At 53.3% G+C, this 133,797-nt stretch overlaps 9 protein-coding genes and 4 long non-coding RNA genes across 23 annotated transcripts in view; 5 read left to right on the top strand and 8 right to left on the bottom strand.

Moving 5' to 3' along the window:
• The window catches only part of SEPTIN1 (septin 1), a 10,780-nt gene extending 2,184 nt beyond the window's left edge, over positions 1-8,596 (bottom strand). The window contains exons 1-6 of one of the 2 annotated variants that reach the window (XM_059154132.1): positions 8,437-8,596; positions 1,602-1,692; positions 1,403-1,489; positions 997-1,120; positions 568-702; positions 355-472 (exon numbers count right to left, since the gene is read on the bottom strand). In XM_059154132.1, the coding sequence (XP_059010115.1) occupies positions 355-472; positions 568-702; positions 997-1,120; positions 1,403-1,489; positions 1,602-1,611 (474 nt within the window). In that variant the 5' untranslated portion in view covers positions 1,612-1,692; positions 8,437-8,596. Of the gene's footprint in view, positions 1-354; positions 473-567; positions 703-996; positions 1,121-1,402; positions 1,490-1,601; positions 1,693-1,867; positions 2,024-8,436 lie in introns of those variants that run through there. The other variant, XM_059154131.1, reaches the window with a different exon arrangement.
• Positions 8,597-9,114: 518 nt separating this feature from the next.
• ZNF48 (zinc finger protein 48) lies at positions 9,115-13,371 on the top strand. Its single transcript, XM_059154130.1, has 3 exons — positions 9,115-9,343; positions 9,509-9,602; positions 10,758-13,371. Exons 2-3 carry the CDS (start codon positions 9,524-9,526, stop codon positions 12,557-12,559), a joined length of 1,881 nt encoding a protein of 626 aa, XP_059010113.1. The 5' UTR covers positions 9,115-9,343; positions 9,509-9,523; the 3' UTR covers positions 12,560-13,371.
• A 4,828-nt stretch (positions 13,372-18,199) lies between these two features.
• ZNF771 (zinc finger protein 771) lies at positions 18,200-27,206 on the top strand. 4 transcript variants are annotated; one of them, XM_059154135.1, is made up of 3 exons: positions 18,200-18,376; positions 19,016-19,165; positions 26,182-27,206. In XM_059154135.1, the coding sequence occupies exons 2-3, from the start codon at positions 19,025-19,027 to the stop codon at positions 26,995-26,997; spliced, it is 957 nt and encodes a 318-aa protein (XP_059010118.1). In that variant the 5' UTR covers positions 18,200-18,376; positions 19,016-19,024; the 3' UTR covers positions 26,998-27,206. The 4 variants fall into 4 exon arrangements, with proteins under 4 accessions (XP_059010118.1, XP_059010119.1, XP_059010117.1 ...); XM_059154136.1 differs by lacking the exon at positions 18,200-18,376 and adding an exon at positions 18,393-18,675 and having other exon boundaries at positions 19,003-19,165; XM_059154134.1 differs by lacking the exon at positions 18,200-18,376 and adding an exon at positions 18,394-18,675.
• Positions 27,207-28,901: 1,695 nt separating this feature from the next.
• DCTPP1 (dCTP pyrophosphatase 1) lies at positions 28,902-32,488 on the bottom strand. Its single transcript, XM_059154139.1, has 3 exons — positions 32,314-32,488; positions 31,512-31,622; positions 28,902-29,390 (listed from the first exon to the last, which is right to left on the bottom strand). The coding sequence occupies exons 1-3, from the start codon at positions 32,412-32,414 to the stop codon at positions 29,090-29,092; spliced, it is 513 nt and encodes a 170-aa protein (XP_059010122.1). The 5' UTR covers positions 32,415-32,488; the 3' UTR covers positions 28,902-29,089.
• Positions 32,489-40,787: 8,299 nt separating this feature from the next.
• On the bottom strand, positions 40,788-43,027 carry SEPHS2 (selenophosphate synthetase 2). The gene has a single exon (XM_059154932.1). It carries the CDS (start codon positions 42,903-42,905, stop codon positions 41,565-41,567), a length of 1,341 nt encoding a protein of 446 aa, XP_059010915.1. The 5' UTR covers positions 42,906-43,027; the 3' UTR covers positions 40,788-41,564.
• Positions 43,028-52,475: 9,448 nt separating this feature from the next.
• On the bottom strand, positions 52,476-54,266 carry LOC131819922 (uncharacterized). The gene is made up of 3 exons (XR_009349381.1): positions 54,029-54,266; positions 53,168-53,317; positions 52,476-52,934 (listed from the first exon to the last, which is right to left on the bottom strand). It is a non-coding gene; the product is annotated as an uncharacterized LOC131819922 (long non-coding RNA).
• A 7,585-nt stretch (positions 54,267-61,851) lies between these two features.
• Positions 61,852-100,346, top strand: ITGAL (integrin subunit alpha L). 3 transcript variants are annotated; one of them, XM_059154240.1, is made up of 31 exons: positions 61,857-62,054; positions 63,098-63,200; positions 64,067-64,161; positions 64,274-64,341; positions 65,563-65,680; positions 65,806-65,936; positions 66,911-67,056; positions 71,794-71,926; positions 72,076-72,226; positions 74,961-75,034; positions 75,121-75,253; positions 78,830-78,981; positions 79,103-79,240; positions 79,703-79,900; positions 80,013-80,143; positions 80,783-80,943; positions 81,034-81,185; positions 82,937-83,026; positions 85,660-85,713; positions 85,803-85,873; positions 86,200-86,341; positions 88,133-88,243; positions 88,430-88,509; positions 88,623-88,709; positions 90,665-90,740; positions 95,217-95,330; positions 95,594-95,650; positions 95,746-95,844; positions 96,243-96,338; positions 97,066-97,176; positions 98,979-100,346. In XM_059154240.1, the coding sequence occupies exons 1-31, from the start codon at positions 62,000-62,002 to the stop codon at positions 99,150-99,152; spliced, it is 3,501 nt and encodes a 1,166-aa protein (XP_059010223.1). In that variant the 5' UTR covers positions 61,857-61,999; the 3' UTR covers positions 99,153-100,346. The 3 variants fall into 3 exon arrangements, with proteins under 3 accessions (XP_059010224.1, XP_059010223.1, XP_059010222.1); XM_059154239.1 differs by having other exon boundaries at positions 85,657-85,713; XM_059154241.1 differs by lacking the exons at positions 95,217-95,330; positions 95,594-95,650; positions 95,746-95,844; ... (1 more) ...; positions 97,066-97,176; positions 98,979-100,346 and adding an exon at positions 90,876-95,210 and having other exon boundaries at positions 61,852-62,054; positions 85,657-85,713.
• On the bottom strand, positions 74,236-81,196 carry LOC131819304 (uncharacterized). 2 transcript variants are annotated; one of them, XR_009349132.1, is made up of 5 exons: positions 81,060-81,196; positions 80,639-80,860; positions 77,886-77,975; positions 74,761-75,189; positions 74,236-74,597 (listed from the first exon to the last, which is right to left on the bottom strand). It is a non-coding gene; the product is annotated as an uncharacterized LOC131819304 (long non-coding RNA). The 2 variants fall into 2 exon arrangements; XR_009349131.1 differs by having other exon boundaries at positions 74,236-75,189.
• A 4,635-nt stretch (positions 100,347-104,981) lies between the features above and the next one.
• ZNF768 (zinc finger protein 768) lies at positions 104,982-107,863 on the bottom strand. Its single transcript, XM_059155611.1, has 2 exons — positions 107,337-107,863; positions 104,982-107,044 (listed from the first exon to the last, which is right to left on the bottom strand). The coding sequence occupies exons 1-2, from the start codon at positions 107,422-107,424 to the stop codon at positions 105,471-105,473; spliced, it is 1,662 nt and encodes a 553-aa protein (XP_059011594.1). The 5' UTR covers positions 107,425-107,863; the 3' UTR covers positions 104,982-105,470.
• A 3,677-nt stretch (positions 107,864-111,540) lies between these two features.
• Positions 111,541-115,849, bottom strand: LOC131820084 (zinc finger protein 764-like). Of its 3 annotated transcripts, none has more exons than XM_059155612.1 (3): positions 115,629-115,849; positions 115,367-115,480; positions 111,541-114,595 (listed from the first exon to the last, which is right to left on the bottom strand). In XM_059155612.1, exons 1-3 carry the CDS (start codon positions 115,795-115,797, stop codon positions 113,676-113,678), a joined length of 1,203 nt encoding a protein of 400 aa, XP_059011595.1. In that variant the 5' UTR covers positions 115,798-115,849; the 3' UTR covers positions 111,541-113,675. The 3 variants fall into 3 exon arrangements, with proteins under 3 accessions (XP_059011595.1, XP_059011596.1, XP_059011597.1); XM_059155613.1 differs by having other exon boundaries at positions 111,541-114,592; XM_059155614.1 differs by lacking the exon at positions 115,629-115,849 and having other exon boundaries at positions 114,754-115,592.
• On the top strand, positions 115,064-118,693 carry LOC131820088 (uncharacterized). The gene is made up of 2 exons (XR_009349455.1): positions 115,064-115,152; positions 117,119-118,693. It is a non-coding gene; the product is annotated as an uncharacterized LOC131820088 (long non-coding RNA).
• Positions 118,694-119,727: 1,034 nt separating this feature from the next.
• LOC131820087 (uncharacterized) lies at positions 119,728-127,031 on the top strand. Its single transcript, XR_009349454.1, has 2 exons — positions 119,728-121,104; positions 121,293-127,031. It is a non-coding gene; the product is annotated as an uncharacterized LOC131820087 (long non-coding RNA).
• LOC131820086 (zinc finger protein 688-like) lies at positions 125,611-128,494 on the bottom strand. Of its 2 annotated transcripts, XM_059155615.1 has the most exons (3): positions 127,951-128,491; positions 127,533-127,646; positions 125,611-126,329 (listed from the first exon to the last, which is right to left on the bottom strand). In XM_059155615.1, exons 1-3 carry the CDS (start codon positions 128,144-128,146, stop codon positions 125,809-125,811), a joined length of 831 nt encoding a protein of 276 aa, XP_059011598.1. In that variant the 5' UTR covers positions 128,147-128,491; the 3' UTR covers positions 125,611-125,808. The 2 variants fall into 2 exon arrangements, with proteins under 2 accessions (XP_059011598.1, XP_059011599.1); XM_059155616.1 differs by lacking the exon at positions 127,533-127,646 and having other exon boundaries at positions 127,951-128,494.
• Between the last annotated feature and the right edge of the window lie 5,303 nt (positions 128,495-133,797).

The following is a 133,797-nucleotide window of genomic DNA, read 5'->3' as shown; positions in this document are numbered from 1 at the left end:
TGAGGAAGACATCAAAGGCCCTGGACAGAGAGGCCTAAGCAGAAAGAGTGGGAGGGGCCTCTGAAGTCACAAGGTGAGTCATTCTCCCAGGGCTGGAGGGATGTCAGGAGTCATTAAGTCTTTGCTGCCACCCTCAAATAGGCCTTAGCCAAGTATCCAGTCTGGGGATTGTATTCGGGCCTCCAGGGACACTGCTCCTTCAGCCTTCCTTGGAAACTTTCTCCCACAGTGTAGCTTGACCTGTTAGGCTTCCCAAAGGCAATCCCAAGATCAAAGAAGTCAAAGCCGAGCTCAGATGTGATAATGACTTCTGGCTTCACATGGGGCAAAGCAACCAGAGGTCACCAGACATACCTTCTGCTTGAGGGCCTGGGTTTCCTTCGGCATCAGGGCATCTGCTTTGCCAATGACCGGGATGATGTTGACCTTTTCGTGCACTGCCCGGAGGAAGGCCACGTCTAGGGGCCGGAGCCTGCATGGAGAGATCGGTCAGGGCTCAGCCTTAGGCCACAGAAACCCTCCCTGCTCCTCCCCAAATACCCCCACCCCCCAGGGTGTCCCCCAGACCCTCGGCCAAAGGGGGAGATGAAGTAGAGGCAGCAGTGAACACGGGAATCCTGAATGTTCTTCCGGTTCAGGCCGCTCTCATCCCTCAGATACTGCTCGAATTGCTCCTCGATGTAGCGCACCACAGGCTGCCAGCTGGGGTGTGGGGCGAGGGAGTCCAGTCAGAGAAGAGCGGCTGCAGGGCCAGGAAGGAGCAAGGAAGCCAGGACTATGGGGGTGGGCACTAGGGTCTTGGGCTCCAACCAAAGACATCGGAGAGATCAGCGGGGTGTAGGCCGATGTGGGAAGCACGGGCACTCCGGGCCACGTGGCCCCCAGTGGCAGCCCCCGCCTTCTGGAAAGGGCAAGGGCAGAGCGGACCAGCCCTGGAGTCTTCACAGAGCAGCCACATCAGGCAGCTTGGTCCCCGCTCCTTCCCCGGCTCCTCACCAGTCTGAGCAATCCACGGAGTCCCCAAAGCCAGGTGTGTCCACCACCGTCAGCTTCACCTTAATACCCCCCTCCTCGATCTCCACACCCCGGCGCTCAATGGTCAGTGTTTGTGTCAAGCGAGCTGTGGGGATGGGGAGAGGCCAGGGGGCCGGGTAAGGGTCTGAGCCGGGACTGATGTCCCTTCTCAGAATCACAGTTTTTAGATCTTCCTGAAAAATTTGTGAAAATCACAAATTTTCATTTTTCCCTTCTCAGAATCACCCATTTTTCAGGGGAGTCTCAGAGAAAAGCAACGAGCTGCCCAAGTCCCCAGAAGGTCAGGGGAAGAGCCAAATGAAGAGAAAGAGAGCACAGCCTGGGGGTGGGAGAGACAGAGTCCCTGGGGAGGACAGGAGGGTCTTACCACTGGCCTCTGGCAGTTGCCGGTCCTCGTAGAGATTGGTGAGAAACAGGCTGTTGATGAGGGTGGATTTTCCCAGGCCTGACTCCCCTGTAGACAAGACAGACCCTCCCACCTGGTCAGGGGAGCGGATAGCCCGGGTCTCTGGAGGAAGCCCACTCCCAGGCCCCACCACTGGTCCCCTGTCCAAAACCCATCAGACCTGCTACCATGAGTGTGAAGTCAAAACCCTTCTTGACGGACTTGCGGTGCAGCTGGTTGGGGAGGGCGGCGAACCCCACATACTCCTTGTCCTGTTGGTGGGAGGGCACACAGTATGAGGCTGCTGGGAGCGGCAGGCAGGGCCCGCAGGATAACCTGCCCTTGCGGGAGAGAAGTCAGCCTACTGTGGCTTGACCTGAGCCTGGCTACTTTGGGGGTTGGGGGCTGAGGGCAGAGATGCCTGTATTCTGGGGCAGGAGGACTCACCATGACCCTGCTGGCTGTCGCTGCACCTGTTGTCTCTCCCCACTTCCTCTGGTGGGGCAGGAAGTTGAGTGTGGCAAATGAGGGGGCGGGCAGTGTAGGAAGCCGAGATGCTCAAACGGGTGGGGAAAGCCAAGACCAAGAATACCTGGAGTTCTCACTTCCTGGATCCCTTTGGCTCTCCCCCCATGGGAGGCTTCAGCACCTCAGTTCTCTGCACACCCTTATTCCGAGCCTCTACTGTAGCCCCATCACCCTGGTGGGAGGGAGGGGTGTAGGCAGAGAGGAAGGAAGCAGATTGGTGTCTCTAACAAGTGAGATGAAGGCTTGGACTGGGATGGTTAAAAAAAAAAAAGTTCCCAGGGTCTAAGTGGACCAAAAGTCATAAAAGGATTAGAGATGGAGGGGGCCATCAATTTCCCTTACTAGCTCGGGCAACTGATTCTTTTTCTTTTTTTCATGATTTTTTTTTTCATTGATTTTTTTTTTTTTAAGATTTTATTTATTCCTTTGGGGAAAGAGAGAGCACTCTACATGTGAACAGGGGAGGATGGGAAAGGAGAGGGGCAGAGGGAGAGAAGCAGACCCCCAGCTAAGCAGGGAGCTCACCTTGGGGCTTGATCCCAGGACCTTGAGATCATGACATAAGCTAAAGGCAGACACTTAACCGCTGAGCCCTCAGACACCCCTTTGTGCAACTGATTCTTTTTTTTTTTTTTTAAGGTTTTTAAATTATTTATTTGACACAGAGAGAGAGAGAGAGAGAGATCACAAGAGAGGCAGGCAGAGAGTTGGCGGGAAGCAGGCTCCCCGCTGAGCAGAGAGCCCAATATGGGGCTCGATCCCAGGACACTGAGACCATGACCTGAGCTGAAGGCAGAGGCTTAATGCACTGAGGCACCCAGGCACCCCTGCGCAACTGATTCTTCAAAGGACTTCAAGTCTTTGGACACCACTGCCAGAGACACCTTCCATTAGAATCCTGGCCAAGGCATTCTCCTGATGTAGCTCCTTCAGGGCCTTCCCGGTAATTTCAGAATTAACTCCGAGTTCTGGCCTGGCAGCCAGAGCTTTCCACATCTGACCTCATCAACCGTCCCTCACTCCTCCTTGGAGAGCGCCCACCTCCCTCACTCTGTCCACACTGAGCTTTTCCTTCTGCTCTTCCAGATCTTTCAAGGGTTTGGTTCCAAGATCTCTTTTTGCTCCTCTAGGAAATCTTGCCCAGTTATGCCAGGAACAGTTGTTTTCCCTCCTCCAAACTCTCTAACACCTTCCACAGACCTCTCCCCAATGCTAGCATTTGTTCATCTGGCTATCTTTTCTGCTGGCTGAGCTTTCTGAGGTCATGGACCATGTCCTCTCTTCATTTCTACATCCTCAGGGTCTTGCCCTGGGCCTACCACAAAGCAGGTGTGGGGAAGTAATGTCCTAGATGAATGTGTGCATGAAGTAATGAGTGAATGAAGTTGGTCATGGCCCAAGGCTAGCAAAACATGTAAAAGGAACCATGCTTTGGAGGCAGAAAGCTCTGCAAACCTCAGTTCTCCCACTTATTATGGGACCTTGGGTGAGTCACTGCCTCTCTAAACTCCATTTTTCTCCTGGTAGAATGAAATACACACATTTCCACCTGGTTTTCAGGACTCCCGAGTAGTTTTGAATGACATGAGCTTTGGAGTCCGATCAGCTGTATACATGAGCCCCTTATGAACTGCAGGCTTTAACCTTTATGAACTGAGTCACCTCTCTGAACCTCTAAGGCTAGTCTCCTCCTAGGGCCTCGAAGGCCTGGCTTGAGCTCCATCGTGTCTGCTGCTCCAACCTCATTTCTTTCTCCACTCCTTGTGGTTCTACTTATTATTTTCCTGTTACCCACTGTTGTGGGCTCAGTTATGTGTCTCCCCCCATGCCCCAGTCCCAAATTCATATGCTGGAGCTCTAACCCTCAATGTGACTTGGAAAGAGGGCCTTTAAGAAGATAATTGAGGGGGCACCTGGGTAGGTCAGTTGTTAAGCGTCTGCCTTCAGCTCCGGTCATGATCCCAGGGTCCTGGGATCGAGTCCTGCATCTGGCTCCCTGCTCAACGGGAAGCCAGCTTCTCTCTCTCCCACTCCCCCTGCTTGTGTTCCCTCTCTCGCGTTCTCTGTCAAATAAATAAATAAATAAAATCTAAAAAAGAAGAAGGTAATTGAGGTTAAATGAAGTTGTAGGGACCCCTGATCCCATAGGTCTGGTGTCCTTATAAGAAGAGACACCTGTGATCTCTGCAGACGAAAGGCCACATGACCACATAAAGCCACTGTGAGGAGGAGCTCCCACAGAATGCTAGTTACTGCGAGCATGACTTGAGCGGAGGGCTATGACAGTGTCACCATCCCAAACCTAGTGACTGCTCCATGCTGAGGATCCAAACAGGGACTCAGAGTTTTGGCCCTCTGGGGAGACGGAGACAGCCACCCGTAAGTGCCACAGAGCGCGGGTGCTAAAAATGTCGTGCAACAAGGAGATAAAGAGAGGACTTGGAGAAGCCAAGGGAAGGGATAATTATAACCCTCCTCACTCCACCGCAGCCCTTCCTCCTGTATTTCTTATCAAGCTGAGCAGGCCTAAGGTCTTAATTAAAACACGGAGCTCCTCCCCTCTGGGGGACACAAGTATGATGGACCCTTGACCAGCACTGGTTTAAACTGTGCAGGTGGGGGAACTTAGATGAAGACTTTTTCCCCCTATAAATATGTCCCTATAAATGTATTTTCTCGTATGGTTTTCTTTCTTCCTTCCTTTCTTTATTTAAAGAGCTTATTTAGGGGCGCCTGGGTGGCTCAGTGGGTTAAAGCCTCTGCCTTCAGCTCAGGTCATGATCCCAGGGTGCTGGGATCGAGCCCCTCATCGGGCTCTCTGCTCTGTGGGGAGCCTGCTTCCTCCTCTCTCTCTCTCTGCCTGCCTCTCTGCCTACTTGTGATCTCTGTCAAATAAATAAATAAAATATTTTTAAAAAATAAAATAAAGAGCTTATTTATTTATTTGACAGAGAGACACAGCAAGAGAGGGAGCACAAGCAATGGGAGTGGGAGAGGGAGAAGCAGACTCCCTGGGGAGCAGGGAGCCCAACGCGGGGCTTCATTCCAGGACCCCAGGATCATCACCCGAGCCAAAGCATAACCAACTGAACCACCCAGGTGCCCCATTGTTAATTTATTTTTAAAGAGATTTCATTTACAGGGGTGCCTGGGTGGCTCAGTCAAGTATCTGCCTTTGGCTCAGGTTATGATCCCTGGATCCAGCTGGGACAGAGCTGCTTCCATGATTTGGCTATTGTAGATAACGCTGCTATGAAGGTCAGGGTGCATGTATCCCTTTGAACTAATGTTGTTGTATTCTTTGGGTAAATCCCTGGTAATGCGATTGCTGGGTTGTAGGGTAGCTCTATTTTTAACCTCTTGAGGAACCTCCATACTGTTTTCCACAGTGGTGGTACCAGTTTGCCTTCCCACCAACAGTACACGAGGGTTCCCTCTTCTCTGCATCCTCGTCAAGAACTGTTTCTTGTACAGTTGATTTCTGCCATTCTGACAGGTGTGAGGGGAAACCTCCTCGTAGTTTGTTTGTTTTATATTTTATTTGTTTATTTATTTGACAGACAGAGATCACAAGTAGGAAGAGAGAGAAAGGGGGAAGCAGGCTCCCTGCTGAGCAGAGAGCCTGATCAAGCCCTGGGGCTCGATCCCAGGGCCCTGGGATCATGGACCCTAGATCCCAGGGTCCTGAGATCATGACCTGCGCTAAAGGCAGAGGCTTTAATCCACTGAGCCATCCAGGCGCCCTTCATGGTAGTTTAGATTTGCATTTCCCTGATGATCAGGGATGTTGAGCATCTTTTCATGTATCTGTTGGTCACCTGCATTATCATTTCTATAGGTGTTGGTACTTGGATTGACTCCGGTTTTACTCAGTTGACGAACAATGCTGGCCTGGGTTGGTCATGTTTGTGGAGCCATCATTGTGTACTTGTCCGATGGTTTCCTTAGGCCTTTCTGTAAGAGGAATTACTGAGTCAAAGGAAGTCACGTATTTGAGGCGTTTGTGCCTGTTAACAAATTGCCCTACAGGAAAGGCTCTTGGGAGCGCCTGGGTGGCTCACTGGATTAAAGCCTCTGCCTTAGGCTCAGGTCATGATCCCAGGGTCCTGAGATCGAGCCCCGAGTCGGGCTCTCTGCTGAGCAGGGAGCCTGTTTCCTCCTCTCTCTCTGCCTGCCTGTCTGCCTACTTGCGATCTCTGTCTGTCAAATAAATAAATTCTTAAAAATCTTTAAAAAAAGAAAAGGCTCTTGGCTTGTAGAGATAACATGAATTACGGGGGGCACAATATTCCATTTACACACTTACTACTCCAGTGAATTATGTCCATTCATTCATACAGTAAGTTTTGGGGCCTGTTCAGAGTAAAATCCTACCTTGAGAGTCCTATGGAGGAATATATAGTAGATAGACATCTTCGCATTTAATCATCTGGATTAGTTCTTTTTCATCTTGCCACCAACCTTATATTTCCAGCAGGCATCTCTAGATGGGGGGTCTCTAGATCTCTAGATGGGGCTTCTGCACCTTTGGACCCAATAACTCCACGCTTTCTCTTCCCAAAGTCAAAGGTAGCTCTGTGAGGAGTGTGGCGTGCGGGCTGGCCACACTTCAGGGGAAGGTTCCTCCACGAGGGGCTAGCTCTCTGTCGTTTGGTACCCTCTTATCTCTGTTTTCCAGCTCAAGTGCCTGGCACCTGTTGGGGCTCCAGGAAATGTTTGTGGAACAAATGAATAAACGTACTGTTCTATCTTCAATTTCCATTGCTTTCCAATTATGTGAACTCATGACACATTAAAACACAACTATTCTGTCTTTCTCTCGGAGAATAGGTCTTAACCATCTTTGGATCTCAAACTTCTGGCACATAGTAGGTTTTCAATTAGTGTGTAGGCAGGGTTCATTTCATTCCCTCTGCCTGGAGTTCATTCAAACCCCGCTTCAACCTGCTCTGGACTTGGCAGAAATCCGAGCTGTTCTGAAAGGTTTAGCTGAAAAAATGCCAGTTTCTTTCTTGGTTGCTCCAGCCAAAAGAGTAAAAGCTAATATTTTTGGCTAAGCACTTTATACATAGAACACATGTGAATTCCTAACCACTCAAGTTGGCTATTATCATCCCCATTTTACAGGTTAGGAAACAGAAGAAATCTCCCCAGGGTCAAACAGTAAAAAATGACAAGGTCAGGAATCAGACTGCAGGAATGGCCTTAAAGACAGAGTCCACAGCCACCAACTCGACATCTCTCTCCACTCCCATCATATTTTTCTCATCAGGTTGGTAGAGAATCTGGCTTATCACCCGAACATCTCCATATTCTACTGGACCAAGAGCTTCCTGAGTTCCTTAGTATTTTCAGCGCGTAGACTGTGTCTAGATATTGGTTGGTGATCCCTAAGTATGTGCTGATTGATTTGTGGTTCTGGTTTCGGTCAGTGTCTAACATCCATGCACACCAGGCACCCAGAACCATGCAGACTCATTCCCACAGCTTAGAATTCTCCCTGCTCTCCCACACTATCTCGTAGCAGTACATGGAACTCTCTCGTGCCCTCACAATTCTTTTATTATTATTCATTTGAGAGACGTAGACACAGATGGAGAGAGAGAGAGCACAAGCAGGGGAGAGGCAGAGGGAATAGGAGAAGCAGACTCCCCCCCTGACCCCCCCTGAGCTGGGAACCCAACAGGAGGCTTGATCCCAGGACCTGGAGATCATGACCTGAGCCCAAGGCAGACGCTTCACCATCTGAGCCACCCAGACGCCCCTCACAATTCTTTCTTTTTCTTTTTTTTTTTTTTTTTTTTTTTTTTAAAGATTTTATTTATTAATTTGACAGAGAGAAATCACAAGTAGACAGAGAGGCAGCCAGAGAGAGAGAGAGAGAGGGAAGCAGGCTCCCTGCTGAGCAGAGAGCCCGATGCGGGACTCGATCCCAGGACTCTGAGATCATGACCTGAGCCGAAGGCAGCGGCTTAACCCACTGAGCCACCCAGGCACCCAATTCTTTCTTTTTCATGATTGGTGTGCTTACCACATGGAACCATCCAAGGACAAATCTTACATGTGTTTCATCTCTTTGTCCCACACTCTTGGCTTAGCATTAAGGTGCTAATTAAATGTGAATTAATAATACAAACCTCAGTCACCCCTCCCTATCATCAGATCATCAAGGGACACTTCCAGGCACTCCCCTCTTCCCCAAAGGCAAGCTTGCTCAGAGCGCAGATACCGGGGAACACAGACCCAGCCATGGCAGCCGGCGGCCGGTGGCTGCACCAAGCTGGGAATCAGGGTTTAATGTTTTTAGGTTCTCCCTGGGTTTGGCCTCTGTAGGTCTGTTGACCTGTCCCCTAGTCTCCCCGAGGGCTCTCTTTGTGTCCCTATCTCTTTGTCTCCGCCTGTTTCACTGTCTTTTGTTCCTCTGCCTCTTGGCCTGCTTCTCTCCGGATTCCCTTCGATTTCTTAGTTTCTGCGACTGCGCTTCATACCTATCTCTCAGGTTTCTACATCCCTTTGTCTCCGGCGGCCAGTCTCTTGCTCCTGTATTTTTAGGCCGTCGCAGTCTCCCCCTCTCTGCCTTTGTGTCCCCTCTGACTCGGGGCTCTTGGGCTGCGACTTTAGGGGTCTCTGGCTCAGGGTCTCCGCTCCGCGACCGTCTCGCCGCCGAGTCTCTGGAGCCCGCCTCCATCCCCCGGCGGCCGCTCGGGCCTCGGTCTGCCCTAGCCCGGCCCCTCCCCACTCCCCACTCCGCCCCCGGCCCGCGGCCCCTCGGACCGGCCCCGCTTTGTTTCCTGCGTCTCGGCGCCCCGCCCCCGCCCCGTCTGGGGTCTCCGCCGCCCGCCGCCGCCCTTTGTTTGGCGCGGTCTCTGCCCCGGCCTCTCCCCGGGTCAGTCCTCGGATCTCTCTTTGTGTCTCCGGGCCGGGGTGGCCGGCGCCGTCGGCCAGCCCCGGAGGTCGGCGCCGGGGGCCCGGCCCAGCGACCCTTAGGCGGCGTCTCCGGCCCGCCCGCCGGTCCAGCCCAGGAGGTACAGAGTTAATACCACCGAGTTCGGGCCGCCGTCCGCGGCTTAGAGTAGCCCCGTCCGCGGCTCGCGGGCTCCCGCCGGCCACCGAGCTCCGGAGGACGCGGGCGGCCCCGCAGGCGCGCGGCCCCGCCCAGGTCCTAGAGCGGCTCCGCGAGGACCCGCGCTTCCGCTTCCCGTCCCCGCCCCCGGCGGCCGCCCCCGGGACGCCTGGCTCCGAGCCCCCTCCCCGTTTGGCGCGGAGCCCGCATCCCGGGGCTGCCGGCGGCTCGGGCGGCGGAGCCCGGCCCGGGAGCCCGCGAGGGTGTTGGGGTGACACGGCCGGAGGCGCCCGGGAGGCGGAGGGGGCGCTGCGGGCCGGAAGGAGCAGCAGGTGCAGGGGCGGCCGGCGGCGCGGGCGGGGGTCCCCGGGAGCCGCGCCCCGCACCTCGGACCCGGCCGCTGCCCGGGGCGCGCGGTGGCCGGCAGAGGGCAGCGGCAGGGCGCCGCGGGCCGCACATGGCTGTGTGACCGCGGGATTGTCTGTCCCCTTGCGCAGGGCGGTGTGCGGGCGATGGAGCGCGCGGTGGAGCCCTGGGGCCCGGATCTCCAGGGCGCAGAGGAGAGGGAGCAGCTGCGAGGCGCCCGCACAGGTGAGGGCCGGGGCGGGTGCGCCGCCAGCGGCAGGTCAAGGCCGGGAGGGGACTCCGGGGGCTGGGCTGTGTCTGGCCGAGACCCAGAAAAATCGGACTTGAACTGTGCTTCCAGGGGGAGGGGGAGGGGGAGGGGGAGAAGAGCCGAGGTCCAGGAGCCGACGTTTCTGAGCACCTCCTGTGCGCCAGACCGTGAGGGGCTCCGTCTCAAGGGCTCTCCCGGCTCCTCGACGAGCATCCCCAGCCTCACTGCCTCTGCCCCACTTCAGGCCTCGTTCGATCTCATCCTGACCGTCGCAACTGCCTCCCCACATCCCTGTTCTCTTGAGCGGTGCACTCAGCGGCCACGTTGATCCAAGTCTAGGTTTAATCCTGTTTCCCTTCTCAGAAACCTTCCCTAGCTCCCGTCTGCCTGCTAATCAAAAGCCTAGTGTTCGATCTAGGCCTTACGTGCTTAATCGAGTCCCAACATCCCTCTCCAGCTTTATCTTCCATTCCTCTCCATGGTTTACTCTTTTCTTTTGTTGTGAAAGCGTCGCCCTGTCTCCTTAGTTCCTCTCTCTCCCGTGACAGCAGTTATTCCGAGCCCACAGTTCTAATTATTGGTGCTTCATCGTCTCTCTCCTACCAGCCCTATGCATTTTGAGGGACAGGCATGGGTCTGGGTCCTCTCAGGTGCACGCAAGATGATTGAAGTAATAAATTACAGGATGGGGTAATAGAAGAAGATATAATAGAAATAGCAAATACTAGGTTTTCCAAATAGAGACAGTATAATGTGGTTAATACAGGCTTGGGAATTAGACAGAACTGAGTTAGAAACGTGGCTTTGCTACTTTCTAACCTTTATAACCTTGAGCAAGTAACTTAAATTCTCCGAGTCTTCCTGTCTATAAAAACGGAGTAGTAACCATATTATCTCGTAGCATTGTTTGCAAGGATTCAGGGGTGCCTAGTTCGGTGACTGGCACACGTTAAGGACATTACCATTGTTAAGGAGAGGCAGCAATAATAAGTGTTGCAGAAGTTCAGAGGAGAGAGAGGGAAAGCATCCTGTGACTGCAGATTGTCAAGGAAGCCTTGCTGGGGAAATTGTTATCAAAGATAGGGGCTGAGCCAAAGGGCAGGGTCTATTGGTCCCTTTTCTTTCCCCAGGTATAGGGAGTGAGAATGTGGAGATTTCTCAGCCGGATGAGTTTGAACATACCCCACAGGAGGATGACTTGGGGTTCAAGGAAGAGGAAGATTTGGCCCCAGGTCATGAAGTAGGAAATGCCTCTCTCAAACCTGAAGGCATCCAGACCTGGGATGACTTGTGGGTCCAGAGAGAGGGACCAGGAAAACCTCAGGCTCGGGACAGAGGTCCCCGGCTCCTGGGAGAGCCACGTTGGGGCCAGGCTAGTGATCGGGCTGCTGTGTGTGGTGAGTGTGGCAAGAGTTTTCGGCAGATGTCAGATCTGGTAAAACACCAGCGGACCCATACAGGGGAGAAGCCCTACAAGTGTGGGGTCTGTGGCAAGGGCTTTGGGGATAGCTCTGCCCGTATAAAACATCAGCGAACTCATAGTGGTGAGAAGTCCTACAGAGCCCGACCACCAGCCCAAGGCCCCCCAAAGATTCCTCGGTCCAGGATCCCAGCTGGTGAACGCCCCACAATCTGCGGCGAGTGTGGCAAGAGCTTCCGGCAGAGTTCTGACCTGGTGAAACACCAGCGGACACATACGGGTGAGAAGCCCTACAAGTGTGGCATCTGTGGCAAGGGCTTTGGTGACAGTTCTGCTCGCATAAAGCACCAGCGGACACACCGGGGGGAGCAGCCTCCCCGGCCCGTGGTGCCCAGACGGCAGCCTTCTCGAGCGGCCACGGCAGCCACCCAGGGACCCAGGGCCCAGGACAAGCCGTATATCTGCACCGATTGTGGCAAAAGATTTGTGCTCAGCTGCAGCCTTCTGAGCCACCAGCGCAGTCACTTGGGGCCCAAACCCTTTGGCTGTGACGTGTGTGGAAAGGAGTTTGCCCGGGGCTCAGACCTGGTGAAGCACCTGCGGGTGCACACAGGAGAGAAGCCCTACCTGTGCCCTGAGTGTGGCAAGGGCTTCGCTGACAGCTCTGCCCGGGTCAAACACCTCCGCACCCACAGTGGGGAGAGGCCTCACGCCTGCCCAGAATGTGACCGCACCTTCAGCCTCAGCTCTACCCTTCTCCGCCACCGCCTCACTCACATGGAGCCCCAGGATTTCAGCTTCCCAGGCTACCCCCTGGCCCCCCTGATCCCCAGCCCACCCCCCAGCTCAAGCCCACCCCCACCTCCCCTTGGCACGAGCCCCCCGCTGACACCTCGAAGCCCTTCACATTCAGGTGATGGGCCGTTTGGCCTGCCTGGCTTGGAGCCAGAGCCCGGGGGGCCCCAAGCTGGGGAGCCTCCCCCACCACTGGCAGGGGACAAGCCCCACAAGTGCCCTGAGTGTGGCAAGGGCTTCCGCCGAAGCTCGGACCTAGTGAAACACCATCGCGTGCACACAGGGGAGAAGCCCTACCTCTGTCCCGAGTGCGGCAAGGGTTTTGCTGACAGCTCAGCCCGAGTCAAGCACCTCCGTACCCACCGTGGTGAACGGGCTCGGCCACACCCACCATCCACTCTCCTGAGGCCACACAACCCCCCTGGCCCGGCCCCCACAGCCCCTCGACCCCGAGCCCGAGCCCAGCCCTCCGGACCCAGCCAGCCCCATGTGTGTGGCTTCTGTGGGAAGGAATTCCCCCGGAGCTCAGATCTGGTCAAACACAGGCGAACACACACCGGGGAGAAGCCATATAAATGCGCAGAGTGTGGCAAAGGTTTTGGGGACAGTTCTGCCCGCATCAAGCACCAGCGTGGGCACTTGGTTCTGAGGCCCTTTGGGACAGGGGATGGTCGGGCAAGGCCCCTCAAGGAGGAGCCGCCCACGGGACTGGAGTGATGGGGTCCAGGGAAGGTGGAAGCCCAGGAGACCAAAGGGAGGGTGTCTGCTGCTGAAGCAGAGACTAAAGGGCCAGGGAGGTGGTGGGAGGGAGGAGGAGGGGAGGAAGTGGGAGAAAGGAGTGAATAGATAGAAATAGAGATTGGAGACAATGACCTTGAAGCTCAGGAAATTGTCCTGGCTGGGCTCAGTGAGGACCTTGACGGTATGGTCTATACCCCCAGCTTCTAGAACACTGCCTCATATTCTGAATAGTGTAGGCACTCAATACTTATTGAATGAATAAACTGGCCTTAGCCTGAGGGCCCTAAAAAACTAAATTCTGCTGCCTCTTAACCTGTTAAGAATTGATCCCACCCAACTTTGCCTCTAGGTGACCAGCACCCTGGCCAGCACCAAACAGGGTTGTTTTGACTTTATGAGCCACAGCAGTGAGACTTCAGGAGTTTGGGGGTGATAGGCAGGGGGCATCTTGAACCTTCTGATGGGAAGAGTATTGCTAAGTGGATTGCAGTATGCAGTCTCCGGCCACTAGACACGGTCTTAGCCAGGAAGGGTGCTGTTGGACAGCCCAGACCTTCCTGCCCTGGAGAACCCCAACCAGCCCTCACACCTGGACGCTGGCCGAATAGACCAGAAACAGCAGGAGGAGCAGTCCTACACTCGATGCCAAGCCCAGGTCCCGGTGGATGGCAGCAGAGACAAAGCGGCTGGGTGAGGGCAGGACTGGAGGGAGGAGAGGCCAGGGAAGCTCCAAGGCGGGACAGCCACGTCTCCGTGTATCTCCTCGCCAATAAACTTTCTTGTCTGAAGCGTGGACTCTGCTTGTGTGTGTGTGCGGGGAGGGGTAGGGGACGGTGGCAGAGCCTCACCACGCCTGAAGCCATGGGCAGACTCCTGAGGGTCCCCTGCCCGCTTCGAGCCGGTCAAATAAAGCCGCTGGAAGAGTCAGCCGCTTTCCAGCGGGTTGGAATAAACGGCCACCGGGGCTGTCAGCGGATGCCCCAGACCTGCGTTCTGGCTGTCCACAGGCGCCCCTACGTCACAACGTCGAGCGCGACCCCTAAAAGGAAAAACACTCGGCGCCCCGGGGGGTGGAGGGGGGTGGGAGTGGGGGGAGGAGTCGACCGGGGAGCGCCGTTGCTATGGCGACAGGTGGGGGAGGGAGAAACGCGGGGGGCGGTCTAGTTCCGGCGCGGAGGTCCCCCCACTGAGGCTCTGCCTACGGGGACACCCCGCCTCCCTGAGACCCTTTTTTTTTTTTTTTTTTTTTTGCGAGAAGCAGGTCATTTGCTTAGTCCAAAAGGAGGGCAAAGGGGCTGCCTCTTTCTCTCCCGGAAAAAGCAGCCCTATTTTCCCAGCGACCCTGCGTCATCCCGAGCAAGACCCACTCCCCAGCTTTTTCCGAGGAGGGCGCCAGTCGGGAAGGAAGGAAGGAGGAACCGACCCGACTGGCCAGGGACAAAAATAGGTAAAGACGCGGATCGTTCACGCATCTAAGGCACGAAGTGCAAGCCCGCCCGCAACTTCACGCGCTGGGCGTCGGGGCTGCTCTCCGTGCGGTCCGCGCACCGAAGCTCTCGCGAGATCTTAGCCACGGCCCGGCCGCCCCAGAAACCGCGGAGGCCGCCCGCTGCGCGTCCCGCTGCGCTCCCCGCCCCCGCCGAGCTCTGCGCGCTCGGAACGCAGCGTTCCGGCCTGGGGTCCTCGGCGCCCTCGGTCCTCAGGGGCGCACGCACCACAGGCCTGAACGGAGGCCTTCGGGGGCGCCTGGCAGGTCGCCGCGGCCGGTTTCCGTGTTTCCCCGCCCTCGATCCTGCAGCGATCTTCGTAAAATTAATCTGCGTGTGTCGCTCCCTATTCGAAACCCTGTCGAGCTCCGTCTGTCTCCTCTGGAAAACGCAACCCCTTGGCATCCAGTTGGCATTCAGGGTCTTGCGTTGGTGTGGTTTCAGCCCTGTGCCTCCTGGTTATCGCTTCTTTCCCTTGGGATGCTCAGTCCCTCCGCCGCCCCACCCCGGCCCGTTCACTCTCCAAGTCAGACCACTTCAAGCACTGCTTGCTCCCCGGAGCCCTCCCTGGACCTCCAGCCCGAGTTAGAATCTCCTTCTTCTGAACACCCGAAGCACGGGGAACGGCTTGAGGATGGTTACCGGCTGCGTGCGGGCTGTGGGGGGCCGAGGGGGCACAGTCTCTGGCCTCAGCTTCTATGCAGAAGACAGACGTTGGCCAAATAACTACAAGTGTAGCAAGGGCTATGCAGGAAGAACACTACGGAAGGGAGTCCTGCCTGATCCCAGGGCCTCTCCAAAGAAGTGGCAGCTATGTTTACCCCACGGATGACTTGGACTAAGCCAAGAAAGGAGTAAGGGGTGGTATAGGAGCGGGAGGCGTCTAGGCAGAGAGAAGAGGTTGCTCCCAAGTCCTTGGGCATTCAAGAACTGAAGGAAGGTTCTAACGGATCTGAACTCAAACAGTGAAATGGCCCAGCAGGAGCCGGGAACACAATAGGCCTCACTAAATACTCTGGTTCTCAGTGTCCTTGGACCATGTTATGGTCTTCACGAGAGTTTACCGTCCCACAAGCTGCTGCCTCCTTGTCAATATGGCAAACTCCCACTCATCTTTGAAGGTCCTTCACATTTCTCTCCTCAGAGAAGCCCGCCCCATGACCACTCCCTTCCCAAGGGATTATTGTCATTCACTCATCTTAAGATCTGCCAGAACATTTATAGACTTACTGCTTTTCCTTCCATACATACATATTTATATTTATTCATATAAAATATGTATTTTAATTGCAATCTTTTTTGCTAGACTATGAGATTCTCAAGAACAGAAACTGAGTCTGAGTTCAGGTATATACTTGCACATGTTTGTAGAACAAGTGGACAGAAGTCCTTTTCTTTTCCAAGCATCTATTCCAAAGCCCTCCTCTGGCAGGACACCCTTCCAGGGGTGACTTTTCACTGTTCCCGGCTGAGTTTTCTCACTGATTGAATCAGGGCAAGCCTTTTGCTAGGACTGGGGTTCCAGGCATAACCTGGTCCCTTCCCACATCTCATCCATCTCTCGTTACACTTCCCCTTACTAACTCACTTGGCTCCGGCCGCACAAACCTCCTTTCTGTTCCTCAAATATGCCAAGCTTATTCTCACCTTAGGCCTTTGCAGGTTTTTTGTTTTTTGTTTTTTGTTTTTTAATTTTAAAGGCTTTATTTATTTGGCAGAGAGAGAGAGAGATCACGAGTAGGCACAGAGGCAGGTAGAGAGAGAGGAGGAAGCAGGCTCCCCGCTGAGCAGAGAGCCCAGTGTGGGGCTCCACCCCAGGACCCTGAGACCATGACTTGAGTGGAAGGCAGAGGCTTAACCCACTGAGCCATGCAGGTGCCCCATGGCCTTTGCAGTTTTGTCTAGAACACTTTTCCTCCAGATTTTCAAATGCCTAATCCTTTCTCATCATTCCAGATTCATCTCAAGTATTATTTTCTGAGATGCCTTCCCTACACACATGAAAGAAGCCTCCAAGGGGCGCCTGGGTGGCTCAGTTGGTTAAGCGTCTGACTCCTGATTTCAGTTCAGATCATGATCTCAGGGTCTTGAGATCGAGCCTAGCGTCGGGCTCCATGCTCAGCGAAGGGTCTGCCTCAGTTTCTCTCCTTTTCCCTCTCCCTCCTTCCCCTGACTCTCTCTCTCTCCTTCTCCTAAATAAATAAATAAGAAAGCCCCTAACCATACCCCCTCTATCATATCAACTTGCCCTATTAATTACATTATCTGCAGATACCTTGTTGATTTACTTGTTTACATTTTTACACTCTTAAAAGTGCTGTAGCAGCCAAGCTTGTTGTCTGTTCTGTTCACTACTCCATCTAGGCATCTCCAATACCTAGGATGGTACCAGGCACATAGGAGGGCCCACACAACCGGAGTGGAGATCTTGAGTGTGAGTATCCAGTCATCTGCCCCTTTTTCCTGGCTCTGAGGAAGAGCAAAAGTTTGACCAGATGTCATCCCAACATCCAAATTATGCCCTGGCCTCTGAAGACTGAGACTGAGGTTTGAGAAGTGGCTCTGCCACCAATTTCTTCATGTAATTTCATGTCTGAAAGATAATTTGGTGCTGGTGCAACAGAAAGATCATGAGCTTTGGAATCTGCTACTTACCAGCTTTGTGACTTCAAACAAATTACTTAAGTTCTCTAAGCTTTAGTTCATTTGTCAGAGGGAGACAATATTATTATTATTTTTTAAAGATTTCATTTAGGGGCACCTGGGTATCTCAGTGGGTTAAGACCTCTGCCTTCGGCTCAGGTCATGATTCCAGGATCCTGGATCGAGCCCGCATCAGGATCACTGCTCGGCGGGGAGCCTTCCTTTCTCTCTGCCTGCCTCTCTGCCTGCTTGTGATCTCTGTCTGTCAAATAAATAAATAAAATCCTTAAAAAAAATGATTCCATTTATTTACTTGACAGAAACAGAGAGCACAAGCAAGGGGAACAGCAGAGGGAGAGGGAGAAGCAGGCTCCCCACTGAGTAGGGAGCCAGATGCAGGACTCGATCTCAGAACCCTGGGATCACGACCAGAGAGGAAGGTAGAGGCATAACCATCTGAGCCACCCAGGGGCCCCGGAAGACAATATTATTGATCTCCACAGGGCTGTTATAAATAGACATAAGGATCGCAAGCACTTACTGAATGTTATTCCTCTTTCCTTTCTGAATCTTAGGTGCCCCATTCATAAAATGGAAGAATTGGGTACCTTTTTCAAGAGAAGTGGAAAATACAGATCTTTATACAAAATATCCCAATATTTAAGTGTGGGAAATTAAAATGTGTAAAAGACCACTATTTTTTAAAAACGAAACTTTAAAAATATTTAGAGAGCGTGTGCACATGCAGACAGAGTGGCAGGCAGAGGCAGAGGGAGAAGCAGGCTCCCTGCTTAGCAAGGAGCCAGATGTGGGACTAGATCCCAAGACGTTGGGATCATGACCTGAGCTGAAGGCAGCCGCTTAACCAACTGAGCCACCCAGGCGTCCCTCCTGATCTCTTTTTAAAAAAGATTTTATTTATTTATCTGACATAGAGAGAGATCACAAGTAGGCAGAGAGGCAGGCAGAGAGAGAGGGAGAAGCAGGCTCCCTGCTGAGCAGAGAGCCCGATGCGGGACTCGATCCCAGGACCCTGAGATCATGACCTGAGCCGAAGGCAGAGGCTTAACCACTGAGCCACCCAGGCGCCCCTAAAACGTATTTTTAAAAGTAAAAATAACCTGAAGGCCAAACAAGATACTTCCGTGGACTGGATCTACTGGAGCTACTGGATTTGGGCTACCAATTTTCCACTTAGCCTATCAGTTGTCAGGAATGCTATGACAACCCTCACTGTGTAACTTAAGCAAATCTGTTTTATCTCCCTCAAGTTCCTTTAGCTCATCTGTAAAATGGACCCACCCTTAGAGGATCAAAGATCAGGTGTGTAAAACGTTTAGCCTAATGCTGGCGCGGAGTAGGCACACCGCCCAGTAAGTAGCGGCGGTAGCTTGGGTGGCTGCTTTGGGACGTACATATTCAAAAGGGGCAACACATCCCCCAGGCACGGAGACTGGGAAGGCGACGCCGGGAAAGGAGAAAAAATGGGAGGAAAACAGAGGGAAGCGAAGAGGTGAGCAGGCAACAGGGTCCGCCCTCCAGGCGGGGCGCCAGCGAGAGGCCCAGGCCGGGGCGGGAGCGCACGTGGCCTATTTTGGGCGGAGCAGGAGCGCCCGGCCGCAGCGGAGACCTCCGACGCGGCCACGGGGGACGAGCCTTGAAGGTGGGTTACATCTGGTCTGCGAGGACCTTGGACGCCGGGAGGGGCGGCCCGGGGGTTCCTGGGAGTTGGGGTACAGCGAGGGGCGCCAGACCTGGGCTCGCCACCCTCTTGGGGCAGTTCTGGCCGGACGCCTGGGTCCTCTGGGCCCCTCCCCCTCGGGGGCGGGATTAGGAGACCTGACCAATGAGCGGCCGTTCGCGAGGCCCCGCCCCGCCCCGCCCCCGGAGCCGCGGCCTCGCCGAGTGCCCAACCGCCCGGCGCCCTGGCCAGGGGCTGCGCGAGCGCGGAATCTGCGGCTGGTGAGTGCGCACCCCCGGGGTCTCCGCCCCGATCCCGCCCCCAGCCCGTGCCCTGGAGCTCTGGGCCGCTGGCCCGGGCGCCGGGGAGTGACTCAGCGCGGGGAGGGTGGCGACTTGCCGGGGCTGGAGATTCGAACTACTCAGGGCCTTGAATGCCGGGATGAGTGGGGAGAACGAGTGTCTTCGGAGCTGGGCCTGGGGTGGAGGGAAGGGGGCAGTGCAGGGCGGGCGAAGCCAAACCCTCCACCGCCTTGCTGGGGTCAGGGCCATGGGGCGGGGGGGCAGGGTGGTGGTGGGGGCGATGCAAGTCCTGAGCTTTTGACCCAGCGCCTCCCCCTAGGACGCCAAGATGCCTGGTGAACAGCAGACAGAGGAAGAGGAAGAGGAAGAAATGCAAGAGGAGATGGTGCTGCTGGTGAAGGGTGAGGAAGATGAGGGTGAGGAGAAGTATGAGGTGGTGAAACTCAAGATCCCCATGGACAACAAGGAGGTACGTGTCCCACCCCTGGGGGCTTGGTCCCCCTTAAATCTGGTCAGGCCCAGCCTTCCCCGGAGAAACCAGCGACCCAGCCCCTACTTTCCTCTGAGTCTAAGACGAGGAATCTCAGGGTTGGTGGCTCATCCTTCTCCCCTCCTGTCCATAATGCCGTCATACAGATGTCACACGTACTGTGCTAGCTGTCCTTGGTTCCCTGTGGAGCTTGATGTCTAGCGGCATGGGACTGATGAATAACCACGCCGCTGCAACCCCGTGTGATGGGTGCAGGCACGGGAGGCATGGAGGCCCAGAGCTGGGAACTGCCCGCTTCGGGGTGGGGGCAGGGGGTTAGGAAGGCAACAACAGCAGCACCGAGTGACCCTCAGTAGCATTTGCTATGCATCAGACACTGTTCTAAGCACTGCAGATCTGGAATGTAGGTAGTATTTGTTCCCTTTTACAGGTGAGGAAACTGAGGCCCTGGAAACTGGACCGTTTGGTGACTGGCCCAAGGTCTCAAAGTCAGTAAAGGGGCGGCTTAGCTGAGACCAGTGGGGATCTGAGATTTAGAAGGAATGGCCCTAGTCATCGCTCAGGGAAGTGGGTGGGGCACTGGGAGAAGTGGAGGCGGGTGGTTCAGTCGTGGGGCGCAGGGTGAGAGTAAGGTGGTTGGCAGGCTGGGTGGGACCGTTCCTCTGGGCTTTATCCCGAGGGTTTTGAAGGTTTAGAGAGAGGAGTTTTAAGGAGATCTGAATATGAGTTAGATTTCCCTTTGGGAGATCCTAAATGCTACCTGGCATGTTTTCACCTCCCAGAACCGTATAAGACTCACCCCCCTGCCCGAGGAGCCCTCTGTCCACCTGGAGGACTCCTGTTGGGCGGGGTATGTGGGCCCAGGCTCCCTCCGATTTCTTCCTGCGAGGGGCCCGTTCTCTGGGAAAGACGGTTCTGCTGCCCCCTAGTGGGCATGGTGGGCCCTAGGGGAAGGGGGCCGGCTTTGGCGACCAATTGCAGTCCAAGTAACAGTTGAATTCCGTGTTCCTGAGGCCTCCTTGGCCTGTCATCCTAGCGCATCCTGCCTCTTCTGGCTCTATGGATCCCCTGATCTCACCTTTGGCGTGTAAGTTAAGAACCCAGACTCCAGGGGCACGTGGCTGGCTCAGTCGGTAGAACACCTGACTTTTAATCTTGGGGTTGTGGGTTTGAGTCCCATGGTGGGTGTGAAGATTACTTAAAAAAATAAAATGTTGGGGCGCCTGGGTGACTCAGCGGGTTAAGCCTCTGCCTTCGGCTCAGGTCATGATCCCAGAGTCCTGGGATCGAGCCCCACATCGGGCTCTCTGCTCAGCGGGGAGCCTGCTTCTTCCTCTGTCTCTGCCTGCCTCTCTGCCTACTTGTGATCTCTCTCTGTCAGATAAATAAAATCTTAAAAAAAATAAATAAATAAAATGTTAAAAAAAAAAAAAAAAGAACCCAGACTCCAGAGCTTAGGTAGACTTCCAACTCCATCAGCTCCCAGCTGTGTGGCCTTGGATAGGTTTCTTCCCCTCTTTGTGGCTCAGTTTCCTCTTTGTAAAAGGGAAACCATAACAGCATCTACTTCTTGAGGTTGTGAGGACTAAATGAGTTAGTACTTGAGAAGAGTTAGAACCGTGTCTGGTGCATAATAAACACTATGTAGAAATTTGCTGCTGATAGTCCTTCTTCTTGTGGTTCAGGACATTGCACGAGGTCATCCTTCTGGAGATTTTTCAACTTGTTTTTATCAAAGAACCTTCTGGGCTGAACCCCAGGGTTGGGAGTGAACAGAGCAATCAGACTGAAGGCCTAGACAGAGGACTGGGGGGAGGCTTCATGAAGGTGACTTTTGACTTGGTGTTTGAAGACACCGTGGTGATCTGGCAAATGCAGAAGGAGAAGGGGCATTCCAGGAGGAGGAATAGCGAACGCAGAGGTTCAGCGGAGATGAGGCCAGAGAAGTCGGGGGGGAAACAGTGAGTAAAATGGCATTGGAAGCCAGCATAGGAATTTAGATCATCAAATCGGGAGAGGGACATGACTGGATTTTCTATTTAGAAGAATCACTGGCTGCTATGGGGAAGACCAGGCCAGGGAGCGCTGACAGCCTGCTCTAAGGTTGTGATGGCAGTGGAGATGGAGAGAAGGGGATATCTGGGAACCCCGACTGGGCTGGCTGGAGGTGGGGAGGAGGCATGTCTAGTCATCGAAGGTATGGAGGGCTAGACTCCAAAGGGTGTCATGTAGCCATGAAAAGCATGGGTTCAAATCCTAATTCTGTCATTTACCAGCTTGGCCTTAGCTTTCTCCTCTGTAAAGAGGAGTAATGAAAGTTAAGGTCCTCGAATACCAGCCTGAGAAGTATCATCTGGGTTACTGGGTTTGGGACTGATGATGGCACACAGACACCCGACCAGTATTTAGCGCTGTACCCACCGCATAGCTCATTAACTTGCTGTGTGGTCTCCCCGAGACTCAGTTTTCAAAAATGGTGATCTTGGAAGCTCTTTCCAAGGCTGACATTCTGTGACTTCTTGCTATCACACAGTCCCGTGGCCACTCATCGTCCAGAATAGACCTTAATTATGCCGCACTCAGGGCCTGGAGAACCCTCTCGCTGCCTATCAAAATCTAGTCTATCTTTAATGAGTAGAAGAGATTTTCTCAGAGGGCTCTGAGCACATCCAATCCTGCCTCTTTTTGCTTAAACCCTTGAGTGGTTTCCGGTTTCCTTCAGACTAAAGTCTCAGCTCCTAAGCCTGGCATTCAAAGCTCCTCACCCTCTGACCCCCCATCCTGGCTATCTCTAATCACTCAGTCCCCACCCCATGCCCTGACTTCAAACATACCCGACCCTTTCTCGTCTCTAAGACTTTGCCCATGTGGTCTTTCAGCCTGTAAAGCCCTCTTCCCCCTTTCTACCTGCTTTCTCCAGCAGTAACCCTCTTCTTGATCAGGTTTCTTCACTTTTAACATGCATACAAATCACCTGGTGATTTTGTTAAAAATGAAGGTTTTGATTCTATAGGTTTGGGGTCGGCCTTGAGATTCTGCATTTCTAGCAAATTCCTAGGTGATGCTGATGTTGCTGACCTGTGGACCACAATTCCTGTAGCTAGGAGCAAGAGAATAGGGTCATTATTTTATGCTTTGTACCAAGAAGGGGAGATGAGATCCTGACTGCTAAAAGAGCCTAGGGCAGGGAGACAAGCTGTGTAGGTGATCTCCAACTTGTCAGTGAGAGAGAATTGCATCATGGCTAAGAGAATAGGTATTTTGGACAAGGACAGACTCTCAGTGCCAACCCTGGCTCTGCCATTGATTAGTGGTAGGGCCTTGGGTCATCGCTTTATTGGTGGGTCTTATTTCCTCGTTCAAAAATGGAGCAGATAGTACCTAACCCAAAGGGTTGTGAGAGTTTAAAACGAGAACATGGATGAAAAGCCCTTAGCACAGTTCGTGGCACATAGTGAATCATCAGTGATGGCAGCTGTTGTTCTTAATTTAGGAAAGTAATGGCTGGGGGAAACAGATATGTTTGCCCTGATTTAAAGAACAAACAAATAAACAAACAAACAAACAAAAAAACCCTAAGCAAACAAACAAAAGTATAAGCAGGAAGACAAAATCACAAACTTCAAATACTTGGATTTTCCCGTTATGATAGAACATTGATTATATACTCATAGCACCTCTCATGATAGTGCAAATACCATCCTAATGATGAAGTCTACTAGCTGTAGAATTTAAGACACAGAAGGGCCTTTAATGATCCCCTAGCCAGGTATTTGCCAAGCTTCAGTGACATGTACATTGCCCACCTGTTGCGCTCCTTTATTTAAAGCTTTTCATCAGATAGATTCACATCATTTTGTTAAATAAACCTGCCTTCTTCTACACAATAACATCGATGGAATTATGGATTTCCTGTGATCTATTGTTTTTTCTAAAGTCCATGAAAATGGACACATAATGATTATAAGAAAATAGTTTCCCCACGTAACACCTAGAGTCCTCTTGCCTCTTGAGGTTTGCATGCTTCAAGTTGGGAAAATTTTTTTTTTTAAAGATTTTATTTATTTATTTGACAGAGATCACAAGCAGATGGAGAGGCAGGCAGAGAGAGGGGTGGGGGAAGCAGGCTCCCTGCTGAGCAGAGAGCCCATTGCGGGACTCGATCCCAGAACCCTGAGACCGTGACCCGAGCCGAAAGCAGCGGCTTCAACCCACTGAGCCACCCAGGCGCCCAAGCTGGGAAATTTTTATCTCCCCTAGCCTACCTTGCCTTCCTTGGGACACTGAGGCAGGGGAAGGGAGTGACTTGCCCGGAGTCTTAATGAGCTCGACCCTGCCTGTCTCACCAAGATTCTTCCTGGAGGGTTCCTGGCTGGCTCAGTTGGTAGAGCATGTGACTCTTGATCTCATGTGTTTGAGGGTCATGTGTTAGAGCCCCACGTTGAGTGTAGAGATTACTTAAAAAAAAAAAAAAAAAAAAATTCCCAGGAGGCATCCAAGGCCCCTCTTCTTGAAGCTAGAGATACAAAGGCTACTCATGTGAAGAATTCCTTTCTCATAAGGCAGTGAACCCAGCATAAGGAAGCCCGCAGGCTCGTCAAAGTCATCTTACAGACGGATGCAAAAGAAAAATGGGCCAGAAAAATGTAAATATACTCACCACAGTGGCTGACATGTTGAAATAAATCCAATAGATGTCAAAACCAGGGCAAGATTGGAAAGTATGACCTTGAATTCAGACTGTGCCAAACCTGCTGTGGGGAGTTTCTTGATTTAAAGTATCAAGTTGTATTTTAACCTTGAATCCCTCTTGGAGAGCACCCGGGACTTGGAGTCCAGCCTCTGTCGCATCTTGGCTGTTCTAGGTGGGGAAGTCGTGTAGCCTACAGGGTAAGGGTGATTGCTCTAGAGTCAGGCACATCTCCCCCTGGCTTTTGAATGTAACTCAATGAGCCTTTGTTTTCTCAACTATCAAAAGATAACACCCTATTCAAGGAGGTGACAGGAAGCTCTAATACGATAATGCACATAAAATAGCGTTGTCAAAGCCTTACAGAGGTAATGTTATCACTGTTCATCTTTATGTATACTGTTTAAACAAGAGTTCCCACGGCTGGTCACTAATTTCCCAAACTGCCTTACTTTCCAGTTTCTGAGTTGGTTACAGAAAAGCTGCCTTTTTTACAAAGGATCTTGAAAGGCTTGAAGTTGCCCTGCTTGCAACGTCAGAAAGAAAAGAGCCTTACTGTTCCTTGTCACTCACCCTCTCTTAACAGTTTCCTGATCTATAAAATGAGAACAGTACTAACTGCTTTGTGGAGACTGAATATGGGGAGAAGCGAACACTTTCTTGTCCTTAATCTGTGCCAGGCATTTTTTTTTTTTTTTTAAGATTTTATTTGACAGACAGAGATCACAAGTAGGCAGAGAGGCAGGCAGAGAGAGAGGAGGAAGCAGGCTCCTTGCTGAGCAGAGAGCCCAATGCGGGGCTCGATCCCAGGACCACAGGGACCATGACCTGAGCTGAAGGCAGAGGCTTTAACCCACTGAGCCACCCAGGCGCCCCTTCATTTGGTTTTGAATTAATGTGCCTGTCTGGTTCACGGTAGGTGTTCAGTGTATCATTTCCGCTGGGACGAGCATTCTCTTTTCTGACAAGGGAGCAACGTGCCCCCAATATTCCTTTTCACTCTGCTGTTGGTACAAAATGTTTTCTCTTCCCCTGCCTCTTACAAAGCACTTCTTTTCTTTTTTAGATTTTATCTCTAAAGGCTCAGACCTCATGAAACTGGCTCATTTTCAAAATTTTCCATTTCAGGCCTTGCTTTCTTCTCCACGTAAAAAATGATAGGTGCTTGTTCTGAAAAGTTTATTAAAGGGCCTGGACTCTGTCCCGGCCTGACTTCTAAGACACTCTGCCCTCCTGGCTCTCCTGCCTCCCTGACTGCTGGCTGCCCGTCTTGCTCCCCGAGATTCTCTGCCCATTCCTGTGGGGGTCTCATCCAGACTCCGCTTCAAAGACCACTGATAGGCTGACAGCTTCTCAATCAACATCCCTAAGCGCAGGCCTCTTTCAGCTCCAGATGTGTCCAGAGCCGCAGATGTGCTCTCAAGTAGATCTCATCTACCACCTTGCTTCCCCACTGCCCTCGTCTCTGAAGACGGCCGTTTTACCTTTGCAGTGGCCAAACTCAAACCCCCTGGAGTCACTTTGACTCCCCTCTTTCGTGACGCCCCCTCTCCGCTCTGTTATCCGATCTGGGGTCCCACACCGCGGAAATATCCAGAAGCAGATCGCCCGCCTTCACTTTCCACCTGTGCCCTCGGTCGGAGCCAGTCTTCTCTTCGGAGACGGCTGCGGAACCGGTGGCCGCTCTGGGCTCCGCTTCTGCCCTCTCGCCTCCTTTCCCTTCTCCACGCGAGACCCCGAGGGTGACTTTTAAAGTGAGTCTGGTGGCTCAGATCCCGCTTCCAAACCACCTGACCTCTCTGCTGGCTCCCGTCTCCTGCCTGTTACGTGGCCCTAAGCCGAGCGATGCCGTCCAGGACCCCCTCTCCCCCCCACCCTCGCCCTCGCGCCTCTGCCTTGGGCACCTTCCCAAGCCGTCCTGGACCCAGCAGGCGGCCTCCCCGCAGGGCTCGCTGGTCCGTGTAAATGTGCGGCCGCTCCTCGGCCACTTTTCCTGAAGCAGATTTTTTAAATTCGATGGTGAATCCCCATTGCCTACCCCGGGCCGGGCACGGGGTACGCGGTCACTGCACAAGTCGACTGGGAACGAACTGCGGGCCGACGCCAGGCCGGGGCACGCGTTAACCTTCCGTCTCCCGGGAAGGGCACAACCGCCCCGGGGCGCGCGCCGCCGCTTCGCCTGGTTCGCCCACGGGGTCGGGGAGGCTGCCGCGCGCGCACGCCCCGGCTCCGGCTCCGGCTCCGGCTCCGGCTCCCGCGCGCGGGCCCGGCAGTCGGGGCTGACGCGTCCCCCCTCTCCCCGCAGGTCCGGACGAGCGAGGCGCCCGCGCCGTCGGCCGACCCGGCGCGCCCACACGCGTGCCCCGACTGCGGCCGCGCCTTCGCGCGCCGCTCCACGCTGGCCAAGCACGCGCGCACGCACACGGGCGAGCGGCCTTTCGCGTGCACCGAGTGCGGCCGGCGCTTCTCGCAGAAGTCGGCGCTGACCAAACACGGCCGCACGCACACGGGCGAGCGGCCCTACGAGTGCCCCGAGTGCGACAAGCGCTTCTCGGCGGCGTCGAACCTGCGGCAGCACCGGCGGCGCCACACGGGCGAGAAGCCGTACGCGTGCGCGCACTGCGGCCGCCGCTTCGCGCAGAGCTCCAACTACGCCCAGCACCTGCGCGTGCACACGGGCGAGAAGCCGTACGCGTGCCCGGACTGCGGACGCGCCTTCGGGGGCAGCTCGTGCCTGGCGCGCCACCGGCGCACGCACACGGGCGAGCGGCCGTACGCATGCGCCGACTGCGGCACGCGCTTCGCGCAGAGCTCGGCGCTGGCCAAGCACCGCCGCGTGCACACGGGCGAGAAGCCGCACCGCTGCGCCGTGTGCGGCCGCCGCTTCGGCCACCGCTCCAACCTGGCGGAGCACGCGCGCACGCACACCGGCGAGCGGCCCTACCCGTGCGCGGAGTGCGGCCGGCGCTTCCGCCTCAGTTCGCACTTCATCCGCCACCGCCGCGCGCACCTGCGGCGCCGCCTCTACATCTGCGCGGGCTGCGGCCGGGACTTCAAGCTTCCGCCGGGCGCCGCGGCCGCCGCGGCCACCGAGCGCTGCCCAGAGTGCGAGGGCAGCTGAGCTGCCGTTGCCGGCGCTGCGGGGCTGCGGGCGTCGGCGCGGGGGGCGCGGGGACCCTGCGCGGGGCGGCACCGGGCAGGACGGCCGCGGCTCAGCACCCGGGGCTGGCGGGGGGCCGGGAGCGTGCGCGACCCGGGACCCGGGACCAGGCCACCCCTCGCTCCTACACCCCGACCCTTGTTAGTGAATAAAGTGTTCGGTCCCTGCCCCGCCGTGCGTGCGAGTGAGCTGGGGGCGCGGGAGGAGGAACGCGGGCGCGTCACCCTCGCTTGTGGCCTCTGAGCGAAGTGGGGCCGGGAGCCCCGAGGGGTTCCCCGACTTGATGTGCGGGGCGCCCTCCTGGCTGCACAGACACAGCGCGTTCCGGCCGCCGCGCTGTCGGGGAGCAGCACCGGACTTCAGTCTGCGGAGGACCGTGGAGGCGGCGGCCGCGTCACGCCCCGCACTGCGCGCGCAGAGTGGGAGGTCAATGCGGGAGTCGGAGCCCTGGAGACCGCGGCTCGGGGCACCGGGTCCGGGGGGCACCGGACGCCTCTGGAGGACGGCACCCGAGGGGCCGACGGAGCAGCCGCAGCTAGAAAGGAAACCGAGCGTCCTGTCTGGGCGTGTGGAGGGGGGGTCTCACGGGGGGTCAGCTCTGTGACCCCCGACGCTGCAGTTCCAGGAAGGTGGCGGGGGGTGGGTGCGGTACAGACCGGAGGAGGAGGAAGCCCGTGGATGGGTGTAGACAACCCATGCGGGGTGTGTCTGTCGGAGGGGGGACACCCGAGTCTGCTCTGCGTGCTTGCGGTTGGCCGGCCTGGTGGAAGGGACGAGAAGCTGGTCACACTGGAGAGAGGGGACCTGACTGCTGGGAAGCACTTGGTAAGAGACCGGCAGGGATCACTGCCGTCCCCAGTGGGGACAGGAAAGCTGGTCTGCGGATACAGCACTGGAGCAGTTCCAGTCCGGGCTGTTTTCCCCGGGAAGCAAGAGGTCCCTGGTTAAAAGGGACTGAGCTGGTTAATAGCAGTGAGGCCGGTAGGGAGGAATGCCTCATTTCACTGATGTGGAAACAGACTCACGGGGTGGCAAACGTCGTTTGAGGGTTTTTCCCCCCAGCATCCCTCCACAGTGGAGGGGAGGCCATGGGTATCCCCAGAAGGGAAGTGATGTGCCTGAGGTCTCACATGGGGTAAATCATACACACCCCGCACTGTCCTCGGTCCAGTGGAGACTGGCCTTGAGAGGACAGGGGAGGAGGCAAGAGGCCCTCTCCAAGGGGAGAGGGATCTCTGTTCCCCACATCCGGCACTTGACCCCAATTTGTGAGGAGGCCGAGGGAGAGGGGCATTGGGCTCTCACAGCCTTGGGGTCCTGATAGGCAAGGATGGGTTTTAGGCCCAGGCCCCTCTAAACTGTTGACACTTCCTGCTCGGGGCCCCTGAAAGTTCTGAGTTGAAAAAGCAAACAGAGAACCACACACTGAGAAAGTCCCTCCTATGTGCCAGGCACTGTCCTAAGCGCTACGTTTAAAAATAACTTAGACCTTACAACCCTATAAGGTAGACACCATCATTTTCATTTTAGATGAGGAAACCAAGGCAGAAAGATGAAGTAATTTGATGAACATCATCCAGCTCGTAAGTATCCAAGTACAGCATCTGAACCCAGACAGCCTGGCTCCAGAATCGGGGCCCTTATCCAATACTACATACGGATTCCAGTCCCCGTAGAGGTCCAGAAGGGGTAAGGGAATCGCATGACACCACACCAGGATCTTGCTGGAAATCTGATCTCTCTGCCCTGTAGGTGGGAGGTACCCTAGAGAAACATGGCAGCTGGGCTCAGAGGCATCCCTGGTGCCTCTCCCTAGTACCTGCTGAGATAGAGCCTCCCCAGTCACTCCAGGAAGAATCTAGAAGTTGCTAACCAAAACTTTTAATGCGTGAAAAAAATAACAGGAGGCTGTCTGGAGGTGTTTGGGCCGCAGGCCTTAGGAAGTCCGCAGGTCCCCGATCCATTAGGAAAGGACTAGAACAAATTTCCATGGCCAGGCCATACTCTGCTTCTCAGATGCCATGCTGGGTTGCAAAGTCCTGTGTCCATGTTTCTAGGTTGAGGCCTGGCCTTTGGACTCACGGTCACGGTCTCCAGCCCCGACAGCTTGGTCTTCAGAGGTGGCCCCATGGGGCAAGTCTGTATACTTGAGGGCAGAGCCGCGGGACAGATGTGCTGGGTAGCGCCGGCGGTTGAGTTCCATCTTGGAGAGCACCGCTCGGGGCAGATCCACATGGCAGCGGGCTGCTAACGCTACCAGGTAGATGAGGACGTCACTAAGCTCCTCCTGAAGGGCTGCCCGTTCCCTGGGGGGCCAGGCTTGGGGGCCAGGCTCTTCATCGGGCTTCCACTGACTGGGGGCAGAAAACAGAGGTAGACACAAACACAGATGCTAGCTAAGATGATGGGCTCCGCCTCTCAGGAGCACCCCAGTCCTTGCAGCAATGCATTCCTACATCTTAGGAAGTTCCTCCAACTCAACCCACCTGGGCCCTAGGCAGAGTCGGGGTGGGAAGAAGAGCCCGCAGGTAATTCATCCAGACCTTTGTGTCCCAACCTGAGCTGAGGACTGGCCAAGAGAACATGTCATTTGTTAAGACCCAATTCTACTTCTCCCCAGCCCTAGCCACTGTGACTCCAGACTAAGCCCCAGAACTGGACCACTCTGAAAGCTGCCTAACTCACCTTCTACTCTTGCCCAGTACCACCTTTTAAACCCACAAATTACATTTTGTCCATCTGTTGCTATAATCCCCCCAACTGTACTTAGAATAAAATCCAAACCCCCGGCCATGCTGTATAGGTCCACATGAGCTCTCTCTTCAAAGTCATTATCCACCCCCTCCCCCTTTCTCCTCACAGAAAGCCACTCTGGCTTATTCTGTCTGGCTAGCGGGTCAAACTGTCACAGGGCCTTTGCACGTAACTGCTTCCTCTGCTTTAAATGCTCTTCTCCCTGCTCCCCGCAGATCCTTCCCATGGCTGCTCCTTCCCATTCTTCAGGTCTCGGCACAGATGTCCCCTCCTCGGAAAAGCCTTCTCCTTCTGTCACTTTCTTTCTCATCACCTTGTGTTATTTTCGTCATAGAATTTATTACAATTCCTGACCTTTTAAAATTAGTTGAGGGGTGCCTGGGTGGCTTAGTCAGTTAAGTGTGGACTCTTGATTTCAGCTCAGGTCACGATCTCAGGGTGGGGAGATCAAACCCTGTGTTAAGCTCTGTATTGGTGGTGAAGCCTGCTTAAGATTCTCTCTCCCATGGCACGCCTGGGTGGTTCAGTGGGTTAAAGCCTCTACTTTTGGCTCAGGTCATGATCCCAGGGTCCTGGGATCAAGCCCCACATCAGGCTCTCTGCTCAGCGGGGAGTCTGCTTCCTCTCTCTCTGCCTGCCTCTCTGCCTACTTGTGATCTCTGTCTGTCAAATAAACAAAATCTTTGTAAAAAAAAAAAAAAAAAAAAAAAAAGATTCTCTCTCCCCCTCTCCCCATCCTCCTGCTCGCTTTCTCTAATAAATAGATGTTAAAAAAAAAAAAAGTTTATTTATTGTTAGTCTCCTTGTACTGTGAAGGCAAGAACCATGCCTTTTTTCCCCCCGAAGATTTTATTTTTAAGTCCTCTCTACACCCACAACCCTGGGATCAAGACTTGCATGTTCCACTGACTGGGCCAGCCAGGCGCCCCAGGAACCATGTCCATCTTGTTCAGGGCTTCATTCTAGAAGTCCTAGCACAGCGCTGATGCTCATTCATCTGTAATGAATGAATGGCTTGCCCTCACACCTATCTCTGTGCTCTCAGGTCTCCATCCCCAAAGAGAATGCCCTGGTCTAGACCTGACTGACCACCTCTTGCCTGATCGGTATCAGCCTCCTCATGGGTTTCCCCTGCCCCAATTCTCTTGGTGACCCAATTCACCCTGCAGAAAGGGATCTTTCTACCAGTCGAATCTGCTCAGGTCTTCTGTCCAAACTCCATCCCTTCCTAACTTCAGCTCTGTCGCTCTGAGTTCGTATTGGCTCCCCTCTCTTCCACAGCCCCATCACTCGTTCTGTAGATACCTACTGTGGCACCCCAGGCCTGTGGGACATGGCAGGCCACAAAACGGATACAATATCCTTGCCCTTCCTTGAAAAGCTTACCCCGAAGGACTTTCAGAATCTCCCTGAATTCAACTTGCCCTTTCCCACTTCACCACCTTTGCCAATGATTCTCAAGGCTGGAATGCCCTGGGAGGTCTTCCGAAAAATACCCTCCTTTCCAGCCCAGAGGCTGCCACCATCAGCCTTATGACCTGGACCTGACTTGCTGTTTTCACACCTTTCTTTCCCAGAAGACTGGATGCCCCAAGAGGGCAGAGGCAGATGAGTCATCCCTATCCCCGGGTACAGAGCCCAGCATGGATACTTAATGATCAGATAAATGTTCCCCTCCCCCATAACACACAGACTAATCCAAGAAGACTTCATCTACTCACAAGAGTTCTGCCAGCTCCCCCACTTCCCCCACCAAGGCCAGGAGGAGGTTCCGAGGCTGGTGGAACTGGCCCCAGTCTCGTTCAGCAGCAAACTCAGCATGGAGGCGGCGGCTGGAATAGAAGAAAGAAGTGGAGGTCCTGGTGGTGGGTTCGAGAACCCAAGAGAAGACGCGAAGCGCAGGCGGGCGTCTCGGTGATATGTAACGGGGACATAGGTATCGGGTTCTGCAACGAATTCTTTGGATGGCCTCAAGCAAGCATTCTTCTTCGGGACCTGGACTTCTCATCGATAAAGAGGGGGTGCGCTGCGCAGGCCTCAACTCTACGGAAAACTGACAACACCCGCTCTTCCGCTACTGCGCCTTCCACTGCTGCTTCCCCAGTTCCCTCCCCCGGGAACATCCCATCCCTGCATATCGAATTTTCCAAAGTGCAGCTCCAGGGACACTTCCCCCGAGAAGCCCTCCTTGACTTCCTGCAGCAAACATAGTATCACCCACCTTCCAGCTCCGACATCTGCGCTCGCCCCACCACCCGCTCCTGGAGGGCAGAGGCCGGGCAGAAGCAGCATCGGAAGCAGCAGCCCAATTTGCCCAGGGCCGGTTCTAAACTACTCACCGGGCGTCACCGGTTCCCCCGCCTCTGGTGTGCGTCACTACGTCCCATGTGCAGATTAGGAGGTTACGGGACTCTCCCGAGACCGGCCGCGCCGGGACCCCAGCAGAGCCGCTCGCCTCCTTCCAGACCACGTGGAGGGACCCTCCCCAATACGACCTCCCCAGCCTGGGTAGGGACGGCTTACATGTCCTCGAGCGTGGGCTCCGGACTGAAGCCGAAGGGGCCGGTAGCCGCAGCGCCGTCCCCCTCCGTGCCCCCACGCGCGTCCCCATTCGCCCGAGACATACCGCCCACGACGCCGCGCTCGGGATGCACCGCGAGCACCACCGCGCCGAGCACGAGCCCCGCCTCCGGCGCTCCTGGCCAATCACAGGGGTTCGCGACTGCTTCCGGGGCGGAGCCTCAGGAAAGGCCAATTAATGAAGTGGACTTTAGCGCAGCCCGCCCTTTACGCCCACGGCCTTGGATTCCTCGGTCTCGGCCGAGCATCTTAAAGGTACAGAGACCAGATTCGGCCACCAAGAGACAATGGACACGGGGCGGAGAGGGCGCAGGCGCGTCTCTTCTCTTGTGGGCGCCAGATGGCGCCAAAGAGAACTGACGGAGCGGGGGAGAGAGCGGGGCCCTCTGCAACCCCAGAGAGGGCGAGTTCAAGTTAGAAAGGGGAATTTATTAGAAGGACACAGAGATGTCTCCAGGGTTTAGGAGCTAGGGTGACCATTCTAAGCATTTTACCTATTTAATTCTTACAAAAGTGAGGATTGTGTCGTCCTCATCCTCATTTTACAGGTAAGGAAACGGAGAGATTGAGGAATTTAACTCAACAGCTAATAAGGCGGTAGCCAGCTTTCCATTCTAGGCAATTTGGTTTCAGAGCCTGTGTTATTAACCCCTACATTATAATGCCTCAGATGATGAGAAATACTATGGAAGAAATTATTTAAACACTGAAAAGTGGGGGCAGCGTTAGATTGCATGGTACAGGGAAGATCAAGCATTGTTGGTTACCAGCTCAACTATCTCCTGCATTCTTGCACAAGAGTGATTTTATTCTGGTGTTCACCCTCCTCTCCTTGATTGATCATGTGGCCCCATTGCCTGGCCTGATCAGTCTATGGGTGAGTATATGGCCTAGTTCTTGACAATGCGAAGTTGGGAAGTCTGTTGGAGACTTCTGGGAAAGGTTCTGAGTTCTTTTGTTAAAAAAGCACAGGATGTGTCTACCTTTAGATATTAGTACGTGACGGAATCTTTGTGAGGAGGCTAGCCCACAAACTGGGATTGGTTGACAGGAAGTTAGAAAGGACCTGGATCCTTGATAACATCGTTCCGACGCTTATTTTCCAGAAAGGTCCTAATTTAAGACTTTGGTCATGTAAGAAAATAAATCTGTGGGTCAAACCACTTTTGGTTGGGTTTTCTGTTACTTGGCTTTGAGAAAGCAACATTTAATCTGAGCAAAAATCAAGGGGTATAGAGATCTAGGTAGAGGGAGCACCAGTGCTTAAAGCAGGAAAGTCTTGGCATGTTCTAAAGACAAAAGGAATTCCAGTGTGTCGGGAATGTAGTGAGCAAGGGGGAGAGTCGTTGGATGTGGTATTAGGGACGTGACAAGAGGCAAAATCAGATTGATCAACCATGAATTTTATTTCATATTTTATTTTTCATTTTAAGTATTTTGGAAACCATTTGAAGGGCTTTGGCAGGGGAGTTATATGATTGTATTTTGTGTTTATGAGCCCTCTGGCAGCTGTGTTAAGAATGAATTGGAGGAGGTCCAGGGCAGAAGCAAGGAAAGGAATTACTGCAATTGTCCAAGGGAAAGACGATGTTGACTCTGGGCCAGACCGATGGTGAATGAAGATGGAGAGAAGTGAGTGTACTGGGGAGATATTTTTGGAGGTAGATCTATAGGCTTTGTTGATTTTGAATTAGAGGTGTGGGCGAAAGGATAGAATCAAGTCTGGCTTACAAGTTGTTTTTTTGTTTAATTTTTGGCTTATAAGTTTTGAGTGTTGAGCAACATGGTGAGTGGGGGTGACACATACGGGATGAGAAAAGTGAGGTTCAGGATTGAACACACATGGCATCAGGAGTTTGGTTTAGTACAAAGCTCATTGAAGCTACATATCAATTTGGCAGGTGGATTTATGAGATGAAGGTTTAGAGGAAAGACGAGAGCTAGAGATTCACAGTGGGTAGTTTCCGTCATCAGACAGTGCTTAAAGTCGTGGACTTGGAGAAGAATGACTACTACAAGAATCTAGATAGACCAGACTAAGACTAGACTAAGACTAAGATTAGATTAATGTTTAGTAGTTGACCAAAAGAGAAGAGGCAGGTGAGATGACATGGAAATTGAGAGTGTGGTTTCATAGAGGCTGAGAGGAAAGTGTTGCAAAATGAATGGACATCTGATTTGGATGCTACTGAGCTGCAGGATAAGAAGAGGGCACAGAAGTTGCTGTTGGATTAGGCAACATGGAAGTTGGATATGGGAGTTGGGAGAAAAGAGGGAGTCCTGGGTAACTCCTGGGTTTCTGGCTTGAGTAAATGGATGGATAATTTTGTCATTTGCTGAAATGAAGACACAGAAGATCCAAGAGTTGGGGTGGGAGGGAAGATAATGAATTCAGTTCAGGGTCTGTTGAGTCTAAGATGGCCCTAGAACATCTAGATGATGTCTTGCAGGCAGATGGACATACAGGTCTGAAGTTCAGAACATTGAGCTGCCTCTCAATCTGGGAACTGAAAGTACTTTCCATAGCATCTACTGTGATATTTGCTAACTTCTCCAGACAAGAACCCAAGGTCTTTTACTGGAATGCAAAACACAGCTTTCTCAGGAGTCCTCTGCAACTCAGATTTTTGAAGTCAGGAACCAGGACTTGTAGAGCTCACAGGTCAGATGGTCCTTGGTGATTGACAGGAAGGAGGAGACACTCTCTGTGGGCCTGCCTCTGCCTTCCTCCTTGGGGCTCTTGACTGGTTTGTTAAGTTTTTGTCAAGCATCCCGGAGAACATCCCAGTTTTTTACTCCATGGCATTGTCCTTGGAAGACCAAGCAAACCCAGCTCCAGCACAGCACATTGTTGGAGGGGTGGGGAAGACCCTCATGTTGGAGAGGGAACAGACCCAAACTTACAATTGGCCCCATGATCTGGACCCTTCATGCAGACTTTTTCTGTACCCTCATCCCCACATCCGTTCACTTTTCTGCATTCTCCTCAGACACATTTTAGCAACCCAACCTCCCTGCTTTAGTAAGGGCCTCAATGTGCTTGCTCCTGGCTTTTGGTTCACATTTGTGATTAGCCTTTACAAGCGTATCCCTTTAGGAACTGGGTGCTCTAGTCTTTTCGACCAAAGATGTTTTCCCAGTTATTTTCCAACTATTATTTCCTAATAAATGTTTAATGACAGGATGGGCAGGCTGGGACAAGTAAACATAAGCATGTACACGCTGTCCTTCTGCTATGCAAGAGTTTGGCTGCCTTCACCACTGGAGCCAACCATGAGCAACTGATCCCAGGACAGCTTTTGAGAAACCCTAGAGTGGGGGAGGTTGTGGTGATTGGAGAACAAAGTAGCAGAGACCCATAAGCTGAGTGGGTGGTGTTGGGGTAGGGGAACCTGGCAAACTAAGGGTCAGGTGATTGGGAACCCAAGCACAAATGTCCTTGGGAAGATTGTTTCTTTTCTCTGAGTCACAGTTTCCCTATCTATGTAATGGGGCTCTGGCCTAGCTGGCCTCCAATGACCCTTCAGGTGTGTGCTGGCAGGGCTGGGACAATGTGTATTTAGTTTGTATCACAGTGCTGTTCTTATTGGAGGTAGGGCCATTGACCTTGTTGGTTTTGAACTGGGGGATGGCAGAAATGATGCGCTATAATTAAAAATATTTGTTCTTACTAAGTTTTTCAGGGGGAGTCATGACAGAGGCTTTGAGAAATCTCTAGATTCGCCCATTCAGGCTAGGGAATCCCTAACACCTTTAGGAGACCTTGTTAGGGCACCTGGCTGGCTCAGTCAGTAGAGCATGTGACTCCCGATCTCAGGGTCATAAGTTCAAGCCCCACTTTGTGTGTAGAGCTTACTTAAGAAAAAGAAAGTGAGAAGTCCTTCCCCAGTCTATGTATCCAGTCTTATTTTCCTAAACCCATGCTGAAATCCAGCCAGATGATCCCCACTCTCCTCCTCCCTAATTTTGCTCATATACTGAATGCCCACTCCCCCTTCTCTGCATATCCAAACCCAAATTCTACTCATTCTGCAGAGGCCTGCTTTGAAGCCACCTCCTCTGGGAAGCTTTCCTAAACTTCCTCCAAAAAGGAAATATTTGACCTTCTATAGTACTTAATCCACTCTAGTCCTTATGGCACTTAGCATTCTTGGTCTTGATTTTGGGATGATGGGTGTCTCCTTTTAGACTGAGTCTCCTGAGAAACAGAAGCAGTGTCAGGCTTTTGTTTCTCCAGGGCCTGATACTTGAATAGATCTAATAAATACTGATTTATAACACCGTGTCTCATGGGATCCCCTCCATGACTTCTCTGCAGTAGGTGGGTATGGCTGTGCCCGTTTTACAGATGAAGAAGCTGAGGCCCAGAGACTTATCTGAGAAAGGTGAATGCTGAAGCTCACCAGCACCCCCCCAGTGCTCCTCAACAAGTGAAAGAAATCTCCCTACCCCCACAAGAGTGTAAAAGAGGCAGCTCAATATTTTGGGTATGTGCTTAGGTGACCTTGCTACTGCCTTTTCTTCTATCCTTCTGTCCTGTCTCTTCATCTTCTTTCTCTTCCTTTATCTTCAATGTCCTCTCCTTTTTCTTTTCTGCCTTTGGCTTCCTTTTCCTTTTCTTTCTCTTTTCTTCCATCACCTTCCTTACTTCTATCTGTGATTCTGTTCTGATTTCTACCTGAGGTCCTGTCCCCTTCACCACCTGCTGCCTCTGTTTTGCTGCCCAGCTTCTCCCCAAGGAAAAGATGGATGCCTATCTTGCTGTCAACCCCTAACTCTTTCTAGGTTAACTAAGAGGACGCCGGCCAGGGACGCTTCCCTCATTTTCCTCCCCTTTTGTACGGTCCACTCCAACCAGTTACAGAGCTGTGTATGTGGACAAACAGAACTGAGGCCTAAATTTCTTCTCCAAAGCCTTGAGAGATTGGTGATACCATTCTCCACCGCTAGGAGACATCAAGAGCAAGGAAAGGGGCGCCTGGGTGGCTCAGTGGGTTAAAGCCTGGGCCTTGGCTCAGGTCATGATCCCAGCATCTTGGGATCCAGCCCCGCATCGGGCTCTCTGCTCAGCAGGGAGCCTGCTTCCTCCTCTCTCTCTGCCTGCTTCTCTGCCTACTTGTGATCTCTGTCTGTCAAATAAATAAATAAAATCTTAAAAAAAAAAAAGAGCAAGTAAAGTGTGGACATTGAGGGTGCTAGGGTCCCCAGTGTGTATTCTACTCACTCTCTCACTCATTTATTCAATATATCCCGAGTACTAACTATGGACCAGATGGTGTTCTAGGTACTGGGGGTAGGGAACATCCCCTGCCATCTTGGAGCTTACATACTAGCAGAAAGGGACACTTAGAAAGTAAACTAACACATTCTCAAGGTAATTACAGATTAGGGTTAGAGCTGTGAAGCCAATAAATGATGTGAAGAGTTGGAGATTTGGTAGGTGTTGGCTGATGTCAGAGAAGATTTTATGAGGTTTAATTTTAGCTGAGATGGGGTTGAGGGTGAGCCTGCCAGGTAGAGAGCCTGAGGGAGACTCCAGATAAAGGGAGCTGCGGAGTACAAAGGATATCTGTTTGTTTGGAGCTCCACAGGAAGGTTAATGGGCTAGAGTTTAGTGAGAGAGGGAAGGCGAGTGCCATGAAATGAGGCTGGACATACGTAGCAGGGATTGTATGGAAAGTGATTTCAGAACTTTGAGTAGGAGAAAAGCTGATTGAATTTTTAAAATTGATTTATTGTTGTAGTTAGATAGTATTTACAACTATGTAAATATTCATTGCTGAATACTATATATGATTACATTTCATTTGTCACACAAAGTTTTATTTTTTGTTGAGTTGATAACTGCCTCTTTTTTTTCATTTGCTAGTTTTCTATTTAATTGTCACTAATTCTTTTTACATCTTCCATTAACCTTCCAGTGTAATTTTTCACAAAATCAAAAGTATCAGTGCTCAAACAGGCCCATTTTCCTTTCCTGGGAGCCTTCAGGCTTCTCTTCCTGAGTGATGTGCCTGTTCTAGTCTGCTCGCTCTCTAGACATGCTGTGGAGCTGTTACCTTGAAACCTCCCTTCACCTTCTCCTGTGCTGGCTTGGGTTTCCTGAACCTCAGTTTCCTCTTTCCCAGTTTGCCCCCTTATTTTCCTCGAGCACATTGTCTAGTAGTTTCTTGAGAAAGAGTGTGTGGGATGAAACCACTTATACTTTGCATGTCTAAAAATATCTTTATTCTGCTTATTTGTAAGATGTGGCTGGGTATGGAATTATACAGAGAAAATAATTTACCCTCAGGATTTTGAAGAGATTACCTCATTATCTTTTAGCTTCCCTTTCCCTGTTGAGAAATCTGATACCATTCTTATTGCCAGAACTTTCTATGTGCTCTTCTCCTCCCCAGATAGTTTGAGGAGAGCATAATGGGGGCATCTGGCTGGCTCAGTCAGTGGAGCGTGCAACTCTTTTTTTTTTTTTTTTTTAAAGATTTTATTTATTCATTTAAGAGAGAGATCACAAGTAGGCAGAGAGGCAGGCAGAGAGAGAGGAGGAAGCGAGCTCTCCCCTGAGCAGAGAGCTCGATGTGGAGCTGGATCCCAGGACCCTGAGATCATGACCCGAGCTGAAGGCAGAGGCTTAACCCACTGAGCCACCCAGGCGCCCAAGGAGCATGCAACTCTTGATCTCGCCATCATAAATATGAGTCCCACGCTGGGTATGGAGTTTATTTAAAAAGTAAAATCTTGAAGAAGAAGAAGAAGAATGGACTCTGGACTTACACTGCCTAGCAGTTGGCCTGTGCAATTTTGGATAAATTTCTTAATCTCTTTGCACCTCAACTTCCTCATTTGCAAAATGCAAAAAAAACTGCAACAGTTTCTTTGAACTGTTGGCAGTTCAAAGAAAAATATATACACACACATATAAAGCATTTCTCTTTATCACTGGTATTTTATAATTTAATAAAAATTAATGTATGTCATTTTTCATTCACTATGCTGGGAAGTCAGGAGATATGTGGTATCTACAACTTTTTTAAATTTTAGAAAATTTTCTTATATCATTTCATGTATTTTTTCCTTCCATTTCCTTTATTATCTCTTTGGAATTCCTCCTAGATGTTGAACCTCTGGGCTTTCCTCTAATTTCCATATTTTTTTCCTTCTATTGTGCATCTTTTTGTTGTTGTTCTACTTTCTGATAAATTTCTTCAAATTTGTCTTCTAAGTATTGTACTGAATTTTGAAAACTTTAAATTTTATATTCTAAATGCTTCGTTCTCATTATCTTTTTATGAACACTATCTTCTTTACCTCTTTTTTTCTTCTTCTACTCCCTGTTTTATCTCTTTACTGAGTTTTTTGCTTTCTTTGACTTGTTTTCAAGTTAGAGGCTTACCTCAAATGTCTGGTGATCCTTGACCGCTTATATTTAAGAATGGGGCATGGAGGGGCACCTGGGTGGCTCAGTGGGTTAAAGCCTCTGACTTTGGCTCAGGTCATGATCCCAGGGTCTTGGGATAGAGCCCTGCATTGGGCTCTCTGCTCAGCAGGGAGCTTGCTTCCCCCTCACTCTATCTGATTGCCTCTTTGCCTACTTGTGATCTCTGTCATATAAATATCTTAAAAAAAAAAAAAAGTATGGGGCATTGAAAAGAATGTGCCGAAGTGAAACTGTTCAACCGGGAGGCTTCCTGGCACAGGGATTTTCGCTGGGGGCTCACCAAATGTTCATATAGGTCTTTATTTCTGGGCACATTTTTCTCCAGAGAAGCAAAGGCAGTATAAGCTTCCCAGACAGTGTTTTTAAGGGGGGTAAGCGGGCTGGGACAGTCTCTTTCAGTCTTTATTTTTATTTTTGGTCCCCTGTCCTTTACTATGGTGTCCCCAGCTTTGTAGTATTTTTAAAATTCATTTTCTAGAAACTAAACCTCCCTTTACCAACAGACGTAAGAGGCAGTCATCTGGTTATGTGACATGGGGGACAGGTTTGTGAACTTCAGAGATCTAATTATAATTACCCTGTATAGAAGCTTTCAAACAGTATCTGTCTTTACCCCCACCCTTGACCCGTTAGTACCTCCAAAGCACATCTTGCTTCCTGTTAGTATTCCCCAACTCTGAAGGAATTTCCTTTGGCTTCCTCTCTTCTGCTAAGTCACTTACCCAAATCTTCCAAGAAGTGTTGGGCCCTTTCTTTTCCTCTCCCATCTGCTAGCCCTTGGGTTTTATGCCCGTTTTGAGTCCTTTGCTATCAACACAGGGAGAGGGGTGCAAACCTAAATCTAGGTGTTAAATCCTGTGTCCAGAATCTGGGAAAACATTTGCGCTCGCCACTTGCCAGACTCTAAATATATCAATTGGTTCATTTTGTAAGACTGTAAAAGAGTCAGAATTCCAAGAATCCAAATATTAGCCACAAGAATTTTTCCACAAAGTCCTTTTTATTTATTTCGCTAAAAATTACTTTATTGATTAAATCACCAGGAATTTTCAACACAAGATTGAATATCTTAATGACCACCAAGGTTTGGGCTCTGGGGCTTGTTCTGCCTCTCCCAGTCCTTAAAGGGGTTTAGAGAGAGAGACGTCATTAACAGAGACCAAATGAGATGGTCGCAGGTCCTCCTTTCCCAGTCATTGGACAAGCTGCTCAATTCTTGTCCAAAGCAGGAAAGAGCCAGTACTTCAGAAAAATCTAATGAAGAATTTGACAATGCAATGTAAGATCTCTCTTAACAATTTAGATTTATCAACAGTATTGGTCCAAACTTATTTGCTTCTGATCTAAATAATTTTGCAATTTACTTTTTTTTTTTTTTTTTTGGTGTGTATGTAATTCTAACAAATAACCTCACTCCCTGTGCAGGCATGAATCAACCCAGTGCCAAGAAAGAAAAAAAAAAAAAATCCCTCAAACCAGAATAGCTTTATCTTGCTCTTGGAAAGAACTAACAGAGGTTTTTCTGCTTTTCTTCCACATATGAGATGAACAAACCTCCCCCCTGAAGTCCAAAATGTTACTTCTGGCCTTGGAATGTGCAGCTTATGATGGGCGGATTCAAATGACCTCGAAAGGGCCACTGGAACTACTGTGCAGGAGGCCTTCTTTGGAAATTTCTTCTTAAAATAAAGTTCTGAGAATTGTTCATGATTGTGTACAAAGGCTCTAAGGTCCAAACAGCTTGTGCTATTCCATCTCATGAACTCGGCTCAGAGGCGGCACTGGAATTGTCAGGAGCCAGAGCAGTAGCAGTAGCCCCCCGAGGTAGGACCTCAATAACTCGAGGCTTGTCAATGATCCGGGCTGTCCGGTTTCCCTTCTCCACAATCCCGACGATCCATGCCTGGTGGCCCTCTCCGTACTTGGAAGATTTGATTTCGGAGCAAAAGCGAGCTGCCTGTTCTCTTGGCAGACAAATCAGCAATCCCCCGGAGGTTTCCGCCGAGGTCCCCTGAAGGAGCCCGAAGCGCCCGCTGGCCTTGCTGATGGCTGCCATCTTGGCAATAATGGGCAGATTATGAATCACAAACGACACCTCGTTTCTCTGTTGCTTGGCCAGGTTCTGAGAGTGTCCCAGGATGCCGAAGCCGGTGACATCGGTGGCCGCGTGCGCGTTAAACGTGTGCATCAAGGCGGCGGCCGTCCTGTTCAGCGTCGCCATGCTGAACATGGCCTCCTGGTAGGCCAGCTCCACCTCCTCCCTGGAGACCACCATACTGACTTTACTCCATCGCTCGGGGCTGTCCAGCCACTGGTGGGCGTTGACCGCGACCTGGGTTCCTAAGGGTTTGGTCAGCACGAGCACGTCCCCCACGACCGCGCTGTCGGGCATGATGAGCTCGCTGGGCTGGCACACCACAGTGGCAACCCCCCCGACGATAACCCAAGGGTTTACCACCGTCTGCCCCCCGGTCACGGCGGTGCCTCCTTCCTCGGCGGCGTCGCGGAAGCCCCGGATCAGCAGCGGCGTGATCTTCTCCCGCTCCTCGTCCGTCATGCTCTGGCTGACGCTGAGCAGCATCAGCATGTTGTCACACTCGGTGATGCCCATGGCGTACAGGTCGCTCAGCACGTTGGCACAGGCTATGCGCCCCATCATGTAGGGATCCTCCACCAGGGGGTAAAAGAAGTCCGTGGTCTGCACCAGCGACAGGCCCCCGTGCCTCAGCGGGACGACGCACGAGTCCATCCCAATGCCCAGGGCCGGAGACGGGGCGCTGGGCTCGGCCCCGGCCGCCAGGCCTCCCTCCTGCGCCGGCTCTTCCCGGGCCCCCCCCAGGCCCGGGCCCCGCGCCGGCCGCACGTCGGGCCGCGTCAGTCCCGCCAGGAGCTTGAGCAGCGTCTCCTGGGGGACCTTGCAGCCTCAGCCCTTCATGCCGGAGAAGCCCGTCAGCCGCCAGCTCGGGCTCAGGCCCAGCGCCTGGGGCTCGAAGGGCCGGTAGCTCGCGAAGCCCCGGCCCGGGGACAAGCCCGCGGGGCCCGCGCCGGCCGCGGCCGCCGCCTCTCCGCCGGCGCCGGTGCCCGCGGCCTCCGCCATGGCGCCTGCCGGTGCGGGGGGACACGGAGCGCAGCGGAGCGCGGCCCTGCTCCCCGCGCCGGCCACCGCCGACCGCAGACGTCCCCGCCGCGCCCGCCCGGCCCGCGCCGCCGCACTCCCGCCGCGCCGCGCGCTCCTCGCCGTCCCGAGGGCGGGGCCGCCGGCTCCGCTGCTTATAGTCCCGGTGATTGACAGCCGCGCCGCCCAATGAGGACTCCGCCCCCGAGAGGCGGGCTTCCTCCCGTCCGCAGGGCAGTTACAGCGGGAGGTCCCGGTGACCCTCCCCGCCGGCGCCGCGGCTCGCTGCCCGCGGCCGGTTAAACGCTCTCCGGGCCGCGGCCGGCGGGACTTTGCTCCCCTGGAGACCGTTGCCCAGGGGCCGCGATTCCGAAGCTGGGGCAGATCGGTCCCTTGGCAGAGCTCACGCAGGTCGCAGTGGTCCGGGGGTCACTGGACAGACAGCGCTCGGGACCAGCCCGGGACAGGAAAACAGCCCAGGGAAAAATTCGGAAAGAATAATGAGAAATTCGATAGGAAGCTACTACCCTGAAGCAAGCAAGCACTAGCCACAAAATAATGAAATGTTAAAATGGGCTTCAGAGAATTCCGAGTCTCAGGGGCGCCTGGCAGGTTCAGTCCGAAGAACATGGGCCTCTTGACCTCGGGGTCTGAGTGCCAGCCCCGCACTGGGGGGTCGAAATGACGCTTAACGAATAAGATCTTAAAGTCCTCTAAGACTCTTAAGTCCACCACTAACTCTGAGTCACTTTCCCTCTCGGGCATCAGTTGACTTCTGGGCAACAAAGTGGCTTATCTTGTTCTGTTCTAAAGTGGCTAGAGATCTTTAAGTTAGTATATATGATAATCTGTAATGTGTCCATTGAGAGCAATTTGCCAATGTCTATTAAGAACACAACTTTATATAACACCTTTGACTCAGCAGTTCCAGTTCTAGGACTTTATCCTCCAGATGTACTCAGGGGCTGTGAGTGGGAAATGATAGAGTTCTTTTATTTTGTTTTGTTATTTCTGTGCTGCTTGTAATATTAACATACTGGAAAGAACTTAAATGTTTATCAATTGTGATTAAAATAAATCGTGGTACATTTATATAATAGACTACCCAAGCAACTCTAAAACAGAATGAGAAAACATTGATATAATTATATTGATAATAGTTACAATTCTAAGAGGTATCTTTCTAAATGCTTTAGTATATTAACTAACTTAGTTCTTACAAAAACCTTTGAGTTAGGATTCTTTCCATGTTTTACAGATAAGGAATATAATGCACCGAGAGATTAAATGACCCACTCAAGGTCATAGCCAGTTTAGAATGGAGCTGGATATGAATCCAAGCAAATCTGTTCCAAAGACCACCAGGTTATATCGTCTATGATGTTTGTTAAGAGAAACAAGCAAACTTCTGAGCAGTATTTATAGGATACTATTATTTGTTGTAAAAGGGGGAAATGTATGCAGTGGCATATTTCTGGGAGGAGAATCACCAGAAACTGGTGAATTGATTGCCTCTGGGGAGGGAATGAGGTGGTTTTGGATGGGAGATTCTTCACTGAATTATCTTCTTGTTCCTTTAACATTTGGACCTTAAATTTTTTTGAAAAAAATTTTTTTAAAGATTTTATTTATTTAACAGACAGAGATCACAAGTAGGCCGAGAGGCAGACAGAGAGAGAGGAGGAAGCAGGTTCCCTGCTGAGCAGAGAGCCCGATGCAGGGCTCGATCCCAGGATCCTGGGATCATGACCTGAGCTGAAGGCAGAGGCTTTAACCCACTGAGTCACACAGGTGCCCTTTTTTTTTTTTGAATTTTTAAAAAAAGATTTTACTTATATATTTGTCAGAGAGAGAGCTAATGAGCACAAGCAAGGGGAGCAGCAGGCAGAGGGAGATGCAGGCTCCCTGCTATTTAAGTGTATTACATACTTAAAACAACAACAACCTGCCTATGAGACTATAAATTGGTACAACCATTTTGTAAAAGAGCTTGGCTTTAACTGATTAAATCAGACATGTGCAAACCCACCCCCCGTCAGTTCTAGCCATAAAACATGCCCTAGAGAAACTCCTGCAAAGGTGCCTCAGGAGACACGTGCAAGAATGTAGGAGCTCTGGAGATTGATTACACAACAATGTGAGGAATGAACACTACTGAACTATACACTTAAAAGAGGTAAGACGGTAAATTTTATGTTATGTGTATTTTACCACAATTAAAAATGTAAAAATGGGGCGCCTGGTTGGCTCAGTGGGTTAAGACTCTGCTTTCGGCTCAAGTCATGATCTCAGGGTCCTGGGATCGAGCCCTGCATCGGGCTCTCTGCTCAGCAGGGAGCCTGCTTCCTCCTCTCTCTCTGCCTGCCTCACTGCCTACTTGTGATCTTTCTCTCTGTCAAATAAATAAATAAAATCTTTTAAAAAATGTAAAAATATAGGAGATACTTATAGCTCTTCTCGTAAGTCATTACATTTAGCTTTTATTATTCTCCAGTACAGTGTGAAGGCATGGAGTAAACTGGAAGAAACTCAAACATTAAAATTAGACTGAGTTGCAGTCTAGGCTCTCCTAATGACCTTGGGCGAATTGTCTAACCTTTAGGAACCCCACTTTCAGTACCTATAAAATAGTCCTTTCACCTGAAGATAATGATAGACACCAGATGGAGTGTTTATGAGAATTAAAATTTTAAAATATGTGTGAAGCTCCTAACATGGTTCCTGGCCGTTGGTAAGCTTAACATAAATGACAGAACCTAGTATTGTACACCACTGTTAGTGTGGATGTAGTAGTAGTAAATTCACAAAACTTATAACATCTTGGAATTTAAAAAAAAAAAATAAAAACAAGTCCCTTTGTCTTCCTAAAGAAAAAGAAGACTGGAAGACCAGAACAGTGGTCTTCAGTGTGTCTGTTAACAGGAAATGCATTATAAATGTAAAATATAAAATATAAATATAAATATATAAATATAAACAAATCATTGTATAACTACCCAATGGGACATTGTTTATCTGTGAAAATGAATGATAGGTCTAGACATCATCAATAAGGATAATCTCAAAGATAAAATGTTGGGAGCAAGAAGCCCGTTGCAGAAGAATCCATAAACTAAGATGCCATTTATACAAAGTTTAACACCAGGCAAAGCAATAATATATTGATAAGAGATGCAAAATGATTTAAAAAAAAAAAAACGTTTTTAAGAGTAAGAGAGTTGGGATCGGGAGGGAGACAAACCATAAGAGACTCTTAATCTCACAAAACAAACTGAGGGTTGCCGGGGTGGGGGTGGGTAGGGAGAGGGTGGTTGGATTATGGAAGGTATGTGCTATGGTGAGTGCTGTGAAGTGTGTAAACCTGGCGATTCACAGACCTGTACCCCTGGGGCTAATACTACATTATATGTTAAAAAATTAAAAATTAAAAAAAAAAGAGTAAGAGTGTGGATGATTAACAAAATTTAGCATAGGGATTATCTCTGGGGAAGGGGGCCTAGGGTTCTGTTTTCTGTTTTTTGTCTGGGGTGTAGTTGCATGATGTTCTTTAAACCATGCACATCTATTTTTCCCATGCTCTTTTTGTAAAGTGCATGTCAACATTTTTTAAAAAAGGAAAAGATGCGGGACGCCTGGGTGGCTCAGTTGGTTGAGCAGCTGCCTTCGGCTCGGGTCATGATCCCAGCGTCCTGGGATCGAGTCCCACATCTGCGGGGAGCCTGCTTCTCCCTCTGACTCTGCCTGCCACTCTGTCTGCCTGTGCTTGCTCTCGCTCGCTCTCTCTCTGACAAATAAATAAATAAAATCTTTAAAAAATAAAATAAAAAATAAAAAAAAAACAAAAAAAAACAAAACAAAACAAAAAAACAAAAAAAAGGAAAAGATGCTATATTTCAGAATTAAAAATACTAAAAGGTAAACGAAATAATGAAAAAACAAGATATATGGAAGCAAGAGACCTCTGGATTTTTTCTGAACGTTGGATTAGCTGTCAGTGAGCTGTCTGCCCTTAAAGAAGAGATACAACCTTTGTACATCTTAGTTTCCCCTTCTGTAAAATGAGGGTCATCTCTGCTTAGGATCTGGTATAAGGATCATATGAAAATCTCCACTATGAAACCTTCTTTGTAAAATGTTCAGTATAGGGGGCACCTGGGTGGTTCAGTGGGTTAAAGCCTCTGCCTTCGGCTCAGGTCATGATCTCAGGGTCCTGGGATGGAGCCCCACATCGGGCTCTCTGCTTGGCGGGGAGCCTGCTTCCCCCCCTCTCTGCCTGCCTCTCTGCCTACTTGTGATCTCTCTCTGTCAAATAAATAAAATCTTAAAAAAAAAAATAAAGTGTTCAGTACATTGTACCTGTGACCGATCTTATTACTAAGGGTAAAATGAGAACAGTCTGCTTACATGTGTAGTCACCTCACCTGGGTCAGAATGTGATTAGATCAGGTGCCCCTGTTAATATGCTCTCTTTGTTCTTTGAACTTTCTCCTCTTGGCATTTATGACAGTTTGGATTTTTTTTTCAAGATTTTATTTATTTATTTGACAGAGAGGAAGAGAGAGCAAGCAAGAGAGCACAAGCAGGGGGAGCTGCAGAGGGAAAGGGAGAAGCAGACTCCCTGCTAGCAGGGAGCCCAGTTCCGGGCTCAGTCCCAGGACCCCGGGATCATGACCTGAGCAGACAGCAGACGCTTGTGCCTCTCGAGGTTGATCCTTGTGACTGTGTCATGAACATCTGAAAGCATTCCTTTTATCTTGTTCTTGTTTTTCACTGAGAGAGCCAGTGAACCACGTTTATGGCTTGGGTTAAAACTTACGGGTCAGAGATTGCAAGAGTACAGACCTGGAGGTGGGAAAGCAGACGAAGGAGAGAGGTTTTAAAGAATAAGACGGTTTGAATGGAGCCTTTCATTTGGTTTTCACATACAACAAAAGCAATGGGGCTAATGCTTGTTAGTTTTTTCGCATTATGATAGTTTCCAGTTATAACACTACCCTTTAAGGTTCAGTACACTTTATGTTTTTATTTTTTAAGATTTTATTTTATTTTTTAAAAGATTTTATTTATTTGACAGACAGAGATCATAAGTAGGCAGAGAGGCAAGCAGAGAGAGAGGGAAGCAGGCTTCCTGCTGAACAGAGAGCCAGATGTTGGGCTCGATCCCAGGAACCTGGGATCATGACCAGAGCTGAAAGCAGAGGCTTTAACCCACTGAGTCACCCAGGTGCCCCTAAGATTTTATTTTTAAGTCATCTCAACACCCAACGTGGAGCTCAAACTCACAACCCCAAGGTCAGGAGCTGTATGCTCTATTGACTGAGCCAATCAGGTGCCCCAGGTTCAGCACACTTTAAAGAGTTTTTAAATTGTGGTAAACTATACACTCAGTGTTTTTCTAGTATACTGAAAATACTTCAATTAGTTTAGTAAACATTTTCTTTTCTTTTTTTTGTTTAGTGCACTTAAAAAACATTTTATTTTATTTCTATTTTTTAATTTTTCTAAAGTCTTTATTTTTAAGTAATCTCTGCACTCAAGGTGGGGCTCGAACTTACAATCCTGAAATCAAAGAGTTGCATACTCTGTAGACTAAGCCAAAAAACTTATTACACAATCATTATGCTGTCATTGGAGAAAAATCACAAAATGTAGCTTAGTAAAAAGGAATAAAGTTAAATAACTCGAAATCCCTCCTCTCAGAGAGAAGGTGTTCGCAACACTTAGTAGAGTGAATTTTAGACATTTTCCTTCAAGGTGTGAGGGGAGCCACTACCTCGCACTGAACTCCAGGGGGCGCCCTGTCACCCCTCCAGGTCAAGTGGGGCTGTGTGCTGTCTTCTTGCTTATACTTCTTAACTTTTTAAAACAAAAACGGGATCATTCCTAGTATTTCTAGTAAGAAATGACATAATGGGTGAAAATAATCCATCATTAATAGATGTCAACACCCCCGCTGGGATCATTCATAAATACTTATTGAAAACTTTTTTTAAAAAGATTTTATGTATTTGACAGAGAGCACAGGCAGGGAGGGGCAGAGGAGGAGGGAGAAAGAATCTGAAGCAGACTCTGTGCTGAATGTGGAGCCTGAGGTGGGGTTTGATCACATGACCCTGAGATCATGACCTGAGCTGAAACCAGGAGTTGGACATTTTATGGACTGAACCACCCAGGTGCCCCCTATTTATTGAAAACTTTGGTGCACTAGATACTGAAGCTGTCACAGTGAATTCCAGGCAGAAGTCCCTGTCCTCATGGAGCTGACATACTAACGGAAAGAGATCGCAATGCGTAAGATCAATGATTAGTTGGGAACAGATATCGAGGAGGGAGTGATGAAGTCTGAAGAGAGGGAGGAAAGGAAATCCGGTATGTGGATGTGACTTTGAAGTAAAGATCTGAATAAAGGGAAGAATGGCATGCAGATATCTGGGAAAGAGTGTTTCAGGCAGAGAATGGCAAGTGCAAAGGCCCTGAGGCAGGAATATACCTGGGGCATTCTAGGAGCAACAAGGCAGCCAGGATGACTGGTACACATTGAGTGGAGAGAGCTGAGGGAATGAGGTCATACAGGTGCGTCACAAGATTGGTGAAGATGGCACAGGACATAGCACCTTACAGGTCTTTGTAGGACTGATGTAATCTGACTTTACTCTGCAGTAAAACCCCAGAGGTCAAAATATTCCCCATTGGTCTCAGCTCCCACCACCCTGGCCCAACATCCTGGTCAGTGTTCCCATCGCCGGCCCCCGACCCTGAGCCAGACCCAGACCAGGCACAGCCTCAGCTCCCAATCCCACCTCCCCTGGGCTTGCTCTGTGGGGCTGCCAGCAATAGGCTGTACCTTGGGAAACTTCAGAACTGACACCCATGTTCACGGCCCCTCACACTATTAACCATCTTTCATCACCTTATGGGGCAGGAAGTTTCATCTTTGCCTTTGGGGTAAATGTGAGAAGCCATACTGAGTTACTGCTAATAACAAGAGAGACGCAGGACAGAGAAAGACTCAGAGTGATGGCAGAGCTCAGAGAATGGAAGGTTCAGAGAGGGAGATAAAGAGTGAGAAGGTGATTTGGAAGGTGCTGAGGAAGGACTCATGGCATAACCTGGCAAAACAGCATTCTTGGCAGAAAAGCACCCATGGCAAAGGCCCCAAGATGAGCAAGCCTCGTGAGTTGGGTGGAGGCCAGTGTGGCTGGTGACAACGGGGTGAGGGAGGAGGAGGTGACATCACAGTGGCAAAGAAAGGCCGGGTGTGCAGGGCCCCTGGACAATGGTAGGGCCTTCAGCTTTGGCTCTGGGTAAGACGGGAGCCATGGGATGGTTGAGACCAGAAGGGTTACATGGTCACTCTGGCTGGGGTGAGAGTGGACTGGGTTGGCAAAAACCCAGGGGAGAGACCATGGTGACGTGGTTGCGTCGGAGATAATGATAAGTGCTCATATTTGGGGAATTCTGGAACCAACAGATTTCCTGATGGATTAGATGGAAGATCTGATCCCCCAAGGTTGGGATGCCTGGGTGGCTCAGTCAGTAAAGACATCTGCCTTCAGCTCAGGTCATGATCCCAGAGTCCTAGGATCGAGCCCTCCATTGGGCTCAGCAGAGAACCTGCTTCTTCTCCTCTGCCTCCCCTGCTGCTTGTCTACACCCTTTCTCTCTCTCTCTCTCTCTCTCTCTCTCATGTATTCGTTCTCTCAAATAAATAAGTAAAATATTTTTTAAAAAAGATCCAATGGGCCATGTGAAGGAATTTTGTAATTTTTTTTCCTAAGAGAAAGGGGAAGTCACAGGATTGGTTTTAAGCAGGGAGGTGGCATGGTTGTATTTGTGGTTTTGAAAGATCACTCTGGCTGCTATATCAAGAACAGACAGGAAAGGAATGCTGTGGCAGAGGATGGTGGTGACTTGGACTAGGGTAGAGTAGGATATGGGATGGACAGAACACAGCACAGTTCTCTCTGCCTCAGGGCCTTTGCACCAGTCACTGTTAATTACTCAACAATGCTTCATGCCCAACAAAGCCCATTATCTTTAAGACTTCAGGAAATCCCTCCCCTGTGACCCTATAACCCTGAAATTTCCTTGTTTTAGCAATTATCACACTAGATTTTCTCTGACATCTGTGAGGTCCTCATACCTAGGACCACACCTCACTGGATTCCAGGAGCTCAATGCCCAGCTTGGGCTCTGGTGCAGAGAAGGCCGTAGGGAACTTTGTTGAATGAATATGTGGAAAGAATGTGATAAGGTGAGAGATTGATGCCTTGATATTTGGAGCTCACCTCTGTGCTCTCAAATAAATAAAATCTTAATAATAATATAAAAAAGATGTGACACACACCAGTAATTCGCTTTTCTCCTCCTCACATCCGCATGACAATCTTTCTGTGCCAGTACATGTCAATCTACCATATTTTGCTAAAGGCTGAGTAGTATTTCATAAAACGGGTTTACTTAACTGATATAACCAACTTCTTATTATTGTTAGATATTCAATTTATTTTTTCCTTTTATATTTTTTAAAAGATTTTATTTGGGCCTCAGTTGTTGGGCGTCTGCCTTTGGCTCAGGTCATGATCCCAGGGTCCTGGGTTCCAGCCCTGCGTTGGGCGCTCTGCTCAGCAGGGAGCCTGCTTCTCCCTCTCCCTTGCTGTGTTCCCTCTCTCTGTGTCTCTCTGTGTCAAAATAAATAAAACCTTTTAAAAAAAAGATTTTATTTATTTACTCTACACAGAGAGAGATAGAACAAGCAGGGAGAGTAGCAGGCAGGAGAGGGAGAAGCAGGCTCTCCACTGAGCAGGGAGCCCTCTGCGGGGCTCGATCCCAGGATCCTGGGATAATAACTTGAGCCGAAGGCAGATGCTTAACGGACTGAGCCACACACATGTCCCTATTTTTCCCTTTTTTAATTAAAGTATTTCCTTGAGGGGCGCCTGGGTGGCTCAGTGGGTTAAAGCTGCTGCCTTCGGCTCAGGTCATGATCTCAGGGTCCTGGGATCAAGCCCCGAATCGGGCTCTCTGCTCAGCGGGGAGCCTGCTTCCTGTTGGGCTGGCAGGAAGGGGCAGAAAGTTCCTGCCACAAGACTGAGCTCCGACCGGAGAACAAAGGCCCAAGCAGGACCCTGAGACCCCCGCCCCGGGCTCCTGTGGACCAATGGGATCCCGATGAGCAGCGGGATATCCGAATAAGGGAAACTTGCCCAAAGACCCCTGAGCTCTCCCCGAGACCCCCTAAAAGCCCCCTCCTCCCTGCCTTGGGCGCGACTTCCCCCACTCTGCTTTCCAGAGTCGCGGGACCTCGCCCGAGGGTGCCCACCTCCTCCCGGCACAGCTTTCCCGGCTCCCCTTCTCCTGAGCCCAGAAACTTCGCCGGAGAGCGTTTTTAATAAATCTTGCCTTGCACCCGCTTTGCCTGGTGTGGTGTTTATCTCGCCGGAAAAAAACTTTACACTTCCCCCTCTCTCTCTGCCTGCCTCTCTGCCTAGTTGTGGTCTCTGTCTGTCAAATAAATAAAATCTTAAAAAAAAAAAAAAGTATTTCCTTGAGTATCTTCGTTGCATTTATTTCAAGGCACCCGATTTTAGGAGGATCGCTTTAACAGGTGTTCCTCCTGGGATGGTCAGAGGACTTGAGACTTTGTCTTAAGGGGAATATTAGATATACTTGTTCAGCCTGGAAGATAGACTGATAAGCTGCATCCACACTTCTGAAGAGGCTTCCAGATGGGAAAGAGAACGAATTTGTCGCGGGCGTTTCAGCTGGAGAGAACCAGGTCTAAAGCATGGAAGTCACAGAGAGGCAAGCTCACATGTAATACAAGAAAGCATTTTCCTATGAGCAGAGCCGACGGAGACGCAGTGGACCTCCTTGGGAAGTCGTGAGCATCCTGACTCTGGAGGGCTGGCAGGAGAACCTGGTTGAAGATTTACTAGGAAGCATGACATCAGGGACTTGAGTGCAGTAGGCCAAAGTTGAATTAGGTGATATTTGAGAGTCCTTTCAAATCTGAAATTTTGTTACTATTGTTTTCAAAAGATTTTCACTTATTTATTTATTTATTTATTTACTTGAGAGAGAGAAAGGAGGGGCAGAGGGAGGGGGAGAGACAGGTTCCCGAGCAGACTCCCTGCCGAGTGCGGAGCCTGACGCTGGGCTCCATCTCACCACCCCCAGGTCACCATCCCAAGACCATGACTCCAAGGTCATGACCGGGGCTGAAACCGAGAGTCGGAACTTACCTGACTGCGCTCCCCAGGCCCCTAGGACAACGCTTCTAACCCAAGGTATCCTAAAGGATGGCACAAAGAAGTTGGCCGGAGGCCTCCGGGCTGGGACGGTTTCGGTTCGCGGCGAGGGGAATGCACGGTCCAGGCAAAGGCTGGTGGAGACTGTGGGGAGGAAAGCAGGGCATGAAGCTAAAGAAAGTTGTGGAGTGAGATTTGAGCTGGCCCCAGGTAACGAAGAACTTCCAAGGTTGGGGGTGAGGTGGCCAGAGGCTGGTTTGTGTTTAGGACCCTGTTCCCTTGGCAGTAGCTGGTTCCCACAGGCTGGACGTTTCACCCCAGCTCGGCCGAGTTCTCTTTGCTGAGAAATTTGGAGTATGTGGAAAGTTGGGCTGAGGTCGGCGCCGAAGGACAACCTTCTTCAGCCTTTGTTGAAGAGGTGGAGAAAGGGCTCTCTTGCAGCCACCTGGAAGACCTGGTGGTATTTGGGTTTTTCTAAGGGCTTCGTGATACCCTTCAGACAAATGTATTTGTTTGCTTTCCATCAGCTCCATGGCCTGCCCGTGAGTACTCAAGAGAGCCATCTGGCAGAACACCCCTGCCTGTGGTGCATGCAGCTCAGCCCTCCCTCAGAAAATCCCAAGTAGAGTTTCTAGAACTTTAGAATGCCCTGGTACCCCTAGCCATGAGATCACAAGAGCCACGGAATAGGGGGGTGGCCTCCCAGCCCCACCCACTCTGGGGCCCTCGGGGACTTTGTGACACCCCCCCCTCGGCCCAGTCTCCTTCGCCGGGTCGCTTCTCCCTCTAACTTCCTGGCAGGTGGGAAGCAGGGGAAAGAGAACCATCCTGACCAAAGTGGCCTATATCACTTACCCAGGAGGAAGTGGTGGGTGGGGAGCCGCGGCTAGCAGGCTGCTGTGGATGGCAACCAGCTGCTTTGCAGCAGCAAGTCCTCGGGGTGGATCTGAAAAGAGAACTTTGCCCTGGTTTGTCCTGGGTTCGTAGGCAGTCGGGGCTGGTGGGCTGGGGGCCGTGGGGTACGGGGGACGCCCCGGCTTGCTTTTCCCGCTGCCATCTACATCAGCCGGGAGCCCCCTGGTCCCCAAGCAAGCTCAGAGGCTCCCCGCTGCCACGCCCTTACGTAATGCAACCTTGAATTCATTTAAGCACCACAAGGGAAAGGGCTCAGCATGGCCGCACTGGAACTAAGGCCTTAGCCCTCCAAGCCATCACCACGCCTCGTTCATAGACCTCACGGTTCCGTCTCACGGCATCCATCTCTCTGTATGTCTGCGCCCTTCTCTGGCCCGTCCCCTCTGCGTCCTCCAGTTTCTGTATTTTTCTAAGTGTTCATCTGAAAACAATGAGGATTTTCTCTTGCTCCACTCAAGAGAGGAAACAAGACTGTGTGTCCAGCCATCTCTCGTCTTCATCACTGCTCATCCCCTGGCCCGAGCGACCATCCGCTTGTGCCTAGACTTTGTGGCAGTCCCCTAAATGGTCCCTCTGCTTCTAAGCTTGTCTCTGCTATAGTCTGCTCTCCACACCGTAGCCAGAGAGATCCTTTAAAAATATAGACCAGATCATTTTATTCTCTTGCTCAAAACCCTTCAGTGCTGCTCCATTTCACTCAAAATACGAGCCAGAGTTCTCACTGTAGCCCAGAAAGCCTTAACCTATCAGTCATCTCACTGTCTCTCTGAAACTCAGTCCCCCTCTTGCTCACTCCTTTTCAACTACACTGCTGTCGTGGCTCTTTGCTCATTCCATCATACCTCTGCCTCAGGGCCTTTGTACTTGCCATTCTTTTGCTTGGCTTTCCCAAGAAAGCCTCATGGCTCATTCCTGCATCAACTCCTTTTAATTTTGCTCCTTAGCACTTGTGGGCTTCTACTTACACTATCCAATTTACTTATCCACCTGGGTTATTGTCCATCTTCCCTATTACAATATAAACTCTGCCAGGACAGCTTTATTATTTGTCGTCGCTATTCACTGCTGTATCCCCAGTACCTAGAACAGTGCGTGGAGCCTAGTAGACAAATATGTAGTCAGCAAATATTTACTGATGAGTGACTGCTTGAGGCTCCTCTTGCTGCTAAAGACAATGAAGAGGCTTTTGCTTTCCAGGGTCTAGACTCTTCGGAGCAAAAAGCTGTATTGTCCAAGAAAGAGAGGTTGGGGAGTTGAAAGTGGAGGCCCAAATTAAATAATAGATTTAACTTAATGTATGAAATTAAATAATAAGTTGGTGGCAGGTTAGAAATCAGTTAGCTCCCTTCAGAACAGAAGCTGGAGGGTTTTGAGCAAGAGAATAAAATGATCTGGTCTATATTTTTAAAGGATCTCTCTGGCTACGGTGTGGAGAGCAGACTATAGCAGAGACAAACTTAGAAGCAGAGGGACTATTTAGGGGACTGCCACAAAGTCTAGGCACAAGCGGATGGTCGCTCGGGCCAGGGGATGAGCAGTGATGAAGACGAGAGATGGCTGGACACACAGTCTTGTTTCCTCTCTTGAGTGGAGCAAGAGAAAATCCTCATTGTTTTCAGATGAACACTTAGAAAACTAAGGCATAACTGAAATCATTGTACCTGACAAAGGACACAAAAGACCTGAGCCATCCAGGCTGCTGAGAGCATCTTAGATGCACAGATTCGCCAGAACCTCCCAGTTGAGAGTCTCATTTGTCACTCCCCCATGAGATGATATGTTTGAGTCCGCTTCCATGGAACACTGGAACTGTTAGGTAAGTGGAACAATCAAGCCATCCCAAAGAGAGCTGGCATCTCTTGGGTTAAATCTATCTGAGGCGACCTTCACCCTGAGCACTGACCTTGGGGATGGCCAGCTGTCTCTTTGCCATGCCAGCACCAGCAGTTTCTTTTCCTTTTATTTATTTTATTTTTAAAAATTTTTAAGTAATTTTATTTTTAACTAATCTCTACACCCAGCGTGGGTCTCAAACTCACACCCCCAAGGTCAAAAGTCGCACACACTCCACTAACTGAGCCAGCCAGGCGCCCCAGCACAGTCGGTTTCATACTGTTCATTTGACGCAGGCGAGATAACATCAAGCAGAAAGCACCTACTGAAGCCCATTTCCTCAAGACGGGCTGGCAGTACGGCCGACGCTCTGAGTTTCATAGAATCCTCTCTAGATACTTGGTCTGTTTAAACCCTGATGAGTCATTGGCTAGCTAAGTTAGAGCACAGAGTCCAGAGAGACAGTGAGGCCCTTGAAAGCCATGCCGATAAACTTGGACGTGATCTTGTGTATGCAAAAGGGGCACTCCTCTGAGTTTTGAAAGCCTAAGAGAGACATGCTCAGGTTTCTTGAGGTTAATTTGGAATTCCCCAGGAGGTAGAACCTTCTCTAGAGGCAGGAGAGTGAAGGAAGAAAGAGCTGTCGTGGTTGTAAATTGTTCCTATGGGAACTGGTGGGGATTTGAACACACGGACTAGAGAACCTGAGTGGGTCCTCGGAGAAGTGACGGTTGATGAGGGCCCAGGACTAATGAAGTGTGTGTGTGTGTGTGTGTGTGTGTGTGTGTGTGTAAGGAAAATCTTGCCTCAGCACTTCCCCACCGGGCCCCAGCCTGAGATCTCTGCACCCCGGCTCCTCAGCGATGTCACCTTCTCTCTCCAACCTGGAGCCATGACACCCTAGAATCCTTGGGGGCCTCCTTACACTTTTATAGCTTCCTCAACCTTACAGTCCTCAAGGAGAAGGGGAAAAAAACCATTCTTCTGTTCTTTTAAGCTGAAAACCAGAATCTGATAAATATGTAAATGAGCGCGTTTGCCTACTGAAGCATAAGCTAAGCTACAACCCAAGCAGTGGTGACCTTGAGATCATTTCCTGCATTCCTTTTTTTTTTAAAAAAAATATTTTTTATATTTTTAAAAGATTTCTTTTTATTTATTTGACAGAGATCACAAGTAGGCAGAGAGGCAGGCAGAGAGAGAGGGGAAAGCAGGCTCCCAGAGAGCCTGATGTGGGCCTCGATCCCAGGACCCTGAAATCACAACCTGAGCTGAAGGCAGAGGCTTTAACCCACTGAACCACCCAGGCGCCCCCCCGAATTCCTTCTATTCCAGGTGTTATGACTGATACATCTGAAGATTCTATACACTTACACCCTAATTTAAGAATTTAAATTTTGGGATGCCTGGGTGGCTCAGCAGGTTAAGCCTCTGCCTTTGGCTCAGGTCATAATCTCTCTCAGGGTCCTGGAATCGAGTCCTGCTCCAGGCTCTGCTCACCAGGGAGCCTGCTCCCACCCATCCCGCCTGTCTCTCTGCCGACTTGTAATCTCTCTCTCTGTCCAATAAATAAATAAAAATCTTTTTTTTAATTTTTTATTTTTATAAACATATATTTTTATCCCCAGGGGTACAGGTCTGTGAATTGCCAGGTTTACACACTTCACAGCACTCACCAAAGCACATACCCTCCCCAATGTCCATAACTCCACCCAATAAAAATCTTTTTAAAAAAAGAATTTAAGGGGTGCCTGGGTGGCTCAGTGGGTTAAGCCGCTGCCTTCGGCTCAGGTCATGATCTCAGGGTCCTGGGATCGAGCCCCGCGTCGGGCTTTCTGTTCAGTGGGGAGCCTGCTTCCTCCTCTCTCTCTGCCTGCCTCTCTGCCTACTTGTAATCTCTGTCTGTCAAATAAATAAATAAAACCATAAAAAAAAAAGAATTTAAATTTTGAAGACAGTCCAAAGGAAAACCTTCACTCTGGAAGGGGCCAATTTGACTATTAATTCTAGTTGGATGTTCTGTGGTGAGATAATTAACAGTTTCTCCAAACAGGTTCAACCTGTATGGTTGATTACTAGAACTAACAATTTTTTTTCTGTCACGAAGAAGGTACAGCTCCAAATTGTTGCCGGTGGTTATTTTTGAGATTTAGGGTATGCGTGTGGGGGGGTGGATATTAAAAGAGAGTGTTCATCCTTTTACTTTACACATTCCTGTGGTGTCTAAATTATTTTTTAAAAGATTTTATTTATTGGGACGCCTGGGTGGCTCAGTTGGTTAAGCAGCTGCCTTCGGCTCAGGTCATGATCCCAGCGTCCTGGGATCGAGTCCCACATCGGGCTCCTTGCTCAGCAGGGAGCCTGCTTCTCCCTCTGCCTCTGCCTGCCATTCTGTCTGCCTGTGTTTGCTCTCTCCCCCTCTCTCTCTCTCTGATAAATAAATAAAATCTTTAAAAAAAAAAAAAAAAAGATTTTATTTATTGATTTGACAGAGATCACAAGCAGGCAAAGAGGTAGGCAGAGAGAGAGAGAGGAGGAAGCAGGTTCCCCACTGAGCAGAGAGCCTGACATGGGGCTCAATCCCAGGACCCTGGGATCACGACCTGAGCTGAGGGCAGAGGCTTTAACCCACTGAGCCACCCAGGCACCCCTGTGTCTGAATTTTTAAATGTGTATTCTTTTTTTGTAGTTTCAGAAGGACACAAAAGAATTTGATTAGATACAAACCGTAACTGTCATACAGAGGATCAAAGCAGCCAGCCTGAATTATCTGATTTTAGCTGAATTTGAAAAAGACTACCTGATATTATCTAAGTATCAGGATGCAACTTCTCACACTGCAGCCACCTACCAGCAGATGAGAGATAATGTGTCTGCAAAATCAGCCCACGGACCATGACACTAGAAGGGGCCTTGCGAGCTAAACAGGACTTCCTCACAACACAGGGAGAATCTGAAGGGGTTCCCACTTTCCCAGAAACAAATACAAGTTCCTCTATTCTGTTGTGTTTTTAATTATATTTATTTTCTAAACTTACGTAAGTTATACATCCTCATTGTTAAAAAAAAATTCAGGCAATACAGAAACATGAAAACCTTATTCTTTTAGAAATAACCACTGTTCGGAGTTTGGTTGTGTGTCCTTTCGGATTTTACACACACAGGCGCACACACACACACACACACAGTTTCGACTCCTATTTTTCTTTTCTTTTTTTTTCTTTCGTTTTTTTAAGTAGGTTCCACACCCAGTGTGGAGGCCATTGTGGGGCTTGAACTCACAACCTTGAGATCAAGACCCGAGCCCTGACCAAGCTTCGGATGCCTAAGGGACTGAGCCACTTCCTTTTTGATTTTCTCTCTCTCTCTCTCTCTCTCTCTCTTTTTTTTTTTAAGATTTTATTTATTTATTTGACAGACAGAGATCACAAGCAGGCAGAGAGGCAGCAGAGAGAGGAGGAAGCAGGCTTCCCGCTGAGCACAGAGCCTGATGCGGGGCTTGATCCCAGGACCCTGAGATCATGACCTGGGTCGAAGGCAGAGGCTTTAACCCTCTGCACCACCCAGACGCCCCTTAAGATAGAATTCACCTACCATAAACTTTGCCATTTTAAAGATTTTATTTATTTATTTATTAGAGAGAGCGAAATCAAGAGAGATCACAGAGGCAGAGGAAGAAGCGGACTCAGCACTGAGCGGAGAGCCTGATGTGGGGCTCAATCCCAGGACCCTGAGATCATGACCTGAGCTGAAGGCAGCCGCTCAACTGACTGAGCCACCCAGGTGCCCAAAACTTTGCCATTTAAAAATAAGTGTACAAGTCAGTGGTTTTTAAGGATTTTTTTTAAAATTTCAAGTAATCTCTACCCCCCCACATGGAGCTCAAAATCACAACCCCAAGATCAAGAGTCAAATGCTCTTCCGACTGAGCCAGCCAGGCGCCCCATTCAGTGGTTTTTAATATATTCATAAAGTTGCACAATCATCACCACTAATTACAGAACATTTCACCACCCCAAGAAGGAACCTTTACCTATTGAGTTACGAGAGTTCTTTGTGTATTCTAGATACAAGTCATCCTATTAGCAGCCACTCCTCATTCCCCACTCCCCCCACCCATCCTGGCAACCATTAATCTATTTTTTTTCAAGATTTTATTTATTTGACAGACAGAGATCACAAGTAGGCAGAGAGGCAGGCAGAGAGAGACGGGGAGGAGGCTTCTCGCTGAGCAGAGAGCCCGATGCGGGGCTCGATCCCAGGACCCTGGGATCACGACCTGAGCCGAAGGCAGAGGCTTTAACACACTGAGCCACCCAGTTGCCCCTCCATTCATCTATTTTTTATCTCTGTAGATCTACCCATTCTGGACATTTCACTTAAATGGAATCACACAGTATGTGCTTAGTGTAAGGTTTTCAAGGTTTGTCCCCTTTAAGGCATGAATCAGTGCTTCATTCCTTTTTATGGTTGAACAATAATCCATCGTGTGGATAGAGTCCATTTTCTTGATCTGTTCATCGGTTGATAGACATTTGCATTGTTTCCAGTTTGGGGCTAATAGGAATAAGGCTGCTATGAGTATTGGATACATTTTTGTATGAACGTTTTGTATGAACGTCCATTTTTGTATGAACGTCCATTTTCCATTCTTTTAGAATTGCTAGGTTGTGTAGTAACTCTATGTTTAACTTCTTTTGAGAAACTGTCAGACTGTTTCCCACAGCAGCAGCACCATTTTACATCCGTCCGGCAAAGTACAGGGGCTCCAATTTCTCTACACCCTCATCGATCTGTGTTCTTTTCTTTCTTTCTTATTCTAGCCGTGTGGTATCTTATTTTGGTTTTGATTTGCATTTCCCTAAGGACTGATGATACTGAACATCTTTTCTGTGACTTGCTATTTGTCTTATCATCCTGTTTACCTATCGTCACCCAGGGGCACCTGGGTGGCTCAGTCTGCTAAGCATCTGACTCTTGGTTTTGGCTCAGGTCATGATCTCCGTGTCCCTGGGATGGAGGAGCCCAGAGCTGAGCCCCGTGTCAGGCTCCGCACTCAGTTGAGAGTCTGCTTGTCCCTCAGCCCCTCCCCCAACTTGCGGGCTCGCTCGCTCTCTAAAATAAATAAAATAAAATCTTATATATCATCCTCGGGGAAATGTGTATTTAAATTCTTTGCCCATTTGAAACGCTGGATCATTTATCTTTTTACTGTTGAGTTATGAGCGTTCTGTGTATATCCATAGCAGATACAGGATTTGCCAATATTTTCTCCTGTTCTGTGGATATTCTTTTTCTGTTTTTCGAATAGAAGTAAGTTACTAAATACGCCATCTGTAACTTGCTCTTTTTCTCGTCGGTGCATTATGGGCATCCGGCAATGTCAAGAGAAAAGAAGGTCTTTCTTCCCTTTTCCTACCTGATATATTATTTCTTCCTTTCGCTCTCATTTTTTTAAAGACTTTATTTATTTATTTGACACACAGAGAAAGATCACAAGCAGGCAGAGAGGCAGGCAGAGAGAGAGAGAGGAGGAAGCAGGCTCCCCGCTCAGCTGAGAGCCTGATGCGGGGCTCGATCCCAGGACCCTGGGATCATGACCTGAGCCGAAGGCAGAGGCTTTAACCTACTGAGCCCCCCCAGGCGACCCCCCCACTTTGTGTGTGTGTGTGTGGCATTCATTTATGATTGTACCACGGCTTCTTCGGCGAGTCTTCTGCTGAGCTTTATAGAGTCTTCGGTTTGCGTGTTAGTGAAAGACCAGGGATCCGCAGCTCCTGGGCAGGGCAAGCAGATGTCTGCCTACTGGTTGTCTGCTCCTGGATGCTGTGAAAGCTCAGGCGGGCACAGGAAGTGTCTCTAACCTGCTTATACTTCCTCTCAACCCCTGTGGTTTCACAACCCCTGCAGGCTCACCCCCACCCAGTGTCACCAGCCTGTCGCCTGTGTGAGAAAGTCCCACTGTAAGAGGCCCTGGGCATCATCATTTCCTTGTTTCACGCTGTCTGGGTTGCCAGCAAATCCCCAGGACTCTCAGAAACCAGAGTGTTGGATTAGGTCCCTCCAGCCGCTGGAAAGATGAACTCCTGCGTCACCGTCATGAGGCTACTGCTGTGTGGGCTTTTTCTCTTTGGTAGGCAAGGGGAAGGGGCCCGGGAAGGGAAGGGACATGGATGTGTGGCCAGAGACAGCAGGGCTTTGTGGAACTGGACTAAACGAGCAGCTGCCGTGGGGGACGGGCCGTAGGTGACGGTGAGGCTCAGGCATCTTGGAGGGAACAGGGAAAGGAAAGAAAGTCCAGAGTCCAAAGTTGAGGCACGTTCTGGGCGGAGGCAGAGAGGGAGACACAGGGGGCAACAGAGAAGCGGAGCGCTGTCTTAAAGGGAGGCAAGTGGCTAATGGGTACCTGCAGCCGTGGCTGGGGTCTGGTCCCGCCGGAGCCGCGGCCACGGGCCACCATCACAGCCCTTTCCACTTTCTGCGCCTCGGTCTGTTTGATGGAACAAACGGCCGGGCGGCTGCTCTGCCATCCAGGATGCTGCGGAAGGAAGCCCGATGCCTGGAAGGACAGTGGAGCCCAAAGGGACAGTTGGGGACCTGTGGACGATGCTGGGGCTGCTTCAGGTCGGGGGTGACAGGATCAGGGAGTCTGAGAGCTGACGGAAGGCAGAGCGGTGCGGGGTGGCGCGGGCAGCAGGGAGCATTAGATGAGAAGCAGCTCCACGGAGATCGGGGATCCTGAAACCACGAGTCTGCGGCAGAAGCCTGAGGCCAGTGTCTCGGGTCTCAGGCCCAAAGGAGAAGTGGGTGTGTGGGGAGATGCGCCCTGCCAGGGGCAACCCCATCGCCTGAGCGGCCCCTTCCCGCGGCCTCTGTCCCACGGACCTCCGCCTCCTTGTCCTTCCTTCTTGGCTGGGAGGCCGAGCGGGCTCTGGGTGGTGAAGGCGTCGCTGCTCCCAGATGTCTCCCCCGAGTCAAGTTCCTGAAAGCGGAAGCCCAAGGGGGAAGGTGCAGAGCTCATGGCTGGCGCGCCCGGAGGAAGAAGCCAGGTCTTCCCGGGTCGGCCGCCCCCTGGGGACACGTGGCCACGGGGCCGACCGCACTGGCGGCTCTGGGGGCACGTGCAGGGGGACTGGCCGGCCGGAAGCGGTGACCGCACCCCCTGGTCCCCCTCAGCCAGGGCCTCCGGCTACAATCTGGAAGTGCGGCACGTGCAAAACTTCTCCTTCCCACGCGCCGGGAGGCATTTCGGGTACCGCGTCCTGCAGGCTGGAGACGGGTGAGCTGTGGCCCCAGGCCCTCCCTGGCCCCGCAGAGCCAGGACGGGCCACCAGGACACCAGCACCCGAGGTGGGCCAGATCCGGGGAACTGGGAGGGCCCAGGGTCTTCCTGGGTGGAAGAGCCACGGTGGGATCTCTCGGCAACAGCAGCGAGGCCTCCCAGACAAGAACAGGACCGTCTGCGTTAAGTCCCCACACAGGTGCCTGACACAAGGGGAGCTATCACGGCCCCTAAAAGGCTTCGCAACCCTTCCAGATTCCCCATGGGGGCTCTGACTAGACAGAGAGCGCCTTGATGGTGGGGATTTTGGGTCTTTCTTTTTCTCCCTCATCCCTAGTACATGCCCCAGCCTAGCAAGTAGTCAGTATGACATAAATGATTTTTTAGAAACATTTTATTTATTTATTTGAGAGAGACAGTGAGATCACTGGCAGAGAGGAAGGGCCGAGGGAAAGGGAGAAGCAGGCTCCCCAGTGAGCAGGGAGCCCAACGCAGGGCTTAACCCAGGACCCTGGGACCATGTCCTGAGCTGAAGGCAAATGCTTAACCACTTAACGGGCTAAACCACCCGGGCGCTCCCCCATAAATGACTTTTGAATTGATGACTCATTGAATGAACTCATAATTTGACCTTCTGGCACATCAGTCTCTGGTCCTGTTTTTCTAGACTATGAATGAAAAAGATTCTTACCTTTCTAGAAGTTTGATGTATTCGATAGGGAAGAGGTAGGGGCTGAGGAGCCTCCCTGAAAGGGACTCGCTGCAATGTTCCGAGATATTTGTGGATCTGAATCCCCTAATGGGTAGGAGTGGGTGGGTGAGGACGGGGCGATTCCCATCTCACCGGTGAGATTTCTCATCAGGCTTGTCGTGGGAGCTCCAGGTGAGGGGAACAGCACAGGAAACCTCTATCAGTGCCATCCAGACTCTGGCCACTGCCTACCAGTAAGCCTGAGTGGTGAGTAACTGGTCAGGGGCCTGGGAGGAATGGTGTCCCAGTGAAGCTGAGGCTGATCCCACCACACCTGGATTACCTAAGCTCCTCCAGACCCACCTCCCGCTGCCTACAGGTTCCAGTTATACCTCCAAGTACTTGGGAATGACCTTGGCGACAGACTTCACAAGCGGAAAGCTTTTGGTAAGAATCTTGGGTAGTGTGGTATCAGTCAATGCTAAGAAAGACAGATGGAAAAGAAGGAAGGGAAAGTTGAGTAAAGATCCTATAGAAGATTACAGGCATCCGAGAGATTCCGATTCAATCCACGTTTATTAAAAACCCAAGTGTGAGCCAGCTATTTTTGAGACCTTACATATGTCGCTCTTTTTCCAAATATGAACTGTGGCCATTGACATACAGAGATGAATTTTGGTGGTACACAGACTTTTCACGTTTTATAATTATATTTTTATTTAATAGTTTGTTGGGAAAAATATACGACACATCAAATAAATGATGTCTTGGATCAGATTTCTTGAGACGAGGCTACGATTTAAATTTTAAAAAATTTTGAAGTAAATAAAGCATTAAATAAATACTAGTCTGCATCACATGCCCAGAAATTGGGAAGTGATGCGCAAATGCCTAAAGTTCTCTTTTTTAACCTTCAGTCACTCGGGAAGGATCAGGGATCCTTATACACATTTTACACACCAGGAAATGAGACCCAAGGGCTTAAGAGGCTTGACCAAGGTCACATGGTTTTAAAGAGGTAGAGCCAGGATGAGAATCAAATTCCCCTTTGGTTCCAAGCCCACTGGTCTTGACCGTTCACCCCAGCAGCGTCTCCTGACAGAGGTGGATGAGAGACAGACGGCTGGCTAAGTGAAGCATGTAGCTAGCATCGACTGACGCTTGTTTACTTAGCTACTTTTACATGCCAGCCAACGTGCTAGGCTCCAACAGGGTCAGACAAGCGAGTGATAAAGATAACATGAGCCCGGACTTTCGAGAAATTGCAGTCTGGCAGGAAAGATCGTCATAAATGAAAGAAATAATATTGTATATTCTGGAAATAGTGGGTGATTTGCCTTAAAAACAAGATGTGATTGGGAATGGAAGGGGATAGGCCTGGACATGTAGGAGAGGGTCCAACTGTAAACAGTATGAATGCCCAGCTCAGGAGCTTAGACTCTATCCTATAGGCAGTGAGCCTCCCCTGGCACTCAGCTGTGGTAGTAGGGCTGGAGAGGCAGCTCTAAGACCTGGAGGCAGAATTACCTTGCCTTGGTCACCGGTTGGTTGTAGGGAGTGAGGTCAGGGGGTGGTGACTCTGCAGGTTGTTGTTCTTGGCTGAGGGGGCCCAGAAGACACAGAGGAAGACCCACCCCAGCCCTTTGTTTGAACTTGTGCTTCCTTCAGGCATGTGATCCTGGGCTATCTCGGATGTGCGACCAGAATGTCTACCTAAGTGGCTTGTGTTACATTTTCCACCAGAATCTGAAGGGTCCTGTGCTGCAAGGGCGCCCTGGTTATCAGGGTAAGGAGCTGGGGATTCAGTGAGTAAAAATCTCTCCCACGTAGCTGCCCGTATAATGGAAACAGCATGGACCCGCCAACCCATGGAGACACTTCAGCGTGTCCCTTTGTGTCTGGCCTCTCTAGAATGTATAAAGGGCAACGTGGACTTGGTGTTCCTGTTTGACGGCTCAATGAGCTTGCAGACAGATGAATTTCAGAAAATTGTGGACTTCATGAAGGATGTGATGAAGAAACTCAGCAACTCTTCCTACCAGGTAAATAGATTAATTAGTTCTGATCATAGGCAAGAGATGCCTGCTTGAGCTAACTTAAGGCATAAAAGAAAAAATTCACTATGAGGTGTCTTCAGAACCTAAAGGCGTAGTTGGACTGGACTTCTGGAAGAGACAAGAAACTAGGAAGTGGAAAGTGTCTGGGATTCTCGTTAGTTCTCATTTCTGTTTCGTTCTGGCTTTTGCTTCCCCCTCCTCTCTCGCCACACACGGACCCCCTCAGCTTCTTTGGATCACATGGGCCTGTGGAAAGCGCCTAAGCTCGCAAGTTAAATTTTCAGGAGGGTTTTCTCGTCCTCTCCACCAACCCCTCCCTTTGCAAATTTCAAACTCCTGGAGAATAGATTCTCACCGGGCTAGCCTCCGCTGAGTGGCGTGTGTGGCCCAACCAGCTGGGTCCAGCTTAGCGGGGTCCCTCAGCAGAACCATCCCCAGAGGATAGGCGTTTAGCAGATGGCACTACATAAGGGATCAGGGGTTTAGTTAATTTTATTTCTGTGTTTGTGTATATATTACTTCATTTTCAAAAAAAAAAAAAATGCTCTGAGGCAGGAATGTGGGGCTGGGTTACCAGGTCCCAGATACGAAATTGACTAGAAGGGGCCCCTGGCTGGCACAGTTGGAAGGGCAAGGGGTTATGAGTTTGAGCCCATGTTGGGGCTAGAGATTACTTAAAAATAAAGTGGGGGGCGCCTGGGTGGCTCAGTGGGTTAAAGCCTCTGCCTTTGGCTCAGGTCGTGATCTCCGGGTCCTGGGATCGAGCCCCCTATCAGGCTGTCTGCTCAGCAGGCAGCCTGCTTCTCTCTCTCTCTGTCTGCCTCTCTGCCTACTTGTGATCTCTGTCTGTCAAATAAATAAATAAATCTTTTAAAAAAGTAAAAAAAAAAGAAATAGATCGGAGCAGACAAATAGGAAGGGATAGGAAGCGATATTTCATTTCTTCCTTCTTTTTCTAGTTTGCTGCCGTTCAGTTTTCCACGGACCACAAAACAGAATTTAATTTCTTGGATTATGATAAGACGAAGAACCCTGATGTTCTGCTGGGCAAAGTAAAACACATGCGCCAACTGACCAACACCTTTAGTGCCATCAACTATGTCGCGTGAGTCTCCATTTGTGGGACACAGCCCACGTGTCAGTTGCACTGGCCCCCTCAGGTTGCAGAGTATAGGAACTCAACAGATGGGCTTAGAAAGGGGCAGGCTATTGTAGGAATTCAAGTGGAGCAATTTTAGTCCAGGTTCTTTCATTTTTTAAAAGGATTTTATTTATTTACTTAAGAAAAGGAGAAAGCATGAGCAGGGGGATAGGCAGCGGGGGTGGGGAGAAGCAGGATCCCTGCTGAGCAGGGAGCCTAATTGCGGGACTCAATCCCAGAACCCAGGGATCATGACCTGATGCTTAACGGACTGAGTCTCCCAGGCTCCCCTAGTCCAGGAATCTACTTCATACTAACTAAATCCCCAACGGCAATTCTTGGGAGGACGCAGGGGTAGATCATGAGCCTTTGGAACAGGGAGTAATGCCAAACCTCACGAGGATCTAGTGCTGAGAACTTGGAAAGTGATCGTGAACATGACAGCTATGGTTGGGTCTCATGAGTTGGGGATCAGCTCTGGAAGTCATTGGGTGAACAAAAATCTCTCCTAGTGAATGTTCTCCTTGAGTAATTCCTTGAATAATTCATAAAATTCAATATACTCGAGTCCCTCATTGAAAGCTAGCATATCCTGATTTCCTAAATCTACTCTAGAAGGTCTTCCTCCCCGGAGGTAGACCAGGTGGCTGTGTTTTAATTGAGACCTGGATGAATGCAGTTGGATTGTGCTGAAGGGCCATATTGTATATTTTATTTGATTTTTGGGGGGTTAATGATTATAAACAAGACATTTACTTTTCATACCCGTTTGGGGAAAGGAGAAAAATCAGTTTGCCCAACTCAGTGATGGTCTTTCTGAAAGAGTCTCCATTCATTCTGTAGAATTGGATAGGTTGCTTGATCTGAGGATTCTGTACTTTTAATTCATAAAGAGAACCTCCTTTGAAGAAAGTGATCGAAGGGTGATTCTTTTGAGTAGCTTCTCTGGTGCACAGCCACACTCCCTCTCTGAGTGAAGCTTTTCCCACATGGGACACACAACTGGGGTGTCTCTCTTGTGTGAATTTTGCCTTGCAGGAGACAGATGCTCCCTGGTGTGGAAACTCTCCTTACGCTTCGTACAGGCATAGAGTTTCAGGCCTGTGTGGACTCTGATGTGACCAATTCACCTTCCTTTCTGACTGAAGGCTTTTCCACACTTGCCATATCTATAGGGCTTTTCACCACTATGGACTCTTGTATGAACAGCAAGGTTTGATTTCTGAAGCTTCTCTGACAAATAGCCTACTCATAGGGTTTCTGTCCAGTGTGGGTTCTCTCACTAATGGCCAGACTACCCCATTGACTAGAGTTTTTCTAGCACTCCTTGCACTGATTGGCTTCTCTCCTGTGTGTATTTGCTGATATGTAACAAGATTGCCCTTGGCCCCGAAGCTGTTTCCCCAACAGATACACTCAAAAGACTTCGGACTAGTGCAAGGTTAGACTGCCTTTTTGCCCTGAAGGATTTTGCATGTTCCCGACACTCATAGACCCTCTGTCTCCAGGTGAATCTTCCTGTGGTGTCTTAGAATCTGGGGATTTTTGTTCCAGTTTCTCCCTTCAAAGGAATTCTAGAAATCCCAGCTGGAGGATCCCATGGCCTCAGAGTGATCATATTTGCATTGGGCTTCTGTCATCACGGTCACTGAGAAATGCTACACTCTGGGCCTACCTTCCATGAGAGTCCCGCAGAGTGGCTGTTGGAAATCCAAACACGGCCACGCCTGCCGTATGACCCTAATCTCCACCTCTTCATAGGATTCGTCCATGGGCTGTTCTTGAGTCCTACGGTGGCACATGCCACAGACAGAGGCCAGCATCGAGCCACAGCAGTGCCAGTGGACTAAACTACAACTCCCAGGAGCCCATATTATATATTTTTTAAAAATACCTATGGGGCACCTGGGTGGCTCTGTAGGTTAAGTGTCTGACTCTTGATCTCAGTTCAGGTCTCCAAGCCCCACTCTGGGCTCCATGCTGGGCAAGGAGCCTACTTAAAATAATAATAATAGTAATAATAGTAACAACAATTTTAAAAATAGAAATACCTGTCTTTACACATTAAAGTGGCCAGAGAACCTGAAAATGATTTGGGAAACAAGAGAATTGTATCTTTCCTTCTCATGCTGCCCCTGGGCATACACAAAACTTGAGTCAAAGAGCAGGAAGGAATTCCTGGGCCATGACACTTATTTTTCTGATTCTGATTTCTTCCCCAAGCATGTACAGCTGGATTTGCACAAGTTAAATATGCATGGCTTGAATCTTCTCAAGGCTCTACACAAGTGTTCCCAGCCCTTTTCTTCTGAGGCTCACTTGACCTGTCATGTCCACTTTATTCTTCTCTTTGTAGACAGCTTTGGTGCATACATGGCAAGCCATGTCCACTGGGGGAAAAAAGAATGACAGCCTTGGCTCCTCAGTCCAGGAAAACAATCTGAATTCCAGCTTCCAGGAGAGAAAATCTGATTGGCCGAGGCTGGGTGTCTACAGGTCCACTCAGCTCTGCCTTAGGCATCAAGTCACATGGCACAGACATGGATTCTGGGGTCCCAGAAATGTAAATACCATTTTTAGCTCATGGACCATACACAGAAGCAAGCTGTGGGCTGGCTTTGGCCTGTGGGTTGTTTGCCGTGTTCTGTGTTCTGGGAATATAGCAGCGAATGAAACAAAAATCTCTACTGTCTTGACGGTTTAACATTATATTAGGGGAGAGAAACGCAATAGACAGGATCAGTGTGTAAATTAGATAATGTAGTAGAAGATGGAAGTTTTTGTTTTTTTTAATATATATATTTTATATTTTTATTTATTTATTTGACAGAGAGAGAGAGATCACAAGTAGGCAGAGAGGCAGGCAGAGAGAGAAAGGAGGAAGCAGGCTCCCCGCTGAGCAGAGAGCTCGATGTAGGGCTCGATCCTAGGACCCTGGGATCACGACCTGAGCCGAAGGCAGAGGCTTAACCCACTGAGCCACCCAGGCACCCCGAAGATGGAAGTTTTATAAAAAGAGAGAAAGCAGTAGGAAGATGAGCGAAGGTTACATTTGCACAAAGACTGGTTGGAGGTGAGGAAGAAGCTATGCCAATACCTGGGAAGACCATTCGAGGCAGAGGGAATAGTAAATGCTTGGGATGTTCCAAGGAGAACCGGGACACCAGTGTGACTGCAGAGAAGTAAGTGAAGGTGGAAAGTAGTAGGAGATGAGGTCGGCGAGACCATGGGAGGCCAGAGCACTTAGGGCCTTTGAGGCCATAGGGAGGACTTTGGCTTTTCCTCAGAGTGAGATGAGTAGTCACTGGAGGTTTTGAGCAGAGGGGTGATAATCTGATTTATGTTTTTAAAAGGATCCCTCTGGGGCGCCTGGGTGGCTCAGTTGGTTAAGCGTCTGCCTTCCGCTCAGGTCATGATCCTGGGATCCTAGGATCGAGCCCTATTTCGGGCTCGCTGCTCAGTGGGAGCCTGCTTCTCCCTCTGCCTCCCCCCGTTCATGCTCTCTCTCAAATAAATAAATTAAATATATTTAAATTTAAATATATATTTAAATTTATCCCTTATCCCTCCGGTTGCAGGGCTGTTAAGCTGTGGAGGGGACGGGGTGAGGCAGGAAGGCCAGGTAGAAGGCTAAAAATAGAGATAAGCGGTGATGGCGGTTTAAACCAGGGTAGAAATCCATGAACAGGAGCCATGAGAGGCCATGTCTATGTGGACAGAGGCTGGGGAAACAGTTTGCACCCAAGATGGAACAGAGGCCTTGGCCCTGCCCCATTAGAGCTTCTCCACCTGTCACTCCCCACCCACCCCCAACCCTGCTGTGTGACTCTCAGCTTCTGCTCCCAAGCTAGGTCCCGTCATAAGTCAAGGGCTATAGTCTGTGTAGACTGGCTGCTCTTGGATTAATTGTCCGTCTCTAGTGAGCTGTGGGGCGGGGAGGCAGGATCAGATGGCAGAGGGAGCACTGCTGTCCTAACAGAAACGGGGCACCCTGTCTTGCTCCAGAAGGAGACCATGGGCAGGTGCGACTTTGGAGCACGGGCCTGTCCAGTGTTCAGGACTCCCTTCTCCCTTCCATGTCATATGCGCTGATCACCTGCCCTGTGTCAGGAGCCAGAGACACAGGAGGAAATCAGACACGTTCCTACCCCGGGGGAGCTCATGATCTGGGGAAAACTGAAAGGAAATAGGTGACTTCCATTCCCTGGAGACATGCTGTAGCAGAGACACCTACAGGCAGCCTGGCCATCAATGGTGGGGCGCTGCCAGATGAGCTCGTTCTGGAAGCATGACTCCCCAGTTTTCTCTAGCCGTGGAGCCCATTTTCCGCATTGAAATTGCAGCTGGATCCCCAACATGTCTACCCAATAAAAGGGTAGTTGTTGTGTGGTTGAACTGGAGAGTAGGAAGCCCAGGGTCTCTCCTCACAAAGCCTCCCCATCACTGTCCATGGGCTCCAGGACAACCTCTGGCAACCCAGAGTTCCATCGAAGACTGCCAGTCTGGAAGGAGTGGGGTGGCAGCCGAGGTGAGGTAGGAAGTTCAGAAGAGAACTTGGAAGTCTGGGAACACCTGCCTGCCTGGGGGATGGGAGAAGGGCTTTTGCATAACCAACAGGACAATGACTTAATGAGCTGAGTGAGTCAGGGGAGCCCTCATGATGTGGGGGAGTCTCTCACATGTGCCTCTTCTGGGACACAGGACAGAGGTGTTCCGGCAAGACCTGGGGGCCCGGCCAGATGCCACCAAAGTGCTTATCATCATCACTGATGGGGAAGCCACTGACCACGCCAACATTGACTCAGCCAAAGACATCACCCGCTACATCATCGGGGTATGGCCGGTGTGAAGTGCTGGCCACTTCCCAAGTCCTATCCTGCCTCTCCTGTTCCCGATCCCCACCCCCACCCCTTTCTCCTCAGGGGCCAGGGCCTTACCTGCGAATCTGGGGACGCCGACTCTCTAGTTCTCCCCCTCTCACAGATCGGGAAGCATTTTGAGACCAAGGAAAGTCAGGAAAGGCTCCACGAATTTGCCTCAAAACCTGCGAAGGATTTTGTAAAGATCCTGGACACATTTGAGAAGCTTAAAGATCTGTTCACTGAGCTGCAAAAGAAGATCTATGTCATTGAGGGTGAGTGGCGAACTCGGGGTGGGGGGCAGAGAGGGGAAGTCGCTTACGGAAGCTCATCAGGGACGACCAGACTAGCCACGTGCTGGTGATGGTGACGGGAGCTCGGGAGCTCGGAGCGTCTGAGGCTGTGCAACGGGCTCTCCTGGAAAAGGGCCTCAGAGGGGAGTTTGGGGGGCCGGCCCCTTGAGGAGCAGCCTCTGCCTCCCCCTGAAATTCCATCTTGCTCCTAAAACTCAGCTGGGGCCAGGGTGAGGCCCCGAACTGACCTGTAGCTGTGCTGTTGTTAACCGAGGCCTGTGGAAGAAGGAGAGTCTCCCACTCTCCCCACCCCCGCTCAGCTCCCTCATTTTCTCTTGTCTCCACTTGCTTAAGTGGGCTGGGGACCAAGTGCAGGGAGCCCTCAGGCCCTCTTGGTCTGCAGTAAGAGAAGGTTGGACTGCAGTCTCGGGATGGAGGACTTGCTCCGGGTGGGGGTGTTTTCCCAGGAGTCCTGGTCTGCTGAAAGCTACGGGATTCCCTCTGGGAAGGCCCCTGTGCGAGGACACGGGCTTTGGGTTTGGTTCGGTTGAAGAAGCAAGTGGTGTATATAATGGGACTGGGCGGACCGCTCAGGAAGGCGCTCTGCCTGTGCTGTGTGACCTCAGCCAGGTTACTTTCTCTCTCTGAGGCTTGCTGAGCTCTCCGCGAACTGGGGCTAATAATACCAATCTCACAGCTTTGGGAGGTTTGACTGTTGTACTACTTTCCTAAGGCTGTTGTAACAAAGTACCCAAAACCGAGAGGCTTAAACCAACAGGAATTTATTGTCTTGTACTTCAGGAGGCCGGAAGTCGGAGGTCAAGGGGTGGGCGGGGGCGGGCTCTTTCTGACAGGTCTCGGAGAGAACACTTCTTGCCTCCTCTAACTTCTGGCATCCGCAGCAGCCCCTGGCATCCCTTGGCTTGTAGCTGCATCACTTCTGTCATCTGAGTGTCTACAAGCCCCTGCATGTCTGTCCTCACGTCCTCCTGTCTGTGCGTGTCTGTCTCTCTGTGTCCACACTTCACTCTTTCATAGCGACACTGTAAAATATTGGATCCTGTCGGATCGAGGCCTATCCCAGTGACCTTATTTTAACTCGATTGCACTGTAAAGACCCTATTTCCAAACAAGGTCATATTCTCACGTACTAGGGATTAGGTCGTGAAAATAACTTTTTTTTTTTTTTTTTTTTTAGACAACACAATTCAAGCCCCAACCCCAGCTTAGCAGAGTGCTCGGTACCTCTCAGGCCCTCTGTAAATCGCAGAGCTGGTTATCTCTGGCTCTGATCGCCTATCCTGACCTGCCCTGACACATGCTTCAGATGGTATCTTAGATGTCACTTCCTCTGATATGTTTTCCCGGAGCCCGAGTCTAGGCTGAGGGCTTCTTTCCGGGTGCCACTGTTAAGGGCTGTATGCTCCCTCTCAGAGCCTCCCCATTATGTGCAGTATTATTATGCAGTGAACGAACAACGAACAAAATCATGGTCATTGCTGTGTTTCTTGAAAGCTTTGCAAGGTAACAGGCACTTTTTCTATATCATTTAATTCCTTCCTCTCAGAAGCTTTGTAAGGCTGGTGGGATGATTTTCATTTTATTAATTCAAGCTTGCACTAACCAGGTACTGGGAATAAGACATTCAGGGGCACCCGGGTGGCTCAGTCAGGTGGGCGGCGGCCTTCCGCTCAGGTCATGATCCCTGGCATGGAGCCCCACGTCGGGCTCCCTGCTCGGTGGAGAGCCTGCTTCTCCCTCTCCCTCTGTCTGATGCTCTGCTTACTTGTGCTCTCTCTCCATCAAATAAATAAATAAGATCCAAAAAAGAAAAAACCACACTCAGGGACATTGTCAGCGTGGGCTCATGTTCAGGTTGGATAAGGAAAGGCAGAACACAAAAGGACCGGGCGGTTAGAGATGACGGTCGAGGCTGTAAAGGAAATTGATAAACTGGACAGAAAGATTTCACGGGGAAGCCACGCGAGATGGGCTTTTCAAAAGGCCTTTCTAGATGCTTTATTTTTCAAAGGAGGTAGAATTGCCTCTGAGATGACATTCGAACCGAGACACGGAAGATGAGACTCGAACAGCCACGTGAGGAATGCGGGCAAAGGGCGTTGGAGTCGGAGAAGAGCCAGCGTGGGGCCCAGAGGTGGGGAGGGCAGGCGGGCCGGAGGAGCAGGAGCCGACGAGCCGGGGAGACAGCGTGGTCGAGAGAGGCCAGGCCTTCCAGTTCCTTGTAAGCAGCTGGGCTTGATCCCAACGGCGATGGCCACAGATAAAGGGGTTTTTGAGAAACGGAAACATGTGGTCTGATAGACATTTTTGCAAAAGATCACTCCGGCTTGCTCTGCAGAAGAAAGACAGGACAAGAGGAAGAACCAAGTCAGGGACTGACTGGGTAAGGGGCGACAGTTGTCAGGCCAAAGGCGAGGGTGGCTGGGCCCTGCGTGGGGCCGGCACGCTCCTCAGAGAAGGCCGCAGACGCTTTGTGAACGTAGAACCATCCCGACCTGGTGACGTGGTGGGGAAGCCCGAGTGGGAGCAGGAGCTCAGAGCTTCTCGTTTGCCCGGATTCACGCTGAGCTCAGCCCACGTCGCTGCCCAGTCCGACGGTCGTGCAGGCGGCTTCTACCTTGCCCAAAGGCCGGGGCCGCGCTGCTTTCTCGGTCCTTCCTCGAGTGTCCACCCTTTCTCTTCACCTCGTCCCTAGGCACCAGCAAACAGGACCTGACATCCTTCAACATGGAGCTGTCCTCCAGCGGGATCAGCGCTGACCTCGGCCACGTGAGCGGCGGGCCCGAAGCAGGGGTGGGCGGGCTGAAGGATGCTGTGGGCACCAGGCTAAGCCTGCTCGTCTCCTCCCTGGGCAGGGCCATGGCGTCGTGGGGGCGGTTGGAGCCAAGGACTGGGCTGGGGGCTTCCTAGACCTGACGGCAGACCTGCAGGATGACAGTTTTGTTGGGAATGAGCCACTGACACCGGAAGCGAGATCAGGCTATTTGGGTGAGTACTTTTCTGGTGCTTTCTTTTGGTCTGAGGGGCCAGGGTCACTCAGAACAACTTTTAAAACCGTAATGAAGGCAGTTAAGCAACCAGCATGAACAAACTCAGAGTTTAAATAGGGCTGTAATGTTCTTTATTTTTTTTTTAAGATTTTATTTATCACAAGTAGGCAGAGAGGCAGGCAGACAGGGAGAGGAGGAAGCAGGCTCCCTGCTGAGCAGAGAGCCCCGCATCAGGGCTCTGAGCCACCCTGGAGCACCCCCCTCCTTTTTTTAAAGATTTTATTTATTTATTTGAGAGCGAGAGATCACAAGTAGGCAGAGAGGCCGGCAGAGAGAGAGAGGGAAGTAGGCTCCCTGCTGAGCAGAGAGCCCGATGCGGGGCTCAATCCCAGGACCCTGGGGTCATGACCTGAGCCAAAGGCAGAGACTTAACCCACTGAGCCACCCAGGTGCCCCAGGGCTATAATGTTCTTAATTTTCCCCTTAATATCTCCTCCGCCATGTCATAGTCATGTTTTTGTTTTCTGCATTTTATGATGCTTGGACATCTTGAGGCCTTGTGAGTCGCAGAGACACTGCCCCTCCCAGGGCTAGCTAACTCCTACAGATCGTGAACAAGGGGCCTGTGAGCAGTTTGCCAGCCAACCCTGAGCCCGTATCCCCAGCCACCTTCTTTACCCAACTTCCACACACCAAGCCAGTATCCCCCCCCCGACCTGACTCTCTAGTTAGCTAAGGACCTCCCTTGGTAGACCAGTGCCAGCCAGTGTTGTTGAAACTGTCCCATCCAAAGCTTGCTCAAGCATGCCTACTTAGCCACCTCTCTGGGTCTTACCCATAAATTAAATTCTGGGTCCATTTTACAGCAGCCTGCCTCATTAGTAAGGGGACCAGAAGGTCCTTCTTGTGGTTTCCTCCTCTAGAATTGCCCACGAACTCCAAGGTTGATTCACCTCAAGAGTTCTTCCAATGCCAAGGGCGGAACAACAGCACCTGGTCAGCCCACAGTTGCAGCTGCTTCTCTCTGCCTCATGGTATCCCTGTCAGGAGCTTGTCCTGTACAGTTCTGGGGCTGCTGGTCAACCCAAGGGTTACCCGTCTCAGACACAGAGGCCCTACTCTTGTGAACAGAGGTTATAGCTCTTCTGGTTCATGCTCATGTAGTCATCCTGTGTCAAGGCACAGACTGGCTTCAAGAGCCCTGGGATAGGACTGCTTCCAGGCTCTACCTAGAAACCCTCTCACCCCGCTTCATCCATGAGTGTATAGGGGCAGGCCACGTCTTTATTAAACTCGCAGAACAGGGACACCTGGGTGGTTCAGTCGGTTGGGCATCTGCCTTCAGCTCAGATCATGATCTTGGGGTCCTGGGATGGAGCCCCGCATCAGACTCCCTGCCGGCCAGGGAGCCCACTTCTTCCTCTGCCTGCCACTCCCCCTGCTTGTGCTCACTCTCTCTCTCTGCAAATAATAAATAAAATGACAAATAATAAATAAAATGACAAATGACAAATAAATACATAAAATCTTAAAAATATATCTATGCTTTATAAAAAATTTAAAAAATAAACTCCCAGAAACAAAGACTTTATTACATAATTTCCTTGGGAAAATCAGTGCCCTTCATGTTGCGTCTACTCTTCTAAGCAAAGCTGCCCTCTCGGACTTTCTCTCTCTCTCCCTTTCGACGTTCCGTACTGAGTATTATGTGTCAGGCCCTGGTCTAAGCACATGACATGTATTGACAAATTTTATCTCATTTTATTCTTACTATAACCCTGCTAGTTGGTATCTTTATTATGTACACTATTTATTTTTTTAATATAATTAAAATATAGTAAAATAAATATAATAAAATATTAAAAAAAATTTCTATTTTTTTGTTAGAGACAGAGAGCACGTGCATTCCAGAGCCGACAAGCCAGGGGGGAGGGGCAGAGGGAGCGAGAGAATCCCGGAGGTCACTCCCCATTGAGCACGGAGCCTGACGCGGGGCTTGATTCCAGGACCCCAAGATCATGATCTGAGCTGAAATCAAAAGTTGGTTGTTCAACTGACCGACCCCCGCCCCAGGCGGCCCTATTACACTTAGCTCCTACACTATCACCTTCGGGGAGCTTTGTGTCCTACAGTGATCTGCGAGCCAGCCAGCAACGTTGCTCGTTCAAGAAAAAATAATCCCTATTTTACCCTCTAGTTAGGCACCGGTCCCACTAGACACACACACACACACACTGCATATATTGTGTATATATGGACATGATTAAAGAAAAAGAGAAAAAACAAAAAAATATTTCAATTCCTGCTCACACAAATAAATAAATAAATAAATAAATAAATAATCTTGGGCGCCCTGGTGCTACCCTCCTCCAGATCTTGGTTTAGATGTCGCTAGCATAGCACTAAGCGTTTTCTACTCGTGCTCGTCTTGAATCCTCAAAACCACCCTGTTGAGGGTGGGCCTACCCTGAGTTTCGGTTGAGAAAACTGAGCCTCAGGGCACAGCGTAATTATGCAAGATCTCACAGCTGGGAGGCGTAGGCACTGAGAATACAACCTCCCCCTGATTTCCACCGGCAAGTTCCCAACGCCAGCATCCCAATGCCCGCACTCCAAGAACGTGCACAAACCGAGGGGAAGGGGCTCAGCCTCTCTCAACCTTCCTCTCCTGCGCGGTGGAGTCTCGGATGGTTCTGTTGGTGTCGCTCCTTTGCACTCCTCTAAGCAGAGAAGACGAAATTGGGTCAGTTAGTCTTCCTGAATCAGAGCGTCCCCAATGGATGGGTGCGGGCTCGGTCCCTGGTCCGGTTTCAGGCAGCCGTTCCTCAGCCGCCCCAGCAACGTGCTCACAGGGAGAAACCTCGTTGCCCATACAAGCTGTGGACGAGTTGGGTGTCTCTACACCTAGTTGGGTGTCTCTACACCTAGTTGGGTGTCTCTACACCTAGTTGGGTCTCTACACCGCCAAACAAAATGTGCTCAAGTCTCCTGCCTTATTTTGAATATTCATGCAGATTTTTCATTCATCTTATGACTATATCTCACTTTATTTTTTAAAAGATTTTATGTATTTGAGAGAGAGAGCACACACAGGGGGAAGGGGCAGAGGGAGAAGGAGAAGCAGACTCCCCACTGAGTCGGAAGCCCAACGGGGGGTCATGACCTGAGCTGAAGGCAGATGCCCAGCCGACTGAGCCACCCAGGGGCCCCGTTCTGTGATTATTTTAAAATAGTGTAGTCTCCTTTCCCAACCTTCTGGTCAGCTGAGGCTCAGGAAGATGCTCCAGGTTTCCTGGCTGCTTTTTCCTGGGCCTGTGCGTTGACCACAGTTTGAGAAATGCAGTTTCGAACCAAGATGGCGGGATGTGTGCCCCTCGGAGCTCATGGCTGCTTTTCTCTGGGGAAGGTCCTCTGACTGTTTCACAGCATCTTTGCTTCTAACCCAGTTTCCCAGAGTTTCCGCTCTTTTTTGTCCCGGGTTTTACCTTCTTCCAGCCGCCACTGTGCTCCTGATTCCAAGCCCTCTTGCCCATTCTTTCTCTCTTTCTCTCTCTCTTCCCCTCACCCCCCTCAGGTTACACAGTGACCTTGCTGCCCTCCCAAAGGCTCACTTTGCTGCTGGCCACTGGAGCCCCCCGCTACCAGCACGTGGGGCGGGTGCTGCTGTTCCAGGAGTCAGAGGACAGAGCGCACTGGAACCAAATCCAGGAAATAGACGGCAGCCAGGTGAGCGTGGCCCCGGGGTCTTCCGCAGGTCAGGGACTGGTAGGGCGCCAGTCATGCTCCCTGCTGTCTGCAAGCACGCACCCACTCAGGGGCTTCCTCGGTCCCCTTCCTCTCCCTACAGATTGGCTCTTACTTCGGTGGTGAGCTGTGTGGCGTTGACATGGACCAAGATGGGGAGACAGAGCTGCTGCTGATCGGAGCCCCCTTGTTCTATGGGGAGCAGAGAGGAGGCCGGGTGTTTATCTACCAGAAAAAACAGGTGGGGACCCGGAGCGCCAGGAGTTGGGAGGAGAAACAGATTCCCAGCCCACCCAGGTCCCAAGTATCCTGAAAGGCTTTCCTTGTTGGGTCACGGTGGATTGGACCTTTAGAACCACGGGAGCTGAGCCTCCGTGCCCAGGGACGGTAGGCTGTGGGCCAGGCCCAGGGCCAAACCTTTTATTTACAGGACACCTTGGGTGGTCCTCACAGAGTCACCATCTGGGAAACCCTGAGCTTTTCCTTCATAAACAGGATCACTGTGGCTCAGCAAGGCTGGGTCACCTTCCAAAGCCCCAAGGTCACCCAGACAACCAGGGGTGGAGCTGGGACCTGAGCCCAGGTCAGTCTGCCGCACTGGGCCGATTCTGTGAGAGACCGTACCCGACCCTCCTTCAGGGCCGCCCCCTGCAAAGGCTGGCCAAGTGACTGAGGTGGGGCCCGTCACTCTGCTCCTTCCTAGCTGGGGTTCCAAGTGGTCTCAGAGCTGCAGGGGGACCCTGGCTACCCGCTTGGGCGGTTTGGAGCAGCCATCGCCGCCCTGACGGACATCAACGGGGATGGGCTGGTGGACGTGGCCGTAGGGGCCCCCCTGGAGGAGCAGGGGGCTGTGTACATCTTCAACGGGCAGCACGGGGCGCTGAGCCCCCGGCCAAGCCAGGTGAGAAGAGCCCTGCCTGGCCCCCCAAACCCATTCGCAGGCACCCAGAAGCCTCCAAACCCAGACCCCGCTCCTCTCCCTAGCTTAACAGGAATTTTTCTCTTGGTCTCAGCGGATCAAAGGGACCCAGGTGTCCCCGGGAATTCGATGGTTTGGACGCTCCATCCATGGGGTGAAAGACCTCGGAGGAGACGGCCTGACGGATGTGGCTGTGGGGGCCGAGGGGCTGGTGGTTGTACTCAGGTAAGACAGGACTGAGGATGACCGCGGCTCTCGTCCGTCGAGCAGCTCCCGGTGTAGCGCGGCTCCTCCGGTCAGAGAGGGCCTCCTCCCGCACAGCCTTCACGCCTTACTCCGCTTCAAACGGCTGCAATTCAGTGCCAGACTGGGGGTTGAACCCAGGCCAGGCTGAGCTTACAACCTGCTAGAGAAGCAGCAGCCGGGGACGGCTCTAGAACCTGGTCACCCAGATGCGGGTCAGAGCTCTGCCACTTACTCCTTGGGTGGCCTTACCCCAGTCACTTAGCTGGGGGCTCAGACCATTGAGCATCTGACTCTTGGTTTGCGTTCGGGTCCTGAGCTCAGAGTCGGGCAATGGAGCCCTGTGGTGGGCTCCGCCCTGGGCGTGGAGCCTGCTTGGGGTTCTCTGTCCCTTTCTCCTTGCCCAAAGCGCATTCTTCCATATGGAAAATGGGTCAGAGGGCGTCTAGAAGGAAACGGGAAGCCCTGATGAATTACCATTATTATTACTGTTTCGAGGAGACAGGGCTGTTGAGGTCTGCTTTCGGGGATTAGAGTCCTCTGGAAGCTTGTAGAAGGAGCCCCAGGTCGGACTGGGAGTACAGCCGAGGCCCAGGGAGAGCGTTGCTTCCCACTCCGCAGCTCCCGGCCCGTGGTGGACATCCTCACTCAGATCACCTTCTCCCCGGCGGAGATCCCGGTACACGAAGTGGAATGCTCCTATTCGCCCAGTAACAGGAAGAAAGAAGGAGTTAACATCACAGTCTGCTTCCAGGTCAAGCCTCTCACCCTCCAATTTCAAGGTCAGTGTCGTTTCCCAGAGCAGCTGCTTATGGCCCCAGGGCACCCCCCCAACCCTGCCCCTTCAACTTCTGACTTTTCTCCCCGCCCAGGACTCCTGGTTGCCAACCTCACTTACACTCTGCAGCTGGATGGCCATCGGAGCAGGAGCCGGGGACTGTTCCTGGGAGGGAGACATGAACTCAGCGGCCACACAGCGGTCACTGGACACCCATCCTGCACCAAGTTCTGGTTCCACTTCCCAGTAAGGAGCCGTGGGGGCTGCCCTAGGAAGTGCGGGTGTGGTGGAGCTGACCACGGTGACGGGCAGCAGCGGTGCAAGGCTCAGCTCGGTCACCATCTGGCTGGGTCACAAGGCCCTTGGGTCTCTTGACACCACCATTTCCTCATGTAATAGTGGTAATAATACCATTAGCATATTTCCTCTAGTTCTTAATCTATGGACTTAGGCGTTTTAACATCGTTACCATTAGAAAGTACTTCCCATTTTTTCCCCTAATTTTTCCACACATCATATATTTATGCTGCTACCCAGTTTTTCATAAGTATTTGAATAGCTACAGAATATACAGTTATGGCGCGCATCCTGGTTTGCCAGGTACCCATAGTCATTTATTATTAACATCCATTGCAGAAAAAGATTTTCTTTTTTTTTTTTTAAGATTTTTATTTATTTGTCAGAGAGAGGGAGAGAGAGCGAGCACAGGCAGACAGAATGGCAGGCAGAGGCAGAGGGAGAAGCAGGCTCCCTGCTTAGCAAGGAGCCCGATGTGGGACTTGATCCCAGGACGCTGGGATCATGACCTGAGCCGAAGGCAGCCGCTTAACCAACTGAGCCACCCAGGCGTCCCAAAAAACATTTTCTTAATATCAATTTGGGCAACTGCTGAGACACCCAAATTCAGTTTGCTTCTAACAGTCCTGTGTAAAATAGGATTGATAGTAAATTATTCTGATCCCTTAAATATTTAATAAGAGATTGGGTGTGGGACTGGTGTATAAGAACTTAAAGTTTGGGGGCACCTGGATGGCTCAGTTGGTTAAGCGTCCAACTCTTGATTTCAGCCCAGATCATGATCTTGGGGTTGTGAGATCAAGCCCCAAGTCGGGCTCTACACTCAGCATGGAGTCTGCTTGAGATTCTCTCTCTCTCTCTCTCTCCCTCTCCCTCTGTCCCTCATCCTCCCGACAAAAACAAAAAGATCCTGAGGTTCATTTTAAATGTTTTGTTATGGAGAAATTTCAAACATATAAAAGCAGAAAAAATAGCTCAGTGAACCCCCAAATAGCCATCACAGTGTTAACAGTTCTGAGCTCACTCTCCTAGTCATTCATACCTGCACTCCATGCCCCTCTGCTTGCCTGCACTCACCCCTACCCCCGATAAGATTTGGAGATTTTCGACATAAATTTGCCAGAGAAAAGGTAGTGTGTCATGATGGGAAGACCTTGGACTTGGGGATTGGATGGATTTGGGCTCACCTCCTAGCTCTAAGCCTTAGGAAACTTGGGTTACCTTAAGTTCCTCCTCTCTAATGTGGGGATATGTTGACCTTATGTTCCTCCTCTCTAACATAGGGATAATAATGCCTGCCTCTTAGGGTTGGTGAAGGAGTTCAGGGGAAGATGATTTGGGTGCCCATAAAGTGCCAGTTTTGTAGTCCCAGGGACTGGGAATAACATAAAAGGCCTAGACCCATCCCTGTTCTCAATGAATTAGGATATTCTAGTTATTCTAGAATATTCTTGTGCAAACCTCAGTAATGGCTGCCTAGAGTGGTTTGACAGAGATTCAGGGGTTTTGGTCAGGACTCAGTTGATCAGCAATGTCTGCCATGGGAGTTGGGGCTGAGGGAGCTGACTTGTGCTGAGAAGGGACCCCGGGCATAGTAATCGCCTGATGCTAGAGTCTCACCATTTGTAAAGTACAAGCCAGGTGAGCATTTAACTGGAAGATTAAACTCACAACACCTGTGCCATTCCCATCACCTCCAGGTGTGCATTCAAGACCTCATCTCTCCCATCAACATCTCCCTAAATTTCTCTCTCCCGGAGGAAGAAGGGACACCGAGGGACCAACAGGCGGTAAGAAGCGTTCACCGGGGAATTGATAGGAAATGGGAGAGTAGATTTTCAGTTTAGCAGGACTGGATTATCAAGGAGTCTTTGGTTTTAAGCAATAGAAACCAAATACAGCAGGAAAGGAACGCATGGGAGCTTGTATTTGGCAAAGCAGGAGTGGGAAGGAGAATCAGTGGAGGCGCTGGGGGCCCTTGAGGGGAGGGGATAACGGATGGACCCTTCAGGACGCAGCCCCCTCAGTGAATGTCCCTGCCTAGCACCAGCCTCAGACCTCCGCAGGAGCCAACACTGCTCAGGCTGCAAGTTGCAGGGAGGCCAGGGCACCCTGGTCAGCCTTCTCACCGAAGTGTATTTAGTTGTGAACAGGTAGTTTCCTCAAAGCCGAATTGGGGGACCATCATGATGTAAAACGAGAGGAAAGTATACCTTTCCTCATCTGCTGGACCACACACTCCCCACCTGGCGCCAAGGCCAGATTTCCTCTCCTCGAGTCCTTGATGCTCAGCTAGCGGTTTGGCTTCAAGGCAGCAGAATCTGGTGGAAAGAGCCCGGGCCTTCCCGCCCAAAGATGTGGATTTCCTTTTTCCTGGCATGAACATCTGAGCAGGTTCCATCCATCTCTCGGACTGTGTCCCCGTCCATCAAATGCATCACGACATCGTGAGGCCTCTCGCAGAGCTGGAGCTGGGGACTGCTAAGCGCACTCTTTCTCGTGGCTTCTGGCAGCACCCACTGAGGCTCCCCGGTGCATGCTCACTCTCCTGGGGTCTGCAGGGAACAGTGGCTCGCTCCCCAGACATGAAAGCCCCTGCCCACCAAAAGCTCATCGAGGGCTTAATGGAAGTTGATGGAGCCCCTGCCTGTGCAAAGCCCTGTTCTGGGCACTGGCTCCACGGAGGCACATAAAACATGGTCCCTCCCCGGAAGGGGCTCCCAGCCTGCTCTGGGAGTCAGAGGAGTCAACAGGCAGTTAGGACAGGCGTGGGAAGATGCGACCCTTGCAGTCCCCAGGTAGAGCAGAGAAGGTGGACATTCAGAAAGGAGGCAGAGTGTGAACGCAGACAACGAAGATGGCAGAACCCCACGCAGCCGGCGGGGGAGAGGGTAGGACGGGCACCCCCTTCCCTTTGAGACTGATGCACACCCTTACATCTCATTGGTCAGAACTTGGTCACATGGCCACGCCTGAGAGCCTGGGAAGCGCAGCCTCCTGTCCAGCACCCCCTTTCCACCAACCCCATAACCCGATAAAAAGGGGAGGGTCTGTTTTAAAAGCAGGTGGCGAGGGACGATATGTGGAAACAATCAGCAGCCTCTGCCATCGGCACTATTTTTTTTTTCTTTTTTCTTTTTTTTTAAAGCCAGGCAGTGTGGAGTAGAAACTCAGGGTAAAAAGAGACTTAGGCTCCCAGTTGTCCTGGGGGAAGTGGCTCTGGTTCTGGGTCTTGCAAAACGAGTCGACGTTGGGTCGGTAGATTGAGGCCAAAGGAAAGCTCTGGTGGTATCTTCAAGGGAAATGAGGAGGTGGGCTAGCTTCTGGAAGGAAGACAGCTGAGCAAGACAGGGACCCCGATGTCCACTTGGGGGCTGGCTGTGGTCTAGCGAGTGGCAGGAAACCCCCAAATCCATGTGGTCTAGCGAGTGGCAGGAATCCCATCTAGTGAGTGGGAGCAGTCAGCAGAGGCCCCCAGAAGCCCTGCCCTGGGGGGAAGGGTCTGGAGGTTCTTTGGCAGGTGGCCTGGAAGTGGGGGAGGTTGGAGCCTTTCTAGAACATTCAGCTAATAACTCACGGGACGCTTCTATGACGCCATTACCCTCAGGATAAAATCCCAGCTGCCTAATGTGGCTTCAGGGCCCAGGGGAACCCGGACCCTGCTGCGGACTCCCGCCCCCCCACGCCCCCTCCCCCACATAAGCTCTGCAGGGGTCCGAGCACCTTCCTGATGCTCCCACAGACGCCATCTCTCTTGCCTCGTGTCCTTTCTTCCTCCCGCTCCATTCTCTTCGCCGGGCTCTCTCCTGCTCGTGGTTTAGAATTCAGTTGAGATCCATTCCTTCAGGAAGCCTCCCTGACCCCCAGGTGGGGGACAGGGTTCCCTTCTGCAGGCTCTGGATGTACCCCGTACTGTCCCATCAAACTCTCGAAGATGCTGGTCATTTCTCCCCCCAGACTGGGGCACGGGCCGTGTGTTTCTCTGGTGTGCAACCAGCGCTCAGCACAGGGCTTGACCTGGAGCAGAAACCCCGGAGATGTTGGGAAAACTGGCCTTGAGCCGAGGAGAGCAGGAGAGCTGCTCCGGGCGGGGTCTGCCGGGATCACAGCGGGGACCACAGCGAAACCAGTCACGGGCGGGTGAGCCCAAGGAAGATGGGCTGCGCGGAGCTTTGGAGCTCCTTTGTCAAGGCCAGGTTCTCCTGTCCAGTGGACACCCTGAGCTTCAGCGTCCCTTAAGGAGCTGCGCAGGTGGCCTTGGGGCGGAGTCAGGAGGATGAGGTGCTGCCTGGAGCTCCTGAGGGGCCCCCCAAGCCGGCCCAGCCGAGCCCTAAGCTCTGAGCTCCTCAGCCCTCTTTCGACAGTTCCGCTGCCTCAACTTAACCATCTTGTTTCCTGCCCCCCCCCATTCTGTGCTCAGCAGGGCAAGAACGTACAGCCCATCCTGAGGCCCTCACTCCGCACAGAGACCAAGGAGGTAAGGGGGCAGGGGACAGCTGGAGAGGCCCGGGTCCGTCACTCTGCTCTGGGGCCTGGGCCTCCTAGGCTTTCTCCTCGGCCTTTCAGATCCCTTTCGAGAAGAACTGCGGAGAGGACAAGAAGTGTGAGGCGGACCTGGGGGTGTCGTTCGCTCCAGGGTAAGGCCTGGAATCTCGTGGGCTCTTTTGTCCCACTCGGTGTTTCCCTGAGGTAGCTCCCGGGTGTGGGAGAGAACCGGGGGCTTCGAGACAGAACACCCGCCTCTGCACTCACTACATGTGTCCTGTGGGCCTTAGTTTCCCCCTCTGAGAAATTCCAGGCCCTTGGGCCCCCCTGTCAGGATCCGATGAGGTCGAGTCTCTCAAAGCCTGAGCCCGGGAGCTGATTTCGGTGGATCTGTTTCTTCTAACCCGGCCGATCCCTCAGTTCTGAGCCTGCTTCCCGCACCTGGGCCCTTGTGACTTTTGCCGGGTCTTGCCCGCAGATCCGGAGTCCTGCGTCTGACCCCGTCTGCCAGCCTCTCCGTGTCGCTGACGCTGAGTAACTTACAAGAAGACGCTTACTGGGTCCGCCTCAACCTGAGCTTCCCCCAGGGACTCTCCTTCCGCAAGGTGGAAATGCGCAAGGTGAGCACCAAGGCCTGGCCTGCCTGAGGCCACCCTTGTCCCCACAGCTTCTGCTCCCCTGGCAGAACCTCGGGCAGACAGGACAGCCTGAAGCTGTGGGCAGCAGCTGGCGTGCTGAAGCCTTAGGTCCACAACGGGGTTCTCACGCCAACGGCCACCCCCTCCCTCTGTGGGTCGCGGATCCCACCACCCGGGAGGCTGGGGGCACCTGCAGGGCTCGTGAGAGGGTCCCCTGGAGTGGAGACTGTGACACAGATTTCGTGAGCTCCGGCTCCCTCCCTCTGAAAGGCGACCAACGTGTTTTTGCAGAGTGGCCTAGGTTGTTTTAGATACAACGTTTACTCTGTTAATTATTAGCCCAGAAGTAATGCATGATCACCCCCAGAAAGTTGGAAATCCCAGAGAAGCTTAGAGAAGACTATCGCCCCGTATTCTTAAAACCAGCAGTTACGGCTTTTAACGTTTTGGTGTTTATCCTGCTATGTGTCTACGCAGGTGCATTATAAATTACATGGCATCTTCGTTCATTCTATACCTGTTTTAACTGACTGGCATTTTGTTCTCATTTGGTTATTTTTCCTCCTTATTTTTAAAACAAATGGTTATTGTGGTAAAATATACATAATAGAAAATTTGCCATTTCAATCCTTTTCAAGCACACACTTCGGTGGCATTGAGAACATGTCCAGTGCTGCGCCACCAGCATCGGTCTACGGAATGTTCCCGTCGTCTCAAACACAAACTTCCCATCCATTAAAAGCGACAACTCCTTCAGCCCCCGGCCATCTCTCATGTACTTTCTCTCTCTATGAATTTGCTGCTCTCGATTTTTCACAGAAGTGGAATCATATGATATTGTCCTCTTGTGTCTGTCTTCTCCAATTAGTGTGGGGCTTGTGAGGTGGCTTGGGCGAATTTGCTTCCTTTTTTAAGGCTAAATAATATTTCCATTGTATGGATAGGCTCCATTTTGTTTATCCAGTCATCTGTCTGCGGACATTTGAATTATTCTCGCCCCGCAGCATTAAGCGCTTCCTCACGGGGCGTCTAGTAGAGTGATGAAAAACTGGAGATCTGGAGTCAGACAGACCCCTGTTCCCATTCCTACCAGATCCCTGCTGGGTGACCCAGAGGTGGGACCAGGAGAAGTCACTCGACTTCAGGGCTTGGGTGCCTCTGTCTCCTTATCCGGTTCCCTCCCCAATTTGAGACGGAGATCTGTCCTCACAGATGATGAAGAAGATGAAAGGTTCTGTGCTGCTTAGCCCAGGATCAGGGCTCAAGCTCATTTTTTTTTTTTAAGGTTTTATTTATTTATTTGACAGAGAGAAACAGCCAGAAAGGGAACACAAGGAGGGGGAGCAGGAGAGGGAGCAGCAGGCTCCTGCCAGGCAGGGAACCCGATGCGGGACTCGGTCCCAGCACCCTGGGATCACGACCTGAGCGGAAGGCAGACGCTTCATGACTGAGCCACTCAGGCGCCCCTCGAGCTCATTTTTAGAACAGTTGCTGACTGTGTAGATCTCACTGCGTCCGCGCCTGGCGCCGAACCATGCCTAGCTCCTTGAACTGCTGGATCACTTCTGGATTTTCACAGTGATACACAGCACTGCAGTGAACATCTTTGAATGAAGCCTCTGTCTGTGCCCCTGATTCTCTGCCGCACCCCCACCCCCGAGAATGTGCCCCACAGGGACAGAGCAGGGGGGTGTGGGCCCTGAGGGTTGGTGGCCTCCGGGAACCTTGGCCTTGCCTGCTAAGAAGTGTGTTCCTCCTCTTCTCGCCCCCCAGCCCCACAGCCACATACCTGTGAGCTGTGAGGAGCTCCTTGAGGTGTCCAAGCTTCTGACCAGGATCCTTTCCTGCAATGTGAGCTCCCCCATCTTTAAAGCAGACAGTGTGGTGAGTGTCTCAAGCTCTGAGGAGCGAAGCCCCCCGAGGGGCCGGGCTGAGGTGGGGCGGGAGGGACCGGTAATGGGTAAGGAAGGCCCCCCCCCACCCCAAAGGGAATGACAGCTTGAACTTTGGAGTCAGGGCTCGGGTGCCCCGAGATGTCTCCTTCCTCACTCCCCTCTTCTCCCCTGCCAGGTTACCCTCCACGTGATGTTTCATACGCTGCTGAACAGCTCCTGGGGGGACTTGGTCGAGCTGCACGCCAATGTGAGCTGGTGAGCAGGTCCCCAGGCAGCCCCCAGGGGCCCCGCTGACCCGCTCGCAGACGGCCCCAGGGGCCTGGCCACGCGCTTCTCCCAACACTGCCCCCTGCCTTGCCCCCGCGCAGTGACAATGAGGACTCGCAAGTCTTGGAGAACAACTTGGCCACCACCAGCATCCCCGTCCTGTACCCCATCAACATCCTGACCGAGGAGTAAGTTGAGGCCCCACCGCCCTTCTCTTCCACCTCCACCTCCCCACCCGGGGCTCAGCCTCCCCACCCGGGGCTCGGCCTCCCCACCCGGGGCTCGGCCCCCCCAGGGTAATCAGAGCTGCTGCCAACCACAAGCCCAAGAGTTTTCAACACCCAGAAGGGCGGAGGCCCTTTAAGAGTTCTGAAATCAGCGGTTTGCTGATGGAGGAGGAAGTGCATGGAGGCTTGAGCTTATCCACCCCTTGTGGGGCAGCTGTGCTCCCTCCACGCGACCGGGACCAGAGACCAGGCAGGCTCAGAGAAGGGGGAATCTCCCCCAGAGGCGTACAGCTAAGCAGCACGGCTGCTGGTGTCCGAATTTGGGTCTAAATGACCCCCAAACCGCATGCTAGATGCAGCCCCTTCCTGGAGGGACCTGGAAGGGAGAAGGAGAAACTCTTCACAACGGCTCTTGTCAACAGAGAGCTCCTACTCAGGTAGGAGAAGCCGAGGTCACGTGGGCACAGAATAAGAGAGAGAGTCTCACAAGATTAAGGCAGGACGGACCGTGGGGATCACCAGTTGGATTTTCTCATTTACAGAAAAGGGGATGAAGCCCAAAAAGCAGAGTAGCTCTCGCCAGTGGGCTCAGGGGGAGGAGATCGGGGACAGGGACCGAGCCAAGGTCTCCGGTACTTTTGAACGCGAATGCCAAGCACAATGATGTAGTCTGAAGTGTGGTATGACGAATGCCAAGCACAATGATGTAGTCTGAAGTGTGGTATGACGAATGCCAAGCACAATGATGTAGTCTGAAGTGTGGTATGACGAATGCCAAGCACAATGATGTAGTCTGAAGTGTGGTATGACGAATGCCAAGCACAATGATGTAGTCTGAAGTGTGGTATGACGAATGCCAAGCACAATGATGTAGTCTGAAGTGTGGTATGACGAATGCCAAGCACAATGATGTAGTCTGAAGTGTGGTATGACGAATGCCAAGCACAATGATGTAGTCTGAAGTGTGGTATGACGAATGCCAAGCACAATGATGTAGTCTGAAGTGTGGTATGACGAATGCCAAGCACAATGATGTAGTCTGAAGTGTGGTATGACGAATGCCAAGCACAATGATGTAGTCTGAAGTGTGGTATGACGAATGCCAAGCACAATGATGTAGTCTGAAGTGTGGTATGACGAATGCCAAGCACAATGATGTAGTCTGAAGTGTGGTATGACGAATGCCAAGCACAATGATGTAGTCTGAAGTGTGGTATGACGTTAGAGCCAGGAGAGTTGGAAGAGAGATGGATTCATGGAGATGCAGGGGCTTGAGCTGGGGTCTGGAGGATGAAGGGGCTCAGGGAAGAGCCAGGGAAGAGGAAGCGCGTTGTCGCAGTGGAGACAAGCGTAGGTGGACGGAAGCAGCAGACAGTGGGGTGGCTTTGGGGAACAGGGAGTGTGCGGGCGCGGGGACGATGCGTGTGGGGTGTGCAGCGGGCGGCCTGGGCATGGGGGATGCTGGGGGCCTGACCCTGGCGGGCAGCAGGGCTGTCAGCGGATCCCGAGTAGGTAGACGGCAGGATCAGACGGCGACATTAGGAAGGTCACTGGAAGGATGAGATGGCGAGGAAACTAGAGGCTGGTGCCGTTGTGCAGGAGATAAAGGACCCAGAGGACAGCGGAGACCCTCATGGGGCGAGGGGGACCTTGTGTGGTGGGGAGCACACAGCTCCAAAGCACACCCACCTGGGTTCCAGCCCAGGCCCCCCGCGGCAGGATGCCGGGCAGCAGACGGACCCCTTCCACGAGCCTCACTTCCCAGAGGGAAACAGCAAAGCGCTGGGTAACAGGAAAGCTTGCCTGCGTGATCCCTGGGGAGGCCCTCGGAGGCTGCCCCGGCCCCTGGTCCCTGCTCTGCTGGAGATGCGGTCCTCGTCTCCCCTTCCTACCTCTGCTCTTCCCTCTCTCCACAGCAAGGAAAACTCCACACTGTATGTCAGCTTCACTCCCAAGGGTCCCAGGAGCCGCGCTGTCAACCACTTCTACCAGGTATGAGCCTCTGTGTGACAAGGCCCTTGGGGGTCACGCGATTTTCAGCCCCATCCTGAGGACCGAGGCTGCGGAGACCCAGCCCTGTCCTCGGCGAATCCAGCGGCCTCCACCTCACCCCGCCATGCTTCCTAGAGCACCTCACAGCCTCTGCGGACTTTCCCCGGCCTCTTTCTCCAGCACCGGATACTTTGTCTGTGGGTGAGAGAGAACCTAGATTTTCACGCACACATTTAATGAGCCACTGCTCTAGTCTGGGTACTTGGCTAGTGGCTGGGGCAGCAGTTATGTAAGTCAGGGACCCTGACCCCTCACCCGACCCAAGTTCTGTGCTGGAGCTTTATCTGTGTGACCCCCACCTCCACTTAGGATTCTCCCCCAACCCGTGAGAGCCGCAGAAGGCAGAGGCGTAGCCATTCCCCGCGTACAGATGAGACATGCACAGCACAGAGGGGTCCAGCGACCTGCCAGGTTACACAGCTCCTAAAGGGGAAAGGTCAGATTCCAGCACTTACTGAAATACCAGAATTCATGAGTTTAACCTCTGAGTTAACGATCTGTCGCTTCTCAATGCCATATGCTCGGGGCTATAACAGCAATCTTCATTATGGGAGGGAAGAAGACAGAGGCCGCCCCCTGGGTCTAAAGCACCGGGGGGTCTAAGGCTTCTTTCGAGGTAACCTCTGAGACGGAAGTAGGTACCGACTCCCCCAAGGACATTCTCGTTTTCCGGTGGAAGAAACTGAGTCCCCACAGAGACACTCTCTTTGCCCAAGGCCACACTGGCATAAGGGCAGACTGGGGCAGGGCCCCCCAAGCAAGGGACCCCAGCCGGGTAGAACAAGAGCAGAGGCTGGAGCCATCTCACTGGGATACGATGACCTCCCCCCTGGGGAGGTCAGGTGTCCATTTGCACAGAGAATGGCCACTAGGCTTGGTTTCTAGTGCTGGTCACGGGAATGCCTCCGGGTTCCCCAAGGAGGTTGGCAGACTAGTCCTTTTACCAGCAGAGCAGTGGGGAAGATTTGGGCAGGCGTGGATGCAAGCCCCAACTCTACCCTTCGATCTCTGTGTGATCTTGGGCCAAGGGCTTCACTGTCCATGCCTCGGTTCCCTGCTGTGACTCATGGCGTTTGGAAGAACTTGCAGGGGTCGGTCGTGAGGGTGAAGTGGCTCACTTACTCCACATGGGGTGCTTGGCCCAGTGCCTGGGAAGTGGAGGTGATTAATGGCTGGGCAGGTGTTGTGCGGCTGCAGATTCCGCAGCGACTGTGGAAGCCTGCTTCTCTCCTTGCCCTGCTCCTCTGGGAACCGACGCAAACCCTCTGCGCTCCCCTCCCCCCCACACCCCATTTCTCTCTCTCTCTCTCTCTCTCTCTCAAGTCAGCCTGGCCAGATGCCTCCAGCTCCTCCGGCCACCTTGGCACCCTCCAGCATCTCGAGCTCTGCCTTTGGCTGCCTGGCCCACTGCTTGGCCACTCTTGCTAAAGACCCTAATGATCTCTGTTTTAGCTAAACCCCGCTCAGTGTGGGACACTGGTGATCTTTCTGTCTTGCCAGAAACTCTCCTGTTAGGCTCTTTTTTTTTTTTTTTTTCGCCACAGGGAGGTCACCTGGGGTCTCTTGTAAGCTCGACAGGCTGGGTAGTCCCGTGCGAGCAGGGTCTGCTTCCTCACTTTCCTCCCTCTGCTCTTCCCCTGGCCAGGTCGGACACATAAGCTTCAGCCAGACCCGAAAGCTTTTTGAAGCTCTGCCATTTCAAGCTGTGTGGCCTTGGGCGGTTTGCTTAGCCTCTCTGGGCATCAGTTTCTCAGTCAGTAAAATGGGGATAATAATCGCACCTACTTTATGGGGTTGTTAAGAGGAAAAACCAGGACGATGCATGTGAAGTGTTCTGCATCACACTCGACACGTCCGCCAGCAAAGCGGTGGCTGCTTTGAGGCTTGTTCTCACCCTCATCCAAGGAAGGTGATGGAACACCATCGTCCCGGTCTCGGGAGGCCCAGCTGGGGCTCAGATGCCAGCTCTGCTCCCCGATCACTTCAGACAAACCAGTCTCCCTGAACCTCAGCCATCCCCTCGGTGACGCAGGGATGACAGCGCTGCCTGGGCCTAGATCCAGCATTCAGCGACCACCGCGGGGGCCCGCACGCTCGCACCACTGCCCACCCCGCAGTCTGAGTCCCCCTGCGGCTCCCAAGTCCACACTGTGACCCTCCGGCTCCTCTGTCCCCCGCAGCCTGTCACTGCTCTCCACCAGGATTACTTCAAACATCTTTTTTTTTTTTTTTTGTCATGATAGAATGAGATACAAGTCACAGTCCGTATGATTTACCTGCTTCTTAAAAAAAAGATTTTATTTATTTATTTCAGAGAGAGAGACCACACGAATGAGGGGGAGGGGCAGAAGGAGAGGGAGAAGCAGATGCCCCGCTGAGCAGGGAGCCAGATGCAGGGCTCGATCCTAGGACCCTGAGATCACGACCTGAGCAGGAAGGCAAGGGCTCCATTGACTGAGCCACCCAGGCGCCCCTGATTTACCCGCTTTTAAAGCGTACGGATCCGGGGCACCTGGGCGGCTCAGTCCCTTAAGGGTCTGACTTCAGTTCAGGTACTGATATCAGCGTCTGGGTTCAGTATTGGGGTCCCCTGCTCAGTGGGGAGTCTGCCTGTCCCTCCCTCTCCCGCTGCCCGTCTCCAGGCTGGTGCTCTCTTTGTCCCTCTTTCAAATAAGTAGGTAAAATCTTAAAAAAAAATAGTGTGCATTTCAGTGACTCTTATATTTGCAAAGTTGTATGACCATCACCACAATCTAATTTTAGAAGATTTTCTTTATTCCAGAAAGAACCTTCACGTAGGGGAGGAATCCTACAGTACCGGGTCTTTTGTGACAAGCTTCTGTGGGTTCCCAGGGTGGTTTCGGGGTCATCCGCGCTGTAGCCCAGGCCCGTGCTATGCTCTTTTTTCTTGCCAGATAATATTCCACTGTGAGGTGGGCCGCACTAGATTTGTCTGTTCGTCTGCTGGTGGACACCTCGGTGCTTTCCACTTTCTGGCTCTTATAGACCGTGTTGCTTGAATGTTCCTGCCCAGACTTCAGTGTTGACAGGTTTTCTTTCTCTTGGGTATATACCTAAGAGTGCAATTCTTCCTCCTGAGGCTTTGTCTCAGTGTGTTCTAAACCAAGTGTGGCGCTTTCCCCTAAGCCAACACCACCTCAGGGGTGCTCAAAACCACCCTTTCCCTCAAGTAAAACTTCCGAGTCTGGGTGAGTCTGTCCTTCCTCTATGCGTGGCCCCGGCCTCAACTTCCAGTCCGTGTTCTCTTGTCTCCTTGGCCCCCACGACTGCTCCGACTCTGGCCCCTCATCTTCTTGCGGCTGTTGGCACAGGCTGCCGGCTTGGACCTCGGCCTGCTATCCCCACTGGGTTCCGTTCTGGGCCTGCTGTGAGGGAGCCCCCCGGAGCCTGCCCTCCTCAGCTAACTTCCGTGACTCACCATTGCCTACTTGAGGGTCCCCTGATTTCTGGCCTTAGGCCTTCAGGGCACACAGTCTTGCCTCAAGTTTCCTTTCCAGACGTGTGTCCGACCTCTCTGTCCCAGGCCCCCAACCTCCCTCCGGGTCTCACCCGCCTGGTGCTGTCCTGACTCCCCGCATTTTTGCTCCTGGGGGGGCCTCCCCCACCTTCCTCTGTCCCCTCCCCTCAGTCTTCTACGGTGAAGTTCAAAGGCCTCTCTGACGCAGCCCTTTTTAATTTAATGGACCTGATCTTTTTCAAGCGTCCGCAAATGTTTGCCAAGTGACCCGTGGTAGAACCTTTCCGACTGGCTCTGAGATTCCCTGCTCGGCCTCCCTGAGCCGTTCCGTGGTGCTGCTCCTGAGTTACTCCTTAGCGGCTTCTGGATCTTCCAGCCCTCGCCCAAGCTGGCCCTCTCATCTAAAGGGCACTCAGGCCCTGTTTCTTCAATCAGTCCAACGCCCAGAGCAAGTCCTTCCCAACCTGCATTGTGCAAACAACTGTCGCATCTGTGCAACATCTGTGTGACTGTGGTACATGCCCCTCCTTCTGGCATGCATTCGAACACTGACTTTTCTGGAAGCCCGCTGTGTGCTAGATAGTGCGTCAGGCAGCAGGGAGTCGTCGGCAAAAGGAGCCACAACTGCTGCCCTCATGGAGCATGTAGCCCCTGGACAGACAGACCCCGTCCTGCTGGGGACACAGAGCTCTGTGGGAACATGCAGCGGGGATGGGGGGGGGCGCTGCCCTCTCCTTGGGGAGTCAGCTGATCGCCTCGAAGGTTTGCCCTCGGAGAAGGCAGAGAGGCACATGCAGCCCGCAGGGGCAAGCTTCGAGGACGAGCTGTCCTTGCCCGCCGCCTGGCGAAGAGCAGGCCCTCAGGCCTCAGCCAGTGAGCTTGCCTCTGGAGGGGTGGCCGGCATTTAGGGCTCTGCTGTCCCATGTCCTCTGTCCTAGGTGAGGATTCAGCCCTCTGTCTACGACCACAACGTGCCCGCCCTGGAGGCCGTGGTTGGGGTGTCGGGGCCTCACAGCGAGGGGCCCATCACACATGAGTGGACTGTGCAGATGGTAAGTAGCCAGGGCCCAGGGGAAGGAGGGACCCTCGGGATGGTGGGAGTGAGCTCCGAAGGCGGCTACAGACGTGTGGGAAGGGAGCGAGGAGGATGCGTCCTGTTGGGCTCAGTGATTTCTGAACCTGCCAAGAGCCAGTGGGTGAACCGGGATGCCCCGGATCTGAGGAACGGAGAGGGAGGCCACGTTCTGGCCTTAAGGGGCCAGCGTCCCCCCTCTGTGCTCTGGACTAAGCGAGGACCCCATCTCATCACTCCTAGGACCCTCCTGTGACCTGCTATCGTGAGGATCTGGAGAGGCTGCCCAGCGAGGCTGAGGTCCGGGCCTGGGGGCTCAGAAGTTGGGTGGGGGCCGGCCGAGTGCCGGTGGGAAGACGGGCCTCTCTGAGCCCCGCTGTCTTCCTTCTCGGCAGCCTTGTTTGCTCAGAGCCAAGTTCCACTGTCCACTTGACTTCAAGGAGGAGATCCTCGTCCAAGTGACCGGGACGGTGGAGCTGGTGGGGGAGATCGAGGTTAGCAGCTGCTGCAACAGGTGCAGCGGGTCGGGGGGCTTGAGGGAGAAGCAGCGGGCTCCCCACCAGATGGGCTTCCTACATTTTTCTTTACGACCGGATGCGAAGCCCTGATCCTTTCACAGCGGCCGGTGAAAGACATCCGTGATTTGCTTGAAATTTGCCAGGCGGCTTTCCTGGGCCTATGGGTGGTTCTTCTGGGTTCTTTGTAGGGAAGATTTCCTTCCAGCAGCGGGGCGTGGCCCCTTAGGATGCTCCAGTGGAGAACTCAGCCCCCGTGGCCCTCCCCACCAGGGCCCGTTGTCCTCAGCTTCTCCCCCTGAGTCAGGTGGGGTGCAGAAGGCAGCAGGTTCTGGTCCTTGCTTTCCCGGCCTGACGTCTCCCACGGCCCTCCCCAGGCCTCCTCCGTGTTCAGCCTCTGCAGCTCCCTCTCGGTCTCCTTCAACAGCAGCAAGCATTTCCACCTCTACGGCAGCAACGCCTCCCTGGCCCAGGTAGGGCTCTAGCTTCTCAGAAGCCCAGGAACAGAGGTGGGTGGAGGGCTCTGCAGAGCCCCGGGGGCGGAGCTGGAGGAGCTAGAGCAGAAGCCAGAGGTCCCCGGCTGGACCCAGAAGGAAGAGCTTCCAGGCAGTCAGAGCGGTTGGTCTTGGCGAGGGCCGTGGAGGGCTCCCTGCCACCACCGGTGGGCACGCAGTCAGGCTATGAGGTCACCCGTCTGATGAGATGCGTCAGGCAGAGATCCGTGTGACGGCAGCTCAGCAGAGGGTACCCACCCCGTGCCCACTCGGAGCGTGGCAGGAAAGCCCTCGAAGCAGAACAAGCAGCGAGCATGGGGGCTCAGGCCGCCCAGGCGAGAGGGTGGCAAGGCGGTTTGCAGAGCGGGAAGCTCGGAGCAGGGAAGGGAAGCTGCCCCTCATTAGGTAAGCCTCAGCCAGGTTCTGGAAGGTTTGGCATACTGGGCCGAGATTCTGACATTTCATTCTGGCCTCAAGACAGCCACATCAGGGCTTCCGCTGGGTCATGCGCTGGGTCATGCGCATGTCTGCCCGCTGGCTCCGGGGGCTGCATGGGGTGGTGTGGGGGTGGGGTTTCCCTGGAGGGAGGCATCCAGGCCAGCCTGGCAGTGTGGGGCAGCCCCGACCAGAGCCGCGAAGACCTAGCCATTCACAAGCATGTCAGAGGTGGGAGAGCCTTCTCATGCCCCCAGCTCTCCGCCTGCAGGTCCTCATGAAGGTGGACATCGTTTATGAGAAGGAAATGCTCTACGTCTACGTGCTGAGCGGCATCGGAGGGCTCTTGGTGCTGCTGGTGATTTTCGCCGTCCTCTATAAGGTGGGAGCTTCTGGGAGCCGCGGGCCTGCCTTAGACAGCCAGCCTGGGGGAAGGGGGTTCGCAGGAGTCAGGGCAGAGACTGTCACAGTCCAGGACCGCTAAAGATCAAGGAGGCCTCGGCCCACTCCCTCCTTCCACAGATAAGGCTCCTGAGGCCCCACGAGCAAACGAGACTCCCCCCAATCCCTCCACCAGGACTCGGTACCCAGGGAAGGAGGGGGCGCCCACGACTCAAGGGCCGGGCCCTGGGACACAGAGAGACATACCACAGACATGGTCCCTGCCTTTGGGGGGGTCTCACAGTCTAATGGTGGAGACGGGCGCACTTGGGGGGGCTCCCAGTCTAATGGCAGAGACAGGCGCACACATGATAAGGGCTCCACTCAAAGGCCTGTATGCTGGAACTTCACTTAGGCTGGGGGAGTCCGGGAAGGCCTCCCAGGAGAGGAGGCGTTTGAGTTGGGATTTGAAGGAGTCGCCAGGTGAAGAATGCTGGAGGACAGATGTTCCGTACGAAACCCTCAAATCCTTCAGAAAAGCACAGAAAATCAGTTTCTTCTTGTTGCATTCCCCCAGGGTCTTCATTAACAACCATTTGGTTTCTGTTCTTCCAGGTTCTAATTTTGTTGTTTAAATGTGCGTATACGTGTGAGCATGAGAGAGGCAGAGGGAAAAAGTCAGCGTCTGTGTACATAGGTAGAAAACATAAAAGAGGGGCGCCTGGGTGGCCCAGTCAGTTAAGCCTCTGCCTCTGGCTCAAGTCATGATCCCGAGGTCCTGGGATCGAGCCCCGGCGTTGGACTCCGTGCTCAGCGGGGAGTCTGCTGCTTCTCCCTCTCCCTCTGCTGTTGCTCCCCCTGCTTGTGCGCTCTCTCTCTGTCTCAAATAACTAAATAAAATCTAAGGAAAAGAAAAGAAAACATAAACGGAAGAATCCCATATAAACTGCTCGGGGGCTTGGGTTTCCCGCAGAGTATTGTGCTGCTGTCCCTCCGCGCGAGCACGCTCACATCCACCTCTTGCTCTGTAACCTGCGCTACTTTGCCGCTGTCCAGATGCCCTGCCTGTTCTTTGATGAGATCCCCACTGATCAACATGTCGATTATTTGTAATCTCTACCTATTTCTTTAAAGATCATTCATTTATTTACTTGAGAGCGAGCCGGACGAGGGAGAGCACAAGCAGGGGGCAAGGGGCAGAGGGCGATGGAGAAGCAGACACCCGCTGAGCAGGGACACCCCCAACCCTGACTCAGGGCTCCATCCCACGACCCCGGGATCATGCCCCGAGTCAGATGCTTCATGGACTGAGCCAGGCAGGCGCCCCAATATCTACCTGTTTTAAACAGTGACTGAAAAAGGCTCTTGGCTCCCACATCTTTGCGCACTTGTCCAAAAGCTCTTTAGAATTAGTTGCTGGGGCTGGAATGGCTGAGCCAAAGAACATACATGTTTTGGGGAAAAAAGAAGAACGTGTATGTTCTGAGCTTTCCACAGAGAGTACGGGGCCCGCGCTAAGCGCTACGGCAGCGCAGGCCCTTCTGTTAGTGTCACTGGATATTGTCAGCCCGCCCGCCCCAAATATTGGTCCAGGACACTTTGACGAGCCTGAAGAATGAACTGTTGAGCATTCAGCTTTTCGGCATGTTGCCAGGAAGCCGGTGTGGCAGACGCCTTGCCGCAGCCCTGGAGCGGGCACCACGCGTGACTCACAGCCATGGGCACCCTTTCATGTTTTGCGAGGCCGAGGGGTCCAGAGTGTTCCGTGGCCCTTGTGCTCACTCCGGTTTTGTTTTCCTGCAGTTTGGCTTCTTCAAACGCAGTCTGAAGGAGAAGATGGAGGCTACTGCGGAAGCTTCCAGCGGAATCCCTGGAGAAGCCTCTGACCAGCCAGAGTCCATGGACGAGGCTGGGGACCCGGGCTGCCTGGAGCCCCTCCACGAGGAGGAAGCCCAGGACGGAGGTGGCAAAGACTGAGGCCCAGGCCCGACACAGAGCGCCCAGGACTGGACTCGGAAGACTGGGGTCCCTCTGCCTCGACCTGTGTCTCGCTGTGTGTCTCCGGGCAAGTCACTGCCCCGACCCAGGCCTCGGTGTCGCTGTCCTGAACACAGAGCTCCCTCCTGGCTGCCTGCTCTGCGGGCTCCTGGTCAGGGCTCATGAGCGACGGCCGGGCAGGCCACAGAGGGCAGGCCGTGTCCCGGGCAGCTGGCTCTGGCTTCCCCCGGTCCTTCTTAGTACCCTGCCCGGAAGAGGATACCCGATCTACATCTGGAAGAACCGTCATCTCAGGACCTAGCGACCGGCCCTCGCACCCCCCTGCTCTTGGATGTCCCCAGAGGCCTCAGACTCCCAGAACCTGCAGTTTCCTGCCCGGACTCCAGTCAGCTTTCCGTCTGCCGCCAGAGAGCAAACCTGATCCGAGTCACTACAGTGCTTCCGCAGACCCCTGGCTCTGGGGCTGGACACCGGCGTCCTTCCCACGCCTTCCAGAACCCGCAGAATATCCCTAACGTGCCAGGGTTGCCTTCCCGGCCTCCTCCGAGACTCCCCGCCTCCCCTCCTGAGCTCCAGTTACACCGGCCTTCTCAGGAGCCAAGCTCCTTGCCTTCACCCAGACTGCTCCTTCTGCCTGGAGCATTCCTCCCGGGCCCTGTCCCTGGCTCTCAGCTCAGGGAGAATGGCCTCCGGGCAGCCCCCTGCCCGCACCCCGCAGGGGCTTTTCCTTTCCTGTTGCACAAGCGTCCTTTCGCCTGCACGCCCCTCACCGCGCGGCTCCTGTTTGCTACTTAATGTGCTTCCCTCAAGCCCAACCGTGGACTCCGTGGGGGCCAGGGCCACACCGGTCACGTTCACCTTGGAGATGCCACGGAGCCAGACCCAGCAGGCGGCTGCCGCAGTTTCAGCGACCAGTGAGGGTGCCTGTGAGAGGCCTGAGAAAACGTTTGGGGGCGCCCGTGACCCCTGCCCCCACGTCCAGGCTCGGGCTTCCCCGGGCTTCCGTCCCCTTGCTCCGACCCCCCCACCCCCACCCCGGATGCCTCGTGACCCCTCTCGGCCCCCACTGGGAGGCTATGAGCTCAAGGCGCAGGCGGAGTCTGTCCACCCGGCTCCCGGCACCAAGCACAGTGCCTGCCTCTGTTTACCCAATAAATGTGAAAATCCATCCAACTCTGTGATGTTTTTGTGCTGGTGCCCCATTTCAGCCTGGATCAAGGAAATGAATATTTCCTTCTCGACCCTTTCTCTAAGTGGGACCCAAACAGCTCTTTTTTCCTCTTTTTTTTTTCTTTTGTTGTTATGACAACGCTCAGAGACTGATCTGCAGAGGCACTGACAACTCCTCAAGGTGCGAGAGCACACCCTTCCTGGTCTTTTTTAAAAACAACAATAACAGTTGGTGGGGCTTGATCCTGAGGCCCCCACCTTTAAGAGGGGGTGGGTCCCGCTCCTCGATGCTGCCCTCTTGTGGTCAGTAGAACCCCCAGGAAGGGGGTGGTTTTAGGGGTTTAGCAATGGGGTAATTCTCAGCCCGGCTCTCTGGGTCCCGCACTGGACACTGAGAAGCAACCTATGGTCTCCCAAGCAGTGACCTTTGATGGCTGCCTCCTGCCTACAGGGGAGTAAACGAACGTTCTCAAGCCTGGCACACAAGGCCCAGAACCGTATTTCAAAGCCTGCTGGCCTCTTCAACCTCATCAACCCCCTTCTGGTCCAGCAGCCAGGGAACCATGGGGCTGGCTCTTAAGGAAGACCTCAGGAACGAAGAAGTGAGGCCCGTTTTCCCAGAGAGAAGGGGAAAGAATGTTCTAAAGGGCAGGAATAGCACAGAAATGCTAAAAGTACGCAGTTATCTGTAGGTTTCCGAATTCTGTTGGCTCCTATGGATTCATGCAGTATTTCCTGAAAGATCTGTGTCAGGGCCTGTTCTGTGTCCCAAGGGCATGGTAATGAACATGACAGACGAGTCCCTGCCTCAGGAAGCATCACCCCAGTGGGAAAGCAGAGTGAAAAGGTAGAAATGGGCTTCCGGGTGTCGAGGAGGCTGTGAAGAGGGTAAAGCAAGATAGCAGGTTGGAGAGGGGTGGGGAGGGGCCTCTCACATCTGTGCTGCTCTGTGACGCACACACAAAGTGGGAATATTTTCATCACGGGTGGGAGCAAAACAGCACAGAGAATCTGGGAGGTTCGTTTCAGGAACCTGCCCTGATCCTGCCCAGGAGTCTTATATCCCGACTCGCTTAACAGCCCCCGACCGCAAATACCTATGTATCCTTCCCCGCCTGTGTCTTCGCAAACGTTCTACCCCTTTCCACCTGTCCAGTTCCACCACCCGCTTCTGTCCTTAAAAACCTTCCTACTTCAAAGCACTTCCAAGCTTCTCTCATCCCTTCAGCTCCTAGACAAAATGACCCATTTCGCCTTCACTGAATACCCCATCAGAACACAGGACACTGACTGTGTGGGCTCTTCTCTCGAGACTGGGAGGTTCTAGAAGGCAGGATTCAGTCTTTGCTCACTTGTGTTACCAACACTGGCCCCTCATCAGGGCTGGCAACAGAGAAGATGTCCAAATAAGTGTTTGATTCGGTGGCCTTCACATGTTTTGGGTTTAGGACCCCTTTATACTCTGAAAGATTAAAGATCTCCAGAGTTTTCGTTTATATGGGTTATACCTCTTGGTGTTTATCCAATTCGAAATTAAAATGGAGAAAAATGTAAAACATACGAACCCCCAAACCCACATGATCCACAAGCAGTCAGAAAGATGATGTATGTTCTCACAGGCCATGTAGCCTCTAGAAAAGACCGTCCCCGTGGCACAAACTGAAAAAGGAACACCTTAGTATCGCTGGGAAATAGTCAAAACTAGTCCACCAGCTGGAGTCCAGGCTCTGCTGCTTCGAAGCTGTGCCTTATGGGGCTGTCACTTACCCTCTCTGAGATTCTTTTCTTTATCTGTAAAATGGGAATAATAATTGTATATCACTCACAGCTGTCCTGAACATGATGTAACACTTGCGAAAGGTCTAGAATTTTTGGAAGCACACTTGTGCTTGATAAAGGTGAGGAATAGGAAAAAAAAAAAAAGTGAGGAATAGGAGTGGTTTATTGTGGGGATGTCTAGGTGGCTCGGTTGAGCATCTGCCTTCGGTTCAGGGTCCTGGGATTGAGCCCCGGCATCAGGCTCCTTGCTCAGTGGGGTGCCTGCTTCTCCCTCTGCTTGTGATATCTCTCTCTCTCTCTCTGACAAATAAACAAAAGTATTTATTATTTATTTATTTCTATTTTATTTATTTATTTTATTATCATTTATATTTTTATTTTATTTTATTTATTAATTTTTTGAAAAAATAGTTTAGTTGGGCAGGACAGTGTTGTCAAAGCGGCACATCAGACTGCAAGTCAAAAGACCTGGCACTGGTTTTTCACCGTGACCTTGAGAAAGATGCATGCCCTTCTTGGGCTACCTCCACCTGGGATCTGGAGGATCTTAGGAGCTGTTATGTGGAAGAGGGGAGTGTCAGTTGAGCAGCTGAGCACTGCCCCTCACCCTGCCCCCCTGCAACCTGCTTTAAAACCAAGGTTCCTAAGTAGCAAACAGGCAACTTCATCAATGAAGCACTCTAGGCTGTGCCGGGGGGGCCTTCCGGCTTTCAGTGGCCTTCAAAAAAGTTTGGGAGCTGTGAAAAAAAATCACCTCCAAACTATGAAAATTAAATTGTATAATTGAAATAAATGTTAAAGTAAATGTAATATGTTGGTAGTCAAATGCATTTCTATTTAACATTTGTAGTTCCATACATGAACTATATTAAATGTGGAATATTTTAATATTTGAAATTACATGCAGTAGGGTACCTATACGAGAATGTGCATAAAGTTTACACGGATCTTTAAAAGACCAAGAAATTTTACTTGAAAAATAATGTTCTACTTCCAAAAATAATTAAAACTTAAAAAAAAAAAAAAAAACCACCAAACACAGGGCGCCCGGGTGGCTCAGTGGTTTAAGCCTCTGCCTGCCTTCGGCTCAGGTCATGATCTCAGGGTCCTGGGATCCAGCCCCGCATCGGGCTCTCCTCTCAGAGGGGAGCCTGCTTCCCTCTCTCTCTGCCTGCCTCTCTTCTGCTTGTGATCTCTCTGTCAAATAAATAAAATCTTAAAAAAAAAAAAAAAAAGGCACTACCAAACACAACCAAACTGTGTTGAACTGCGTGATTTCTTTTTTTTTTTTTTCAAGATTTTATTTATTTGTCAGAGAGAGCGCACACAAGCAGACTCCCAGCTGAGCAGAGAGCCCGATGAGGACTTGATCCCAGGACCCTGAGATCATGACCTAAGCAGAAGGCAGACCCTTAACTGACAGAGCCACCCAGGCGCCCCAAACTATGTGATTTCTAAGGCTCCTTTCAGAGCTTGCAGAACATAAGAGGCTGGACAGAAACATCCTTAGAGGGGCACCTGGGTGCCTCAGTGGGTTAAAGCCTCTGCCTTTGGCTCAGGTCATGATCCCAGGGTCCCAGGATCAAGCTAGGGCTCTCTGCTCAGCAGGGAGCCTGCTTCCCCCTCTCTCTCTACCTGCCTCTCTGTCTACTTGTGATCTCTGTCAAATAAATAAAATCTGAAAGAAAGAAAGAAAGGGAGAGAGAGAGAGAGAGAGAGAGAGAGAAAGAAAGAAAGAAAGAAAGAAAGAAAGAAAGAAAGAAAGAAAGAAAGAAAGAAAGAAAAGAAAAGAAAGAAACATCCTTAGAGAAGTTATTTGCTCTTGGCCAGTTATAAGGCCCTGAGGATGGTGTGGGCCTGGGGTGACTCGAGGATTTGAGGCCCGAGAGCCCTTGTAGAGCCCTGATTCGCATCTGCCTGTGTGGCCGAGTCGCTGGGACTGATGGAGCCAGGCAGATGCGGTCGGAACATCTCACCTGCCTTCTGTCCACGGAGTGACTTTAAGCAGGTCAGTTATCCCTGAAAAGGCATGAAACAATCTTTGCAGGGCCATTGGGCCCTTGTAGGCCTTCATCTGAGGATGCTCCCGGCAGCTGGGTGATTCCCCAGGGTGTGGCCTGTCCTATTCAAGCAAGGTCAAGGCAGGCCACACCCCAGGATCCCACAGATTCACTGCAGGTTCCAACTCTCCGTTCCTTCCTGAGGGCCACGTATCAGGAGGATGAGACTCATAGAGGAAAGAGAATCAGGATAAAGGTGGGGTGGGACAGGGAGATACCAGTAGGGCCAGGGGTCCCAAAAACGAGGCAGAGGTGTGGCAAATCAGGCCCAGCTTGGTGGGTGGGTCTTAAAGTCTCGAGTCCTCGGATCCTCTCACTGGGTCCCCTGTGTGCCCCCTACAGGTGGGGCCGGGACTCCAGGCACTCTCTGTGGTTCTGGTCATTCAGGGTCTGCATGCTCGAGGTTCTGGCTAGGTGCCGGGAGCGCGAGTGACGGAGAGAGAGCCCGAGAGATGGAGCCCAGGCTCGATGCCTGGCTGAGACAGGCTCTGTCCTCTGGACCAGGACACACCCTTTGTGTTTGGTGAAAGGGATATCCCACAAAGTCAAAAGCTTTCTCACACCTCCTACACTGACCTCCCTCTGTGTCTGTGCCGGCTTCAAAGCAGGAGACAAAAGTTGGGGATGTACGGGCAGGCCGTGTCTCCTGAGCATCAGATTTTAAGATTCAAGGGACACCTGGAGCATAAAAGCCCTTCCCAGACAGGTCCCTATGGCTTCACCGGCTCTGTGTAGCTATCACTGAGTGTCTCCCGCTGCCCAGGGCACTGCCCATGTACACACTTTAAGGACAAGTCTCTTTTATCACATAAAGGTTTTTATTGAACTCAAATTCAGGGGCTCCAAAGCCTGAGGAAGACAAGGGAGCTGGGGTTTGCGCTGAGGCAGGAGCCCCCACCCAGGGCCCCACTCCCCACCCCACCTACCCTCACCCCTTCCTGACTCAATGAGGGTCTCGGTACTACCCATCTAAGCTACCCCACTCTAATTAGGTAACCCTCCCCCCCCCACCCCCGCCTAGCACTTTGCCAAGCCAGGCACCTACCAAGGGCCATGCTGCTGCCAAAGGCCAGATCTCTGCTGACCTCTTCTCTGGATCTCTCCCAGAACCTCCTACTGCCTGCTTGGCCCCTCTCCAACCCCTCTTCAGAGCGCATTTGCCAGAAGTCTCCAGGGCACGCACCTTCCTCCCCCGGCCTTCCCCCTCTTCCCTCTTAATTTCTCCAGCTCCCGGGCCCCGGCTCCGCCGCCCACCGCCTCCCCACCCCACCCCCGGCAGGGCCCCAGGTCAGCGGCGGCCGGCCGCGTGGGTGCGCTGGTGGCGGATGAGGTCGGAGCTCTGCGAGAAGGCCTTTCCACAGTCATCGCACTTGTAGGGCCGCTCCCCGCTGTGGACCCGGTGGTGCTGGAGCAGCGTGGAGGAGCGGCAAAAGCCCTTGCCGCACACGGCGCACCTGTAGGGCCGCTCGCCCGTGTGGGAGCGCTGGTGCTGAATCAGCGTGGACGAGCGGTTGAAGGTCTTGCCGCAGTCGGGGCAGCTGTAGGTGCGGCCCGGCAGGTGGGTGCGGGCGTGGATGGCCAGCACCGAGCTCTGGCCAAAGCGCTTGCCGCACTCCGGGCACTTGAAGGGCTTCTCACGGGCGTGGCTGCGGGCGTGGGGGATGAGAGCCGAGCGCTGGGAGAAGCTCTTGCCGCAGATGCCACAGCTGAAGGGCCTTTGCCCTGTGTGCACCCTCTGGTGACTACGCAGGGAAGAGTTCTGGCTGTAGCACTTGCCGCACTCGGGGCAGCTGTAGGGCCGCTCGTGGCTGTGGGTGCGCTGGTGCCGCAGGAGGTAGGAGCTGTCGCCGAAGGCCTTGCCACAGTGCGGGCACTTGTAGGGCTTCTGACCAGAGTGGGTGCGCTGGTGGCGAAGCAGGTAAGAGCTGTCGGCGAAGGCCTTGCCACAACGGGGACACTTGTAGGGCCGCTCGCCCGTGTGGGTGCGCTGGTGTTTGATGAGGTCAGAGCTCTGGGAGAAGGCCTTGCTACAGACCTCACATTTGTAGGGCTTCTCACCCGTATGGATGCGCTGGTGTTGGATCAGGGTGGAGCCCCGCCCGAAACTCTTCCCGCAGATGCCACAGATATTAGGCCGAGGGCCCTGCCCACCCCTGGCCCGGCCACCCCGCCGGCCTGGACCCCGAAGGGACCCTGTCAGGCCCAGGGGATTCTGGAGCATCTCAAACTGTGGCGTGGCCAGCAGGGTCCCTGTGGGCATCTCAAAAGGTGGCCCTAGGGGTAGGCCCCCTGTGGGCTGCTCCCCAAACCCCTGGGTGAAGGAGTCCAAGGGGTGGACTCCCAAGGGGATGCTCAAGGGGTTCTTTTCCTCGGGATTCAGAAGCACCTCTGCACCTTCCTGGAATTTGGAACTTTGAGCTTCAAATTCAGGGCTTTGGGTTTTGAACTCGGGATTCTGGGACTCGAATCCCGGGCTCTGGGATTCATACCCGGGGCTCTGGGGTTCATACCCAGGGCTCTTGGGTTCATACCCAGGGCTCCGGGGTTCATATCCAGGACTTTTGGGGTCATACCCAGGGCTTTGAGGCTCATACCTAGGACTTTGGGTTTCAAACTCAGGGCTCTGAGACCCTGATTCAGGGCTTCTGGGTGCAAATTCAGGGCTTGGGGGCACAAACCCAGGGCTTCGGGACTCAAAACCTGGGCTTTCAGGCTCAAACCTGGGGCTCTGGGGTTCAAACTCAGGGCTTTGTGGCTCAAACCCAGGGCTCTGGGGTTCAAGCCCAAAGGGTATCTCTTCGACCTCATAGTCCCCACTGCCTTCTTGTTGAGACACTTCTTCCTCATTCTCACTCACGTTGCCTGCAGGATCAGAGAATTACAGAAAATCCAGGTAGTGTGGGGCCTGGAAGGTCACTCGGTCCCACCCCTGGTTGCCACGAACGACTCCCTCCTCCCGCAGCAGGGTCGCTGGCCCCAGAGCAGGTGCTGAAACTCCCACCTCCCCCTCCGCGGACCCGGGACGTGCAGTCCCCGCCCTCGCTTCCTCCCGGCCCCAGGTGCCCAAGCCCCCCTCTCCCCCGCCCCGACGGCCCACAGCCCCCGCTCCGCTCCCGCTCCCAGGCACGCTCTCGGAAGGCGCTCCCTCCCTCACCTTTGAGGGACCCTTCGCGGCTCCCCACTTCGTCGGGGCTTTGCACAGCCCCGGGCTCGAGGCCCCACGGCGACGCTTCCCGTTCCATCCCCGCCGGCTCCCAGTGCGGCGGCGGCGGCGATGGCGGACGATCCTGCGATCGGGCCGGAGTCCCCTGAGACCCGGGCCCTCGCCGCTCGCCCGCTCAGCGCCGCCCAGGGGACCCCGCCGCCCAGCCCGGGCCCCCGAGGCCGGACGTCTTGACCCTGGGCCTCTCCGGCCGGCCGGGCCCCTCCCCTACCCGCGGCCCCGCCCCCACCCCCAAGGTCTCGCCTTGCCCCGGGGCCCTCCAAAGCCCGCGTGCGTCGCGGCCTCGGTGGCGAGGGTCTTCACGACTCGCCCTGCCGCCCCCGAACGCCGCTCCCCGCCCGCGACCCCGCCGTCTGGCCCCCCGGCCCCGGCTGGGCTGCGGCTGTCCGACCCCCTCCCCCCTCCCCCCGCACAGGAAGTGTCCGTCCGAGGCCAGTTCCCCCCGCCGGCTCGCGCCGCGGCCTCTCTAGGAGCGGCTGGAGGTGGAAACTCGTTGGCATTAACCCTGGGCTGGACGGCCCCGGCTGGGAGGTGGGGAATGACGCGGAGCCCTGGAGCCGGCGGGAAAAGCTGGGGTGGTTGGTGTGCTGTGCTCCGGGTCTCCGTCCGCCCGGGAGCCTGTCTGTCCGTCCCGGGCCCTGCGTCCGTCCGCGCCTATGGCCAAGGGCGAGGCGACAAGCGAGACCAAGGTCAGCGAGAAGGAGCGACGCTTCCCGGCGCCAGCGGGGGCGGCGTCTAGCTCCCCTCCCCTCCCGGGCCTGGGGGCGCGCTCCGGCCGCGCCTCGGGAACCCGGCCGTACCCCCCAGCCTGGAGCTCCTAGTCGGGGACTGCGCCGCCCCACCCCGAACCCCACCGCCCCTCCCCCGCGCGCCCACCCCCCGCTCACCCGGCCCCTCCCTCTCCGCGCCTCCTGGTCTCCCCCCCGCTGCGAGGGCTGGGATCGTTGCCAAGGAAACAGCCCCGCCTCCGGTTTCCGGAGGCACCGCCCCTACCTCCCGGTCCGCACAGCGATTGGCCGGGGAGCTCGTCCTCTCGTCGTCCCGCCTCCTCCCTACACCAACGGCTCGCCGGGGAGCACGAGGCGCCTTTCTGATTGGGTGCGGGGAGGGCGGGCCGGCTCCGCCTACCCGGCGGTCGGCGCGGCCTGCGGGAAGGCTGAGCTGGGGGTTCCCGGGTCTCCCTTCCCGCGGGCGGCCCGCGGGTTCCCCACCTTCTCCGGCCCCGTTTACCTGTCCCGATGTCTGACCTCCGGGGATCTGGAGGGGGACACCCTCCGCCCGCCCCCCGGGCTCCCGCGCGCTTCCTTTGCCAGCCCTTTCCTTTCTCGCGCGGTTCCCGGGGCCGCGGGGCCGATCCGCAGGGGGGGCGGCTGGCTTTTCCGCGACTCGCCCGTCCCTCCCACCTTCCCCGATGAGAGCCTTAGTCCCCGGTTCCTGGATTTTCTCCCGGAGAGGCAGGGATCCTATGGGACTTACTTCCAGGTGAGGGGGTGAAGCTCAGGAGAAGCAGAGAAACTTCTGGCCTTTGAGGGCGCTAAGCACTCTCCAGCCCCGGCTGGAACGGGAGCTTGGAGGAGGAAACCTCCGCAACACTGCCCTTGGTGCAGCGGTGAATCAAGGGAAAGTGATTCTGGAAAAACAATGCTTCTCCCGGTTTTCACTCTTGCTGCTGGAGGTATTTTGGCAGCGATCTTTGACCACTGATGAGCCAAGTTCTCGCTGTGCGCGTGATGCAGAGGCCAAGACTGTTTTCTCGTTGCCTTCTCAGACAAATGAAGGAAAGAAACTGGTTTAGGAGGAAAGATGGCACCTTCCACTCTCCTGAAAAGAGATAACAAGAATCTGGAGAATTGCAAGTAGTAGGAGCTCAGAGAAAACAGGCTTACACATAGAATCACAATTACCTTCCTACAAATAAAGCAGGAGCACTTTCCTCCCCTGCAGAGGAACAGCTTCCAGCTCCAGGCCTGTCTCCCACCCCCTGTCTGTCTGTCCTAAAGCCTTCTGTGAAGAATGGTTCACACCGTCCAGCACTAGAGGCCCCACATGGGCAGGACACCCCACAAGGGCACGGACTACGGAAGAAGCAGGGCCTGGAGCACCCTTTGGTCATTCCCAAAGCATTCACACAAATGAGAAGCAAAAATCTCATGAGACTCTCTTCTCTGACCTCCAACCTGCTAACCCACTAGAAGATTTACACAGGAGAGCGCAGTGTGTGGCAAGGCCTCCAGCCGCAGCTCTGACCCCCATCCTATTGCCTGCAGCCCTCTCCATGAGGCCCACATGTAGTGGAGGTCAGGCCAAGGCTGCAGGCTGCTTTGGCACCCACATTGCCATGTGGAAAACCAGTCTTCCCAGTGCCCAGAGCAGACGAGTCGCTGACTTCGGGCAGCCTCCTCCAGCACTATCCATGCAGTGGGTTGGAGAAACAACCGGCCTGCCAGCCACTCACCCATTGCAATGAGAGGCTCAAGACCAGGGAATCCTCTGATGTAGGCTCCAGCTTGAGCCAGCACCAGCTAATTCGAGGCAAGAGTCCACTGACCTTATTCTACCACGTGTCCTGGTGAGGAAAAGCTCAGTTGGGCAGCCACTTTGTCCGCCGCATTATTCCTGGTGTGCGGCGGCACTGAGGCCAAGGTGTTCAATGTGCAGACAAGACTTCTGGTCTGGCCAAATGGACTGACACTTGAACAAAGGTCCTCGGTAACTCCTGCGTGAACAGCTCTTTCCCTGTATGCAGACAAGCCCTCTAAGGGACCTTCTGTCAGATGCTACAAGAGACACCCCAGTATAGTCAAGAAGATCTAAGGTACCCAGCAAGAGCTCAACCATGGCACAGGCCCCTTTGAGAAGAACAAAGAAAATGGGAGTCTTTGTATATGGCTCATCTTCCAACCTCAGGCATTTGCAAAACTAAAAGCAGCTGGGGTGTAACATTTTGTTCAGAGCATCATTACCAGGTATGAGAGTCCATCCCTGGAGATTCTGATTTAATAGTCCAGATATAGACCCCAGGGAGCTGGTGATGTTTTAAAGTTACTGAATGGGATTCTGTGGCCTCACTTTGAAAAACACTTGCATAAGGGCACCTGGGTGGCTCAGTCAGTTAAGCACCTGCTTTCAGCTCAGGTCATGATCCTGAGGTCCCAGGATCAAGCCCCACATTGGGCTCCCCGCTCAGTAGGGAGTCTGCTTCTCCCTCTCCCTCTGCCCCTTCCCACACTGCTTGTGCTCCCTTTCTTATAAAATCTTTAAAAAAGAAAAATACTGGCCTAGAGCAGGCTTTTGCTTGTTTGGGTCATAAACATCTTTATACATTCTGTTCTTGGAGAGACATAAATATTTTAAAATGTTTAGGAGTGTTGGGGTGCTTGGATGGCTCAGTCGGTTAAGCATCTGCCATTGGCTCGGGTCATGATCTCAGGGTCCTAGGATGGAGCCCCACATCCCGTATCAAACTTCCTACCCAGTGCGGAGCCTGGTTCTCCCTCCTTCTCTGCCACCCAACCCTCCCCCTTGTGCTTTCTCTCAAATAAATAAAATCCTTTAAAAAAATGTTTAGGGGTCTTTAAAAGCTCAAATCAATACTTGCCCTTATTTTACATGGCTTAGACTAGTTAGGAATGGGTCATGTGGTCATGACTTTGACCTTTCAATCTGGCCATGTGGATGGGGCTCATTTGTTATGGTTCACACAAGCATTTATTTATTTTTTTGGCAGCAACAAGAGCTTTATGCAGAATCGTTTTTTGTTTTTTTTGTTTTGTTTTGTTTTGTTTCCAGACAAGCATTTCTCTTGATGCACCGAGGGAACAGTAGGAAAACCCTCTCCTGGCTTAAAGTGCTTTGGGGTCTTAGCCTTTAAAGACCTGTGGTAGCAGAGAGAAAAGGGAGCCCCATCTCTGGTGGGGGTGTCCATGCCAGGAAATGAGCTGAGAATGGAGTGAGGCTGAGGCTTAAGCATTTCACTTAATTTCACGATTAAGTGAGTTTCATGATGCATTTCATGATTTTGACACTCACAAGTCCATTAAAGGCAGAAAGACGGGTCACAAGGACAGGAAGCAGAGAAACTCGGTCTGGTTTGGGGGCCCTAAGCCTTGAAAACTTCAAAGCACTTGGAGAAAAGTAGTAATTATGGTAACTTTAATTGGCGAGCTGAGGGCAGGATCCAGATATGGCTTTGAATTCGACAGCTGGTGTTACAGGCTGGGCTTTCCCCGGGCAGTGCTGAGCGTGGGGGAAGGGAAGGGCACCCTGGCTTCTCTTTAGGGAGTTAAAAGCTGGCGCAAGGGTAGTTCCTGTTGCCAAGGTGCTTCTTTTCACTGCATGTCTCCCTTGTGACAAGATGGCACCTGAGCCAACCCTCCCAGTAAATGTTAGGGTAAGCCGGGTCCTGGTGGGGTCAGGTTTGAAGATTAAATTGTTATCAATTCAGTTGGTCATTTGACCTGAACAGTGTCTTTTCCCCCCAATTTTCTACCTCTTCCTTTAGAAGCTTCTCTGGGTTGACAAATCTGGTTTCTTCCTAGGGTAAGCCAGACAGGATATGGGGTACAGCTGGGTGAAGGCAGGTGCACACAGACCCGCAGAAGACATAAGCCCCTCCTTGAGGGGGTGAGGGAGGCAGGAACGAGTGTGCCTGTGGCTTGCTGCTTCGTCAGCGGGTCAGGGCTGGACTCTGACCACAGCGGAACTGGGTGCTGATGAATAATGGAGTCACAAGGGACCCGGCTTGGGAATACAGATGAGCCGTTCCCTTGGCTACTAAACCCAAGTGTTCCTGGCCTTGTCCCTCCTTGTTCACAAGGAAATACGTAAAAAGAGAAGAGGGAAGCTCTGCTTCTACTTGCCCTGGAACTCTCCTCTCGGGCTGGCTGCTCCCCTGCCTTGCTTTACTATGACAGAACACTGTCATCTCAGAACTGGGCTTCACTGGCATTGGGTTGCTCTGTCCCTAGTCCAGGTTCATTGCTTGGGAGCCATCGTAGGGAGGGAGCAGATGCCTCCAGAACCCTGGCTGAGACACGGGCAAGGGACTCAGGAGTAGTGTGGCAAAGACCGCAGTAAACCAAGAACCCTGGAGTTTCACTCTGCATGTGACCTTGAACGAGTTGTTTGCCTTCCTCAGTCTGAGTCCTCAGATGCAAAAGGATAGAAAAGCTAAGATCTCCTCCAGTTCCAAAATGTGAGGAGTCCCTTCTGGCTGGGTGGAGGGCGGCTAAGGCCTGAGCGCTAGGGCTGTCCCAGGGAGGCCCGAGGAGGACTGGAGGGCATACTGAGAGCCTTCGTCTTCAAAACTAGGAACTACCCGTCAGCCCAGAGTCCTACCGTGGTGTGGCAGAGACACCTCTTGGTTTGGCGCAAAACAAGAGAGCCCTGGGAGCCTCTTCCTGACTGGGCTGTCCTTTCCCAGCTACACGGTTCCCTCCTCGGGCAGTTACAAGGGCAAAATGATCTGATGGACAAGACTTTGTAAACCAGAGAACGTGATACAAGCAAACATCTGAAGTAAAGCCTGCTTTTCCTTCTCTCCAATGCTGTCCACCAGTCTGCAAACTCAAATGACTACAGGAGCCCAACGGGTCAGGAAAACAAGGGGAAAATGGCCAGCGGAGAGGGCCTGCTGTAGCAGGACAAGGACAAGTGGGGACGAGGGCCAGCTGACGCTGGCTGCAAGCCGGGAAGGCCAAGCAGCTGCCCGGTACCTCCTGCCAACTGTGCTTTTGTGGGAGCTCAGGTCAAGTTGCCAAATCCTTGGCTTTTTCCAAAGAGGCCAGAAACCTGAATTTTTGTGTGAAATATCCTTTTAAGTCTTAACCATGATCTGTAACATTTTTAAATGTTGGTTGGACCGAAAAGAGTTTGTGAAAGGTTGCTACAAGCCAGATTCGTGGCCATCAGTTTTTAACTCCGGCAGTAAGACAATGGATACAGCAAACATCCCTTCTCCCTCAATCCTCTTAACGTGTCTAAGTGGGAAACCAGCTCTTTCTTCCCCACAGTGGAGGTCTTGTGCACGTGCTTAGCTCAGCCCTCACGGAACAGAGGGGTGTCTAGGGTCTGGGACCACAGGGAGCAAGGTGGCAGCTGATCAAGCTTGTGAAGGCCTAAGAGAAAAGGGTCCTCATTCCCCAGGTCCACCTTTTGCCTGGAATTCTGGGACCTCCTTAGAACTGCCACAGAAGTTCAGGCCCCTGAGCCCAACCTGGGCCTCAGGCAATGTCTAGATCGTCACCCTTTGCCTGGACATCTTTGAGACCATCACCCACACTCCTGGAATATTTCTGGGTAGTGCTGGAAGCTCACAGGTGGGTCCAGGTCCTCTTGGCTGGAGGCCAGAGGCACAGGCAACACACTGGCACCCCGGCCCCTGTGTCCCCCGGCACCGGGCCTGTGGACCCACTGGTGCTTGGCCATGGCTGACTTCTGGCCGAAGCACCTGCCGCACTGGGGACAGGGGTAGGGGCGTTCACCGCTGTGGGTACGCCGATGGGCTGCCATTTCGGAGCTCTGCCGGAAACAGCGCCCACAGTCTGGGCACGGGTAGGGCTTCTCGCCTGTGTGCGTGCGAATGTGGCGCCGAAGGTCTGACGCATGTGCAAAGGCACGGCCACAGTCTGGGCAGGGGAAGGGAGTCTCGCCACTGTGGACCCGCTGGTGCTGGTAGAGGGCAGAGCTCTGGCTAAAGCAGCGGCCGCAGTCGGCACAGCAGTAGGGCTTCTCGCCCGTGTGGACCCGAAGGTGAGTGGTGAGGGCAGAGCGCTGGGTGAAGGCCCGGCCACAGTCCGGGCAGCGGTGGGGCCGCTCCCCGCGGTGGATGGCCCGGTGCTTGCTCAGAGAGGAGGCCTGGCTGAAGCCCTTGCCACAGTCCGGGCAGCGGAAGGGCTTTTCACCCGTGTGCGTATACTGGTGCTCCACCAGCGTAGAGCGCCAGGCAAAACTCTTCCCACACATGGAGCAGCCATGACGCTGGTCGGCTCTTGGGACAGGGGGGTGGGCACAGAGTCGGGGGTGACCCCGGCGAGGTGCCTTGGACGGCAGCTCCACGCTATAAGGGAGCCCGGCAGAAGAACTGTGCATTAGAGCCTTCAGTCCAGGAGGCCCGGCTTCCACAGAAAGGCTCTTCCCCAGGGCCTCAGTCCCTTCTCCCTGCCTTTTCTCTTCTTTGTTTCTGGAACCTGCTGGGAGGTAAGGGGAGAGCTCAGACCCTGGCTTACCCTGGTCCTTAAGGCCAAACCTCAAATGGTGACAGAAAGGCCTTCTAGACACAGCCACCTTCTGGACCCACTGCAGCCTCTGGGACTCGGCTGGGGACAGGCAGGGAAGCTCGGAGTGGCACCTTCTCCTGGGCTGCAGAGGACAGAAGAGACCTGGAGATGAAGGAAGGAAGGAAGAGGCACCATACCTTCTGCCTCTGAGCTGGGGAAATCGGAGCAGAGGGGACATCTCCGCCGGGTCACGGAGGATGAGTGGAGGTCTCAGGACACTCCGGGCAGCGGGAACAGTGGAGGAGAGGCAGGAAGGTGGCCGGCACTGACAAGTTCAAGGGAGGGGCTACAGTGCCAGGACAAACCGGAGGAAGTAAACAGTGGAACCCAGGAGAAAGGAGGCGCCCACAAAACGACAACGGGACGAAGGGTCCGGAAACACAAGAGGTGGCAGAGCAGCTGGAGTGCAGGGGAGCTGCCCCACAGAGCGTCCACAAGAGGAGAGGGGCGCAGACGCGCGGGAGAGGCAGGTGCGCCAGGTCCTGCGCGCGAGCAGAGGCGGGGGCCACCCTCCCAGCCCCTTTCGGGGCCGAACCCTGCAGGGAGGCAGGGGCCGGCCAGGAAACCTCAGCGGGGAAAGCAACTCAGGGGAGAACAGGAGGCGCAGGGAGGGTGTTGGCCGAGGGCAGCTGGACGGCTCTGGCCCAGAGGCGGTCCCCGGGAACGCAGTCCCCAACACGTCACCTGCGTCCGCTGCTGGCGGACACGCTCCCGCCTCCGGATCCCGGGCCGCCGGGCCCCACAGGTCGGCCTCTTCCTCCACCCAGGAGATGAGAGCTGGCTTGGCGCCTCGGAAGCCTGGAGGAGGAGAACGCAAAGCCCACGCTGCCGGGAGGCCGCCCCCCGCGCCCCCGGATCCCGGGCCCTCGGGCCTCCCACGGCCGGCGCCGCCCGGGAGGCTGGGCGGGGGCGGGGCCGGGGCCGGGGCGAGGGGGCGGGGCCTCACCGAGCGCGCCCAGGTGGCCGTAGGTCTCCCGCATCACGTCCCGGTACAGGGCCCTCTGCGCGGGCCGCAGGCAGCCCCACTCCTCCGGGGAGAAGTACACGGCCACGTCCGCGAAGCTCACGGCGCCGACCGGTTCCCACGCGGGGAGCGGGGTCCGCAGCGGCGACATGGCCGGGGCCGGGCCGGGGCCCGTGGGGCCGGGCCGAGGTCCGTGGGGCCGGGCCGGGGTCCGTGGACCCGCCGGGCCGAAGCCGCAGCAGCCGACCCCCCGAGGGCCCCCGGGAAAGACCGAGAGCCGCGGGCGCAGGGGCACAGAGCGGCGGCCGGGAATGGCGGCCACGCGGCGCGCGAACGACCTGCGACGCAGCCGAGCCCCGATGGCGCCTCCCCGGGGTCCCCAGGCTTTGTCCTCCGGCCCTCAGCCAAAATGGCCGCGACGGCGACCAGGGCGGGAGCGCGGCCTTGGGCCGCCCTTGGCCCGCGAGGGCCCGCACCGCCCGCCGCGCTGGGAGGTGCGGCCTCAGCCCCGCCGCGGTCCGGAGGCGGGACGCGCCGACCCCGCCCCTCCGCCCTCCGGAATTTCACGCGACCGGTGGTCGCCGGGACCTTCCTAAGCGGGTTTCCGGCTCTGGGCCTGTCCTCGGGCGACAGCGCGCTTCTCCCAGTGCGGAGAGGAGCGGAGCGGGGCGGAGAGAACCGCCTCTGCCGGAAGCTTCTTCGAGCCCGAGGTTCTGGGAGCTTCTGTCTCGGGAGATCGTGGGGGCGGCGGAGGCGGGGGGTGGGGTAAGGTCTGTAAAAGAAAGACCCGCGTTCTGCAGGCTTCCTCCCTCCGCACGGGCCCTGCAGGAGGCCTCGCAAACATCTGTTTGCTTCTGGCTCAGGCCTGGCTCCCCAGCTCTGATCGAGGAGCCACCCCCCACCGCACCCCAGCACCTCGCACTAGGCGGGGCTCCCGCTGAGCTCATCATCTCCTCCTTCTCCCTGCTCCTCCTGGGGTCCTTACGAGCAAACGCCATCAACGCTCCCTACCCTTCCTACCTCCAAACTCCCTCTCTCACTCCACATTTATGATGGCGGTCTCTGTGTCCCCACATGCCTTCGTAAATACCTTTTTTCTTAAAATTTTTTTTCTTTATTTGACAGAGATCACAAGTAGGCAGAGAAGGGGGGGGGGGTAGCAGACTCCCTGCTAAGCAGGGAACCCACTGGGCTCCATCCCAGGACCCTGAGATCATGACCCGAGTGGAAGGCAGAGGCTGAACCCACTGAGCCATCCAGGTGCCCCATAAATACTCTACCTTAAGAAGACTTGATAATTTTCCTTTGGCTGCCTAAATCACTGCATTTCACATACCTCTTGGAAATGCACCTCCCCTCACCAGGTCTGGGGTCTAGTCTGGAGCTTCTCTCTGCTTGCCGCGTTCCAGAGGTCTTCCTGAGGCTTCTGCCTAACGCACTGTATCTGGTGGATGCTTCTCCCCCCACTACAGGAGCTGGGCAAGTAGAGGTGATCAAAGCAGAAAGGGGAAAAAGAAAAGACAAAAAGCCTGGGAAAAGGTAAGGATGCAGATTTGCCCAGGGACTTGACTGAGCCCTAGTTACCCCTAGCCTCAGGTCCCTGAAGGACACAAGGAGAAAAACAAAACCACAAAACTTCAGTAAGAGTAATGGCATTTTATCATGTCAGTGCCCACCCTTCACGGCGATGCCTCTCACACACAGGCCCGGAAGAGGTCTGGTTGGTGCTGGAAACTCACAGGTGGGTCCGGACGCTCCTGAGAAAGAGCCCAGGGCAGAGTTCACAGAGTTCACACCTGTGTGTCAGCCCTTGAGGTCCACGGCACCAGGCTGGCACTGGGGTCTACTGGTGGTCCTCTGCCTGAGGCACCTTCCACACTGTGGACAGGAATAAGACAGCTCACCTGTGTGAGTCAGCAGGTAGCATGAGAGGTACTAGCTGTGGCAGAAACAGGTGCCACACTAGGCACGGACAAAGGCTTGTCTCCAGAATGCACTGAGTCAGGTGAAAGGTCATGGCAGAGTGTGCCTGCTCTCGGGCAGGTGCTGTGTGAGTACAAGTCAGTGAGGCTGGGTCTACAGTTGGGGCTTGGGAAAGGCCTGTCCACCTGGATGCTTTGACCCCAGGCTCAGACACTAAGCTAGTGTCCCTGGAGGCTCACGACAACTCCCCAATAGACTCCTTCTGCTGGTTTCTTCCAAATACATCACTTTTTCTGAGTGGCCCTTTGAAACACAGGAGATTCAAAATTTAATTTTGGTCCAGTTCAGTCAAATTCAACTAAATGTTCAGGTGACAGAATCAACTTTCACAAGTGCAGATGGGTGCTTAGCCCCTGGAAGCACCCACCTAGATTATGTTGACCAATTGAGGGGGTCACAGGAAGTCAAGGACATTCCCACTTCAGGACCAACCCAAAGAGATACCCTCAACCAGAGGAACAGCTGTTACAATGCACAGCCACTTAGAGACAGAAAGGTGAACTGCTTCCAAAGTAAACTTTAATTCATACACTGCCACTGACCTAGAGATTGGATAATCTGTGTAGTGTGACCTGACCTTGGGAATCCTGGATGCCTCAGTCAATTAGTGAAAAGGAGAAGGCCAAGATTCTAGTCTCCAGTGGGTATCATAAATTCAAGGCAGCAGAACACAGTAAGGGACATACAGATGGTCTTTCTTTTTCTTTTGTTCTTTTCTCTCTCTTTTTTAAAGATTTTACTTATTTATTTGACAGACAGAGATCACAAGTAGGCAGAGATGCAGGCAGAGAGAGGAAGGGAAGCAGGCACCCTGCAGAGCAGAGAGATGTGGGGCTTGATCCCAGGACCCTGAGATCATGAATGAGCCGAAGGCAGAGGTTTTAGCCCACTGAACCACCCAGGTGCCTCTCTCTTTCTTTCTTAAGATTTTATTTGTTTATGTGAGAGAGAGAGAGAGAGAGAGAGAGCGCATGAGCGGAGGGTGAGGGGAGAAGCAGATGGAGAGAGAGAACCAGACTCTCCCCCACTCTAAGCAGGGAGCCCAATGCGGGGCTCAATCCCAGGACCTGGAGATCATGACCGAAACCAAAGGGAGACGCTTAAGTAGCTGAGCCACCCAGGCACCCCTACATGGTATTTCTTGTTCAATAAAACATCTTCCCTTCCAGCTGGACCTGGAGCATAACCCCCAGTTCTCATCTTTCTTACTCTCAGACATCCACCTGGGGATCCTGAGCATCTACACTCCACAGCTGGGCCATCTGCTCTGCCAGGAGATGAGGGCTGGTTTGGGGTCTGGGAATCCTGGAGAAGAACCCTCATCACTCCAGAAACAATTCATTCATCTAATGACAACATATTGGGCATCGTTTGTGTGGCAGGCTTTGTTCCAGGCGTTCTCCGTGCTGGGAGGCATTGGTGAACCAAGATAATGTCCCTGCTCTAAGTTTACACTAACGGAGAGAGATGCCGCCTAAGAGCTGTGGGGACAAAGGTAAGAGAGCTTCGGGCAGTTAGAGAGCTAGACAAGGAGCTGCAGTTGAGACCTCCCGCTTCGGGCAGAAGGGCTCCAAGAGGAATTTCTTAGAGACCACATTTGAAAGGGTACTGAAAGATGTTAGCTTATGCTCCTTAAGCCAGGCTGTGTCCAAAGCCCCCAAAGGTTCCTTGCAGCCAGAGCCAACGGAATCATTAGGCTGTAGGGAGAGGCTGGGCTTGGACTGGAGGTTAGCAAGCCACGCACGGGCCTTCACACTGCGGTCCCGGAGAACCACCAAGAGCCAGAGCCGCTCACTCGTGGATTTCGGTTGGGCCGATGTGGCGGGGGTCACAGGAAACGAAGCCCTCCGAGAGGCGGAGTGGGGCCCGGCCCGGCACTCAGGCCTCCGCATCCCGTCCGACCCTCTCGGTTTTCAGCGACCCGCACGGCCGGACCTCAGCGAGCGCCCCCGGGGGGCTCCGGTCGGCCGCAGCACGTCTAGGCAGGCCGGCCTCCGCGCGCGCCGGAGACACCCGTTCCTCGGGAAGGGAATCCGCGGCCGCCTCCCCGAAGCTCACGGCCCCGGGCATTCCCCCTCCTCCCTCCCGCCCGGCCTCCGCGGCGCCTCGGCACGAAGCCGGGAGCGAGGCCAGGGACCCCCAGGCCGCTCCCCAGCAGCCGCACCGCGCGGGGCGGGGGACCCAGGATCCGGCCTCCGGCGAGCCGGGCGACCGGAAGTAACCGCGGCTGCGGCCGCTCTAGGACAGCTAGAAGCGGTCGGTTCCGCGAGCTCGGTGGTCCCGCGACGGACAAAACGAAAGCGCCCTCAGCAAAGAAGGCGGCATTCCAGGGCTTCTTCAGTGTTAGAGAAGCATTTAGCCGAGTCCCTGGGGGCCTGGCATCGATGACCTGGTTAGTGACGCTCTCGGGCGGTCTTCCGCTCCGCAAGCCCCTCGGGGGCGCCACTTGCCCACAGTAAAGATGGCCGCGGCCGCTTCGGCGTCTCGGCCCCGGCGCTCCGGGGAGACGGGAGGCGGCTCCGGAGTGTGACGGCCGCCGGCGGCTGGAGGTCCGAAAGGGGGGACAAGGGGCCAGGATTCAGGGGCCTCGACCTGGCGACTCTCTCCCAGTCCCCTTCAGAAAGGCCATTCAGTGACCTGGTCTCTTTGGCAAGCTCGTTCGTGTCTCCACTCCTCCGTCGCGATATTCTGGGGCGCCCCCACGCCCTTCGTCCACACACGGCCTATTTCCACACGTTTGCTCCCTCGCCCAGGACACTGGGCCGCAGGCCTCGGAAGGCCTCGGACTTGGGCTGTGACCGAAGAGGAAACGGCCGTCGGGCGGCTGCCCAGGCCGGGCGGCGCGTCCGTTCCGGAGCGGCTGGACGCCCCGTGGGAGCCTTTCCGCCGCCGCGCACCGCCTGCCCCAGGCCTGTTCCAGGAGAGCAACCGCCGGCTTCGCGCTGAGCCGCGTCCCCCGCGGAAGGGACGGTGGTGGGGACGTAGAGGCGTGACCCGGCCCATTCGCTGCCACACCCGACGGTGCCCCGCGAGCTCTCTCCCCGGGCCGGCCGCGCAGGGCGGCGGTGGGCTCCGTGCTCGGGCGCAGACGTCGGGCGGGGGCGTTCCGCGCACTCGATCGCTGCGTGGAGCCGTCGGAAGCGCTCGCGCCCGTGCCCTCCCCGAGCCGCGCGTCCCTCGGCCAGAAACCGGAGCTCGGAGGGGTGACCTTGCCCAGGCCCCCCAGCTCGCAAGCCAGGATTCAGACCCAGACGGGCTGACTCCAGAACCCCGCGCTGTCGTGCCTCGAATAACTCAAGGCACAGGCTCCGCAGCCACAGAGCGAGGCCCCCAGGACGCAGTCGAAATGCGGAGTGGCCTGCGGGCAGCGGCCTGGGGGGTCAGGAGCGCGGCTCGGCCGCCTCTGCAACTCCATGCCGTTATGTACATGCACAGAGGGAAAACCTGAAATGATGGGCTGTGCTGAGTATTGACAGTAAGTAAAGGGGTTGTATGTAAGGGTCGTGTCAGGGCAAAAAAAAAAAAAAAAAAGTCATTCGGGTGTTGAGGCGGTTTGTGAAATTGCCCCGGGGCGGGTGGCGACCGGCTTCACTGAAGGTGCCCGGCTGCGGCTGCGGCTCTCACCCGCGGCTCCTCTCGCTCCGACCCTTGCTGTGACCCCAGGGTCGCCCGGCTGGTCTCGGGCCTCCTGCTCTTGGCCTTCCCATCCGGCAGCGCCGCAGCCTGGCTCAGTGAAAAGAGCAAGAATCCGGGGACTTGCACTGTGCGATCTTGGGTAAGGTCCCCCCGTCTCGGGGCCGCAGCCCTTCGCAGAGCGGGCTCTGTGCGGCAGCACTTCCCTGAAAGTCCGTGGAAAGGACCGAGCCTTCTTCCCCATGGCCCCCGACGCTCTCCTCAGCCAAGAAACCTGTTCCACCCCCAGCTTCCTAAACCTGCTTCAGCCTTTGAACCCCGCAGCCCCCGGAGCCCCCTTCCGGTTCCTCAGAGCCGCGGCCCTCCCTGTCCTCGCCTCGCCACCCCGGTCACCCCAGGAACGGGCCCTCCCTCCGCCTCCTCACTCAGCCAACACTCTTAGCACCATTCCTGGCTTACGTGATGCTCTCAGCCCCCACGTCCTGTCCTGTCCCCTGCGCTCCCGGTGTCCCCCTCCGACCTGCTGCGACTCCCCATCTCCGTTCTGCTTGCCCCACTGCAGTCCATTCCCAGAGTGGCCAGAGTGGGTTTGCAAGCCACATTACCCGTGAGGTCCCTAGAAGAGTCGGACTCGGAGGGAGAGAAAATAGAATGGTGGTGGTGGTGGTGGGGGGGACATAGTGTTTACCCGGTACAGGTTTCAGCTGGGGAGGATGGAAACGGCCTAGAGGGGCTGCTGGTGATGGGTGCGCACACGCATTGTACTTAATGCCACTAAACTCTATACTTAATACTTGAGGGGCGCCTGGGTGGCTAAGTCATTGAGCATCTGCCTTCGGCTCGGGTCATGATCCCAGGGTCCTGGGATCGAGCCCCACATCAGGCTCCCTCCTTGGTGAGAAGGCTGCTTCTCCCTCTGCCACTCTCTCTGCTTGTATTTCCTCTCTCACTGTCTGTCTCTCTGTCAAATAAAGAAAATCTTAAAAAAAATAAAATATTGGGGGGCACCTGGGTGGCTCAGTGGGTTAAAGCCTCCACCTTCGGCTCAGGTCATGATCCCGGGGTCCTGGGATCAAGCCCTGCATCGGGCTCTGCTCAGTGGGGAGCCTGCTTCCCCCTCTCTCTCTGCCTGCCTCTCTGCCTACCTGTGATCTCTGTCAGATAAATAAATAAAATCTTTTAAATATATATATATATATATATATGAGTGGCTCGGTGGGTTAACACCTCTGCCTTCGGCTCAGTTCATGGTCTCAGGGTCCTGGAATGGAGCCCTGCATCAGGCTCTCTGCTCGGCAGTGAGCCTGCTTCCCCCCTTCTCTCTCTGCCTGCTTGTGATCTCTGCCTGTCAAGTAAATACAATCTTTTTTAAAAAAAAACATATATATATAAAATGGCAAATTTTGCTGTATTTTACCACAAGGCAAAAACAAACACAATCCAGTGGTTTTCCAATATGTTTAGAATCAAATCTAGATTTGGCACCATGGCAAACCAGAGTTCTATAACCCGCTGCCTTTCCCCTCCGAGGTCATCTGTGATTCTTCTCCACTCAGTTCCTCAATGCAGCCACCAGGGTCCTTTCTGCACCTCACCCAAACTCATCCCTACCTCAGAGCAGGGCACCTGCTACTTCCTCTGTTTGGGAACATCCCCCAGTCCCCCTACCCTAACTCCCAGCCTCTGAAACCCTGCACTGCCCCACTCCCACAACCCGCCACCTGACCTGTTTCCCCTTGGGTCCTTCTTCTCATCGGGGTCTCAGTTCAGTTGCACACCAAGACCAGCCTAAGTACCCGTCTGCAACAGATGCTTGAGGACATCCTCTGTACCTTTGTAGTACTCATTATTTACAGTTATAATAACTTGTCTCCTGTACTGGCTTATCACTTTTATGTCTTACATTTTTTGTATTTTATTTATGTATTTGAGCAAGAGAGAGCGGGAGCAGCAGGCAGAGGGAGAAGCAGGCTCCCCACTGGGCAGGGAGCCCCACAGGGGGCTCGATTCCAGGAGCCTGGGATCGTGACCTGAACCAAAGGCAGACGTTTAGCGGACTAACCCAGCCAGGCGCCCCACTTGCCTGTCTTACTCACATGCTGGCTTATCACTAGTTTTACCCCACCCTTCTCGAACGTAAGCTCCACAACAGTTCATTTTGTTCTCCATGCTGTATCTCGGCACACAGAATAGTGCCTGGTACACAGCAGATGCTTAGAATGTATTTGTTAAATGGATAAACAAAAGAAAAGAAAAGAAAGCCCTCACTGGGCCGAGTGCCGACCTGGCTGCTCCGGGCCCCACACACGGTGCCAGGTTCCGCTCCCCTCTCCCCGGGCTGCCTCTCCGCTGCAGCCCCACCTTCTCTTCGCCTCAGCCCTCTCCAGTACTGGTCATCCCTTGTCCTCCACACTGTCCCACTCCTGACTGACGGCCCCTCGCCAGGCCCTCAGGATCCCTTGCTCCAGCTCTTCATACTCGACCCCCCTGGAATGTACTTGTTCACAGCTCCGACCGCCAGTCACTAAGTCATGCCGATTCTCTGGCAGAAGCCTCTCCTGAGTATCTTTCTCCCCAGCCCCCAGGTCAGCAAACAAAGGCAACTGCAAGAAAAATCTTGCTTTTTAGCCTGGTCCCAGCTCCTGCTCACCTCTAGCTGGTAGCAGATGCCCAACAGATCTCAAGTCTAGTCTCCTGCGTGGGTCACATCTTCCGACAGAGCTGGTCAAATACCCCTGCTCCTGTTAGAGACCTGTCTATGGCTCCTCAGTGCCTACCCAGCAAACCTCAAGCCCTCCTGCAGGGATCTGTGGCCTTCCCAGATTGCTGTGTGTGTCTTCTAGGACCCTTTACCTAGTTGTCACTCAGGTGGAACTGCTGACCATTCCCTAGACAGGGTTGAAATCTTCCCCATCCTTCAAGGCCAGTTTGAACCTCCTCCTCCAGGGAACCTCCCGGGTCTCCTCTTTGCCTTCCTTCCATACTGTTTTGGAGTAACAGTAACCAGTGTTTACGGAACACTAACATGCGAGGCCTTCTTCTGTATTATCTCATTTAATCTGTACATCACTCCTAGGAGGTAGGTGCTGTTATTATGCAGGTTTCACAGATGAAGAAACTAAGGCACAGAGAGGTGGGCAAGCACCGACTCCGCACTGTGCCCATCTTCATCCTTTCTATGAAGCAAGGCTCCCTGTGCCCGAAAATCTACTCCCACAACAATTCCTACTCTGCTATTCCCTCTGTTTCTACTAGACTTCCTAGTCATGATATGGGAAGCACAACCATCTCCTCTCCAAGCCACATTTCCTGGTGGATCAGCAGCCAGGATGGGTTAGGTGGTCCCTCTGGACCTCTTCCAACCTAGTCTCGATCACCATGGAACAGGGGACCCAAGTCCCAGTGTCACTGGAGCCCAGCACGAAACCCACAGGAGCGTCACATCGTGTTTGCTGAGTGAACGAGTGGATGGGACCTGCCTGCCCCAGCCTGGAACTCCCGTACCACCCGGCCATCTCCCCCACAGCAGCCACACGGTCTGCGGCCCCTGAATGTTGACAGCACTTTCTAAGTGCAAGGTCACTGGCCTTGGTGGGACTCTCCATCTCCTGCTAAGACTCCCCCGGGAAGGCAGGGCTAGGCCCCTGCCCAGACCCCAGTTTCCACCTCACCCTCACCGGAGCCCCGGCTCTGTTTCCTGCCGAGATGTAACTGCCGTAGAAAGTGGTAGATAACTAGGCACCGTGTCAGCTTTGTCCAGCTTTGCTGCTTTATAGTCATGATGCTTTGAGAAAATTGCTTTGTCCCTCAGAGCCTCAGTTTACTCATCTGCAAAATATGGCTTTGATGTCCACGCCCTGTCTCCTTAGCTGGCTTCTTTCCATTTTCTGAAGCATAAAATGTCAACGACAGTTCACTCTTTCAACAAATGTTTATTGCACATTTACTGTGTCCTACATATTATCTTGTTAAAGTTTCAGCCTTCACAGTAACCCGTTGAGGTAGCTATTTTTAATCTTTATTTTACAGATGAGGGAGCGGAGGCTCAGGGACAGCATGTGACTTTCCGGCTGTGCCTGGGGACAAGCTGCGGAGACTAGATCTGGGCATCGGTGCTCTTTTCCACCCACGTCACTTCCCAGGCTCACTGCTGCGGGGCTGGACCACCCCTGGGTCCTGGGGCCCCTCCCCAGGCCTTAGTCCCCTCAGCCCTTGCCTCTGATGTAGAGCAGCAGCAAGGGGTGAGTTTCTGAGACAATGGTAAAGCCTCAGTGAGATTAACACTTTGAGAAAGGTCCAGCATCTCACTCTACTCTTTGTTTTTGTTTGTTTGTTTGTTTTTTAGAAATACTGGGGCAAGTAGGGTCAAGTTTAATCTATTTGTATCTTTACAGGCACTTTTCTTTTTACAAGTTTTGAAACTTGAGGGATCCTTGAGGGAAGCCCAAGGGATGAATTTCGGTTCCCAAACCCCTGCCACGGGAGCCCCCCTCAGGGCTCAGGCAGTCCAGTTGGTTCAGGCTCAACTCCAGCCTGCGCGAGGGGCTCACCCGCACTCCTCAAAGATGTCTGGGTAGTGTCGGAACAGCACAGGTGGGTCCCGGTCACCCCTCACCGGAGCCCGAGGCACAGCGCGGATGCCAGGCCTCCGGCCCCGCCGCCCCCCAGAGCAGGAGCGGTGGATCCACTGGTGCGCCTCCACCGCGAACTTCCTCTTGAAGCGCATGCCGCACTCGGGGCAGGGGAAGGGCCGCTCGCCGGAGTGCATCCGCCGGTGGCTGACCAGCAGGGACGGGTAGGTGAAGCGGCGGCCGCAGTCCGCACACACGTGCCGCCGCTGGCTGTCCTGAGTGTCCACGCTGGCCGCCGGGGCTGAGGACTGCACGCCTGTGTTCTGGTTCCAGGCGGCACTGGTGGCCGGCTGTGCTCTGCCCGGAGCTTTTCTGACGGTCCAGTCGGGGTTGTGCTTAACCAGCTCTTCCGAAGGCTCCTTGCCGGGAGGCTTTCTGGGTCCCTTGGCTCCCGGCCCTTCTTCCCGTGCGGCTTTCTTCTTGTTTGGGGTGTCTCCTGGGAAATGGAAAGTAAGAGACATTTTATCTTATTTTTTAAAGATTTTACTTATTTATTTGACAGAGAGAGAGCACAAGTGAGGGGAGCAGCAGGCTCCCTGCCGAGCAGAGAGACTGATGTGGGACTGGATCCCAGGACCCTGGGATCATGGCCTGAGCCAAGGGCAGCTCAGCTGACTGAGGCACCCAGGCGCCCCAAGATACATTTCATTCATTTCTTTTTAAAGATTTTATTTATTTATGACAGAGAGAGCGAGAGAGGGAACACAAGCATGGGGGAGCTGGAGAGGGAGAAGGAGGCTCCCTGTGAGCCTGATACAGGGTGGATCCCGGGGGACTAGGGGGGACTAGGGGGGACTAGGGGATCATGACTTGAGCCGAAGGCAGATGCTTCAGGACTGAGCCACGCAGGTGCCCCCCACCCCCAAGATACATTTTCAAACACATTTGCTTACATCCTCTCAGGTTATAGGGTTCTTATAGTTAGGGAAGCAGCAGCAAAGTCCTCCCCAGCGACTGACACACAGCCTTTGAAGGATGATCAACAAATTTCCCATCTCCTAAGAGTGACTTATCCGGGTCTTGCCTCTCATGTTTCAAATGGGAATCAATGGTTTCTTTACTTCACAGGGTTGTTGGGAGGATTAAATCAGAAGCATGTTAGGCATTTAGTAAATGCTCAATAAAACAATAGCTATTACTACTGTGTTTGCTCAATTTTTTATAGGATAAAACTTGTACAGATGAGGAAGCATCTTGGCTCAAGGTCACTCTGCTAAGGGGTGGGGAGGGGAGATGGTGAGGTTGTTGCCGTTGTTGGGCATTTTCCCTTGTCCCCCCTCTTGTCCCACTTTGCCTTGCTTGAGGAATGTGAAAGGCAGACCTGAAGCCCCGTGCATTCCTAGGTTTTCATTGTGCCTGAAAGGGGAGAATGAGCGGTGTTTTCTCCAAGAGGGCCCTAGAACCGGAGTCTGGGACTTGGGGTCCTGACTCGCCCACTCTGGTCCTAAAATGAGGACCGTCCCGAGTTCTGAAACCTGGCACCAGGTCTGCCTTCTCTCTCCTTTAGTATCCAGCATGGGCCGGGGGCAGAGGGTCTTGAATTCCTTCAGGGCTGCTGGAAGTGGGCATCTAAGGGAAAACTTCGTGGGACAGGAAGCCCTGGAGCGCCAAGTGGGGGAGACTTGGGACAATCCCTCACCTCTCCGAGCTCCTCCCAGGCTCTCCCCCTCCTCAGGATCCTGGGCGGCGGGGCTCCAAGCCTCACTCTCCTGTTCCATCCAAGAGATGAGGGCTGGTTTGGGGCCTGGGAATCCTGGGAGAGAACAGGGATCACAGTGGGGCTTGAGAGGCTGTCCTGGGCCGATGGCATCCCCCTGCCAGGGTAAGGACACCTCCTCAGAACTTGGGCTCAGCGCGGCCAGGGTCTGCAGTGCTCCTGCCTGAAGGAAGCGGCTGCTGGGTGGAAGCGCTCCCTAACCTGAAGCCCTGGGAGCGGAGGCGGCTGCTGCTGTTGGCGGGACGGTGTGGGATGAGGGCGCACAGTCCTCTCGGTCCTCGTGTCATCTCCCCTGTGAGCCCCAGTGAAGGAGGAGGGGGGCTCTGACCCGGGGCCTCACCGAGCGCGCCCAGGTGGCCGTAGGTCTCCCGCATCACGTCCCGGTACAGGGCCCTCTGCGCGGGCCGCAGGCAGCCCCACTCCTCCGGGGAGAAGTACACGGCCACGTCCGCGAAGCTCACGGCCCCGGGCTCCTTGTACCCAGGCCCGGTCTCCCCCGGTCTCAGCGCCAGAAGCGGGGCTGGGGGCGGCGCCATGGGGCCTCCCGGCCCCGCGCCGTGGCCGTCCCGTCCCCGAGGCCACCGCCTCCCCGCGCGCGGCCTCCGCTCTCGTCGTCCGCAGGAAGGTTCTCCGGAGGTCGGGCCCCGCCCAGCCTCGGCGTCCGATCGCAGTCGAGGGCCCCGAGGTAGCTGGTCGCTAGGGGTTCGGGGGTTGGGAAGGGGACAAACAAAATCCCTCGGTGTTTATTCACTGCCTGGCCCCCTGGACTTAGCCGGGTTTGGGGACCCGGAAGGTGTCTTCCGAGAATATGGCGACATCCTGGCTTCAGCTGTCAGTGGATGCTCTTAAGGGCGCCATTCCGGGATCGCACCAAACATGGCGCCTGCCCGGCTTCTCTAGCCTCCGCGGCCGCTTGCCCTCAACTGCAATGGCCGCTGCAGGTGGGGGTTTCGGGGAGGCGGAGACGGAACGCAGAGGCGTGGCCTGGGGGGCGGGACGTTCCTGCCTTCAAGAAAGATGGACGAGCCGCGGCTTCCAGTACCGCTCTTCGCGGGCGCGGCCCGGCGGCCGGTGATTGGCCCGCAGAGCAGGAAGAGGCGGGCCCGCCCCGCCCCCGGGATTTTGACTGTGGAAGGCGCACCTTGGTCCCCTGGATCCGCGGAGACCCTCGTGGCCTGTGGAGCTCAGCGCCGTGCGGTCGACGGTCTCCGTCTCTGCCTCCCGACGGCGGGGTCTGGACTCGGGCCCCTCCCGCTGCGAGAGCCGCGCAGACCCTCTCCGGACCCTGGGGACGGCCGAGGTGGAGACCAGGTACACGTTTACGGTCGGGACCACGGCTGCGGGGCGCGCCCGACTCTGCACCCGCGGGTGGGCTCTCGGTCTCTGGGCTGGAGCTGATGGGGGGCTTCGGTTTATGCGGTTCGAATCGGAGTGGGGAAGTTATCCAGTTTATCAATTAATTAAATTATGTATTTTATTAATTAACACATTATATTTATTAATATAAATTAATTACTAATTAAAATTATCCATATTTTAATTTCCTGCAAGTTAATATGCGTGGTTTTTAAAAAGGAGCACAAAGGCTTTGTTGGGCTGGCAGGAAGGGCCACACCACCTGAGCTCGGACCGGAGAACAAAGGCCCAAGCAGGACCCTGAGACCCCCGCCCCGGGCTCCTGTGGACCAATGGGATCCCGATGAGCGGGAATAAGGGAAACTTGCCCAAAGACCCCTGAGCTCTCCCCGAGACCCCTTAAAAGCCCCCTCCTCCCTGCCTTGGGCGCGACTTCCCCCACTCTGCTTTCCAGAGTCGCGGGACCTCGCCCGAGGGTGCCCACCTCCTCCCGGTGCAACTTTCTCGGCTCCCCTTCACCTGGGCCCTGAAACCTCACCGGAGAGAACCTTTAATAAACCTTGCCTTGCACCCACTTTGCCTGGTGTTGTGTTTATCTCGCCGGAAAAACCTTACATTTGGCGCGAAACCCGGGAGGAGATGGAGCCCCCACCCCAGTGGGGCGGCTCTCTCCTTTCCCTGGCCGGACCGGACCTGCCTTTCCGAACGCCACTTCCGAAGCCGTGGTGAGTTTCCCCGATTCCGCGCCCCCTTCCGGAAAGCCCTGCCTTAATCGCGGCCGCGTCAGGGCGGACCCCGCCGGTCACCAGGTGACCTCCGTGACTCCGAGAGGCTGGGAGACGTCCCTACCTCGACGGCAGTCCAGCCCTCGGGTTGCCTGGCAACGAATCCTGGGGACCTCCCAATCCAAACTCGATTCTAATACACCCCTAGGGTGCCTGCTGGCCAATCTTCAGACCCTGGAACTGGACCAGGACTTGCGCAGGCGACGTCTCATACATTATTGTACCGTCGCTTGGCCGCAATACCAATTAGACGATGGGTCCCAGTGGCCTCCGGAAGGCACATTTGACTATCAGATTCTCATGGACCGAGGCAATTTCTGCAAACGCCAGGGCAAATGGGTCGAGGTCCCTTATGTCCAGGCTTTCTGGACCCTGCGCTCTCGCCCCTCCCTCTGCTCTCACTGCTCCACCTCTCAGGTCCTCCTGGCCCGCTCCCCTCCCCCTCCCCTGCCACCCACTGCTCCCAAAGACCCGGACCTCTCCTCCCCGCCTCTCCTCTCTGATTCTCCCCTCTCTGAACCTCCGGAGAGCTTCACCCACCCGCCGACGAGAGGGGCCCCGGCTCCTCTGCCTCCTCCTCCTTATCGCGATCCCCCACCCCAAGGCCCCTCTCTCCCTACGCCCCCTAATCCTCCCGCCGCTCCAACCACCCCCCTTTCGGTCCCTTCCACCCCCTCCACCCTTTCCACCCCTTCCACCTCGACTCCCGTCTCCTCCCCTCAACCCCCAAAACCTGAGTCTGCTCCTGATGCCGCTCCCCCCCAACCTCCCCCTACATCCCCTCCAGCCTCCCCTCCCATCTCCACCCGCACTAGGGCTCGAAAACCCTCCCCTGAGTTAGTCTGCCCCCAAGGGAGGTTGCTGGAGCTGAGGGAGTTGTCCGAGTCCATGCGCCCTTCTCTCTACAGGACCTTTCCCAAATTGAGAAGCGTTTGGGCTCCTTTTCGGCCAGTCCTGATAACTATATTAAAGAATTCCAATATCTGGCCCAAGCCTATGACCTCACCTGGCATGATTTACATGTGGTCCAGACCACCACCCTCCCCACAGAGGAGAGGGAACGCATCCAGGCTGCTGCCCGGGAGCACGCGGATCAGGTCCAGCTCACTGATGCTGCCATGCCAGTTGGGGCCCAGGCAGTCCCAGCCGTAGAACCAGGTTGGGATTATCAGGATGGCCGAGATGGCCGCCGGCGCCGCGACCGCATGGTCCAGTGTCTCATAGCTGGCATGCGGGCAGCTTCTAATAAGGCCGTTAATTATGACAAGATCAGGGAGATTGTCCAGGCCCCTGATGAAAACCCCGCTATGTTTCTTAACCGATTGACCGAGGCCTTAACCCAGTACACTCGCTTGGATCCTGCCTCCCCTGCGGGGGCCACGGTACTGGCTACTCGTTTTATTTCTCAATCGGCGCCGGATATACGGAGAAAGTTAAAGAAGGCTGAGGAGGGCCCTCAGACCCCCATTTCTGACTTGGTGAAAATGGCATTTAAGGTCTTTAATTCCCGTGAGGAAGCGGCTGAGCTTAAACGACAAGCCATATTCCAGCAAAAGGTTCAGTTGCAGACCCAAGCCTTGGTAGCAGCCCTGCGGCGGGCCGGCTCCGGGAGCCAGCAGAGAGGGGCAACCAATCGCACCCCGCCGGGGGGGCCCGTTTCGAATGCGGGGCCGAGGGACACTGGGCTCACCAGTGCCCCAATCCAAAGCCGCCAACTCGGCCTTGCCCTCAATGCCATTTGATGGGCCACTGGAAATCCGACTGCCCTAACCTCGGGGTATCTTCGGCGCCTCAACGTGGGGGACCCCCCGAGACAGTAAGTCCGGCCTTTCAACTGCTTGGATTGGAGGACGACTGACGAAGCCCAGACTCGGCCACCCCTCTCACCCAGGCCGAGCCCAGGGTTACGCTCCAGGTAGCGGGTAAGTCCATCTCTTTTTTGCTGGACACGGGGGCTACCTACTCTGTTCTGCCTTCCTACTCGGGACTTACTCGAACCTCACCAATTACTGTTATGGGGATCGATGGGACCTCCTCCAACCCTAGGGCGACCCTTCCCCTTACCTGTAGCCTGGATGGGTTCCCTTTCTCCCACTCGTTCCTAGTCATTCCTTCCTGCCCGGTCCCTCTACTGGGTAGGGACATTCTCCAGAAACCGAGGGCAACTGTCTGTCTCTCACCTTCTTCTCCTCCCTACACCTCAACCCGTCTCATCTTACACCTCTCCACTCCCTCGACCCCCGCTCCAGGTGACCTACCTGCTGTAGACCCTCAGGTGTGGGACAGCCCGGAGCCCATCATCGCTTCCCACCTTACCCCGGTTCAAGTACAGCTTAAGGATAACTCTAAGTTTCCCTCTCGAGCTCAGTTCCCTATTTCCTTAGCCCACCGCCGGGGCCTGAAACCCATCATAGAACGGCTTAAACGCCAGGGACTCCTGGTCCCCATCAGTTCCCCCCGTAACACCTCATCCTCCCAGTACGCAGGCCCTCAGGGGCTTATCGACCGGTGCAAGACCTTAGGCTTATCAACGAGGCCGTGGTCCCCCTCCACCCAGTCGTTCCTAAGCCCTACACCCTATTGTCTCGCGTTCCCCCAAACACCTCTCACTTCACTGTACTGGACCTAAAAGATGCCTTCTTCACTATCCCCCTGCACCCTGATTCTTACTTTCTCTTTGCCTTCACCTGGGAGGATCCCGACACACACGTTTCTGGACAACTAACTTGGGCTGTCCTACCCCGGGGGTTCAGGGACAGCCCCCACATTTTCGGCCAGGCCTTGACTACAGATTTACAGCAGTGCGCCCTTACGGCCAGCACTCTACTACAGTATGTGGATGACCTCCTCCTCTGTAGCCCCTCCCTCTCGGTCTCCCAAGACGACACTTCCACCCTACTTAATTTCCTGGGGGCCAAGGGATATCGAGTCACCCCCTCTAAAGCCCAATCGTGTGCCCCTTCGGTTACCTATCTGGGCATACTCCTGACTCCCACTTCTAAGTCCCTTACTGGGGACCGCATAAGACTCCTCCAAGAACTCCAACCTCCCCAAACGGCGGATGAGATACTATCTTTTCTTGGGCTGGTCGGGTTCTTTAGACATTGGATTCCAAATTTCTCTATCCTGGCCCGTCCTCTGTACCAGGCAGCTAAAGAGACCCCCCAGGGTCCCCTGACTGATCCCACTTCAATCCGTCAGTCATTCCTTAAGCTGAGAGACCGCCTTACCACCAGGCCAGTTTTAGCCCTACCTGATATCTCTAAACCGTTCCATCTCTACACCGATGAGCGCTCCGGCTCTGCCACCGGCCTCCTAACACAACAGGTGGGACCTACGCATAGGGCTATAGCCTACCTATCCAAGCAACTGGATGCCACCGCCCGGGGATGGCAACCTTGCCTCAGAGCCCTAGCGGCAGCCGCTTCTCTTACAAAGGAGGCCCTTAAACTTACCTTAGGGCAGCCTATCACGGTCTACTCTCCCCACCGACTCACAGACCTCCTTAGCCACCGATCTCTGGCCCATCTGACTCCTTCCCGTCTTCAACTATTCCATCTGCTATTTCTAGAAAACTCTTATATCTCTCTCTCTACCTCCCCCCGCTTAAACCCCACGACTTTACTACCTATACCCTCACCCACCCCGGAACCTGTTCACTCCTGCCTACAACTTATAGAAGACCTCACTCCTCCCCATCCCGGTCTCTCTGATCAACCACTATCCAACCCTGACCGCGTGCTCTTCGTAGATGGCAGCTCCCTCCTGGCCTCAGATGGCCAGAGGCACGCTGCTTATGCTGTAGTCACTATGGATGCGGTATTAGAGACAGCTCCCCTCCCAATCGGAACCACTTCCCAGAAGGCTGAACTCGTAGCTCTCACCAGGGCATTACACCTGTCGAAGGGACAACGAGTCACCATTTACACTGACTCTAAATATGCCTACCTCATAACTCACACACACTCTGCTCTTTGGCAAGAACGGGGGTTCCTAACTACCAAGGGCACCCCTATAGCTAATGGACCCCTCATTGCCAAGTTGCT

The sequence above is a fragment of the Mustela lutreola genome, chromosome 17, assembly GCF_030435805.1.
Source record: "Mustela lutreola isolate mMusLut2 chromosome 17, mMusLut2.pri, whole genome shotgun sequence".
Taxonomy (NCBI): Eukaryota; Metazoa; Chordata; class Mammalia; order Carnivora; family Mustelidae; genus Mustela; species Mustela lutreola.
The sequence above is the reverse complement of the archived record's forward strand: the minus strand, read 5'-3'. Positions and strand labels throughout refer to the sequence as shown.

What these genes read in the sequence shown, in the direction of transcription:
- LOC131820086 (XM_059155615.1), bottom strand. Translation starts at nt 128,146, where the DNA reads ATGGCGCCGCCCCCAGCCCCGCTTCTGGCGCTGAGACCGGGGGAGACC. An exon ending in CGGCCACCTGGGCGCGCTCG is followed by an intron (nt 127,647 to 127,950) that starts GTGAGGCCCCGG and finishes GTTCTCTCCCAG; the next exon opens with GATTCCCAGGCCCCAAACCA. An exon ending in CCTGGGAGGAGCTCGGAGAG is followed by an intron (nt 126,330 to 127,532) that starts GTGAGGGATTGT and finishes TCCATTTCCCAG; the next exon opens with GAGACACCCCAAACAAGAAG.
- ZNF48 (XM_059154130.1), top strand. Translation starts at nt 9,524, where the DNA reads ATGGAGCGCGCGGTGGAGCCCTGGGGCCCGGATCTCCAGGGCGCAGAG. An exon ending in GCTGCGAGGCGCCCGCACAG is followed by an intron (nt 9,603 to 10,757) that starts GTGAGGGCCGGG and finishes TTCTTTCCCCAG; the next exon opens with GTATAGGGAGTGAGAATGTG.
- LOC131820084 (XM_059155612.1), bottom strand. Translation starts at nt 115,797, where the DNA reads ATGTCGCCGCTGCGGACCCCGCTCCCCGCGTGGGAACCGGTCGGCGCC. An exon ending in CGGCCACCTGGGCGCGCTCG is followed by an intron (nt 115,481 to 115,628) that starts GTGAGGCCCCGC and finishes CTCCTCCTCCAG; the next exon opens with GCTTCCGAGGCGCCAAGCCA. An exon ending in TCCGCCAGCAGCGGACGCAG is followed by an intron (nt 114,596 to 115,366) that starts GTGACGTGTTGG and finishes CTTACCTCCCAG; the next exon opens with CAGGTTCCAGAAACAAAGAA.
- ZNF771 (XM_059154133.1), top strand. Translation starts at nt 18,836, where the DNA reads ATGAGTGGGGAGAACGAGTGTCTTCGGAGCTGGGCCTGGGGTGGAGGG. An exon ending in CCCTCCACCGCCTTGCTGGG is followed by an intron (nt 18,935 to 19,015) that starts GTCAGGGCCATG and finishes GCCTCCCCCTAG; the next exon opens with GACGCCAAGATGCCTGGTGA. An exon ending in TCCCCATGGACAACAAGGAG is followed by an intron (nt 19,166 to 26,181) that starts GTACGTGTCCCA and finishes CTCTCCCCGCAG; the next exon opens with GTCCGGACGAGCGAGGCGCC.
- DCTPP1 (XM_059154139.1), bottom strand. Translation starts at nt 32,414, where the DNA reads ATGTCTCGGGCGAATGGGGACGCGCGTGGGGGCACGGAGGGGGACGGC. An exon ending in GAGCCCACGCTCGAGGACAT is followed by an intron (nt 31,623 to 32,313) that starts GTAAGCCGTCCC and finishes CTTCTATTCCAG; the next exon opens with CCGCCGCCTCCATGCTGAGT. An exon ending in GGGGAGCTGGCAGAACTCTT is followed by an intron (nt 29,391 to 31,511) that starts GTGAGTAGATGA and finishes TTCTGCCCCCAG; the next exon opens with TCAGTGGAAGCCCGATGAAG.
- ITGAL (XM_059154239.1), top strand. Translation starts at nt 62,000, where the DNA reads ATGAACTCCTGCGTCACCGTCATGAGGCTACTGCTGTGTGGGCTTTTT. An exon ending in TCACAAGCGGAAAGCTTTTG is followed by an intron (nt 64,342 to 65,562) that starts GTAAGAATCTTG and finishes TGCTTCCTTCAG; the next exon opens with GCATGTGATCCTGGGCTATC. An exon ending in GCAACGCCTCCCTGGCCCAG is followed by an intron (nt 96,339 to 97,065) that starts GTAGGGCTCTAG and finishes CTCCGCCTGCAG; the next exon opens with GTCCTCATGAAGGTGGACAT.
- ZNF768 (XM_059155611.1), bottom strand. Translation starts at nt 107,424, where the DNA reads ATGGAACGGGAAGCGTCGCCGTGGGGCCTCGAGCCCGGGGCTGTGCAA. An exon ending in CCGCGAAGGGTCCCTCAAAG is followed by an intron (nt 107,045 to 107,336) that starts GTGAGGGAGGGA and finishes CTGATCCTGCAG; the next exon opens with GCAACGTGAGTGAGAATGAG.